This window comes from Drosophila obscura, unplaced genomic scaffold, assembly GCF_018151105.1.
Source record: "Drosophila obscura isolate BZ-5 IFL unplaced genomic scaffold, ASM1815110v1 contig_193, whole genome shotgun sequence".
Lineage (NCBI taxonomy): Eukaryota > Metazoa > Arthropoda > Insecta > Diptera > Drosophilidae > Drosophila > Drosophila obscura.
Window position 1 is genome coordinate 5,764 of NW_024542782.1, and position 144,179 is coordinate 149,942.

The 144,179-nt window shown below is 43.6% G+C and overlaps 1 protein-coding gene across 1 annotated transcript; it reads right to left on the bottom strand.

The window, feature by feature from the left end:
• Positions 1-17,453: 17,453 nt before the first annotated feature.
• LOC121403798 (heart- and neural crest derivatives-expressed protein 2-like) lies at positions 17,454-70,261 on the bottom strand. Its single transcript, XM_041593674.1, has 3 exons — positions 70,210-70,261; positions 61,919-62,115; positions 17,454-17,701 (listed from the first exon to the last, which is right to left on the bottom strand). Exons 1-3 carry the CDS (start codon positions 70,223-70,225, stop codon positions 17,486-17,488), a joined length of 429 nt encoding a protein of 142 aa, XP_041449608.1. The 5' UTR covers positions 70,226-70,261; the 3' UTR covers positions 17,454-17,485.
• Positions 70,262-144,179: the final 73,918 nt, after the last annotated feature.

Consider the following 144,179-nt stretch of genomic DNA (forward strand, 5'->3'; position numbering starts at 1 on the left):
CCCCGGATTCATTTTGGATGGGGAGAAACTAAATAGGATTCTTAGTTGGCTGTTGACAAGAGTTCTCTTGTTCTCGAAACGTTCTTTCAGGGCGGTCCATGCGGAATTGAAACCCTCGTTCGTCAGCGGAGCTTTTTCAACAATGACTTTGGCTTCACCCCGAGTCTTGTGGCAGAGGTGATATAGCATCTCCACTTGAGTCAGTCTTGGATTGCTTATGTAGATTGCGGAAAAAAGATCGCGGAAAGTGGGCCACTTTAGATAATCGCCGTGGAATACCTCGATTTCAATTGGGGGCAGACGACTATAGCCTCCTTGATGAGCGCTAGGGGTGGATAACGGGGGGGAGCCGAAGCGCTCTCGATTTGCTCCTGTAGGCTTGTAGCGCACCTCTCATATACTGAGTAGCAATGCTCATATTTGGCTTGCATGGATTGCATAGCATCACCATCGGGTTCAGTTTCACTGAGAGCCTTGGTGCAACGCTCGCACTCTAGCCGTACCTTTTCCCACAAGGTCCTCACTTCGTCTAGGCGGATCTTAAGGGTGAACGTGGACACCACCACAGAGGATGGAGTAGCGAGCCTCGCCTCGAAACTGCCGAGTCGGTCTGATGCCGCTATAAAGTCCGCTAATGCCATTCTCTTGACCTCCGCAAGTCTTTGTCCCAGGGCGCGAGTAATGCTGACTGGAGTAAGTTTGGATTCGTCTTTCGATGAACCCGAAGGATCTTTCCTAACGGAGGACGATGGAGTCTTGGAATGTGGCGATGGTCGCGTGCTTGGAACTGTGAGGCGTTTCTTCGCGTCGCGCTCACTGGACATAATAAGCTATCAGCGACGCGTATGAAAGTGGAACGGTGGAAACGAAACGGAGATGGTATGAGCAATAATTTGGAAAAACGAGAGGTTATTATGTTACAATTATATTTTGTATTTATATTGTATATGTACCAAAAATTCTGGAACGATGGAATGGAACATGTACCGTTCGAGTGAGAGATTTATGGAGTGTCACCACTAACCATACAGTATATAGATGTGCCAGTTCATACAACGAAAGGGGCGCAGCTGAGTTTGCAGCGTACGTTCCCAGATCTTTGGCTTTGGGAATGGCCGCGTTGGGCTCATGACGTCACACGAGCCGACTGGCAGCAAGCATGCATGTGTTGTGTACGTGTACACTCCAAAATATATGATTGTATGCATAGAATAATTTTTAGCTGCCAAAACCGACTTTGTTCGAGATTTCAGTTTAAGTAAACGTGTGTGCTGTTCCACTCTGGTTTTGTGGGGGCCCCATTGTTGGGGCCTTTTTTTTTTTTTTTTTTGGGTGGGGATGTGTGTTTTTTTCCCCTTTTTTTTTTTTGGGTTTTTTCAAGGGCTAGACCTAAGGCCGGATCAACCCTCGCCTGGGCAACCCATCAATCTGGGGCCCTCCTTTATTTTGTATTTTTCTCAGTGGCTATTATATTTTTTATTCATTATTTGGAATTCTGTTTTTTAAAAAAAATTTTTTTTTTTTTCTTTGGGGGCCCTGGCGGCGCCAATCCGGCCCTGGACCTATTCCCGTCGTAAGACTGATTCTTGGCGTATTCTGTCGCTATCTGTTGACGAAGCCGAAGAGCAGAGGCTAAAAGAGACGCGGCCCGTCGCTACATCAGCTTTTCAAAACAAAACGAAAAAATATTTTATGAGCCGCTTCGTCAATGCCTCAACCCGCGTCGAGTCGAGCTACAGAACACACCAAGAAAATATTAAGTCTTACGACGGGAATAGGTCCAGGGCCGGATTGCAGTTGCCTAGGGCCCCCTAGGGATAACAGAAAAATTTTGTTGAAAAAACAGAATTCCAAATAATGAATAAAAAATATAATAGCCACTGAGAAAAATACAAAATAAAGGAGGGCCCCAGATTGATGGTTGCCCAGGGCTCGGTTGAGGGTTGATCCGGCCCTGAATAGGTCGCTACATCACATCAGCCCTCGAAACAAAATGAAAAACCAATTCAAGCGGCCAACAATTGTAGAGCCCACACACAAGCACAGTATGTGTGAATACATGGCACACACACGTTTACGTAAACTGAAATCTCGAACAAAGTCGGTTTCGGCAGCTAAAAATTATTCTATGCATACAATCATATATTTTGGAGTGTACACGTACACAACACATGCATGCTTGCTGCCAGTCGGCTCGTGTGACGTCATGAGCCCAACGCGGCCATTCCCAAAGCCAAAGATCTGGGAACGTACGCTGCAAACTCAGCTGCGCCCCTTTCGTTGTATGAACTGGCACATCTATATACTGTATGGTTAGTGGTGTCACCCAAAAGTACTTGGCACAAAGTTTTAGTTTAGTTCTTTTTTTTTCCCAAAGCCCTCTTTGATTTCGTATTATTATTCCTTCCGGAACAGTGGAATGGAACGTTCAAAGAGGTTCACGATTGGCAACAAAATTTATTAAAAAAAAAAATAAAAAAATAAATAAATATTTGGAAATGTCCCAAGTGCCGTACCTTTTCATGAAAACTATATACCCGCGTCGTACAGGGTATCACCATAAGCAAAAGGAATGGAGCAGCTGCTGTAAGCTAAGCTCGCGGTATGTATGTATGTACGTGTGTAAATGCTTGAGGCTGGTCCCGTACTGTGTGGATATGCGTTGTTTTAATAGAGGAAAAGCGCTGTGTATATTTTATTTTATTGCAGGCTGCGGATGGTTCAAAATTGCTGAAGTATTAAATGGATGTAGCATGCACTTAAATAATATAAGGTGATTGGGTGAATGGAGTTAGTTTTGGCGGAGGAAAAGGAACAAAAACATAAAGTACACCTACAAAAAAGGTGGTACTATGTACACTTAAACGTTATTTTATTTTATGAATTTTTTTTTGTTTGGTTCTTATTTAAAATAATTTGTGCGGATTATGCATATGTGTGTACAGTGCAAGAGACGAGAGCGCCAAAGAAAAAAAACCGTATGTATGTGCATATGTATGTTCGCCACCCTAGTCGCGATCCAACATGTTCGATGCACTAGGTTCGATGCAGTGCTTCTCTAAGCGGAATGGAATTAGCGGAGATCAGCGTGTGCCTATGTATATAAGTACGTACATATGTGCGCCTGATGGGTCGTTGCACTTGTCCGATTTTTGGCGGAAAAAAAGATGGCGAGGTTATATATATGGAAATAGGCCGTTATGTACATATGCCAGGTACGTTTGGAAAGGGAAAAAAAAGGGAAACAAATAGCGGTTTTTTTTTTTTTCGTCTTCACTTGCACTTTTTCACTATGGAGTTTCTCCACACACTATACACTACACAGAACCTTTTTGGTTGCAAATTGGACGGCTTTTATATACTTAGCTGGCAATTCCTCTTGAGCAAGCTGGGGCGAGCGGATTGGGGGGATGATCTCCGTGATTTTTCGGTGAAAAATAAAAAATCCAATGATGAGGATCCGGCTCGAAGGACCAATGATTGTAGTGGGAGATCCTTGCCTGCTTTTTCTCGTCCTTCACTTCTGGTGGCTCGTGGGATTTAGTGGTGCCCAAACAATAAGAAGAAGATGTGGTAATTTGCGGAAAATGATGCGCGTGCGCGTTGTGCTTTATTCCAAGGTCTGATTTCAACTAACTCTGGTATGATTAAGCTTAAATCTAATGAGCACTGAAGAGGCCGCTCCAAAAGCTTTCATGCTTCGGGAGCATGAGCTTGCAGCCTATGGGCTGCATCGGTGCCTACTTTGCGGCATAAACACCACCAAAAGGCAACGCTCAACCGAGAGGCCCATAAAGGACACTCCGGTGAGTATGCGGCAACGCGGGCCTAAGGAGGCAGGCCATCGACCCAAAACGGCGAAGAGGCGTAACCCCAAATCGAAGATCAGCGAAGTGTCCAAACGACACTTGATCATGGCACTCATTAACTGGAGTGACGAGAACGGCAAAATGGCGGCGCGGTGGAAGACGATGCACGCGCGGCTCGTGGATGAACAGTGAACAGAGTACTCGAATGGAGGAGGACCCAAGAGCCCCCCAGCCCATGTTTGATAGTGCTGGGTGGCTAAACGGGATCAAAATACTTAAAAGCATAGATGGCCCAACACTTAGGTGGCTGACGCACACGGTCTGCAAATTGGAAGCAATGTGGGAGGGAGCAATGTGGACGTCTCAGAGGAAGAGGACGGTGACCTGATAATCAACCCGTCGAGGGAAGTTGAGCCAGCCAGTCATGAAATTGAGGGTGCTGCTGCTAAATCTTTTTAAAATCTCCTCAAAACTCTACCCTACTCAGGAAGTACAACAAGGAAATACTCCAGGCACAAAGAAACTTCTTGAGGAACTTCTGCTCTAATATCGAGAAAGTCCAGGAAGGAGAGACTCCGGAAGTTCTTCTATCAAAGCAACCTGCACAGAGAGACTGCCATTGAGAGAGCCCTTCACAACAAAAAGGAGTGTTTGTAGACATACAAGGTACAAGGTACCGACATGGATCCCCAGACACATGGGGCCTGTCACTGGCTCTAATACACTGGATCTATGGGCATATACTGTACAGACCCTGAGATAAGGCTGTTCATTAAGCTATCGGAACAATGCAGGATATTCCAGTGAAATTCTTCGCCATACGGAAAGCGGCGGAGGCTGTCAACCTGTTCGTGGACAGCCAGGCGACAATAAGATCCATGCAGTCGTCAGCGGTCAGTTCCAAAATGTCTTGGCAGGCAGGATGGGTCTAGATATCCTAAGCACGACAATGTCAGTGCAGTACTATTGGGTTCTCAGACAACATGGCATCGATGGTAACGAGATGGCGGACGTTCTGGCTAAGGACGGTGTCGGTCTGGAAAACGACAGAACTGAGAACGTGCCTGTCTCCCTTAGAACGCTACAAAGTGATTTTGAGAAACGGGCCGACACACAGGCCAGATGCAGGTGGAGGCGCACCACCACCTGCAGAACCTCGAAAACCAAACACCAGACAGACCAGATATATCTAACAGATCTACCACACAGACTAATCTGGGTCAGATGAATATATGACATTCTTCTACCGGACAGTGGTGTCACCAGAGGTGTGCACTGCATTCCATACGGTTACACTGCTCAGACCGCTGCTTGTTTTGTTTTAAAATTAATAAAATGCACTTCTTCGGCTGGGGCCGCTCTCCCGTATCCTGGGCTTCCCAGCAGATGGCCAACCGTGCCGACCACCGTGAAGAAAACATGTTTTGCAAACAATATTTTTGTATATTCATGAAAATTAATAACAATAATACATTATTATATCCATATAATTGTCATTCATATAGCTGCCTTAATTAGATTATATTTGTCTTCATTATTTAAATATTTCATTTGGCTTTTTGTTCTCTTTTTGCAATGTTTACGTTTGTGTTTACTAGCAGAAAAACATTGATATATTTTTCTAGGGGTTTGAGCCTTTTTACATTGACGATCCACCGTTCATTTCTGGGATGGTCCGTAAGGTTTTGCCGTTCCGAAAATCCCAAATTTCCATCTGGGATGTTCCTAATTCGCACGTTTCTGTGTGGTATTTTTTCAATAATTGTCAAATGCAACCATTAATATTTGACATTCACAACAAATAATTGGATTTCACTACGAAAATGTCAACAATGACAGATAGGAAAATGGTAAAAACAACAACAAAACATTTGATATGTCAGAATTGCATCAGGCGGAAAAACTTGGTTAGTGGACTGGGAATTCTTTTCCGAATGCTCTTCAAAACTCAAGCAGTATATTTCAAACGCTGTTTGCTGACAGCCTTCCGACTGTTCTGTACTCAGAAAAAGAACCCAAAGTATAAAATACTATGGCTAAACAAAACTTTCCTTAAAAAACTCCTCGTGGTTTTCGGGTACATCTTCCTACCAAACCGCTTCTCAAAAAACATAGAATATGTTGTATGTAATGTATTTAAAACATTGATTGAATTTAGTAGAAGCATTCACAAATGACCACGCTTCAGTGTTTTCAAATCAAATCCATTCCAATAAATTCTCCTCGTCAATGTTGAGCACATTATTATTATCATCCATCTCCAACAACATGATTAGATTGTGCAAGAATATATTTTGGTGCTGAATCAACTTCACAACCATTACAATGTTATTTAGATTCATTTTAATTATAATTGTTTAAAATTTTCACCGCACGCAATTGGCAGAATCAGCTGTGTCTCATGGATGGTGGATGGTCTCAGTGTGAATCGGTGTTTCACATCTTTCAAAAATTCCCACCGTTCCCCCAGGATGGGCTCAGTGTGCAAAGGGCATTAGTAACATACCAGCGAATACCAGCAAATACCATCGGATACTTTTCTAGTATTTACTGACGTTTTTTTACCCGGACTCAAAAAGAGATAAGTATACCCCTTTTACATATATTTGGTAAAAAAGGATGGGTGTAACGCTGAGAAGGAAACGTTTCCGACCCCATAAAGTATACATATGCTTGATCAGCATCAATAGCAGAGTCGATATAGCCATGTCTGTTTGTCGTCTGTCTGTCTGTCTTTCTCGATGAGAGCCTAGATCTCAGATACTATAAGAGCTAGGGCAACCAAATTTTTTTTCCAGACTCATGTGATATCACACTGCTACAAGTGTATTTCAAAATTTCGCCTCGCCCCCTTCAGCCCCAACAAAGGACGAAAATCTGTGGCAGGAACAATTTTAAAGATACGATAAAACTAGAAACGCAGTACCGTAGAGAATGCTTCCCCCGCCTCCCTAGCCAGGGACACGCTACTCATTCTCTTTCCCGCTCGAGCACTTTGCCGCGTTCAGTGCGCGAGCCACCCCTAGCGGAGGAGATGTAGAATCTAAATGGTACTTGTATAATCTACATGTTAGATGTATAATAAACATTGTATATGTAGATGTAGATAACAGATGTAGCAAAAAAATGTTATATGTAAAATTTTTTTTTAATTTAAAAATTCTTAAAAATCATAAGCTCAAAAATGTATATACTGACTGAGTACGGGTATAAGTAGAGTCGCGTCTCCAGAAGCAGATCACACGTTCCTTTTCGTTTTTGTTGAATTGAGTACTACCTTTCGTACAGAGCCTAGAAAACAGTTTGTGTCCGAAAAAATTTCTTATCAGTTTCATACGAATATCAATCCTGATTCTGTTCGCGAGCTGTTTACGTCGGATCTGATTACTTCCATATAATCTGTATTCATTCGACTGCCTTAATCGTATTTAATTTGCCCTTATTGTTGCATTTTTCTAGCTGGCTTGCGCTTCTTTTCTTTGAATGTTTTTTTTTTTAATTCCTCATCTCATTTCATAGTTTTCTTTAATTTACAAAGGAATTTTCGTTTTTAAAAATGCCAGCAACTAGACGTACAGGCTTAAGTCGCAGAACTCACAATTCTGCAAGTCAGAGATATAGAAGAGCACGTCAAACCGACGAGCAACGCGAAGCGAGGAATGAAGTTTTAGCTTTAGACCCCTACCGAGCTCCATTCAATTATAAAGTGGTAATAGATTACAGCTCACAGCAAATCGTTGCTATTGGACAAATGAACGTTGTGGCCAATACTGTAAGGCATTGAAGTTTAAAAGTGAAGCTACTGGATTGTGTTGCGCGAGCGGCACACCAGATTTATATGCAACGTTCACATGCAATCCAAAGTGGACAGAAATTAGACAAGAATTATTTCATGGCCAATCACCCATTGATCGCCACGACATTACCGCAAGGGTGTTCAAAAGAAAGTTAAAATCACTCATGGATTACATTGTTAAGCATCGTGTATTCGGCGAAATGCGATGTTGGATGTATTCAGTCGAATGCCAAAAACGCGGATTGCCACATGCACACTTCCTCATTTGGTTGGTAGAGAGGATAAGACCGGATAAAATCGACGATGTGATATATGCGGAAATTCCTAATAATGATGAAGATCCATTGTTATATGAGATTGTTACAAAAAGTATCATTCATGGTCCATGTGGAACATTAAATCAACATTATGGTGAATGGAAAATGTGCAAGACGTTTTCCAGGACAATTACTACCGGAAACTATTAGTGGAAATGATCGCAGGCGATCCACTGACGACAAAGGAAGAACAACAACAGTCAAAGTGAATCAGCATGACATTGAAGTGGATAATCGTTGGGTTGTTCCGTTTTCGCCGTTACTCTCCAAAACATTTAAAGCACACATAGATGTAGAATACTGCCATTCCGTAAAATAATCAAATATACATGAACAAAGGTAGTGACATGGCTGTTTTCGGAGTTGCTGCCGAAAATTCAAACGATGAGATAACTCATTTTCAAATGGGAAGCTATGTCAGTAGTAATGACGCGATGTGGCGTACTTTTTCATTTCCAATACATGAAAGATACCCCACTGTTGTTCATATGGCCGTATATCTGGAAAATGGTCAAAGGGTGTACTTTACAACGATAAACGTATTGACCGGCTTCATTGAAATGTGCCAAAATGATGACTTTATAAGAACACAATTCCGAAATGGAATCAATCACTAAAGAAATTTCAACGACGAAAACAATGACAGCCAGTTCCAAATTACCAATAAGGATTTTCCACAGATGCACTAGGACGCTGTGATTAAGCTGTGATTTCGTCAAATGCTAAACAAATACGAGCATTGTTTGCCATACTTTTGTCTAAATGCTTCCCATCAACACCGCTTAATTTATGGAACAAATATAAAGATCACATGGCCGAAAATATATTACATCAGGAGCGTGTTAGAACCTTAAATGATAATTTGCAAATAAATGAAGAAATGTACAATAAAGCATTAATTTTAATTGAAGACATGTGCTTGATGCTTGCCAACAAAGTATTAATACAGTTAGGAATGACAGCGCCCAAGAGTTGAGACGCGAAACGAAATATGATTCCGAAGCATTAAAAGAAACCGTTCAAAGAAACGTTCGTCTTTTAAATGAGCAACAAAAATATGTCTACGGTAGGCTAATGAAAGTAGTGAACGATGGAGCTGGCGGATTTTTTTTAGCTGCTTCCGGTGGAACTTGGAAATCGTTTTTGTATTATAGATTTTGTCAACGATTCGATCGCAAAATAGTATCGCACTTGCACTTGCTTCGTCAGCTATTTCAGCTACGTTGTTGGAAGGCGGTCGAACAGCTCATTCCACACTCAAGTTTGCGTTGAACAAGCAAATAAATGAAACACCAACTTGCAACCTTTCAAGAAATTCTGCGATGGCCAAAGTGTTGTACCAGAGCAAATTAATAGTTTGGGATGAGTGCACGATGGCACACAAAAAATTATTGGAAGTATTAGACCGCACGTTGCAAGATTTCCGAAAGAACCAAACCCGGTTTGGTGGTGCACTGATTTTATTAGCAGGCGATTTTCCAAACACTACCAGTAATACCACGATCAACACCAGCCGACGAACTTAACGCATGTTTAAAGTCATCCATTTTATGGAAAGACGTTAAAACGCTCAAATTAAATATAAACATGCGAGTCGAATTGCAGAAGTTTTTTCCAAACAATTGCTAGATATTGGTAATGGTACAATAGCTGTTGACTCATTGTCTGGATACATCACATTTCCTTCCAATTTTTGTAACTTTACTGAAACAAAGACACAACTCATCGAGAAGGTTTTCCCAAACATTGTTCAAAATTTAAAAAATCATTTATGGTTGAGCGAAAGAGATATATATTTGCTGCAAAAAACGTTGATGTCAACGAAATGAATTTCCACATTCAAAATAATATAGCTGGCGAATTAATAACATACAAATCGATTGATTCCGTTACTAACCAAGCTTATGTTGTCAACTATCCAACGGAGTTCTTAAATTCGATGGAATTGTCCGTACTACCACCTCATAATCTGCAACTAAAGATCGGATCGGTAATTATTATGTTGCGGAACATAAACCAGCCACTTCTTTGTAATGGCACCCGACTTTCGGTGAAGAAATTAATGAACAATGTTATCGAAGCCACAATTTTGAAAGGGAAATATAAACACACACAGCATTAAAATAATAAACACTTTCTTTCTAAAATGTTTTTTTTAGTTAATTATACCAATTCAGAATTAATTTTTATAGTTAAGACAGCACAACGTCTGTCGGGTCCGCTAGAAATGATTTTCATGTGGAACAAACGGATAAAAAGGCGTAGCTGAAAAATTAGTTTACTGTCGGAAAATCGTCAGACGGGTCGAGACGAAGGATGTCAATAACTTGAAATCCATTATTCAAGATCAAATCGCTGGGTGCATTCATACAAAAAATCGCAAAGCCAATCTTGGATAGTCTGTTGGATTAATCAATGTAGAGTTTATCTGAAGACGTTAAAATGGGGCGATGCAACGTTCGCCGGGTCCGCTAGTTAAATTATAAATTAAATTAACCGTGTCCCTGCAGGACGGCCGCGAAGCATTGCTTCGCAGGGACGATGGTTCCTCTTAAGCTGTCGCCCTTCCAAGGCGCTCACATCTCCGGAGTTCTTTCATCGCGGCGGCAGCCAAATTGGTTACTGCCGCCCATACCACTTTGTCTCCTATCATCGCTTTAACTAGGTTGCTGGATGACTGCCACCTGCCAACGGAGTGCCATAGTGTGACGCCCAGCGCTGCTGGGCGTTCCTATTCCATTCCTATATTACGACATTTATAAGAAACAAAAAATGAAGAATAATTGAATTAAAAACACACAACAAACAACCAACAAACATCACGGCTTTTTAAATCCACGCGCCAACAGTGTGCCCAGCCATCAGAACCCAATGGCCACACTAGCAGCTGATCATGGCAACGTGCTAGTGCCAAAGAAGGGAGCCAACAGCTGACTATTGGCAATAAAAGAAGCCTCGCCAGAGCAATCAGAACCATTCCTGTCTTGGACTGCCAAGGGTAGATTCGCTCCCCGAGGCTTTGGTAAGCATTGACTTCTGTAGTTTTTAGAGCGCACATACAACATACAACTATCCCTGCTATATACCGTCTATTTGGAATGCATTGATTACTGTGTTAGAGCGTACGATTCCTCTACACTTTACTCTTTGCTGCTTTCCTTCCTACTCGGAGCGCATTTTCTTCCGCAACACTCGTCTCTCACGGAGCGCATTTTCCTCCGAAACGCAGAGACGGTGGATGGACTTCACGCCCCTGGTTTAGCTGGCGTCTTTAGCGCCTTCCGCCCATACTGCTTCAGCGTAAGTTATGCCTGAGCGAACGACGCTGGTCAGCAGCATCCTCCTCTCTTGTTTCGGTCCCCGAGTATTCACAGCTTGGGAACGGTCCCGGCTCGTATTTGCCGCTTTCTCCTGCACGCCGCTTAGGTGCTTCCGGAAACAGAGCCTGGTGTCGATCATAACGCCCAGATAGCGGATGGCTCTTTTTGACGCAATTGTTTGGTCTCCAATCCGAATTTGCTCTATCTCCACCAACGCACGAGTACTAACCAGCACTGCCACCGTTTTGTGCGCATCTAGCTCGAGCCCAGCAGTCAGTAGCCAGTCTGCGATCAGTTTGATAGCCACGTTGCAATTTGCCTCTGTCATGTGCAAATGCTTGGCCACTACCGAGAGTGCCACGTCGTCCGCGTAGCACGTTACCTGGCATCCTGTTGGTAGTGCAAGCCGCGTCACCTTGTCGTACACTATGTTCCATAGCAGTGAGCCCATCCCCGATCCTTGTGGGACGCCTGCCGAAACGCTGTGAATTTGAGTGCCAGTAGCCGTGTCGAATCTTAGCCGTCTTTCCCTGAAGTATCCACCCACGATCTCCTGGAGGTATCGAGGTATGCCCCGCTGGATCAGTGAGTCGATGATGGAGTCCCAACTCACCGAGTTAAAGGCGTTCTTGATATCCAGAGTGGCAATCAAGCAGTACTCTTTCGTGCCAACCTTCCATCGAGGTCCTTCTACCGCTTCAGCCATTATCCGGACAACCCAGTCTATGGCGTCCACCGTTGACTTCCCTTTCCGAAAACCGAACTGGTTGGCAGATAACCCTCCTGCCTCATCTAGCGCCATCTCCAATGTGCAGCATATGATTTGCTCCAAGATATTCGCCAATGCATCGATCAGGCATATCGGTTTGTATGAGGAAGGGTCCTCTGGGGATTTCCCGGGTTTTGGGATGAGCACCAGGTGCTGGAGCCTTGTTTGCCTTCATCCTGCGGGCCGCGGCGAGGAGCTCTGCAGCCATTACTGGCTGTATCTGGAGTTGGTGCCTCACTGTCAAGGCTGAGGTTGCTAGCCCTAGATGGGAACAACACTTTCACGATGGCCTGAAGTTGATTCGGATCCGAGGGCGCTCCTGCGTAACTGACATGCCCCCCACCTTCGGGGTTATCGGGGTGGCTGCCAAGCAGAGCGTAATCGCGGCTGGAAAGTGCCCTGTGACCGGGGAACTCCCGTCAAACTCGGCAGGCGGAGGTACTGCACCACAGGGGAAGAAGCCGTCCTACCAAGACAGGAGGAGCGCTCCTTTCATCCTGTCCAACGACGACCCGGATTTCAAGTCGTCGGAAAAGTGGTTGGAGCAGAGGCTATGGGCCAGCTCGATAATCCTGGATTTTCAGCCAGCCAAAGCCGGAAAGGGTACAGCCAAGGCCCCGACCAAGTGGCAACGCTCAGCGGAGGGTCCCGCTATACAGCCAGGCCAAGCCCAGCAAGCCAAGCGGGCGAAAACCAACCCGGCGAAAACCAACCCGACAAAACCGGCAAGGACGTTAATGTCCCTCGGGACAAATGGCATCTGGTCGATGCAGAGCTCCAGGACAGATTTCTGGAGGAGCTCGCGGAGAATAGCGCGCCACTGCCTAAATTCGAGGACGCCGGCTGGCACCAAAGCACGGTGAAAGCCATCGCCTGCCAAGATGCTCGCTCGGCGGCCCTTTACACGAAGGCAGTGGTGGCGCTCAAAGAGGCTCACCCAGGGGCCAAATTGGAGGCCGTCAAATGGGAAGACATCCCCAGCAGACCGGGGGCCAGAGCGTGGTTCTCGGTGAAGACTGCAGAGCCGGAGAAGATCATAAAGGTGCTGCAGGTCTACAACACCCACCTTTCTACAGCCGATTGGAAGATGGCTAAGGTGGATGAGGTAACTGGACAGAGGCGCCAGATAATCCTCGTCCTCAATGAAGAGTCTCTCGTACTTCTGAAGAAGTCGGACAGAGTAGTGGACTGTGGCTACTGGAAGGTGACCATAGCCGCCTACAAATCCGACTCTAAGGGCATGCAAGCACAGATCCAGCCAGATATCGAGCAGCCAGAGGTCTCGGAAGCGGAAAGCCAAACCGCGGCGTGGGACTTAGCGTCCGAGATATCGGACGACATCTTGGACCGCTACGAGTCGGATGCAAGCGACCTAGCCAGGGCTCTCGGATGCATCGATGTAGGAGAGGACAATGGATCCACCGAGAACGATGCCGACAACACAATGGTGGAGCTGAATCTCGGGAATTTCCCTGACACTCCTGCAGATAAACCTCCATCATTGTAAGGCAGCATGCGCTGCCCTACTGCTCCACCTAGCCAAGGATGGAGCCGACTTTGTCCTCATTCAAGAGCCCTGGATCCTAGAACAGGGTCTCCTGATCTAGGACTCAAGACTATAAGCTATACGTAGCTGACACCACTGGTAAAACCCGTACCTGCATACTTGCAGAAAGAAAGTTACACTTATTTTTGCTCCCAAATTTCAGCAACGAAGACCACACAGCGGTGAGCCTCGAAGGCCAGGAGAGCTCACTGAGGATGTGCTCCACATACATGGGTCACGACCAACCTGACCCTCCTCCACAGGCGCCCCTAAGGTCTCTCATCGCAGACTGCGAGGCCAAGGACATCGGCCTAATTGTGGGATGCGACGCCAGCGCACACCACAGTCAGTGGGGAAGTACTGACACCAATAAACAATGAACACCAATGAATATACTGACCACGCAGATGGTCATAGTAAACCGGGGGAACGATCCCACCTTTATTATTAAAAATCGCGAGGAGGTCCTAGACCTCACACTTGCCTCTCACACGATACAGAATAACATAGTATCCTGGAGGATCCTTGAAGTTGTAGTCCTTCTCGGACTACAGGCACGTGGAAACTGTTTTCTCATTCTCCATACCGAGCCCAGTCCAATTCCGGAACCTCAGGCGAACACACTGGACTCGTTACTCAGACCACATGGGCCGTATTCTCCCTGAGTCCCCGTCCGGAAGAGATATCTTACGGGAGACCACGACCAATCTGGTGAAAACATTTACCGACGCCTGCAATGCGGTTCTCGACAAATCCTGTCCCCCTACTAAATCGAAGGGCCGAAAGAAGCCAGAATGGTGGACTCCGAAACTGGGGAACTCCGGAAAGCCTCCCGGAGACTCTTCCACAGAGCCAAAGCTCTAAATGTTGAGCAGAACTGGTACGAGTACAAAGTCAGTCTGTCAACCTATAACAAGGAACTTAGGAAAGCCAAACGCGCCTCATGGCGTAAGTTCTGCAGTGAAATCGAAAGTAACTCCGAAGCTTCACGCTTGCGCAAAATACTATCGAAGTCGACCCCAACCTTGGGGTACCTGAAGAAAGCTGATCAGTCATGGACGACGTCCAGCAATGAATCGCTTAACCTTCTCCTCAACACACACTTCCCAGGCTGCGTTGTAAACAGACCAAACTACAGCACACCTCCTTCTGTTGCCTCAAGATCCATTCTAAGCATGATAAGTCAGGAGAACATATCTGGGCAATTAAAAGCTGTAAGCCATACAAGTCTGCGGGAACAGATGGCATCATCCCAGCCCAACTGATTCACGCCGGCACAAACAGATTTACGAGGGAGTCTTCTCTCACGGACAAATCCCAGACACATGGCTTCAGACCAAAGTCGTTTTTATACCTAAGGCCGGTAAACCCTCGCACACTGCCCGCAAAGATTTCAGACCAATAAGTCTTTCGTCCTTTCTTTTAAAGACGATGGAACGGCTTTTAGGGTTGCATCTCAGGGCGAGTATTCCGCCCAATCTAATCTCTGATTCTCAGCACGCCTATCGGAAAAGAAGATCCACCGAAACGGCCCTACACGCGATCATATCGATCATTGAAACGTCCCTTAACTGTAAGGAGTACACACTTGTGGCCTTTCTTGACATAGAAGGCGCTTTTAACAACATAATCCCAACCGCCATCACGGGTGCACTGACGGACCTGGGGACTGATTCCCGGACGGTGAGTCTCATCGATCAGAAGCTTCGATGCAGGACCGTTGAGGCCTCACTGGGGACGTCAACTTCCACCATGTTTGTCAGAATAGGTACGCCGCAGGGCGGAGTCCTCTCGCCCCTCCTATGGAACGTAGCAGTAAATGAACTGCTGCGAGAGATAGAGGGGGGTGGATGTCACGTGGTGGCGTACGCTGATGATGTTGCCATAGCATTCTCTGGGAAATTTCCATAGACGCTATGCGAGTGCATGACAAGCACTCTCATAAAACTGTCCCAATGGGCAGAAAAATGCGGGCTAGGTGTTAATCCGTACCAAACGGAACACAGTACTTTTCACCAGGAAGTACAAGATTCCGACTCTGATTCCCCCAAAACTCTATGGGGAAGCGCTAGTTTTTAGCAATAATGCCAAGTATCTTGGTCTGATCCTCGATAGGAAGCTCGATTGGAAACTGAGCATAGAGGATAGGGTAAAGAAAGCCACTGTGGCTCTCTATACCTGCAGAAAAACCATCGGACTCAAATGGGGAATGGCAGAAAAATCCTTAGCAAACTCAGCCGTGTCAAACGCATGGCAGAGCTATGCATAACGGGCGGACTACGCACAACCCCAAGCGAAGCCCTCGATACCATGCTGTACCTTCTCCCTGTAGAACTCATCGGGAAAGGGGTGGCAACTCTTTCCGCTCTCAGAATGAGAGAATCCAAACTCTGGAAAGCATTCACGTTTGGACACTCGGGAATCTTGACGAGACTCCCGCAACTATCGGAGGGGACAGATTACTCTATACCGAGTGATCACCTCTCGACGGCCTTCCAGGTATCAATCCTACTAAGGGAGGACTGAACCTGGACCCGAAAATGCGATCCACATATACACTGATGGCTCAAAGTTAGACGGCCGTGTGGGTGGTGGCGTATACTGTAACGAGCTCAACATTAGTCATTGTTTCAGTGTCATCTTATTAACGGCAAATTTAAGGGTGGCACCCTTAAAGACAAAAACAGTCCCAAGGTTAGAGCTATGTGCCGCTTATCTTTTGGCAAAGATGTGGAGGGAAGTTTTATCTATTATTAATTGTCCCGTAGAAGTGGTTCTACATTGGCTGCAAGCTCAGCCCTCCCAGCTAATGACCTTTGTTTCAAGTCGGTTGCAAAGTTACAGGACATCACTTCGACAGTCTCATGAAAACATGTGCCCACCAAAGAAAGTCCTGCAGATCTAGTATCTCGGGGATCATCAGTAGCAGACTTAGATTCACTATTTTGGTTCAATGGTCCGTCATTCTTGCAGCAAGAATCCATATATTGGCCTCAAAATCTTCATTTACGTTTGACAGAAGCGGATACTTCATAAGAGACGAAGAAGGTATCACTGCGTTTATCGCGGTCGATGTCGAACACAATCCAACACATCCTCACCCTAATAAAAAGGAGTAAAATGGACTACTACGTGTCCGTCATCAGACGAGCTTGTCGCAGCGTTTCTAACAGCAGTGGAAGCTGTCTAAAGAGACGCATTTTCGAAGGAAATTGAACAAATAAAAAGGTTATTCAAGTTGCAGGCATCACCTCAAAACTTAACTTCCTTCACTTTGGGAGAACAAGTGGGCTGATGTTTGTTTTCGTTGGTTCGAGTAGGCGATCGACTATTAATTGCTCCTCTAGCCCATAATGCAAAATTTCCAGTGTTGATGACAAAGAATTGTAGATTTGTTACTCTCTATCTTAGCTATTTGCATCGATCCAATTCCTAACTCACAGGTATAGTGGAGAAGGTAATCCCAGGAGCTGACGAGAAGGTAGGCGTGGCCGTGATCAGGACTAAGGCGGGGGCCAACAAGCGACCGATCCACCGCTTGGCGCCTAATCCAATAGATTAAAACCTATAGGCTGTCAACGCGGCCAATGTTAAGGCAAATCAGTTGCTTGCCTATATTTATAACTTCTAACAAAAAGAAATGTATGAAATCACGCTCTTGAATTGTTAAATCTTGTTGTCTTATATTCTGTTATGAGCGGAGAATATGCGGTCTCATTTATTATTGGAAGTCAATCGAACGCACAAGTGTTTTTCTGTTGGTCTGTCTAGTTTCCGGGTCCACAATTAAACCCTCATAAATCGTGCCTAACAGCAGGCTCTTATGAACAATCACCCACCATCCGCCCTGCACGGGAATAAAGCACAAACATATACATATAAATCAAATTCAAAACCATGTGTAATTATCTACCAATCTTACTCAAATTTAGTATAGCGCGGTATTCTTTAAGTACTGGGTATAATCATTGTTATAAATTAATCTTACTTGAAAATCACTTTTTAGACACTTATTCTGATCGCAACATGTTTTGTGATGTGCCGGATTAAGCTCTGCAAGAAACACGCCTTTTTCATCCTGATCTCCATCCAGAAGATCCTCTAAGTAGTTTATGTACAAAATTGCCAATTTTAATGTTTTAATCTGTTAAAATATAATTAAGTATAGTAAATAAGTATCGTAAATGGGATATAATATTTGAATTTAAACTATACACATAACGGATTATTTAAGCGCGTTAACTTTAAATTGCGCTGTGGAAAAGGTTTGGTATTCTGATCAATATATTATAGCGGGGCAGATCAAGTAGACCGACTATTGGGTTGTCATGCAATTCGCTGCAAATAGTTAGTCTGAGCTTGCCGACGAGCGGCTTAAAAGCCAAACTACAGCTACGGTTGTACGAGTAGGCTCAATGGAGAGAGCAGCATTATAAGTTGAGGACCACGAGTTCTTGGATGAGCAAGGCTGCTGGTCAACAATGAAAGAGAACCAGTCGGTGGCAACAGCACCGGTGGCAATACAAACTACATTTTGGACGTATAATCTACATTTCAAATGTAGAATAAACATATTAGATGTAGATGTACAGAAATCATAAGCTCAAAATTTATATACTGACTGAGTACGGGTTTAAAAGTAGAGACGCGTCCAAAGAAGTGACTCAAACGTTCCTCCCCATTTTAATCTATTGTTGTTTACTGTTGTACTTTTATATCTATCTTTTAATATGTAGTTATTCCTATCTTTTACTCCTATTACCTTTTATGGTCCCTTTTATTGGTAATATTTTTTATGTCCTGTATCATTTTTGACTAATACTAAATCGCCTATATTTATTTGTATGCTATTTAGATACCTGTCATAATATACTTTTTGTCTAGTGTTTGCATTTTCTAATAATAATTTAGATCTACTATTAGCTATCTGTAATATGTATTTTACTTCTTTAGCGTACGTTTCATGGTTGTATACTGGACTAACCTTAGTTTCTTCTAAGAATACATAAATCTTAAGGTTTTTTACCAAACACCAGTTCAACTGGGCAATACCCATGTACTGTGGATGGTGTTGTATTGTATCAGTATGTTAAGTACTTTAGCCATTCGTCCCAATTATTCTTTTCACTCGATATGTATGAGCGAACTCGTTGATGTTCGGTGACTGCGTTCTACTGCACCGAATATGTGATGGTGATGGGCTGTCGATGTTCAATGGTCAATTGCACAACTCGACAAAATCTAAATTACTGAAATTATTTCCGTATTTGGCTACAAAACAATAAGAAATTACCTTTATAGAAAAAAAAATATTTTGTATTGATATCACTACTCGATAAAATCGAACTTTTTTTTTCCTCAAGGATCCAAACTGACTTTTTCTGATAGATATGGGACTTTAAATTTTTTTAAAGAATTATGTTTTTTTTATATGGCAGAACTTTTTTTTAAGAATTTTTGAAGTCTGGTATTTTTTTAAGCTTTTTTCAGAGGTGCAAACCTTTTGCGTTTGCTTTGGATATAATTTTTTTCGACTTTTCTTGAGTTTTTAAAGTCAAAATTTCGTAGAAAATACCGCACAAAAATCTTAATTTTTTATTTTTATTTATGTTTTCCAGACTGTAGGCTGAAATCACAAAGTGTTTGGGCTTAACTTCTAGCTGTTTTAATTATCTTTCCAAAATAGCAAAGTTCTTTACAACCAGACGTAAGATACAAGAGTTATGTGAAAAAAGCGCTAACTCTGAAAAAAGCTTAAAAAAGTTACCAGTTTTTAAATATTCTTAAAAAAAAAATCTCTGCCATAGAAAAAAAAATATCATCAAACCATTTCCAAGCCCCAAATCTTTAAGAAAAAGTTTGTTTTGTTCCTTGAGGAAAGCTCGCGTCGAGTAGTGTTATCGAGAGCTCAATTCAAATACAGTGGCTGACAGATACCCTTTGCCGCTGATATCAGATTAAGTTAACAGATTGCGTGGGGGTAAATACTTATCTGGCTTAGACATGGTAAGTGGGTTTTAACAGATTCCAATAGATGCAGGATCCATAGAGCGAACCGCTTTTGTAACTCTCGAGGGCCAGTACGAGTTTCTATCTATGCCATTTGGGCTAAAAAGTGCCTCTTCGATTTTTCAGCGAGCTATAGCGCGAGCACTGGGTGACTTGGCGTACTCCTATGCAATTGTTTATTTTGATGATGTAGTGATAGTCGCGAGGTCAAAAAAAGGAAGCATTTGAAATATTGGCGATTTTGTTTATGGCTCTATCGGAAGCAGGATTTTCATTTAATATAAAAAAATGCTCATTTCTTAAAACTGAAATAGAATATCTTAAATACTTGGTCAAAGACGTTAGTATTGAACCAAATCCGCAGAAAATACAAACTCTGGCTGGACTATCTGAACCAAAGACATAGAATATCTTAAATACTTGGTCAAAGACGTTAGTATTGAACCAAATCCGCAGAAAATACAAGCTCTGGCTGGACTATCTGAACCAAAGACTGTTACACAATTGAGACAATTTATAGGCTTAGCATCTTACTTCCGTAAGTTTGTTCCACAGTTTTTTGAACAGATGAAACCTTTATATCAGTTAACCTCCAAAACTAATAGTTTCGTTTGGAAAGTTGAGCATGAGGAAATACGCCAGAAAATTATCTCAGTACTAACTCATGATCCTGTTTTGATTACACTAAACAAAATTGAACTTTTTCTTTCTGCTGTGGACCAAAAGACTTTTTCTGATAGATTTCGGGATTTACAAATTTTTGTAGTACTTTATTTTTTTTATGTTTTAATTTTTTATACCCGTACTTAAAAAAGAGTTAAGGGGTATATTAGATTGTGGTAAAAGTGGTTGTGTGTAATGCAGAGAAGGTAACGTTTCCGACCCCATAAAGTATATATATTCTTGATCAGCATCAATAGCCGAGTCGATATAGCCGTGTCCGTCTGTTCGTCTGTCCGTCCGTCCGTCCGTCCGTCCGTCCGTCCGTCTGTCCGTCTCGATGAGCGCCTGGATCTCAGAGACTATAAGAGCTAGGGTAACCAAATTTGGTTTCCAGACTCATGTGATATCACACTGCTACAAGTGTATTACAAAATTTCGCCCCGCCCCATTCCGCCCCCAAAAAGGACGAAAATCTGTGGCAGACAGATTATAGCCAGAATGACGAAATTCATTTTCAGTTGTTTCCTCCGCCCCCCCCCTGCCAGACACGCTACTCATTTTCCTTCTCGCTCGCACACTCTGCTGCGTTCAGTGCGCGAACAACCCCTAGCGGTGGAGTTGTAGAATATGAATGCTACATCTATAATCTACATGTTAGATGTAAAATATACATTGTAGATGTAGATGTAGATAACAGATGTAGCAAAAAAATGTAAAATGTAAATTTTTTTTTTTATATCTAAAATTCTAAAAAATCATAAGCTCAAAAATGTATATACTGACTGAGTACGGGTATAAGTAGTCGTGTGAGTCGCTTCTGGGGACGCGACTCACACGATTCTTTTCGTTTTTTTTATGGATATATGGATATATTTATCTATTTAATTATTTTATTAATTATTTTTTTTTATTATTTATTACTTATTAATTCGTTATTAGATTATTATTGATGAAGATGATATGATTTTAATACAAAAAAGGATATGATATGATTTGTGGTTGAACTCCTTCCAAACAGTGTGACAAAATATTTTGATATGTATATACATAGATTTATAGCGTGAAAATTATATAATTATGATACATAACATAATATGTTATATGTTATGATATTTTTAATTGATTTAATTTTTTTATGGACTATGTATTTATTTTGTTATTTTTTGTTCTTTTTTTTATTATTTAATTTATTATTATAATATTTATTATTATAATATACCTTGGAGATTATATGATTATTTAACACAAAAGGATATGATATGATATGATAATGAATCAAAATAATTTGGAGTTTTCAGGTTTCGTAAATGTGTGTGTGCTATGTATTCTCACATACTATGCTTGTGTGGGTTCTTGGCCGCTTGGACCGTTTTGTGTTGAGGGCTGATGTAGCGACCTGAGTTGACCTGCCGTAACATAAATGAGAAACGACAGAACCCCTGCGACGCCTTGCACCGCCACTGCCACGATCTCCTCAGATCCAATGTCCATCACACAATATCACCCATACCTGGCATGAATATTGTTGACTAAATCTAGACCCTGCGTTTGATGCTTTCTGCACCTCTCTTAGGTACGAGAACGGGTCTTACCGCCAGAGTCTTTTTCACCACTGTCGTTTATCTCAATATTCTCGTCAGAAATCTGCTCATTCGGCAGTCTTCGCAAACTCTCCTGCAAATACTTACACGTTCGGTCACCTTCCAGCAACTCCGCAACCACAAGAGGTCCTTTGAATTTAGAATCCATTTTTGTCTGATGGCGATCTTCACTTCTAAGCAAGACATGATCCCCAACCTTTTGTTTTACAATCTTGGCCTTATTCCTATGAACTCACTCTTTTTCATATTTCGCCCTATTTTCTATATTTACATTATCCTGAGCTCTTGCGTGCTTACAATCCATTTTAGCTTCATCATTTATAGGCAACAAGCCCATTGGCCTAGCCTCTCTTCCAATCAATAGTTCTAACGGGCTAAAATTCGTTACCCTGTTTGTCGTACAATTCATGGCTAACTGAACTTCACATAGTGCATCCTGCCAGGAACGTTCACCTGTCTCTACAGCTCTCAACATACTTTTCACTGTGCTGATGACTCGTTCAACCTGGCCATTGGCCCTACTTGCACCTGTCGCTATCAAATGTAATTATGTAGGAATCGGGATAGGGCCGGCAGTGCAGAGAGCGACTCGAAGTGGCCGCCAGTATTGAGCAACGCCCTTTTTGAGCAAAGGAGAGAGATCAATTAGAGCAGGAGGTTTCTAGGGTTAAGCAAGCGAGAGTCAGAGTCAGTCGGTGCCAGAGTTTCGCGAACTACACACACACACTACACATTAAGTTACACACACGACATATTAAATACACATAATCATAAGCCAATTCCCATAATATTAAATAAAGTTACAACAACTACCACTATTATAATACTAACGTCGTCTTGGGCTTTAATCCACATCAGTGCAAAAACCCTGGGCCACACATTTGGGGGCTCGTCCGGGATTGAATTTTGATTAAACGTGTATAAAAACACCAACAATAAAAAGTGTCGTAATTGTGGTCAATTGTGTTTTGTTGTAGTGGAGCTCGAGTCATAAGTCGCAAAATTGCATTAACCAAGTCAAGAGTGTTAATGGACAATTGTTGGAGAGCGACAAGAGACAAAAACGGAGCGTCAAAAGAATTTTCGACAATTTCGTGGAATTGTGAAATTCAGAAGCGACGCGCAGAAACGGCAGACTCAACAAGAACCGATTTCAAGGTCTGCGACAGAAGGCGACAAGAAACGGTGAAGAAACAAGGAAACAAAGAAACGAAAACAGACGAGAAACTGTGAAGGCGAAAGAAAACGACGAAAGCCACGAGAAACGACGAGAGCAGTGATAAAGGAGCTGGAAACGAAAGCAGAGGGAGCAGAAATCGTTACTGACAGCGGCGCGGGACTTTTCGGTATACAGACAACAAGCAACTGGCTGGAGTGTTCGTACTGTATAGCTGGAAAAGAGAGGCGTGAAGCAGAACGAGAGCTGTTTGATCTGGATGGGATCAAGCGTTGGGAGGCGGTAAGGTCGGATAGCAGATGCGAGTTGCAAAGTACAGTTGCGAATTCTGGTGAGTTACGGAAATTGTCCTGGTCAGACGAGAGGATCCATATACATAAGTATTGATCGAAGAGGAAGCGGAAACGAGCGACAGTGAGTCAAACAAGAACGAACGTGTTTAAGGAGAAAATTTTGATTTTAGTACAGTTTGAAGAGTATGTGATTGCAGTTTGGTAAGATTCAAGTAATGTTTGAGAGCCATTGCAATTATCAGAAAAATAATAAACTGTAAATGGAACAGTTGTAGAGCAATTGTAATTGGAATAATAATAAACTGTAATTGGAAGAGTTTTAGAGCAACTGCAACTGGAAAAAATAAATAAACTGTAACGGCAAAGTTTGAAATTCATAAGTTAAAATTAATTGAGATTAAAAAATTGGCATTGTTTGAGAGCCATTGTAACCGGCCTAGCAAAAGCAGCTAACTGGAGTGCCAAAGTTTGAGAGAAATTAGAATTAATACTTTTATTGTTATATTCTTTACTGCATTATAATACCACACACTTTCGTATATTATTACCCATTACATTCTATATTATAAGAACATAAATTGTACAAGATGAGAAGAGACGAGATTCTGGCACTGCTAGTTGCGGATTTGAGGCTTAAGTTGAACGAGCTGGGATTGGAGACTGTTGGTAGAAAGGTAGATTTACAAAACAGGCTTCTTAATCACTATGATCTTCAAGTGGAGGTAGATGAGAGTGATGGGGATGAACAGGAACAATCATTCAGGTCAATAGAACCGCGGCAAGTTCAAAATGCAGAAATAGGAAACAGTGTGGCAGGAATTGGTCGCAGAGAAATGGAAGCTACAGTTTCAGCTAGATCGTGGTTCACGCTAAAGGATGTTGAAGGTAGCGTTTCAGAGTTTTCAGGTTCAAATAGCTTGGATGTTAATCAGTGGATAATTGAGCTTGAAGAATGTGCACTAACGGTAGGGTGGAATCAGCTGCAGACTTTCATTTACGCTAAGCAATTGTTAGGTGGAGCAGCAAAGTTGTTCATACGCAGTCAGCGGGATATTCGTGACTGGAGTAGATTGAAGGAAGCGTTGATCGAAGAGTTCGGGATTAAAGTATCATCGGCAGAGGTTCATCGGAGATTGGTTAGGCGACAACAAAAAAAAAACGAAACGTTGCAGGAATACTTGTATGCTCTGATGGAGATCGCAAAACCGATTGATTTAGAGGACCAAAGTTTGATTGAGTACTTTGTGGATGGTATTCCGGATAGTCGAACCAATAAGGGGTTGCTGTATCAAGCCAGAACCATGCAGCAGTTGAAGAATCAGATTGAAGTTTATCAGAAGAAGCGTGGTCCATTAAAGTCGTCAAACAAATATGAATCACGGAGTTTTGGTAAGGAAATAAATGAGGGAAAAGGTTCAGAGTCAGCTAGGAAATGTTATAAGTGTGGAGAAACGTCACATATGAAGAAAGACTGTCCAAAGAACGATTTCAGATGTTTTAAATGCAACCAACTTGGGCATAAGGCCTCTGCTTGCAGGGTTGAAGGACAGGTAAAGCAGGAAAGAGCAAACTTAGTGCAAGGGAAAATTGTAACAAAACCATCAGGTATATTTACTTCTTCCGGGCTAGAGTTAAAGAATGTGGTACACACAAGAGGTACGTTCAAAGGTCTTGTAGACACAGGAGCGGATTTGTGCTTGTTAAGCCGCAGAGTTTTCCTTAAGTTAGGAACTGGTCAGTTGACAGGTCGCCAAAGATGTCTGACTGGAATTGGGGAGTTTCAGATCATCACGATTGGAAGTGAAGTCATTCCTGTGAAGATCGATGGAATCGAAATGAAGGTAGAGTTCAATGTTGTGTCGGATGAAGACATAGCTTTTGAAGCGATTTTGGGCAGGACAATCTTAAAAGACATTGACATGAAAGTCACCAAAGAAGGGACGGAATTCGTTAGACGATCGGAGGTCCAAGTAAAGAGCGAAGGGATACAGGATGAGGATAACGAGGAACAAGGGTGTTGCTCAGAGCTGTTAAAAGAGTATAAAAGCTTGTGTATGATGAGTTTCGAAGAAAGTGACGATAAGGATGACATAAAGGTTTCACACTTATCGCAGCTAGATACTTGTAAAGTGAAAGGGATGATCGAGGGATACAATCCAAAAAGAAATGCTAGTAGTCAGATAAGAATGAAATTAGTGTTATCAGACGAGTTACCAGTTTACCAACATCCGAGACGTCTAGCATGCAGTGAACAAAAGATAGTAGATGACCAAGTTCAGGAATGGTTAGACGAGAAGATAATCAAGCATAGCACGTCAGAATATGCATCTCCTGTAGTTTTGGTCGAAAAGAAAATGGGAAGAAACGACTATGTTGTGATTATCGAAAGTTAAACGAAAAGATAGTGAGAGATAATTTTCCAATGGTGCAAATGGATTGTGTTATCGAGAAGTTAGAGGGAGCAAGAGTATTTACCACATTGGATCTGTCGAATGGGTATTTTCACGTGCCTGTCGAGGAACAGTCACAGAAGTACACTTCATTCGTTACCCAAAATGGTCAGTACGAGTTCCAGTATGTTCCATTTGGTATATGACATTATCATCCCAAGTAAGGATGTTGAAGAGGGACTAGAAAGATTGGGAAGAGTGCTTGAAGTGGCAGCACAGAACGGATTAAGGATTAATTGGTCAAAGTGTCAGGTTCTACAGAAGAAAGTAACATTCTTAGGCTATATTGTTGAAAATGGAACGATCAAACCAAGTGAGGAAAAAACCATGGCAGTGGGTAATTTTCCAATACCCAGAGATAAAAAGGCAGTGCAAAGATTCTTAGGGCTGACGTCGTACTTCAGGAAATTTATAGAAGGATACGCAGTAATCGCAAAACCGTTGACAGATTTGCTAAGGAAGGATGCAAAGTTCGAGTTCAAGGAGTTACAGCAGATATCGTTCGAGCAGTTAAAGGCTGCGCTGACTAGTAAACCAGTTTTGAGGTTGTATAATCCTAGGTTGCAAACAGAAATACACACAGATGCGTCCAAGTTCGGATTTGGAGCAGTATTGCTGCAGAGAGACCCAGAGGATAGCTTGCTACACCCAGTATTATTTATGAGCCGCAAAACAAGACCTTGCGAAGAGAAATACCACTCGTACGAACTAGAAGTGCTAACAGTAATAGGAGCATTAACAAAGTGGCGTGTATATGTCTTGGGAACGAAGTTTAAAATCATCACTGATTGTAATGCGTTCGCCATGACGATGAAGAAGAAAGAGGTACCGTTGAGAGTTGCGAGATGGGCGATGTTCCTACAGGACTTTGATTTTGATATAGAGCATAGGTCAGGATCGAAAATGAGGCATGTAGATGCATTAAGTAGAGTATCGTGTTACGTATTGACAGATAGTGTGATGCATAGGTTGAAAGTGGCGCAATTGGCGGATGACTGGACAAAAGTAATTAGAAGTATTGTGGAGGATAAAGGGTATGAAGACTATTACATTGCGAAGCAGATTTTGTTCAAAGACCTCGATCGAGAACTGATCGTAGTCCCATCCCAAATGGAGGGAGAAATAATGCAAATTGCTCATAGGCAGGGGCATTTTTCTGCAAAGAAGACTCAGGAGCTAGTGGAAAAGTCGTATTTCATACCAAAGTTGAAAGAGAAAGTATGTCGAGTTGTGGAAAGTTGCGTAGAATGTATCTTGGTAAATGCGAAAGCTGGAAAGCAAGAAGGGTATTTGACACCGATAGATAAGGGCGATAGACCGTTAGTGACATTCCACATAGATCATGTAGGTCCAATGGAGATTACCAAAAAGCGCTATAACCATATTCTTGTTGTTGTTGATGGATTCTCAAAGTATGTGTGGTTATATCCAACGCGTAGTACAGGAACTGAGGAAGTCATAAACTGTTTGGAAAAGCAAGCCATCAATTTCGGAAATCCATGTAGAATTGTATCAGATAGAGGAGCCGCTTTCACGGCGAATGCGTTTAGAGAGTACTGTTCAGGGCAGAATATACAACATTTGATGATTACTACAGGTGGGCCACGAGGTAACGGGCAAGTGGAGCGAATGCACAGGATCGTAGTTCCTATGTTGTCAAAGTTAAGTGGAGATAGTCCAGGTTCTTGGTACAGGCATGTAGCTAAAGTGCAGCAGTTAATCAACAATATTGAGCCGAGGAGTACAAAAATCACACCGTTTAAGATTTTGACAGGTGTTGATATGCGATGTTCGGATATTTCGGAGCTAAAAGAGCTGGTGAATCAATCATTAGTTGATGAATTGGATGAAGAGCGTGAGCAGATACGAAGAGAGGCTAGAGAGAACATAAAAGTTTTGCAGGAGGAGAATCGATTAGCATTCAATAAGAAAAGAAAGGTAGAAAAAGAGTACCAGGTTAATGATTTAGTAGCGATTAAGCGTACACAGTACGGGGTGGGGCTAAAATTGAAAGGAAAGTATTTAGGACCATACAAAGTGGTGAAAGTCCATAAGCATGGAAGGTATGACGTAGAGAAGGTCGGGGATGGAGAAGGACCTTGTAAGACTTCGAGTGTGGCAGAGTACATGAAGGAATTCGGGGCGAATCCAGCGTCAGGAGGGCCGAATGTAGGAATCGGGATGGGGCCGGCAGTGCAGAGAGCGACTCGAAGTGGCCGCCAGTATTGAGCAACGCCCTTTTTGAGCAAAGGAGAGAGATCAATTAGAGCAGGAGGTTTCTAGGGTTAAGCAAGCGAGAGTCAGAGTCAGTCGGTGCCAGAGTTTCGCGAACTACACACACACACTACACATTAAGTTACACACACGACATATTAAATACACATAATCATAAGCCAATTCCCATAATATTAAATAAAGTTACAACAACTACCACTATTATAATACTAACGTCGTCTTGGGCTTTAATCCACATCAGTGCAAAAACCCTGGGCCACACAATTATATTTTATGCCTTGAACAGAACTCTCGAAATTGTCCACAAGCGAAACTCTTACCTTGATCTGCAATGATACGATTAGGTACCCCAAAAAGCAATATGGTCGATTTCACAGCTTTTAAACAGTTTTTTGCATCCAAATTATATAAAGGCGAAAAAATTTTGTGAACGCATCAATTTGCACTATGACATATTCCTTGGTATCATTTTTACCACTCAGCTTTCCAGTTATATCAATATGCGCAATATGCCATGGTATTTCGACTTTCGGAATTGGATGCAATTCCATTTGAATCTTTTTTGATGGAGGCTTTGATAGTTTGCATGTTATGCAGTTTTCTACGAAATTTCGTACATACTTGGACATGTATTCAAACCAATACTGCTCATAAGCCTTATCTAACGTATTCTGCCACCCCAAATGCATTATCGCTTCATGCACATGATTTACCACTGACCATCTGAAGGCTCTCGGGATTACAGGAAGACAGCACGTTTTACTATTTCTCTGATGTGGATTTTCGATTTTTCTATGTGTGCGTTGTGTTGTCCGTGTTTGAGCGCTTGGTTATGTGAGTGTATTTTTTCGTATGTTATGTCGCAAAAAAGGAGTCTGTCGAATCACGACGCTAATTTTTATATTTTGATAAAATTTGAAGTCTAGTGTAAGATAGTTTAGGGCGAAGCGGGAGCGCAATAAAGCTCTCTCTCGCTCTTGTCGAATTCGCCCCGCTTGGCCGCCCTAGATAAGTTAGGCTTAAGAATATGTTATAACGAAAATGAAAATAAGTCGAAAATTAGTATTGAAATCGAGCGCACGTCCCATTTTTGAGTCTTCCGTTAAAATATACAGAATTTGCAGCCACCAAACTCGGTTGTTTGTTTGTTGTTGTTCGGGCCAGCGGCTACTTAAGCGTCTATCACAATATTAAATGTAGCTGTAACTAGTTGTATAAGAGTATCGAAACCTAAGCTTATGTATGTCCCCAGCGTTCGGCAGTGCTGCTGCGCTCTCCCTGTTAAAGGGTGCTCTGCACCTGCTGCGTCGGCTCTTGCATTGATCGGCCGTCGTGGCCCAAGTAGTTCTATGCTAATCTCTCGCCGCATAGGTTGCATACTGAACCCCCGCTTGTGAACATTTATCTGGCTGGGCAAAAGAGCGAGCAATTGGCTTCAGCTAGCCGCCGGTATAAATAAACATTATAACGTTTAAATCAAAGTCTTTAACTGATTTGGATAAATATAGGTGCCAAAAAAGCTTGGCATCTCAAACATTGGTGACCCCGACGTGATTTAACTACAATTTTTAATCGCGTTTCGTTTAAAAACTATAAAAATCGAATAAGATATTCGTTGCTGTGCCGTTTAACGACCAACAAATACATTTTGTGCAAATAAGAACAGTTAAAGTGCAAGTTCAGTGCGACTGCAGCCGTCTAATATTCCGTTGCTTAATCGCCGATTCTCTCTTGCTCTGCGCCGCTGCAGCCGCGGCCCTTGACTTTCCGTGTCTTCTATTCTCGCTCCCGTTCTTGTTTCGTTGTATTACACCGGTTGGCATGGACAAAGAGCCGAATACAGGTGCGGGCGGAAATATTGCGATGGAGGCAAAAAGGCTGAGGCTTTACAAGCGTAAAGTTCAGTCTCTGCATGATCGGCTGCAGCGTCTTGGCCAGTCATTCTCGGGGAATAAAATCGACAATTTAAGTGCGGCTGATATAGATGTGTGCCTCTATATGTTGGCTGAAATGCGTGAGGAGTTCAACAAGTCCCATAATGAGTTGGAATCACTGGATGAAGACGAGATTGGAAGTGAGCTGCGTGAAACGTTCGATACGCTCTTCATTTCTTTGAAAGCCGAGCTGCTGGCGGCTCTCGAACTAGGACATTTGCGCGTAGCTGCTCATTCCACTAGCATGCCAAATAGCTCTGGAGGTCATACCATCATCATGGCTCACAAGCAGCGGCTTCCTGAGCTGAAGCTACCTAGCTTCTCCGGTGGCTATGTGGAATATGCGGATTTTATTGCCATGTTCAATTCGGTCATCGAAGGGGATGCAGATCTCAGTGAAATCGAGAAGTTCCAACATCTCATGTCTCTCGGATGCGGCCCTGGATTCGGTTCGATCGTTGGAGCTCTCCAGTGCCAATTATCGTGTGGCTCTGGACATACTTAGCAGCCGTTTTAATAATAAACGACTTGTTTTACAGGCACACATCAAGGAGATTCTTGGGCTCAAGAAGGTAGATTCGCATTCTGCTAAAAGGCTTCGGGAGTTTTCGGACGCAGTCAACTTGCATACGCGCGCCCTGCAGACATTAGGAAGTGCTGAGGAGATATCTGGATGCATGATAATCCACATGCTGCTGCAAAAGCTAGATGAGAAGACCCAAACCAAATGGGAAGAGACTGCGTCATCGGACAGGATACCCACAGCTGGGGAATTCTACGATTTCCTGGAGAAGCGATGCCAGAAGATGGAGAACGTGCAATGCGCTATAGCGACACACGCTGGTAGCGCTCAGGTGGGAAAAAGCCAGTCTACACACCTTAAGAAAACCTTTGTTGCCTCTAACTCTTCCGCCGACCCGTCTGGATGCCCTTTCTGCCATTCAGCGGGACACGGAATATACTCGTGCAGCATCTTCACAAATTTATCTCCTTTTCTGCGTCACAAAGAAGTGAAGAAGCTGTCACTGTGTTTTAACTGCTTAAAGTCGGGTCATCGGACTCGTGCATGCACAGGTGGCCAGTGTAGAGTTTGCGGAAGGAGGCATCATACCTTGTTGCACTTCGACTCATCTATAGCGCAAAGCTCCCCAGCTGGTTCTCCTCCAGAACGAGCAGTACAACCAGGAGCTATTACGCCAGTTCAGGATTCTGCCAGCAGTGTGCCGTCTCATGCGTCTACCTCTCTTGCTGCCCAAGGTCTCCACTCCGATATTGTGCTGCTGGCCACAGCTGTTGTTTTGGTGAAGAATCGATCTGGCGTTTTGGTTCCTTGTCGCGCTATTCTAGATTCAGGATCTCAGCTTCATCTCGTTACCTCCAGGTTCGCCCAGCAGCTTCAGCTTAGGAGAACTCAATCGTCTGCCCTTGTTTCTGGTCTGGGCGATACTACCGTGTCCACTGAGGGATCCACCGTCAGCATTTGCATGCAGTCTCGCACTTCGGACTATTCTTCCACACTCACTGCTCTCATCGCACCCACAGATAGCCAACCAGGTCTGGCAGTTAATGTAGCCGATTGGAACATTCCCTCCAACATTCAGTTTGCCGATCCCGCATTCTTTAATCCTCAGCGAGTAGATCTCCTCATTGGCGCGAGCATATTCTATGACCTTCTCTGCGTAGGGCAAATCAAGCTCATAGATGGATTGCCTCTTCTGCAGAAGACCCGGCTTGGGTGGATCGTATCTGGTGGTGGACAGAGGGTATCAAGCTCGTCGCTTTTGGCAACCTAAAATTCTCCGGATTCGGAGGATAGAATGAATGCAAGGTTGGATCGAACTCTTCGTATGTTTTGGGAAGTTGAGAATTGTGCGGAGGCTAGCTTGAGTACAAAGGAAGAAGCGGATTGTGAGGCGCATTTCGTAAGCCACTTTTCACGGTTGCCATCAGGGGAGTACTCTGTTCGACTGCCTTTAAAGCATGATGCTGATCACTTGGGAGAGTCCTATACTCAGGCGTATCGACGATTTCTCAGCTTGGAGCGAAAACTGGATCGTAATCCCGCGCTCAAGGAGCGTTACTCAGCTTTTATGAAGGAGTATACTGACTTAAAGCATATGTCCAAAGTCCATCCTGACTCACGTAGCCTCTGCAAGTATTTTCTGCCTCATCACTGCGTTTTAAAGGATAGTACCACGACAAAGCTCCGTGTCGTTTTCGATGGCTCTGCAGCTACATCAACTGGATGCTCCTTAAATGATGTGATGATGACAGGTCCTGTTATTCAGCCAGCATTGTTTAACATACTGATCCGGTTCCGCACATATCCCGTCGCTCTCACTGGTGACATTTATAAAATGTACCGCTGCGTAAAGGTATCTCCGCCCGACAATTTTCTCCAGTGTATCCTATGGCGAGATTCCATCCAGTCCGAGGTTCAGGTCTACACATTAGACACCGTCACATACGGTACGAGGGCTGCATCGTTTTTAGCGGTCCGCGCAATGCACCAGCTGGCCATCGATGAGGGTAATCCCTACCCTCTTGGCTCAGCTGCTCTGCAACAGGAGTTCTATGTTGATGATCTCATCTCTGGCGGCAACTCGGTCGCAGAGGTCATGGAAGAGATGCGCCAAACTTCAAGTCTACTGTCTTGCGGTAACTTTAAGCTTAGAAAATGGTGCTCGAGTAACCAGGAGGTGCTTGATGGAATTCCGGAGGACGACGTGGAGAAATTTCTACGGTTTCATGATGGAAGCGACATTACCAAAACTCTTCGTTTAGCTTGGGACCCTGCGTCGGATCAGCTGCTGTTTGCCTTGTCCGCGCTGGACTCGAATTCAAGGCCCTCCAAGCGGTCGGTTTTGTCAATTATTGCGCGTTTCTACGACCCTCTTGGATTGATTAATCCTGTTATTGTCAGGTGTAAGATCTTTCTTCAGCAGCTTTGGAGAGAACATTTGGACTGGGATGAAAGCCTACCGACAGCGCTGCACTCAACTTGGATTGACCTGAGAAACAGTTTGGCAAGCATCTCTCGCATTTCCTTTCCTCGCGTTGTCCATCATTCCAGCACAATTGTAGAGGTTCATGGATTTTGTGATGCCTGCATGGAAGCATATGGTGCTTGCATATATGTTGTGTCCAGGCAAGGGGAGTCGTCGAGCAATGTTTTGTGCTCAAAGTCTCGAGTGGCGCCACTAAAATCATTGTCGATTCCAAAGCTGGAATTGAGTGGAGCCCATTTGCTTGCGAAGCTTATGCGCAACATAAAGGAGACGGGAATTTTCCCAGGTCAGTTTTACTGCTGGTCGGATTCGTCTACGGCGTTATCTTGGATTCGGGATGAGCCAGCCAAATTTCAGGTTTTCGTGGCAAATCGAGTGGCAATAATTCAGGAGTTGACGCAAGGCATGGAATGGCGCTATGTTCCCACATTGTTGAATCCCGCTGATATCCTCTCCAGAGGCTCGCTTCCCAGCTACCTCATCCAGTCAGAGCTGTGGTTTCACGGCCCCTCGTTTTTGTTAGGTTCTAAGGATGAGTGGCCTGTATCTGCCGTTTCTGAAACTCCGACCATTGAGCTTCGCAAGCGTGTATTGCTGATCGCGTCTCCACATGCCGATCTCACGGCCGGATGCAAATTTGCTAATTCTTTCTTTGGCATGCAGCGCACATTCGCCTACATGCATAAATTCGTTCATCGTCTTAGGCATCCTGGACTCACGGTTTCTGACATACAGCAAGGAACGCATCTTCTTGTTCGACACGTTCAGCTGGCAAATTTGTGGTCGGACATAAAGGAGATTAGACGCAATGGGCAAGTCAGGAAGTCTAGCTCCATCAGTTCGCTATCTCCGTTCATCGATCCGTCAGGTTTACTTCGAGTTGGAGGTCGTCTCGGCAACTCATCGCTCCCGTTTAATTCTCAGCACCCGCTTATTTTTCCCAAGGGACATCCCGTAACATCTGCAATGATAAGCTATTATCATCAACGGAACCTCCATGCCGGACCTCGCGCCTTGCTTGCTAAAATTCGATTAGAATATTGGCCTATTGGAGGAATCAAAGCCGTCTCGAAAGCGGTTGGCAAGTGTGTAAGACGCTTCAGGACCATGCGCGGCCTGGTTGAGCATATTATGGGGGACTTGTCTAAGGAGCGTCTGGAAGGATCGCGGGCCTTCGAAGTAACTGGAGTGGACTATTGTGGACCCTTTTTCTACCGATCAGAAATCCGCACGAGGCCTCCGATCAAGTGCTACATAAGCGTGTTTATTTGCTTCACATCTAAGGCCATACACATGGAGCTCGTTAAAGATCTGACCACCGCATCGTTCCTAGGCGCACTGAAACGTTTTACGTCCACTCGAGGAAGGCCAAGTCATATTTGGTCGGACAATGCTACAAATTTCGTTGGCGCTAAGAATGAGCTTCTGGAGCTGAAGAAGCTTTTCCTGAGCGACTCGCACATGAAGGAAGTCCATGAGTCCTGCTTGGCTGACACCATCGACTGGCATTTCATCCCCCCGCGCTCTCCGCACTTTGGCGGATTGTTGGAAGCGGCCGTGAAGTCCGCAAAGTATCACCTGTACCGCTCAGTTGGGCCATCCATCCTTAGCTTCGACGAGCTCCGCACCTTGATCTGCCAGATCGCGGCAATTGTTAATTCTCGCCCTTTGCTCTCGCTTTCAGAAAATCCTGATGACTTGGATGTGTTGACGCCTGCTCATCTGCTTTTGGGAGGCCCGCATCAGTCAATTCTCGAGCCTGACCTAACGAAGCTCAACTACAACCGTCTGGATGGTTGGCAGCGGGTCACTCAACTGCAGCAGACATTCTGGAGGCGTTGGCGCGAAGAGTATCTGACTCTTTTGCAAGAGCGCTCGAAGTGGCGTACGCCTGCGAATAACCTCTGCGTCAAGGATGTCGTCTTGGTGAAGGATGAGAATCTTCCTCCAATGCGTTGGCCACTGGCTAGAGTGGTCGACGTCGTCAAAGGCAAGGATGGAGAGGCCGCGTGGCTGATTTGAAGACGGCTTCAGGAACCATCAGGAGGGCCGTTACTCGGCTGTGTTTGCTGCCCCTTGAGAAGTCAGTTGAAAGGCGAGCTTCCAACGGGGGGAGTATGTTCGGGCCAGCGGCTACTTAAGCGTCTATCACAATATTAAATGTAGCTGTAACTAGTTGTATTAGAGTATCGAAACCTAAGCTTATGTATGTCCCCAGCGTTCGGCAGTGCTGCTGCGCTCTCCCTGTTAAAGGGCGCTCTGCACCTGCTGCGTCGGCTCTTGCATTGATCGGCCGTCGTGGCCCAAGTAGTTCTATGCTAAGCTCTCGCCGCATAGGTTGCATACTGAACCCCCGCTTGTGAACATTTATCTGGCTGGGCAAAAGAGCGAGCAATTGGCTTCAGCTAGCCGCCGGTATAAATAAACATTATAACGTTTAAATCAAAGTCTTTAACTGATTTGGATAAATATAGGTGCCAAAAAAGCTTGGCATCTCAAACAGTTGTTAAATTTTAATTTAGGAAAAATATTATAAAATTTCATGGCGCCCCCGGGTGGACTCGCAAATTAGTATAGTCTAAAGGCAGAAAGTGACAGTGACACGAGTGGTGAAAAATATATGTGAAACACATATTGAATACTTTAAGTGTATATAATACACCTGCCGGCGTCGCGTGTGTGTGCAGCAGATCAACCCCTAATATCACACCTAAAACTACCGCGCCGGTCGGCTAACAAGCATACACGCAAAAAATACCCAGAGATCTCAACCGCCGAGGGATATCCATTCCCAAAAACGTTTGCCACCTGCCAAGGAAAGTGGAATTCCCAGGATCTTATTATGTATATACATACTATAGATATTTGTGCAAAAATTTGAAAGCTCGAGTAAAGACAAAATCATTAAAATCTCGCAGTTGCTGTCTTGTGCTAAAATAAGTGCACCTCGCTTTCAATTCTTGGCACATCCGTATGACATAGTAGAGCTAGATTTGCATGTATTTAGTAGAGTTTGTACATATATTACATATATCACATATTCACATACATCAAACCATCTTGGACGCAGAACATATATACATATAATTTATAACTGCAATCACTGTCGCCCCTTTCCCCCTTTCTCGTTTTCGTTGCGCAAATATGACCCAACTATATCATTGGCCAAGCGCACACATACCAACATAGCAGCTGCAGCGGCGAATTTTCGTTCTCGCTTTTGCTCGTCACCGTTGCTGACCGTCGTTGTTGTTGGTGTGTTCTTTCGTTTGGCGCGTTGGAGTCAAACCGTTCGCCAAGCGACGCGCTACCCTGTAAGTTTTGGAGCCAAGGATCCAACTGTCAATTTGTGAAAGCGTGCCTCGCAATTCAATTAGGTGTCTATCGGTCGGTCAGCCAGGCCCAGCATACACAAACGCCAACACAGCTTAGACACACACACATGTGCATATGTTCATAGCTGCAGCGATGAATTTTTCGTTTTCGCTTTTCACCGTTCCTGTTTGTTCTTGTTCTTGTGTGTTTTGTGTTGGCACGCCTGCACCAACAGATCGCCAAGTGGCTCAATACCCTTTAATCGTCAGGTATATCGGTTTTTTGCCGAATTTGGCATCGACACCCTATTAACACCGTATTAAAAAGATCGCCAAGTGCCTCGATACCCTTTAATCGTCGGGTATATCGGTTTTTCGCCTCATTTCAACACCCTAGGTCCGTATTAAACCGATCGCTAAGTGGTGCGATACCCTCTAGTCGCCGGGTTGTTTTCAACCTAATTTGGGTACACCTTCCTGTTTCGACGATTTGCGCCGCAGCAAATAATATTATCGTGAGAAAAGCCAAATACAAATACAAAAATTAGTGATTAGTAATGAATCCTAAATCAGATCATAAGCCTATTCTTGAAGAGCTTAAAAAGAAGCTCAGCTCCCGTGTCAAAGGCATTCGCCGACTAGAGGACCGGCTGGAAGCTGGGGAGATTCCGCTGCAGTTGGCAGAGCTCGAGTGCAGACTCGACGTACTGAAAGCAACTATAGCCAAGGCAAGCCAAGTTCAAGAATCAATCGAAGAAATAGATAGTGACGATGACTTTGGAGCCGAGTTGGAAGAACTCTCTGGAAGAACTGTAACCAAGGCAAAAATAATGTCGCTTATCGACGCCTTGAAGACAGCCAGTGATACGATGCCTTCAGTATCAGCTTCTGTTGCCCCAACTCGTGCTCGACTTCCGAAGTTAGCTCTGCCAAAGTTCAGTGGAAAATATTCGGAATTCAAAAGCTTCATTAGTTTATTTTAGACTCTTGTTCACAATGACGAAAGCATTCCACTTATCGAAAAGTTTAACCATTTGCTTTCATGCCTTTCTGGTGAAGCGTTGGGAACGGTAAAGGGCGTTCCAAGTAACCGAGAGTAATTATGAAAAAGCCGTGGCTAGCTTAAAACAGGTCTATGATAACGAATGTCTGATCTTTATGAACCTATGTCCCTTTAGTCTCCCAAAATGACCTAGCAACTGCCGTCAAGAACCTATCATCCACTTCACGATATATGGTCCTTGTTGTAGGCGTGACCAACTGATGCAATCTATCATCTCGCTTGAACGAGTCGCTGGACCTAACAAATGGGAAGAACAGCTCGATTATAGAGCTCCGCTGGGCTCTCCAAAAAAGCTAATCGCAGTATCCCGCGGATGGCAAAACCAAAGCAGGAGCAGAAACTGAGCAAGACAATCGGACCCATTCGCGTGTGATACTCGAATCTAAAAACCAACAAGCAGCACTAATGCAAAAGCATTGTTGACAGTTGCAGTCCATTGCGCGGCTAGTGATGCAAAGATTGAATTTGAAATGGCTGTCTGCATCACTGCCACACAGGACACACTGTGGTACGATGCAAAGCTAGCAAGTGTCGAGTGTGTGGCCGCTCACATCATGCCTTATGCATAGGTACACAGTTGTGGATAAAATTTAGCGTTACCATCACCCCAGAATCCTCCCCCTCCTAGTCAGAGTAACCCCCACTTCGCATGCACTCCATGCGACAGCTTGGGAGAGAGTAATTCTGGCAACGTCGATCGTAACGTCCGAACTAAAATGGAGAGTACGTTTTGGCCCGAGCACTCTTGACTCGGGTCACAAACAACTCATAACTGAGGACCTGGCACAGCGCTTACAGATCCGTAGGAGGAGTCGTGCATCAACTTGCTTGGAATTGGAGAATCTAATCACAAGTCAAGAAAAGATACACACGGTGGTGAAGTCGCGAATATGGTAGTGGTTCTCGGTCGTTTCTGGATTCTAGTCAATCTCGGGATACCACCCTGATCACGCACTTAATGTGAGTGACTGGAAAACCGAGAACCTACCCTTACAGACCCATCACAAGCCACAAAGAATAGATATGTTGATAGTGCAGAGTCATTTTCGAACTTGGTTGGTCAAATTAAACAAGGTCCTGACTATCCAACCCTGAAGAAAACGCTTCTCGGTTGGATTGTGTCTGAAAGTACAGTCCAAGGTGACTGTCACCCAGGAAGCGGGAACTGTCTGAGTTGTCGAGAAGAGTCAGTGGTGTCATCGACACACACTACAAAAGTTTTGATCACTAGAAGAATTGCCATCTTCTAAAAAGCCTCTCTCCTGAACACAAGTTATGTGAGGAGCATTACAGAAAGACTACTAAGTCTGCCTTCAGGTCGGTTGGAAGTACGGCTGCCGTTTAAATCCGATCCAAACTGCTTGGGCAATTCCTTCGAGATTGCTAAACGACGGTTTTGTCGCTCGAAAAGAGTTGTCCCCGACCCTGAGTTGAAGAAATGTACTTCGAATTCATGGAAGAGTACCTCCCTTAGGTCATATGTCGCCGACTGACAATACTTTCTTCTGCTCCAAACTACGTAATTCCACATCAGTGTGTCCTTCGGCCCCAAAGTATGTCCACGAAGCTTCGCGTCGTGTTCGATGCGTCGTCGAAGACGTCCTCGCAGGTGGCCTTGAATGACATTCTGATGGTCGGACCGACTATTCAAGAGGAGTTATACTCAACGCTGCTCCGCTTGCGTCTGCACAGGTTCGTCCTGACTGCCGATGTAAAAAAGATGTATCGCCAAGTGATGGTGAATGAAGCGGACAGGCAGTTTTAGTTGATCGCGTGGAGAAGAGACCCATCTGAGTCCTTGAGAATATACCAGCTCAACACTGTAACATATGGGACTGGACCTGCCCCATTTTTGGCTATTCGGTGTTTGAAAAGGTTGAGTGAGTCTGCATAGCTCTCATTCCCAAAGGCTGCTAAAGTTATCGGGTCCGACTTTTATGTCGATGATATGTTGACTGGTGCTGGTTGCGTGGAGGAGTTAAAGACAACTAAGTCTGATGTGGCTTAGGTTCTTCAAACCGCAGGGTTTGAGCTGACCAAGTGGTTCTCGAACTCACCTGAGGTCACAGCATCCGAGAGCACAGTTAAACCGATAACGATCCCGGACTCCGAGTCAACCAGGCCGTTAGGAATATCGTGGCTACCGCATGAAGACGTCTTTAGGTTTCAAATTGACAGTTCAGTCATGGGTCTCCGATCGACAAAACGGAACATATTATCGGTGACATCAAAGCTGTTTGACCCCCTTGGTTTGTTAAGCCCCTTGGTAATCAAGGGAAAGATCCTACTGCTGGAGCTGTAGCTTAACAAACTAGATTGGGATGAGTCAATTCCAATGAATCTGGAAACATCTTTGAACTTTCTAAAAGAATCCTTGAGTCAGCTGATGAAGATTGCCATACCTCGCTTTGTGCACACTGATCCCATGTCACCGATTCAAGTACATGCCTTTGCCGACGCCTCCATGAGAGCTTATGGAGCATGCGTCTATATCCGTAGTAAGACTGCAGAAGGTTTCAAGGTCTCGTTGTTGACCGCAAAATCGAAAGTAGCGCCGCTCAAGACGAAAACGCTTCCAAGGCTTGAGTTATGTGCCGATCACCTTCTCGCAGATCTCTGTTACCGACTCAAATCGCTACTCGAGGTGCCGATTGAACGAATGGTATGTTGGTCGGATTCGGAAGTGACCCTTCATTGGATCCGATCCCACCCTTCGTCGTTATCAACATTCATTGCGAGCCGAGTAGGTGAGAATCAGGAGTGGTCAGATGATGCTACGTGGCGGCATGTTCCAACTAAGCAGAACCCAGCAGACATAGTTTCGAGAGGTTGTGACATTGAGGAGATTTCGCAGTCGATCTGGTTTAGTGGACCAGCGTTTTTGAAGGAAGAAGAAGAGAGCTGGCTCAGAAACCCCCACTTCCAGCTCTCTGAGGAAGAGCTGAAGCTGGAAATTAGGAAGACAGCGGTCGGACTGACCGTGGCCGCTAAATCAAATGATTAAGTGGAAATAATCGAGGGATACTCGTCACACCTCAAGCTGCTAAGAGTGTTCGTTTACGTGTTCCCCTTTATCCGAAAATGCAAAGACAAAAATCTTAAATTTGAAGTCACTCCGTCACCAGTAGAGTACGATGAGGCTTTTCACAAAATTTTCGAGGTGATCCAGAAAAACGAGTATCAGGAAGAGATCGCAAGGGTTCGTAAAGGCACCAGGTTAGGCCCCAGTCTTCAGCGATTGAATCCCTTCATCAACGAAGAAATGGGGACTTGGTGCTCTTTTTCGTTGTTGCGAGTTGGGGGTCGACTAGTTAACGCTCCTTTGTGATACCATGCCAAGTTTCCGCTGCTGTTGACAAAACGCTCGCAGTTTGTGCAGCCCTATGTTCGCTATCTGCATAGGCAGCGTGTTTGGATAGTAAACGCTCAGGAGGTCTGCAGGGCAATGGTCAGGTCGTGCATTCGCTGCTTTAAATGCAAGCCTCGACTCCAAACCCAAATGATGGGAAATCTACCCGTTGACCTGCTCCGTGCTCTCCGCCCATTCGCAGTATGTGGCGTTGATTTTTGTGGCCCAGTCTATACGACACTAAAAATTCGTGGAAGGCCCCCTTATAAGTCCTACATAGCGTTATTTGTCTGTTTTGCGTCCAAGGCGGTTCATCTAGAAATTGTCTCCGATCTAACGACTAACTCCTTCTTATTGGCTTTTCAACGGATCGTTGGTCGTCGAGGATGTCCGCTCCGCGTGAACTGCGACAACGCGACAAAATTTGTCGGAGCAACTCGCCACTTCGATGATAGAGACGGAAGCGGACGCAATACGCGAGTTTGCAGCGGAAAGCGGCTGCGAGTTCGCCTTCCTGCCACCTCGAGCTCCGCACATGTGCGGACTGTGGGAGGCAGGAGTGAAGTCGGCCAAAAACCTCCTGCTGAGGTCGGCCGGAAGCGCGCTCTTCACCGCCGAGGAGCTGGAGAGCGTGATGGTGGGCATCGAGGCGGTGCTCAACTCGCGCCCTCTGGGACCAATAAGCCCCGACCCTAGCGACGGAGACGCCCTAACTCCCGGGCACGTGCTGACAGGCGGGCCGCTCATCGCACCGCCAGCACCCCGGACCCCATACCAGGAGGGTCTGAGTTGCTTAAGGCGATGGCGGCTTGTCTCGTCAGCCAGGCGAATGTTCTGGCAGCGATGGTCCCGGGAGTATGTGCTGGGCTTGCAAATAAGATGCAAGTGGCACCAGGAGCAGCCCAACGTCGAGGAATGCGACCTCGTCATCGTCGCAGAGGACAACCTTCCGCCCCAACAGTGGCTCCTCGGAAGGGTCGTCGCAACACACGCCGGGCAGGACGGAAAGGTCAGGGTGGTCGACCTCAGGACGAGCAGCGGAGCGTTCTACAGGAGGCCAATACATAAGTTGGCGCTTCTGCCGATGGGTTGAAGTCCTACAGGGCTTCAACGGGGCCGGTGTCCCGTCACGACGCTAATTTGTATATTTTGGTAAAATTTGAAGTCTAGTGTAAGATAGTTTAGGGCGAAGCGGGAGCGCAATAAAGCTCTCTCTCGCTCTTGTCGAATTCGCCCCGCTTGGCCGCCCTAGATAAGTTAGGCTTAAGAATATGTTATAACGAAAATGAAAAGAAGTCGAAAATTAGTATTGAAATCGAGCACACGTCCCTTTTGTTGAATCTTCCTTCTTCTCGTCGCAATATATAGAATTTGTAGCCACCAAACTCGGTTGTTTGTTTGTTGTTAAATTTTAATTTAGAAAAAATATTCTAAAATTTCACCTATTCCTTTCAGAATGATTATATTTCACTAGTCAACACGACAATTAGGCTGTGGCCCAAAATTACTTTTTCTTATAGATTTCGGGGCTTAAATATGTTTAACGAATTATGGTTTTTTTATGGTTTAGTTTTTTTTAAAGAATTTTTTAAAATCTGGTATTTTTGAAATTTTTTTTTCAGAGGTAGTGTTTCTATTTTTCACATAACTTAAGTATTTTATATGTGGTTGTAAAGAACTTTGTGATTTCAGCTTACCGTCTGGGAAATATAAAGCATTGAAATGCAAAAATGATGATTGTTGTGCGGTATTTCAGTTCTGAAAAGCTGACAAATGCACTTTGTAGCTGCAGCTTAATGCCTGGAAGATATTAAGCTTTCAAATTCAATGTCTGGTTTCCCAGCCTAAAATTCCCCAACAAATTCCTCAAATAATAGCCAGTGGCGCAAAATAACGTAATTTCACCTTTGTTTGCTATTTGCATTGCCCACTGCATATAAATATTGTAACCGCTTATAATTACTCAATGTAATAGCCTATGCAACCGTTCTTTCGTCTCTTCGTCTCGCGCCTTTCTCCTTTACTTTTCTATCTCGCTCTATCGCTCTTTCGTTTTATCGATCGCTCGTACTCGGCTCAGCAGCAGCCCAAGCTTCTATCGCTTATTTTGCTCTCGGCAATTCGGCCCGCCTGCCCTTTCTCAGTCTTTAATTGGTCGTCATCATTATCGCACTCACGTTCTACCGTCTTGATCTATCACTCACTTCTCTCTGAACAGACCCTGCGTTTTCAATTCATCGCTTTGATTTGATCAACCGGTACATCTCGCTTTTACTTTCGCTACACCTACACACCCCATATTTCGCCTACTTAACAAATAAACTTTACACACATAAACTATATCGAATCCGCTCGACTTCTTATTTAATCTATATTCAACAGCTAGTGAAAACGCTCGCTAGCTCAAAAGTGGCGTTTAAAGAATTATTTAAAGGCGGGACGAAAATGAACTGTGGCAATGTCAATGATCAAAATTCCAATTTGCGATTATATTCTATTTCTTCATACAAATCGTTCTAAGCCTAGCTAACCTACGGTGGCAAAGCGGGGCGAATTCGCCTTGAGGGAAAGAGCGAGCTTTTATTGCGCTCCCGCCTTGCCCTAACCTATTCACACTAGACTTCAAGCAATTCAAAATAATCTTAACATAAAACATAAAACGATGACATGACGAAACACCGGCTCCGTTGAAGGCCTGCGCAGCTTCAACAAATGGGTAGCGGCGCCAACTTGTGGATGGCCCGCCGAAAGACGCCTCCATCGCTCCTCCTAAGGTCGACGACCCTGACCATGCCGTCCTCCCCGGCGTGCGTGGCGATTATTCTCCCGAGGAGCCACTCCTGAGGAGGCATGTTGTCCTCGGCCACGAGGACGAGGTCTCCCTCCTGGACGTCGGGCTTCTTCTGATGCCACTTGCCCCGAATCTGCAGTCCCAGGACATAGTGGCCCTTGCGAAACTGGTAGCTCACGTGCGTGTCTCCGTCGTCGCCTGGGCTTCTTCATCGTCTTCGTCGCCGTGGAATGCCTTCAAGTCTGCTAGGCTCGCGGTCTTCCTCTGTTTTGCTCGGTGTATCTGCAGCTTGACTATATTGCGGGATAAGAATTTGATTACCCTGTACGGCCCTTCGAATTTATGTGCTAGTTTCGCCGCGAACCCGTCGGCCGCCTTGGATAGATGATGTTGACGTAGGAGAACCAGCGATCCCAGTTCTGGTCGCCACTCGCGTCGGCATATGTCGTATGTCTTCTTCTGTGCCTGGGACGCCCGTTGGGTGTTTTCTCGTACTACTTTGAAGCCTTGTCCTGTAGCCGTGTGGCCTTGTCCTGCGCAGCTTCGGATTCATTTCCCAGTCCCGGAGTTACCTCGTCGTACAAGGAGCCGGGTAGTCTTGGTTCTCTACCGAATACCAGGAACGCCGGGCTGAAGCCGGTGGTGTCCAATGTGCTGCTATTCACTGCTAAGCTCAGCTCCGGTAGCTGATCATCCCAGGTGCGTTGGTCACCCTTGATGTACTGTGCGATCATCGTTCATCGATCATCGTCGTGATAGTCCTATTGGCTCGTTCCGTCGGGTTTTGTTGGGGGGTTTTTTTTTTAATTCTTTTATTTACTCTAAATCTACCTATGTACAAACTTAAAAATTTAGGTAAATGGCTGGGCGAGCCCTTCATGGGTGGTACGGCCGTGAAGCATTGCTTCACAGCTTCACAGCGAGGCGCCGCCTAGCTTTTCCGCTCCCTTCTCACTCGCTCAACAGCGCGCAGTTCGGACATGATGGTTGCTGCGAAGTTGCTTGTCGCTTCCCAGTGCTCCGGAGACTGGAGCAGAAACGGCACTAGATTCCGGGTAGTAATGGCACCACCCAGGGCGACTTCCAGCAGATGCCTTTGTTCGCCAAATCTTCCATACGAAAAGATGACATGTTCGGCGTCTTCCTCCACTCGTTGTCCGCGCCATGAGCACTCCGCAGACTGGTCGTGCCCAAAGCAATGCAAGTAGCTGCGAAAGCAGCCGTAGCCACTGAGGAGCTGGGTCAGTTAGAAATTGACTTGCCCGTGTTTCCTTGCTAGCCACGGCTCGATGGTCAGGATAAGCTGGTGGGTCCACCGTCCCTTGGTGGCCGAATCCCATCGGTTTTGCCACTTTCCTAGTGTCTGCTGCTTGCATGCCGTGCGCACCATTTTCTTCCCTGCCTCTGCGATGCCCCTGCCATGGGTCTCCATGTAGTAGGTGGACCGTTCGTCCGCCAGGTACTCGAGGGGTGCCACTCCAGCGATGACATGGGCTGCCTCATCGGAGACCGTTCGGAAGGCACATATGATCCGTAGTTAGGAGAGACGGTGCGTGGCTACCAATCCCCTGACGTAACTCGCCGTTTTGAGGGCATTGGCCCAGACTGGCGCCGCATAGAGCATCACCGATCTAGTAGCACTCGTCAGCAGGCGTCTACGACAATGCTTAGGTCCACGCGTGTTCAGCATTATCCTTGAGAGGGCAGCATAGCTGGACGCCGCCTTCGCGCTCAAGTAGGCCAGGTGTTCTCGGAAGCAGAGCCGTGTGTCACTTCACCGCTGTCTTGAACCTTACTGTTGTATTTGCGACCGTGATGCTGGCCATCTCTACCTTCTTACGGCATGACACCTGCACTGCCTCGGTCGTGTGGGGCGCAAGCTCCAGTCCCACTTGTTCCAGCCATTGCTGGATGTGCGTGATCGCCTGGTTGCAGGTTACCTCTACCACCGACAACTCTTTCGCAACCACCAATATGGCTACGTCGTCCGCGAAGCCCACCACGTGCACTCCGAGGGGGAGGCTCAGTCGCAGGATGCCGTCGTACATCGCGTTTCAGAGTAGGGGGCCCAGCACCGAACCCTGCCGAACGCCACCTGTCACCGCGTGCTGCTTCGTGCCGGTCTGCGTGTCATACAGCAGCAGCCTCTTCTCAAAGTAGCTTCGTACGATACTTAGCAGGTAGCTTGCCGTATTGAAACCTTCCAGGGCCCTCAGGATTCAGCTCCACCTGGCTGTGTTGAAGGCATTCCTGATGTCTAGAGTGACTATCAGGCAGTACTCCTTGCCACCCCCCTTCCATCGAGTTCCAGCAATTGCAGACGATGCAATGCCCACCACTCGATTGATGGCGTCAATGGTCGATTTGGCCTTGTAAAATCCATACTGGTGCGGCGAAAGGTCTCCCGCCACCGTGATAGCTTGGTCCGAACGGAAGCAAATCACCTTCTCGAGCAGCTTTCCTGCCGTGTCGATCAGGCAGATTGGCCTTTACGACGACGCTGTCCCTGGTGTTTTGCCTGGTTTGGGGATAAGCACTAGCTTCTGCTTCTTCCACTGCTCCGGAAAAACTGCCTCTCGAAGATACTGGTTTATAAGCACGACAAAGATGTCCGGGCGCATGGAAAGGGCGAGAATGAGCGCTCTATTTAGTATAGAGTCTGGCCCTGGTGCTTTTTGGGCTAATGCTCCTGGCTGCGGTTTTCACCTCATCGAGCGTCACCTCTTCAAAGGGCGCCTGGCTAGGCGTTTCCCGTCAGCTATGGGTCACCTCGATGTGGTCCACCTTGTGCGGGAAAAGCTCCTGCACAATGGATCCAACCAGGTCGTGATGGCTCTGATGGTGGTGCCTGCTTCTTGTTGCCGCTCATTTTATTGGCCACCAACCTATACGCCCTTCCCCACGGGTCGTGCTCGACAGAGTCGCAGAGGGCCAGAGAGCATTCGCGTTTGTTCTCCTTAATGGCGGCCTTGAACGCGCGCCTGCAGTCCCTAAAGTCTGCCTGCCATTGCCCAAATGGGGGGTTACCGCGAGAGCGCTGGCAGCGGCAGCGGCGTCGTGCGTGGTTCCATTCTCGGCATAGCGAGAGCAGCTGACCAGGGTGAGATCCACCACCGAACCGCCTCCTCCTCTTGAGAAGGTGTGCTGCACTCCCTAGTTTAGGAGAGCGATGTCTCCAGCAACACCCCTCCTTTTGCATTAGTCGCGACGCTTCCCCAATCCTCTGCCCATGCGTTGAAGTCGCCTCCAATAGCCACTGGGTGTCGTCCTCTGATATCTATTGGTAATTCCCGTACGGTCTGGCTCAGCAGATCTTGGGCCGCAGCGCAGTGGTTAAGATTAGGCTACAGTAGCTTCATCATTGCGTCGGTATACTGGATCCACCTTTGGCTGCTGGACATCTTGAGCTGCCCGCGTAGTGGTGCGTCTCCTTCCGCCTGCTAGCTATGCAGATGAAGCAGCTTGGGTCGCTCTGGCAGGTAGCCGCTTTGTGCCCTGGTACGCCACACCTGAGGCAGCATCCGGTTCGGTCCACCGTGCTCCTGCACCTAACTGCTAGATGTCCGAATTCAAGACACCTGTAGCATCGTCTCTCTGATATCCGCTCCCGGAGCTTCCCCATCTCCATCATGGCTTTTGCCTGAGCGGGGGCAAGCTCACAAATGCTGTTTGTGTGCCGGCATACGACGGCCTCAAACTTTTGACAGCGTCGATGTCCACGCAGGGTGCGCCGACGCTTGCTGCCACCGCTGCTGCGATGTCCTCCTTCGTAACAAGGCTGTCAAGATCTTTGATCTCCACACAGAGCTCATCAGTGACCGCCCTGATACCCGATTGCATGCCCAATGCCTCGCTAATCACCTCCTTGAGACTTGCAGTGTTGCTCTTGATCGCGCCATTTAGCTCGAGCAGCAGTTCGCCCTTAGCCGTCCTACGGATTCTGTTGACATTTTCGCCCACTTCCTGGGGCTTACTGTCCTCGCGCCTAGTCACCATCCGAAGAATATCACTGTAGCTCAGATCTCCTTGGGGCTGAATTATGATTGCGTCTGGCCTCGGCTCGTGCTGGCGAGGCTCCGCTTTCTTTCGCGCCTTGGGGCCCACCTGTTGCCATTTGAGCTGCTTGGCACCGTGGTCCACTGTTCCAGAGGGAGTTTTCTCGCCCTGGTCCAGCGCCGGCAGCTCAGCTTGGGTTGACGCCTGCCTCAGCTTTGTGCTCCTCTGTCCCAAGCACTCGCCTGTTTTTGGCCGTCCGTTGAAAATGTTCAATAAGACGGCGGCCGGTTGTACATTTGGTACCTGATCGCAATCCCAATTCCCAATTCAAAATTCAAAAGGTATTTTTTGTTATTTTTTTTATTTTTATTTTTTTATACCCGTACTCAAAAAAGAGTTAAGGGGTATATTAGATTTGTGGTAAAAGTGGATGTGTGCAACGCAGAGAAGGAAACTTTTCCGACCCCAAAAAGTATATATATTCTTGATCAGCATCAATAGCCGAGTCGATATAGCCATGTCCCTCTGTCCGTCCGTCCGTCCGTCTGTCCGTCTGTCCGTCTTGATGAGCGCCTAGATCTGAGAAACTATAAGAGCTAGAGAAACCAAATTTGGTTTCCAGACTCATGTGATATCACACTGCTACAAGTGTATTTCAAAATTTCGATAAAACTAAAAACGCAGTATCGTAGAGAATGCCCATATCTACCAGATTGCCGAATCTGAACTAGATCGGATCATAATTATAGCCAGAATGAAGAAATTAATTTTCTGTTGGTTCCCTCTCCTTCTCCAGCGCAGCTGACGCTACTGATTCTCTTTCTCGCTCGCACACTCTGCCGCGTTCAGTGCACGAGCAACCCCTAGCGGAGGAGATGTAGAATATAAATGGTACATGTACAATCTACATGTTAGATGTGGAATATACATTGTAGATGTAGATAACAGATGTAGCAAAAAAATGTAAAATGTACAATTTTTTTTTTAATTTTTAAATTCTAAAAAATCATAAGCTCAAAAATGTATATACTGACTGAGTACGGGTATAAGTAGAGTCGCGTCTCCAGAAGCGACTCACACGTTCCCTCTCGTTTTTTTTGGTATTTAATCGCTGCCGCGAAATTGGATGGTCGCACGACGATGAGTCCGCATTGACCAGGTACTTCAGTTCGATGATGGGCATGTCGATATTTTCTTGTCTATCGATGGTTGTTAATGAGACCATGCATGGTGTTGCATTGGTATATTCTTATAATTTAAACAATATGATGCTTAGTTTAAAGTGTGGTCGTGTGTAAGAGTTTAACAAAATATATAGTAGTGAAATGGATTGATATGTATGTATGTGTAGGTGTGTAAGGCAACAGAAGATTGCCTCAGAAAGTAGGAACAACAGAAGGTTGCTCCTCAAGGTGACTTCCGTTGGCACCGAGTTAACCCGACCTGAATAAAATCCAGTGTGTTTCGAATCACAACTCCAAATTAGCATCATTAATAAATTTGGCCAATTCTCTAAAAAAAAGTGGCTCCCTTGTGAGCAATAGCTCCTTAAGATCTTTAAAGCGATGAAAAATCTTATATTTTTTCCTGATAATAGCATGTCGTTGGCAGGAGAAGATTGCATGTTCCGCATTGTCGAGAACGTTGCATACTTCGCAAATGTTGGTGTTTCTGGCTCTGATTTTGTGTAAAAAACGTTATCATAGGTTCGATTAATTAACAGTCTATTTATGACCTTTATGTTTTTTGCACTCCAGTCGAGAGCCCAGTGCCATGGTTTGACTGGAATTTCATTGTAAATTGACGCAAAATAAATTCCTTTGGTTTTTGATATTTCCTTGTACTCATTGTTCCAATCCGTCTGAACTTTTATTTTAACTTTTCATATTACTTCATCGAATGTTAGGGGTAAATTAAATAGTTTGCCTACATTAGTGGCTGATTTGGCTAGTATATCAGTCTTTTCATTAATGGCAATGTTCTTGTGACCGGGTATCCAGTGCACAATAAAGTTGCTCGTGAAGGAATTGTCCATGTTGAGGTGGATTTCGTCTGTCAAGTATGAATTTGATTCATTTCTCTTCAGGGCCTTTAAGGCTCCTTGACTATCGCAGAGAATTACAGTTTTACTGTATCTTTTTATATTTGATATCTTAACTGCCGTTAATATACCAACAAGCTCTGCAAACACAGATGAGGAACTATTTTCAGTCCTAAACATATAGCTAAAGTTACTAGGGTATTCTAAGATACCTATGCCTGTCTTATCACCATTGATGGATGCATCAGTGGTAAGAATATTCCATCCACCTGACACCCATTCTTCAAGCTTAGCTTGATATATCACATTGCATTCTTCGTTTGAGATGTCAGTTTTTTTCCTGTCAAAGACTGATAGACAAATTAAGGCTTTGGGACTATGTTTGTACTTCTTGGCTTCATTATAATTGTCGAAAATATCACTATATTCTTGGTACACAGCTGTGTAGGCAGTCTTTGCAGTGGATTTAATAACATCATTATACAAGGTCGGGCTTAGAGACTTTACTTTCAGTAGTTCTCTGACTGTGAGAATTTTAGCTCTGTGTTTGGGAGGTAAAATACCGGCCAGAGCAAAAATCAGATGCGTAGATGTTTTTGGAGGCACACCCACACAACGGCGAAGACAGTCCGTCTGTGCAGTGTTAAGAGACTTGCTGTTGCTAATGTTTAGATTCGAAAAACTAGTAATGGCATGTTCCTGCTGAGATCTGATGAAGGATTTGAAGATGTTGGATGAAACCTTGGGTTTGAGTCCCGCTTTGATGGTAGTTACAGCATGCAACAAAAGCTCACTTTTGTCTGATTTGTCCCTGATTTTTGCAATATGCAATTTGTCTGACATGTTGGCACTAATGATCCTGCCTAAGAAGGTAATTGACTCCTTTATTGGGAAAGTGATATTATTGCATGTAACTGCGATGTTATCACGTCTTCCCCTACTGCAAAACATAACTGAGGATTTGCTGGGGTTGAAATTAAGGCCTAGATCTTGACAGAGAAGGTGAAAGTCGTTGATCTTTACCTGTAAGTTTTTGCTAGCATCATTTATGTTGTTGCCTGTTGAGATGATGGCAAAGTCATCAGCAAATTGAATAATGGACGTATGTGAATCATTGATTTGATGAAGTCTTTTGGTGTACAGATTGAAAAGTAGAGGTGAGAGACAGGAGCCTTGAGGCAACCCACCATTGATTTCTTTACTGAAGTTACCCAGTTTTAGGAATCTAGACGAAAAGAAATTGACAATCCAGTCGGTATATTGCGTGGGAATGTGTTCATAATCCATTAGCACTTGTAGAGTTTGAAGATTAACGCAGTTATATGCATTATCAATGTCTACTACTACAATTGCAACGAATTTTCCCCTTTTCTTCTCACAGGCCGTGGTGCATTGATGCATTGATGAGATCATTTATGCACATGGCTGCTGATTTACCCTTTTGGTAGGCATAAGATCGTCTGGGCATGTTGTTACGTTTTTCTAAGAACATATCTAGGCGACTCTTGATCATAAGATTGAGAGTTTTAGCCAATACCGAGATGAGAGAAATAGGTCGATAGTTTTGGTAGATATGGAGATCCTTACCCCTCTTTGGGATGGGAATGACTTTGATTGTACGCCATTGATCAGGGACTCTACATTCTGTAAATAACCTGTTGTATTCTTGTAAAAGATTATTCAGTGCTGGGCTCCTGAGGGCTCTTATCATGTCATATGTAATTCTATCTATTCCTCCCGCAGTGTTTCTGCCCCTATTGAGAACAGCAGACAGGTCACTTAAGTTAAAGGGATTGATGTTGAGTGAAGCTGGCCTGACAGAGAAGGTATGAACTTTCGCCAACACAGAGACTTGGCTTTTAAGAAACTCAAGGTAAGGCAAGGACCATTCTACACTAAAGCTGGAATTAACTAGATCATTAAAGGACTTAATGTTTCTCAAGAAAAGCCAGGCTTTCCTTGAGTTTGGCTTTTGATTAAGTGCATCGATCTTGCGGGCGTAAGCGTTTCTTTTCGCAATTATTACTGCCTTCTTCCATTCTACTCTCAGGTTAACCGCTTTTATGTAGCTTTTCAGACTTTGAGCTCTTTGTGCCTGGATCTGTGCTTCGGTATATTTAGAGTACAACAGTTGCAATTCTGGATTCCACCAAGTCTTGGGGCATCTATTGTTGCTCAAGGAGTAGGTGGAGGCCCTAATGTTTTTTGTGAAGCTTTCTGTGATTTTTAAAATGTCTCCTGATGGCGTAGCACCTTTCAGCCTTCGAAGCAGTCTATTCTTAGCAAGAAAGAACTTGGGCTTCTCATTGCACTCCGGAATTTCCATTGAAATAGGATGATGGTGACTGCCTCCAACAAAAATTGAATTGCAGCTCCAGGTGACATTATCGCTGCAGTTTGAAAAGGTCAAATCCAACACTGAGCCACTTTGACTGTCGATGTGACGTCTAAAGGTGCACTTTCCATCGTTCAAACAATTATAACCGGAGTTACTCATGTAGTTCTCTAGGAATCTACCCTTGGCATTGGTGACATTGTCACCAAAGCAAGTGTTTCTGGCGTTAATGAGCGATACCTTAAACGACGCTAAATTAACGCACCTATACACAAAAAAATAGAGGACACAAGATATAATTTTTTTCGACTTTTCCTGAGTTTTTAAAGTCAACATTTCGTTAAAAATACCGCAAAAAATCATCATTTTTGCATTACAATGCTTTATATTTCCAGGCGATAAGCTGAAATCACAAAGTGTTTGGGCTTAACTGCTAGCTGTTTTAATTATCTTTTCAAAATAGTAAAGTTCTTTACAACCAGGTGTAAGATACTAGAGTAGCGTAAAAAAAAAGCGCTACCTCTGAAAAAAGCTTTATAAAAAATACCAGGTTTCAAAAATTCTTCAAAAAAAGTTCTGCCATAGAAAAAAAAAAAATTATTGTTAAGAGTGAGGACGTGGGCATTCCAGCCACACCACTGTTAGCAATCCAGCTTCGTCAGCTGTTGCCCTCGCTCTCGCTCACACGCTTATGAGTGTTTTTCCCCCCGGTGACGCGCTCTCGCGCGCTCAGACTCACCACGCTTACGCTCCCGCCCACGCTCGGCACCCGCTACCGCTGACGATAGCCGCCGGCTGCTGACTTCGACTAGTATTAATGCGCTTCTACACTCTAAGCAAAACGGCTTTTTGCACGCGATTCCCTGTAATATACCGAATAAAACCCTACTTTGACGAACTTGGACCTGCCCTGTCTTTTCTTGGGAAGTGATTGTTGGAACCCCCTTGAGACGCCTCTTCGCTCAAACAATTATCATCAAACCATTTCTAAGCCCTATGTCTTTAAGAAAAAGTTGGTTTTGTTCCTTGAGGAAAACTCGTGTCGAGTAGTGTAATCCATAAACCATGAACCATTTAAAAACAACATAATAACTATCAACTTGCTATTTTAAGTTATTTTCATTCATAATCATAAAAATAATCATAATAATTCATAATATCTTATCCTTTTGTAGTCATAATCATAATCTTATCTATATGGATCATCCAGATTAAAATCTTTTCCCACATTTGTTTGTATTTGCGCTATCAATCTTAATTTCTAAGATCAATTAAGTGTCTTCCGTCTTTAGCCAAAACAAATTACATCGATTGTTGGCCGACGCGAGAACATGCAAGGTATAATTGTCCGTGTGAAAAACATAAACATATGTTATGTCACAAAACACACTTACAGCTAAATCAAAGCAATACTTGATCAAAAAACACTAAAATCGCGATTAAAAGCTAATGGGTTGTAATATGAACATCAAAATTACGTTGAGACCTATGCGCAGACCTACTGAATATACGACAAAAATTTCATGAAAATCAGTCGAGCAGTTTGGGAGGAGTTGAACAACAAACGTGACACGAAATTTGTATATATATAGATTATTTTTTCAATTAATCTAAATAAAACCATACAAATTAAAACGAGATGGAACGTGTGAGTCGCTTCTGGGAACGCGACTCTACTTATACCCGTACTCAGTCAGTATATACATTTTTGAGCATGATTTTTTAGAATTTAAGAATTAAAAAAATTTTACATTTTAAATTTTTTTGCTGCATATGTTATCCACATCTATATATACAATGCATATTCTACATCGAACATGTAGATTCTACATGTACCATTTAGATTCTACATATCCTCCGCTGGGGGTTGCTCGCGCACTGAACGCGGCAAAGTGTGCGAGCGAAAAAGGGAATGAATAGCGTAGCGTGGTCGGTACTGGCAGGATGGGGCGGGGAAAACAACTAAAAATCAATTTCTTCATTCTGGCTGTAATTATGATTTGATCTGATTCAGATTCGGCAATCTGGTAGATATGGTTATTCTCTACGATACTGCGTTTTTAGTTTTATCGTATCTTTAAAATTGTGCCTGCCACAGATTTTCGTCATTTATGGTGGCGGAAGGGGGCGGGGCGAAATTTTGAAATACACAATACAATATCAGTGTGATATCACATGAGTCTGGAAACCAAATTTGGTTTCTCCAGCTCTTATAGTCTCTGAGATCTAGGCGCTCATCGAGACAGACAGACAGACAGACAGACGGACAGACAGACATGGCTATATCGACTCGGCTATTGATGCTGATCAAGAATATATTTACTTTATGGGTTCGGAAACGTTTCCTTCGCTGCGTTGCACACATCCACTTTTACCACAAATCTAATATATCCCTTAACTGTTTTTTGAGTACGGGTATAAAAAAAAATTTGTTTAATAAAGAAAAATAAATAACTTTAGAATACTTGAAGTTGGCCAGCGAGCGAAGCGAGTGAGCATGGGGCTTACCCCCTCGAAACTCTATATATATTACGATATTCTTATAAAAAGGGGATGTGTAGTGTGTTTGGCCTAATCAATTTAAGCACCACTCTAAAGACAAATTTCAATATGATGCGGTTCCAGCGGCGGTCGCTATCATTGCCCAAAAGTGATGCGTCTGCATACAGAGAACCTTACGTAACGAGCATTGGGCAGCTACCGCCGCCGTCCGAAATCCGACGCGTCATATGCAATATTGACCGTGGGAGCCTTACGTAACGAGGCTTTGTTTCCCACGCCATGGAGGCAACTCATTTTGACGATTTTCATATAAATATAAGTTTGCTTTCAATAAAGAATTAATTAATAATCCAGAATTCATTGTCTTATATATATATATAAATTACCAGCAGTTACGAAGTGCGGGCAATTAATAACACTACTCGACACGAGTTTTCCTCAAGGAACAAAACCAACGTTTTCTTAAAGATTTGGGGATTAGAAATGGTTTGATGATATTTTTTTGTTTTCTGTCAGAACTTTTAATTAAAACAGCTAGAAGTTAAGTCTTTGTCTGGGAAATATAAAGCTTAAAAAAAATACCAGTTTTCAAAAATTCTTAAAAAAAAAGCCATGGGAAAAAAACCATAATTCTTTAAAAAAAATTTAAAGTACCATATCTTTTACAAAAAGTCGGTTTGGATCCTTGAGGAGAAAAAAGTTCGATTTTGTCGAGTAGTGTAATTTGTGTAAAGCAATAGCTGCAGTGGCTTTCTCCTTAAATTCTATGTTGTAACAAGTAACAATATTGATTTGACAATGATTTTGATCTAGAATATTTATTATATATGGTTACATGTCTATATATGGGTCTATTAATTTTAGTTACTAATAGTATTATTAAACTTATATGCTAGTGTAAAGGTTTATGGATTTAAGAAATTGGATTGTTGTAACTACATATATTTTTGGGATAGACTATTTCTTTTAGGGTTTTTTGGATGAGCTTGTGTCTGTGTTCAACGTAAAGAGGATATTTTAGGAATATATGGGATAGGGTTAGGTTATGATTGCATAGGTGGCTGTGTATCAGTTTAGTGTGTCCGATTCGTAGTCTCATAAATTTTATGGTATCTATTCGAGAGATTGTTGTGTTCAAAAATTCGATATTCCTCTGCTTTTTTGAGTTGATGAGCTTATAGTGTAGAGATGTGCTGTTCCAGATTATATCGTATTGGGCTTTCATGTGTTTACTGATGTATTTAAGGGTATCTGGTATATTGAGGTTTTTTTTCTAATATTAATGGCAATGTGATTTCTTGCTTAGCAGATTGGTCTGCAAGCTCGTTTCAAATGATGCCGCAGTGTCCTGGGACCGATATCAAAGTGAATTTGTGTTTGTATTTTAATATGGTTTTTTAAATTTCTAATGTGTAGTAAGTATGTTTGTTGGGGTTTTCTAGTGCTGTAAGAGCTAAGAGTGAGTCGGAGCATATGGCAAATTTTCCGTTGCCTTTTCCATGCGTAAAGAATTGCTGCTATTTTGGCAGTGAAAATAGAGGTATGTATATGGCGGGAGCATTTGCTGGATTATGATGTGTTGTGTGGAGGCTACGCTGTAGACTACTCCGCTATCGGATTTAGAGCTGTCTGTGTATAGGAACGTGTGTTGTTTGAGGGTATCTTTTCTTTCTAGGAAGTTTTGAGAGTAAACTATCGGTGGTGTGTTGGGTTTTGATGAGGTGTGGAGTGATTGTTGGAGTGATTTCTTTTTTATTTATTATGGGGACAGAACGTAGTAGTATCGCTTTGCAGAAGCATGGCTGTATATATTATATTGGCCTTAAATTAATAAATACAGGAGTGTCTTAGAAATCACTTCCGCTGGAATTTCACCTAAATTCCACTCCGCGGTGCCACACACCGATTTTTAAACAGATTCGAAATCGCGCACTATTTATCCAGCGATTTGAATAAATACACCCATAATTTAACATTATACATGTTAATTAATCGTTTGACTGAATTTTCACTTAACGATTCCAAGCTCAATTCACTGTCGTCCGAGGGCGAGGTGTCCATTCGGAGTTTCGAAGTTAGGACAGTAATGCCACCTTTTTTAAGCCGAATTCGGAGCAAGATATTCAATATTAATTATATTGAAAGAATTCTGTTTTTCTTTAATTAAGCATTAAAAAAAATATCTCATTGCAGTAAAACTTCCTTTACGTCAAATGTGTGCACACTTTTTGTGCAAACTGTGAAAAAATGTTTAGTCATTTGTAGTTCTACCAGGTGGCATCGCTTCAAAATGGCAAAACAGAACTAACAAACCATTCCTACACATTATTGCCATTACATTTATGTAAAAAACCACTGTTCGGCTAAGTGCAGACCCATGGCAGCACAAAGAGAAGCATAGCGATCATTATACCAAAAAATGTTAATTGTAATGAACCAAATTAGCAGTAGTTTGAGAAGACAACAGTAAAAACCACATACGTATCGTCTGAACGTGAAAACAAGTCGGATGCGCATCTGAGAAGCCTACGCTGCAAGGTTTCTATTCTAATATGTTGCCTCCGTAGCTCTTCGATGGCCAACTGTATCGCTAAAAGCTCTAGAAAAATGAAATCGCTCGGAATTTTGTAACATCGCCGAAATTTTTAACGGAAAAAACTCTGCGCGGATTCCCATTGAACTCGTGTTTTCTGTGGCATCCCTGACAAAGAAAAACTAATTTTTTTCCGATTTCAATTTTGCGTTTGAAAGCTTAATATTTCCCAGACGGTAAGCTAAAACTACAAAGTTTCAGGTCCAGTTCATAGCTCCATTTATCAGCTTTGCAGAACTGCGCAAAGTGATTCTGGACTCTGGACTTACGAAGCGGCTAAGTTGAGATTTTTCTGTGTTCAACGCCGATTCTGGCTAATCCGGTAACGGGAAAGAAGTTCATATTGGATACAAATGCGAGTGGCACAGGTATTGATGGAGTGTTATCTCAGATGATTAAGGGCCAGGAGAAAGTGGTTGCCTATCATAGCAAGGTTTTGTCTAAACCAGAAAGCAACTACTATGTCACGAGAAAAGAGCTGTATTTCCCCAAAATTACCTTAAAAGACGCATAATTAATGCACACAATAAATACAAATACTCAGGATTTTTTTTTTGACTTTTTATAAGTATTTAAAGATACAATTTTATACAATATACCTAAATAAAATGATGATTCTTATTATTTGAAAGCTTAATATTTCCCAGACCAGACGGTAAGCTGAAAATACGAAATGTTCATTACTACTTTATAGCTGAACTTAAAAGCTTTTCTTAATGGCATACGACATTACAACCAGATGTAATAGTGGAACAGTGGGAATTTTTGGCAGATGTGAAATTTCGATTCCCACTGGCACCATCCACCTTTTAACATCCATAAAAACAGCTGATGCACACAATTGGGTACGGCGGAAAATTTTTTTACTTTTACAATCAAAATGAATATTAATAATATTGCAATGGCTGTGAATGTGATTCAGCACCAAAATATATTCTTGCACAAACTAATCATGTTGCTGGACATGGATGATGATGATGATGATGAGACCAAAGTGACGAGGAAGAGATATTAGAATGAATATCTGTTTTGAAAACTCGGAAGCGTGGTCATTTGTGACTGCTTCTACTAAATCAAATCAATGTTTTAAATACAAATACAGATTCTATGTTTTTAAGACGCTGTTCGGGACATTTTGCCGAGAAAGATGTAGCCGAAAGGAAAGTTTTGTGTTATTTCTTAGAATTGTATATTTTGGGCTCTTTTTCAGAGTACAGAACAGTCGGAAGGCTGTCAGCCAACAGCGTGTATAATATCCTGCATGATTTTTGCAAAGCATTGATAAGCGAATAACCAGAGTCCACAAACTATCTCACTTCCGAGTTTTGGTGCCTGAGACAATTCTGACATTTTTGTTTTTTCTCATTTTCATGTCTGTCATTTCGTTGTGAATGTAAAATATTTATGGTTGCATTTGAAAATAGAATAGAATAGACACAATAAAGCAGACAAGGCGTTAACATTGGCAGATGTGCGTCTTGAGAAGAGCTGATTTGGGTGCTTGATGACAAGGAAAGTAACCAAATTTTTGGAAATCAACAGAAGTATGCAGGACGACAAGAAAATGGACGACAGAGAATTGATTCTCATATTTATTTCTTATTTTCAGACATTTCTTTGTAGAGTTTGTGGGAGTTCTTCATGAAAACTATAGAAGTTCTTCACCAGCAGTATCTTAATGGCATCTTAATGGTATGTTAATAATACAATCAGCTTAATATATTTTATTTCAGGATTTTATGTTTTTATTTTTCGTACAACCATAACAACAACCATACAAGTTTTTGTTGTTATTAGTGGTGATAATTGCGCTGATAGGCAGAAAAGTGCCAAAATGTGCTGTTAAGCGCAAAAGCAATCGAATATGCATCCGAGAGCGACGCAACATTTTGCCACCACTAGAGCCCTATGCTTAGCCTATGTACAAAAATGCAAAGAAGCATGACGCAGCCCCAGTCGGAACAGCCTATTAGGAATATTCTAGATGGAGGGTGGAAAGCCTGGGATTTTTTGAACGGCAAAAACCATGCGGACCATCCCCGAAATAGATGGTGCATGGTCGACTGTGGGAATAGGCCATTAGATAATTAAGTTATGTGAAAAAAACGCTACCTTTGGAAACAAAACATACAAACAACTACCATTTTCCTTAAATTCATTAAAACAAAAATTCGGCCATAGAAAAAAAACACAATTTTTAAAAAAAATTGTGATTTCCCAAATCTATTAGAAAAAGTCGGTTTGGTGTGAATCGTTACATAAAAATACGAGAAAAATCTTGGCTAATCACCAAAGTACAACATGAAAAGAAGTTTGCATCAATATATTGTCTCAACTTTCACTTAAATCTTTGTTTGAACTGAGCGTCGCGGAAAGGACTTGCATATTTTACAAGTGCGAATGGCTTGGTTTTTTGCAAAAATCTCGTTAACGAATAGTTGCCCTAATCGACCTTAGCACTAGTTATCGGGCTAGTCAGAAGTTGTGACATAATTGTAAAACAATATTGAAAATTCGACTAGAGTAAGAAAATTTGAGGAAAGACTAGAAATAAATTTATTATACCATCAGACATGCTCTGATTACACTACTCGACAAAATCGAACTTTTTTTTTCCTCAAGGATCCAAACCGACTTTTTCTGATAGATATGGAGATTTAAAATTTTTTAAAGAATTATGGTTTTTTTTCTATGGCAGAACTTTTTTTTGAAAAATTTTTGAAGTCTGGTATTTTTTTTTAAGCTTTTTTCAGAGGAAGCGCTTGTTTTTTTCACATAACTCTAGTATCTTACGTCTAATTGTAAAGATTGTAAAGAGCTCAACTGCCAATTGGGAACAAAGCAAACAAAAAAGGGTTGTACATTTGGTACCTGATCGCGATCCCAATTCCCAATGGGAATTGGGCTCGCAACCATCGAAAAGGTATTTTTTGTTCATTTTTTTCCTTTTTTAGGTTTGGTTAACGAATTTTAGATCCAAAGTCTCTCCATAGATTTTAATGAGCGATACCTTAAACGACTCCAAACTAACGCACCTATACACAAAAAAATAGAGAACACAGGATATAATTTTTTTTCGACTTTGACTTTTAAAGTCAAAATTTCATAAAAAATACCGCACAAAAATCATCATTTTTGCATTTCAATGCTTTATATTTCTCAGACGGTAAGCTGTAATCACAAAGTGTTTAGGCTTAACTTCTAGCGGTTTTAATTATCTTTTCAAATAGCAAAATAAGATAGCAAAGTTCTTTACAATCAGACGTAAGATACTAGAGTTAGGTGAAAAAAACAAGCTCTACCTCTGAAAAAAGCTTAAATAAAAAATACCAGTTTTCAAAAATTCTTCAAAAAAAAGTTCTGCCATAGAAAAAAAAAAAATATGATCAAACCATTTCTAAGCCCCAAATCTTTAAGAAAAAGTTCGTTTTGTTCCTTGAGGAAAAATCGTGTTGACTAGTGTTATCGCAAATCGCATAAAGTTTCGATTTGACAGTCAAATAGCAAAAATGCGTGCTACGGTTTTCGTAAATTGCTAGATTTTTACGATTTTTAACCGGTTGAGATCGCGATTTCAAATCGAATTGCACATAGCACCTAAATAAAAACTTGTATGAGCGGAAAATATATAAATTCAAATTTGCTGGAGTTTTAAGTTTATATTCATATAATTAAACATTTATTTTCGCATATCCTAATATATTTAATAAATTTATTTCTAATAGCAACCAAATTTTACCTCACCAAATTAAACCTCATAGCCTTTTCCCGCACAGCACATATCTGAGAAACGGTGGTAATTTTTGACAGATGTGAAACTCCGATTCCCACTGGCACCATCCACCATCCATGAAAAATAGCTGATGCACACAATTTGGTGCGGCGAAAAATGTATTTCTTTTATAATTTAAATGAATATTAATAATATTTCAATGGTTGTGAATGTGATTCAGCAGTAAAACATATTCTTGCACAAGCTAATCATATGGCTGGACATGGATGATGATAAAGAGACTAACATTGAGGAGAGAATTTATTGGAATGGATATCTGTTTTGAAAACATTGAAGTGTGGTCACTTCTGACTGCTTCTACTAAATCCAATCAATGTTTTAAATAAAAATATATATTCTATGTTTGTTGAGAAGCGGTTTGGGACATTTTGGGAGAAAGATGTACCCGAAAACAACGAGGCGTTTTGTAAGGAAAGTTATGTATAGCCATAGCATTGTATACTTTGGGCTCTTTTTCTGAGTACAGAATAGTCGGAAGGCAGTCAGCCAAAAGCGGGTGCAATATCCTGCATGAGTTTTGCAGAACACTCATAAAAGAATTCCCATTTGACCTATAAAGTTTCGATATAAATATCGACGAGGGGAAAAATGTCGTCTCTTCTTACTTCACCGATTTTTTGTTTTGCTTAGGTATAATAAAATGCGATTGCCAAAAAAATTACATATTTAAGAAAAATATTTCCCTTTTTAACACAAAGAAAGATTTTTTTTTAAATAAGTATCGTAAAACTATTTGTGAATGAAACACTATCAATAGCATAAAGATACGAAAACCAGAGCGCACAAAATTTTAATTCGCACGCGAATTGTTCCAAAATAGTTTTTTTTTTGTGATTAAATCATCGCAGCTATATTGTCGCATTGATCAGATACTGGTGGTTAAGTCGTATGTGCAGGACATACTCGTATACTCGTATTTTGATTTTTTTTTCCGTGTATCGACACGTGTCTTTAACACTTTTTGTTTAGGTTATGTTTTTTCCGACGGCGCAGCTATTTCCAACAATACAGTACAGTACAATTTATGGTTTGTTCTCTTTTGTTTTTAATTTTATATTTTATTGCGAAAGCGAATATGGTGGCCGGTCTTCAATGACCGGATACGTTCAGTTCAGTCATTAACAACCGGTTTTAAATAGTAAGAATCTTACGACTTGCCAACATCAGAGCGAGCAATTTTGCAATTTGTTTTTATTGATTTTTTTTATATTTACCTTGGATAATTTCGTATCTGATGGAACATTTGGAATTTTTTCACGAAGGTATGAAAAAGCATTATTTATGCTTTGTGTCCGTCTACGCTCTTTTTTGTTTGCTGTATTTCGTTTTTTTATGGTCCGAACATTTGAAGTTGCCATCAGACCATAGGGATTTATTGGGATATATCTTTGTTCCTGAATGTTTTTAGAGCCTGAAAGACATAATTTTAAATCCACTAGTAAAAAGAATTCAACGCAAAACTAAGACCAACAAGAACTATGAATATACATCCGGATACTCAGAAGACAGATATCCTAATCAAATCATTAGTAACAATATGATATTAGACTTTGCTAACTTACTAACTAAAAAAACCAAGATAGCATTGATGGAAAAGTAAGCAATGAGAGCGAGAGAAATGCCTCAGCTCGGGCTTCCAGTTGAGCTGGGCGCAGTGCAGCTGCTATTCACTACCCGACACAATTTTTCATCATGGAAACAAACCAACTTTTTCTAAAAGATTTGGGGCTTAGAAATTGTTTGATGATATTTTTTTCTATGGCAGAACTTTTTTTAAAGAATTTTTATACCCGTACTCAAAAAGAGTTATGGGGTATATTAGATTTGTGGTAAAAGTGGATGTGTGTAACGCAGAGAAGGAAACGTTTCCGACCCCATAATGTATATATATTCTTGATCAGCATCAATAGCCGAGTCGATATAGCCATAACTGTCTGTCCGTCTGCCTGTCTGCCTGTCTGTATGTCTCTATGAGCGCCTAGATCTCAGATACTATAAGTGCTAAGGCAACCAAATTTGTTTTCCAGACTCATGTGATATCACACTGCTACAAATGTATTTCAAAATTTAGCCCACTTCCGCCCACACAAAGGACGAAAATCTGTGGCAGACACAATTTTAAAGACACGATAAAACGCAGTATCGTAGAGAATGTCCATATCTACCAGATTGCCGAATCTGAATCAGATCGGATCATAATTATAGCCAGAATGAAGAAATTGATTTTCAGTTGCTTCCCCTGCCTCCTTCAGCCAGAGACACGCAACTCATTTTCTTTCTCGCTCGCACACTCTGCTGCGTTCAGTGCGCGAGCAACCCCTAGCGGAGGAGATGTGGAATATAAATGGTACATCTATAATCTACATGTTAGATATAAAATATACATTGTAGATAGCAGATGTAGCAAAAAAATTTAAATGTAAATGTAATTCTAAAATTCTAAAAAAATAATAAGCTCAAAAATGTATATACTGACTGAGTACGGGTATAAGTAGTGTCGCGTTCCCAGAAGCGACTCACACGTTCCTTCTCGTGAAAAACTGGAATTTCATTTTTTATTCTTTTTCAGAGTTAGCGCTTCCTTTTTCACATAACTTAGTTATCTAACATCTGGTTGTAAAGAAATTTGACATTCTGATAAGCTAATTGATGCAGCTAGAAAGCGGTAAAATGTGATTTTCGGAGGGTTGGTTAAACAAATTTTAATGAGCAATTCCTTAAACGACGCCAAATTAATGAAAATTTAAAAACAATATTTGTTTTATAATCATGAAAATTAATAAAAATAATATATTATAATATCCATATAATTGTCCTTCATATAATGCTGCATTAATTGGATTCTATTTGTCTTCATTATTTAAAGTATATGCTTGTTTTTTTTGGTATGTTTCGACCCACCTCGAAAAAGATATCAATTTGATATCTTTTGTCAGCAAACACGAAGCAAACATTGCAATAGGAGAACAAAAAACCAAATGAAATATTTTAATATTGAAGACAAATAGAATCTAATTAATGCAGCATTATATAAAGGACAATTATATGGATATTATAATATAATATTTTTATTAATTTTCATAAATATAAAACATACATTGCTTTCTAACAGTTTGTCTTCACGGTGATCGGCACAGGTGGCGTCGCCATCTGCTGCTGCTGATAGTCAGACACATTACCTTGCCAATAAAATATTGGGGAGCCCAGCATATGCCTGGGGAAGAGCGGCCCCAGCCGAAGAAGTGCATTTTGTTAACTTTAAACAAAACCAATCAGCGGTCTGAGCAGTGTAACCGTTCGGAATGCAGTGCACACCTCTGGTCACACCACTGGTCGCTCGAAAAATATATGACATCTGTTTGCTAGCAAACAGTTTTTCGATCTGAGTACTAGGCTTTAGGCTGTGAACCAAAATGACTTTTTCTGATAGATTTCGGGATTTAAAAATTTTTGTAGTACTTTATTATTTTTTTATGGTGTCATTTTTTCTAAAGAATTTTTAAAATCTGGTATTTTTTTCTTGGTTTTTTTCAGACGTAGTGCTTTTATTTTTCACATAACTTAAGTATCTAATATCTGGTTGCATAGAACTTTGCAGTTCTGAAAATCTGACAAATGCATCTATAAATCGTACCCAGACAATTTGTATCTGCAGCTTAATGCCTGGAAGATATTAAGCTATCAAATTTCAACATTTTTTACGGTAATTTTTACCGACATTTTGACTTTAAAAACTCGGAAAAAGTCGAAAGAAAAATAGATTTTAAAAAATTCTTAAAAAAAAACTACAGCATAAAAAAAAAACCATAATTCGTTAAAAAAATTTAAACAATGTCTATAAGAAAGAGTTATTTTGGGCCAGAGCCTAATTGTAGTGTTGACTAGTGCTATTAGCAGCCACTACCGTGAAGATAACATGTTTTGAAGAGCATAGACATAGACAAAATCAACTTAATAGACAAAAAAAAATAAAAAGAATTTATAGCTATAGTTATACTTGTTATTGGTAGCTATTGCTCTGGCAAAGGAGGTTGTGACGACCAATGCCGCAAACATACACCTACACCGAGTCAAATCAGCGCACCAAGCCCAGTGTGACCCTAACGCAACCACACGGACACACTAAAAATACCTGCTGATCGCCCAACATTCAAATACACACGCCACATACGCCACATACATACGCCTGACACTGACGAAACCACAAACGGGCTGACGTTCGGCAATAAAAGGAGGATCGCTGGAGCGAATCGGGGCAGTCCAACTCGGATAGCCCTGGGTCTGACAACCCATTTTCTAAGCGGTCCTTTTGCCAAATATAGAATCCCTGCCTTTCCACTCGTTCTGCTCAATATCTTTACCCTTCCTCCAGAGTGTACTCAATCCTCTGAGTCTTCCCTCCAGAGTGTGTCCAAACCTCTGAAACCTAATCCTCTGAATCCGCTCGTTTCCGATCGTTCTCCTTGTAGTGTATCTACATTCACATTCTATTACGGTACCGGTACCGTCATCTACATTCTATTCTCCTTGGAGTGTGTCTAAACCTCCGCATAGATATTTCTGCTCGGAGTGTGTCTAAACATCCGCACCGTGATCCCCAATTACCAACTAACCAGCACGCAGAAAGCAGCCACGTGCGGCTGAGTAGCCAAGCCAGAAGGAAGACTTACTCAAAATGTTTGTTTAATATTCATAAAATTTAATGAAAATAATAAATTTTAGTATTCATATACATAATTGCTTTCATATATATGTAGCTGCCTTAATTAGATTCTGTTTGATTTCATTATTTAAATATTTTATTGGTTTTTTGTTCACCATTTTGAAATGTTTACGTTCGTGTTTGCTAGCGGCAAGTAAAATACAAACGAATACCAGCAATACTATCATGCTTTCCTCTTATCTATCGGCATTTTTTTTCCTTGAACTGAGTACTGCCCTCTGTACTCTAACGAACAGTTTGTGCCCCAAAAAAAATTCGTATCAGTTTCATACAAATTTGACGCTCAACAACACATTTGTGCGCTATAAAGAGGCTATCAGTTGACCTTATATTTTGTGTATGTTTTGCTTAACGTCCTGGTAATATTTTGCTTTCAAATGTAAAATACAAACATGCAAATAGTATGCATTACTTGATCAAATTAAAATTATCGAACCCTTTATATGCACATTAAATAACTAAATTGTTCCCGCAGGTTCATTTTACTTAGACATTCTATGGCTAGCAAACCGTCAAATGACAAACACTTAGTATGAGTTTTCTCTGACAGCCAAGCAGCTATCAAAGTACTAAGCGCAATATCGTCGAATTCAAAGACCGTATATGTCTGCCGCAGGTCCATAACTGCAAAACAATTAGACCTCTTCTTAATTTGGTACACCGGAAAAGGGACATCGATGGGAATGATGCCAGGCAATGCACCAGGCAATGCACTACCAGAACTCTCCTATCGGAGAGTGAGCACATTGCCCTTGGCGCCGTGCAGGCTTCTAATCCACGGCATCTTTGAGCCATGTGCAAACAGGCGATAGCAGCAAAACCTCGCAGTCACCAGAGCCATACGGGACACTGTCAATCCCCTACAATGATTTCTTCAGAAGTTGTCGGGACGAGGTAGAGGAGTTGTCAGTCTCCCACTTCTTCTGCAAGTGTCCGATCCTTGGAAGCCGTAGCCTCGTTTTTTGGTCCCCACATTTCGGATCTATCCAATTAAAATGTAATCAAGTTAAGTATGAAGTCACAGACAATGGCAAAAAACACTTTTTTCCAGTGTTGTCACTCAAGCTCTTTAATTGGGCGGAATGTAATTTCATCACAGGCAATCCGCTTGTGTTCCTTGCTTTTTGCCTTCCAGTCAAGATTGTACTTGAAGTCTTGTGGAGTACTAAAATTAGCAATTTTAATGTTTTCATTGAGCACAACCGTCAACGAATTTGTACGTATTTTTGAATCAGTCCGCCGTAAATATCCATTAATCGTAAATTTATTCTCGAAAAAGCGCTCGGGGTAGACATGGGTACTAGTGTTCGAGCTGCCCATGAATATCATACAATCGTGTAATAAAGAATAATAGAAATAACAGACAGTCAACGTATAAGAGCACCAGCTCGGTAAAGAGCACAAGCACTGTAACCAAAGCCAAAATGAGCCAAGCCCGGCAACAACATCAAGACGAGCGTCGGCCCTCGCAAGCAAAAAACAACGCGTACTTCTCTATACGCTCGCCAAAGGCAGCAGTACCAACAAAAACTGCATCACTGCAAGTGAACGAGGAGAGAGCACGCTCTCTTTCCCCTGCATTGCAAAGTGGTTCATGGAGTGCTCAGTGCCCATCCCCCGACTCGTACTGCCTAACCAGCGATTTGCTAACATCAACAACAACTAGTACAATGCCCTCGCTCAAAACTGTGTGTTCGACCACAACAACGACAACAACCACAACAACAACCACTGCAATTGCTCAGCGCCCGATACTGTCGACCCACTGCGACAAGTCCCACCTCTCCTAACCAATAAGTTCAAAATATGCTAACGGAGCGTTAATTCAGACTGGGCTCGATCGCTATGTGCAAATCAAAAGAAAATTGAGCCCACAAAATGTGAAGAACAACAATGCAGCTAAAATAACTAAAATAACCGAGAACACTGTACCACATAAGGCACTAGCAAACAATAGATTTGCAATACTTAGTGTTCCAAATGAAGATGAGATCGCCCAAGCACCCAAGGCCAACAAATTAAGACCGCCAACTATTTATGTTCGACAGGCAAATTGTGCTGAACTGGTAAAAAAAAATAACTGATACGAACAAAACTATCGATCAGTTGCGAAATACCTCGAAAATGAAAAAATGAATTACTACACCTACCAACTTAAAAGTAACATTGGATTACAAGTGGTTATCAAAGGAATCGAACAAACAGTCCTAATCAATGAGATAATAGTTGGACTTAAAGATAAGGGCGTCGAAGTAGAGGTGGAAAAACATCGATGCTACTATCGATGCATCGATGTTTTTAAAATTCTTATAAGCATCGATGTTTTTTGGCGAAACATGTTTTCTTTTTATGTTTTTGTCGTCTATGAAAGAAAAACCTAAAGAGAGAAGAAGATCAAGCTCAAATGGTTACATTTTTAGATGAATACAGACGGCATGATGCCATTTAAAGCTGTAGCCCAAAAATATTTGTGCGTCCCGGCAACATCTTACGGGGTAACGACATATCTCCGGGCGACAAATCTCCTGCCATTACTTTTTCTAGCAGGAGGTATGTCGCTAAATTCAGGGCGGAGATATGACGCCAAGCTCCGTGAGAAGATTTATATGTCGTTTCAAAATCTCCGTGCAGAGATATGTCGTTAGGGCCTGCTAGGAGATATGTCGCCCTGAGGTATGTCGCTATGCCCATCCTACGAGTCAGAGAGGATGTTCAGCAAGGGTGTGCAAATTATTTCCGATCGTCGTAGCCGCCTTAAGCCGTGGTAGACCAATTATTATTTCTCAACAAGAATCAAGACTTATTTTAAAATATAATCTGGAAAATGTACTTTTTTATATATTTTTGTGAATGGATTTCGGAACTCTTGATCTCAAATGAAATAAAACTGTTATTAAGTATAATTTTAATCATATGTTTTGCAGTTTACTATGTATTTTTGATATTTTTTTTATCTTGCAAAACATCGATGTCTCTACTTTGATGTCAAAATAGCTATGAACATAATAAATATAAATAAAATTCCCCAGCCAATGTTCAAGGTAGAACTCAGGATCAACACAAACGAAATGGACCCGTCCAAAGCACAAATTGCAAGGAATATGGACACACGAAAACTTATTGCGCTCTACGGGCAGTCTGCGTTGACTGTTGACTACTTAATGTTGAGCCATGATAAAATAGGACCTTATGCTTACTGAAACGAGGTGTTACTCTATTTCTCCTGTTTTCTTTCCGAAATATTAAGTTACCTACTGGTCTGGGGGACAAAACCAACTTCTTCTTAAAGATTTGGGGCTTTTTCAAGGTCAAAGTTTTTGAAAAAACTTTCCCACAAAAATCATAATTTTGGCATTTGAAAGCTTAATATTTCATAGACGGTAAGCTAAAACCACAAAAAGCTTGGGTCCAATTTTTAGCTGCATTAATTAGCTTTTCAGAATGGCAAAGTTCTTTTCAACCAAATGTAAGATACTTAAGTTATGTTAAAGAAAGAAGCGCTACCTCTAAAAAAAAGCTTAGAACAAAATTTCAGTTTTTAAAAAGTAAAAAAAAAGTTCTAACGTAGAAAAAAAACATTATAATCAAACAATTATAAAGCACCAAGTCTAACAGAAAAAGTGTGTATGGTTCCTTGAGGAAAAATCTTGTCGGGTATTGTAATTAGACCCCTCCTTCTGTGCCGCTCGAGCTCTCTCAGTTTCCGCATTACCTCAGATGCGAGTTCAGAAACCCGAGACCAGCAGCTGGTATCAACTGGCAGGTTAAGCTAGAGTACATCACATTCCATAGGGTTCGGCCCCAGGACACAGCCTGAGAGGAACGGCCCATATGACTAGGTGCTCCACGGTGCCGCTATTGGTGTTGTACAGAAGCATCCGATCTCTAAATTAGTCCTTGATGATAACCACCAGATAGTCTGGGATACCCAGCTGGGAACTGAGGATGACGTCCCACCTCGATGAGTTGCACTCCAAAAAGCCAATTAATTAGGTTGGTTAAAATAAAACAATGGAAATATAAATGTTATAGCCTATTCCCACAGGTGACCATCCAACCTCCACTTTGGGATGGTCCGTTAGGTTATGCAGGCACAAAAACTCTGAATTTAGATAGTTTTTGGACATGTAAATCCTGAGGATTCTATGGCGCTATGCTTTTCCAAAAAATTTGCGGCTCGGCAGCTCATGTAGTCCTTCCGTAACACTTCCAAATGATTAACCAACAGAAAAGCAAGATTCTTCATTCTAAAACTTTCCTAAAAAAAACGCCTCGTTGTTTTCCGGCACAACCGTATCCCAAAATGTCCCAAACTGCTTTTTAAAAACCATAACGTATATAGTTTTACTTAAAACCTTAGTTGGATTTAGTAGAAGCAGTCAAAACTACAACAAACTTCAGTGTTTTTAACACAGATATCTATTCTTATATCTCCTCTCTGCCGATGTTAGCCTCATTATCATCATCCATGGCCAGAAACATGATTAGCATGTGTGCTTTATAATATTTTATTAGATCTAAGTCCCAATATATCGTCCCTATCGAATCTTTTCTTTCAAAACATCGATAAACATCGAGGTACCTAAGCATCTATAGCTTTTCCGGCTTATCCTTTACTGTTCGGATTGCGTCCATTGTCGAACTTGTTTTCCGAAAGAGACAAGTCTATAATATAATTGCATTTTCGAGCGCTACCCCCATTTTTGATCATGCAGATTACTATAAGAAGAGGGATCTTCTGGAGGTCGGGCATACGGCTGCAATTTCCAGGATTTTGCTCACCCTTATGTCGTTCCATCTGATGTGGCGGTACAGTGTTCGAGACGGGCTGACGGGCTTTGTCGGCAGTGGGGAAGAAGCATTCACAATTTTTTTCATTCTGGCGGGGTCAGCCGCAGTGAAAGGCTTCACCGCGTTTAGGCGAGGTTTAGGCGAGGCTCACGAGGTCGTTCTCCGCGGAGTCGCAAACTCTAGGAAACAATTCCGCTACGTACTTTCCCAGGCAATGTCGTTTTCTGGGGTCTTGGCAGAAACATTAACTTCTGGATCTTTCTGGAACGCAAATGCATTCACTGCGAGCGTCGGAAATCTCTGTGCTACACTAGAAGACCAGCTCAACGTCCTTTCCCTGAATGCCGTTGTTAAAGCGCAGATGAGATTTTCTGCGCAGTTCTATGCTCAGCTCCAAAAGGAAATGGAGCTCTCCGACTATGAGCGTGATTTTCTGCGCGGTTCTATGCTCAGCTCCAAAAGGAAATGGAGCTCTCCGACTATGAGCGTGACTATTGGCGAATTGAGGTTATGGTAGCCACAACTTGCATCTACGCGATTGGCGAGTGCGCGTTCGTCATTTGGAAGCATGAATTTAATGTGCGGATAAACTTCAGAATCAGGTTTGAATCTAGATTCGTGCCGATTAGCAACTCGCTCAATGGTGCTGGTGGTGTCTCATTTTCAAGTAGTTGCACTCATCCTGATGCGCAACTCATGCCATCTTATTCATGGTGGAATTATGACCCGTCGCGCTTGTCTCCGTTTAAATTGTCTATGTTATCTCGTTAATTTCGTAGCTGTAGTGATTAAGATTCAAGCAACACGCGACATGTTCACAGGCTAATTTTAATTTTCTTGTTGGTTTCGTTTGCCTGCTGTTTCTGTTCTACTCTTTCGCATGTTTTTTGCTTTATTCGTTCGATGGCCCAATGGCATTCTTCACTGTAACACACATACAAATTGACCAAATTCCTGTTCTTACTGATGCAAATCGGTATGCAAACCTTTCACAGAGGTTGTGCTTCTATTTTTCACATAACTTAAGTATCTTATATCTGGTACCATAGAACTTTGCAGTTCTGAAAAGGTGTTTTTTGGTACCTGAACGTGTTCCTTTGGCATTTGACCAGCAACGGTATTTCTCAGGTAAAATTAGTTTTGAGTCGTTTTGGTCAAACGGCTGCAAGTTGACCGTTTATCCATAGATTTTAATGAACAATACCTTAAACGACGCTTAATTAATGCGTCTATCTAAAACTAACAATGTTTGCCAAGAATTATTTTTGTTTTTTCGACTTTTCCCGAGTTTTTAAAGTCAAAATTTCTGGAAAAAATACCGCAAAAAAAATTATGAAATTTGAATTTGAAAGCTTAATATCTTCCAGGCGTTATGCTGCAGATACAAAATGTATGGGTGGGATTTATAGCTGTATTTGTCAGAACTGCAAAGTTCTATGCTACGAGATATAAGATACTTAAGTTATGTAAAAAATAAAAGCACTGCCTCTGAAAAAAAACATTAAAAAAATACCAGATTTTAAAAAATTCTTTAAAAAACGAGAAGGAACGTGTGAGTTGCTTCTGGGGACGGGACTCTACTTATACCCGTACTCAGTCAGTATATACATTTTTGAGCTTATGATTTTACAGAATTTTAAAATTAAAAAAAAAAATTTTACATTTAAAATTTTTTTTGCTAGATCTGTTATCTACATGTACATCTACAATGTATATTTTACATCTAACATATAGATTATAGATGTACCAGTCATATTCTACATCTCCTCCGCTAGGGGTTGTTCGCGCACTGATCGCGGCAGAGTGTGCGAGCGAGAAAGAGAATGAGTCTCTGCCAGGGGGAGGCGGAGAAAGCAACTGAAAATGAATTGCTTCATTCTGGCTATAATTATGTTCCGATCTAATTCAGATTCGGCAATCTGGTAGATATGGTCATTCTCTAGGATACTGGGTTTTTAGTTTTATCGTATCTTTAAAATTGTGCCTGCCACAGATTTTCGTTTTTTGTGGTGGCGGAAGGGGCGAGTCGAAATTTTGATATACACTTGTAGCAGTGTGATGTCACATGAGTCTGGAAACTAAAATTTGGTTACCCTAACTCTTATAGTCTCTGAGATCCAGGCGCTCATCGAGACGGACGGACGGACGGACGGACAGACGGACATGGCTATATCGACTCGGCTATTGATGCTGATCAAGAATATATATACTTTATGGGGTCGGAAACGTTTCCTTCTCTGCGTTACACACATCCACTTTTACCACAAATCTAATATACCCCTTAAATCTTTTTTGAGTACGGGTATAAAAACCATAATTCGATTCGGATATTGTTCATATAAAAATACTTAATTCCGTTTCAAAAATGGAGGGTGGTGGTAGGAAGGTGAAAAATAGTTAATAGCATGTTCGGATACCTAACAAACATACAAAAAGCATTTCATAGAAATGTTTCATCGACAAATACCGGAACACGATATTTCCATACATTAGAAATAATATACGCAAGTGCTGGAATTTGTATCGTATTCTCACTCTCACTAACAGAGACAGCTGGGTCTTTTGGTATCTCTACACTTAAAAGGGACGAATTGATTTGTTGTTTTATGTTTAGAGGGGGTATCTCTCTTCAATCTCTCTTATTTTACTCCCATTTTCGATAAGTGAGAAAAAAAGGGAATCTTTTACAGATGGTTATATTATATCATTAATTCTTGCAATTGGGTTATCCTTTCTCCACCTATAGACATATTTTATTAGATGTACAATTTTTTTCACTTTTTACGCTACGGCTTTTTATTCTTCTACATCTTACACGCTTCTCATACCAACCCCAGCTGCTTTATCACGATCTCCTCATTTGTTCATTCTTCTGGCTTTAATGATATTGATCTGATCCAGATTTAGCAGTCTTCAATCCCACAGACTTTAGGCTTTTGTGGGGGCATGGCAAAATTTTTAAACAAACTTGAATCAGTGTGAAGTCACAGGAGTCTGCCCATAGCTGATCTACTGATTTAGCTCCTTTAGTCTCTGAGATATAGGCGACAAAAATGACGGACGAACAGACAGGCGTAGCTTTATCGAATGGACTTTTGACGCTGATCAAGAATATACATAATCATTGGGTTTAGAAATGCTGCATTCTAATATATCCCTAAACTTTTCAACATAGCTTCAGCGTAGAATTTTTTGGTGAAAGGTACCACAAATAATATATATTAATTCAACCAGCATTATTTCTATAAACGCGTATTTTTTCATTTGTACTAGTGAAGTAAACCATCAAATCGATTGTGAAAAGTATGTAGAAGAACATCCTGCATTTTTTTGGTCAAATTAAACGTTTGCTTATAGTTTACATTTTACATCCAAAACAGCAGATCCGTTGTATACTGTGCTGTAGTAAATTGATTTTTGGCCGACACAGTTGGAATATTTTGACATTTTTTTAGATAAAATTAAATTCAGTTCGAGTGAGATGTATTTTACTTTAGCTTTTATTGGGTTGGGTTTGTTGCGGTTGAAACTAATCAGAAAACTTGTCTGCTGGCTAAAAGGCAACTGAGAAGAATACAAAATATTTTCTGTGCATGCGAATTGGTGGAAGCTAGAACTTTAACAAGAGTATTTGTATATATCCACCCCCAAAATCAACCAATGGCAGGCGTTGTTATACTCTATTGCCTCATTGCCTAAGACCAATAGCATGTTTTACAAGTGAAGTATGTAAATTGAAATATACACAAAACATACATAATATGAGTGTACGTAGACGTATGTATATATATGTATATATACACTTATAAGAAAGAGCGCGATATACCTACCGACTATAAGATACCCGCTTTTCAGATTTTTAGTCTATCTAACTAATAAAATGAAAAAGGTTAAATAAAATGAAAGTATATTAAAATATAAAAGTATATTACAAATTATAATTTAATATCTCGCTAAATTAAAGAAAACCCAACAACAACAAAACTTTCGATTTCTTTTAGTTTAAATTATTATTCTTAGATATCATTTTCACATTTTTTAATTTTAATATTAATTAATCTGTCTGGTTATTTATTAAGTCTTAATCCCAAATTTAGTTTCAGGCAGTCATACAGATAGGCAGGACATATCGACTAGGCTATTGACACAATATACCTCTTTACTTAAGGAGTACCGTGTATAAGATTCTGGCTCGTTTTGAGTGGTCTGGCATGACTACTTTTGCAGTCTGACTGAAATAAAGTGGCTTTTGATTTATAATCAAGTATTCTGTGCACTCGCAGTATCTCGCAGTATAGATAAAATAATGTAGCCGTTTGGGCTGCAGCTTAGTTCGAAGTAAGCGAGCGATTGAGGTTTCGTTTAATATTGAGAGGGGTGGAATTCTGACAGCTGGCGATTATGTTAGCTCAATTTAATGGCTAATGTTCTGCTATGTTTTGAGAGCGGTATCGACAGGTGCTTAGAGCAGTTATTTCCTTGATAAACAGATAAACCCGATTTTAAAAGGCCACGTATTGATGATGACCCAAACCATCAGACTTGTTCGGCTCAAAAAAGAAACCTTTGGAAGCCGACAACAATGAATGAGTCTCGCAATGGGACCATTAGATAAACACTTACTGTCACACCGTGGGACCTTCGGCCATTTCAGCTTGCTAAATTAATAACTTAATAATAACTAAACGAATTTTCATGAAAACTGTGTTTGAAAGGAAAATATTTAAAACTAACTAAATATTTAAATATTTTACATAAATACCTATGTATGAGAATTTCTCTGGGAAGGTCCACCGATACAAAAAAATTAAATGTCAATAAAAAAACTTTTTCATATAAATTTATTGACAGGTAACTAATTTACTAAATTGATATACATATGTATATTGGGCTTGGTCAAAAATTGAACACCCTCCAATTTTGTTCTTTGTTATTCAATAAAATTATAGATTTTTAGTTTTTTGTTGAGGGGTTGCTACCTCGAAAAGAAAATACACTTTTTTAGTTAAATTTTGATTTTTTTTGTTTAGTTACTGTTAAAAAATTAAAGGTTTTTGAAAATCAAGAAGTTTAGCTGAGGTTAATATATTTAGATAACTAGTTCGCAAAAACTGGTGCAGGTTTTTTACTGCCCATAACTGATTAATGACGATATGAATGGTATCAATATATATGCAATAGATTTCACCAATTACACTAGTCAACACGACACATAAGCTATGGCCCAAAATGACTTTTTCTTATAGATTTCGAGCTTTACAATTTTTTAACGAAATATGGTTTTTTTTTTGGTTTAGTTATTTATTTTTTTTTATTTTTTAAAATCTGGTATTTTTTTTATGTTTTTTTTCAGAGGTAGTGCTTTTATTTTTCACATAACTTAAGTGTCTTATATCTGGTTGCATAGGACTTTGCAGTTCTGAAAAGCTGACGAATGCAGCTATAAATCCCATCTATCCATAGATTTTAATGAACAATACCTTAAATGACGCTTAATTAATGCGTCAATCTAAAACTAGAAATGTTGGCCAAGAATTATTTTTTTTCGACTTTTCCCGAGTTTTTAAAGTCGAAATTTCGAAAAAAAAAAATTACCGCACAAAATTATGAAATTTGAATTTGAAAGCTTAATAACTTTTTTAGGCGTAAAGCTGCAGATACAAAGTATCTGGGTGGGCAGATATATACACGAATATCACATTTCACCGTTTGGAACATTCACGGCCCGGAGGGTTTCCGGAGGGTTGGTCAACCAAGTTTAGATCAGCCGTCTCTCCATAGATTTTAATTAGCAATACCTTAAACAGCGCTGAATTAATGGACCTATACATATAAAAATAAAGGTCCCAGGATATATTTTTTGTTTCTGACTTTTCCTGAATTTTTAAAGTAAAGATTTCGTAAAAAATATTGCACGAAAATCATAATATTTCCCAAACAGTAAGCTGAAAGCACAAAGAGTGTGGGTCTTATTTGTAGCTGCATTTCTAAGCTTTTTAGAAAGGCAAAGTTCATTACAACCAAATTTAAGATACATAAGTTGTGTGAAAACATTAATGGCTAGCTCTGAAAAAAGCTTACAAAAGATTCCAGTTTTGAAAAATTATCACTTAGCATAAAGCACCATATCTATAAAAAACGAGAAGGAACGTGTGAGTCGCTTCTGGGGACGCGACTCTACTTATACCCATACTCAGTCATTATATACATTTTTGAGCTTATGATTTTTTAGAATTTTAAAATAAAAAAAAAATTTTACATATTACATTTTTTTTGCTACATCTCTTATCTACATCTACAATGTATATTTTACATCTAACATGTAGATTATAGATGTATTCATATTCTACATCTCCTCCGCTAGGGGTTGCTCGCGCATTGAACGCAGCAGAGTGTGCGAGCGAGAAAGAGAATGAGTAGCGTTCTTTGGGAGGGGGAGGCAGAGGAAGCAACTGAAAATGAATTTCTTCATTCTGGCTATAATTATGATCCGATCTGGTAGATATGGTCATTCTCTAGGATACTGGGTTTTTAATTTTATCGTATCTTTAAAATTGTAACTGCCACCGATTTTCGTCCTTTGTGTGGGCGGAAGGAGGCGGGGCGAAATTTTGAAATACACTTGTAGCAGTGTGATATCACATGAGTCTGGAAACCAAATTTGGTGACCCAAACTTCTATAGTCTCTGAGATCCAGGTGCTCCACAAGACGGACAGACAGACATGGCTATATCGACTCGGCTATTGATGCTGATCAAGAATATATATACTTTATGGGGTCGGAAACGTTTCCTTCTCTGCGTTACACACATCCACTTTTACCACAAATCTAATATACCCCTTAACTCTTTTTTGAGTACGGGTATAAAAAGTCAGTGTTTAGAGGAGGATACCAAATGTATCACCTTTATTTACAATAAAACGTCAAGAACAGATTATTATACAAATATGTTTATTTTTGTCGATTAGGTCGATTAGCGACGATGTCTTAGGTACGAGTGCTACGTCAAGACTCCTGCTAAGGGCAGGCGGACCGAATTGGCCGTGCCCTAATACAAGCGAGAGAAAGATAGCTCGAGAGAGCGATAGCGAAGGCGAAAGAAAGAAGAAAGCTATATGCATATATAAACCGCGATTCGTGTTTATATATGCGACGAAATAAAACTGCGAGAGATTGCAAAGGCATGCAAGTGCTAGACCAGATCATGACCATTGCGAAGTCATGTTAGGGCAGACGGACCGAATTGCCCGTGCCCTACGCGATGCTACGAAATAGAGAGCGAGAGAGTGTTCGAGAGAACGAAAGAGCTAAAATGATCGATAGAACGAAAGAGCGACAGAGCGAGAATGATAGAAAGGAGAAAGACGAAGAGACGAAAGAACGGTTGAAACGGCTTTACAGTGAGGGGGCGGGTGTAGATACATGTCGATTACAATTAGGTACAGTGGGCAGTGCAAATAACGAACAAATAACAGGAACTACTTTAAAGCTGCACCACTGACTAAACATACTAAATAATGCTCGGCTGGGAGACCGAACAGTTAGTTTCGGTGAAATATTGTCGGGTAGTGTTATTAATAAACTAAAAAAAGTATCCGCTTGAAAATAAAATAAAATTTTACATTTTGGCTCATCTTAACACATATGTACATTGTACATACATATAAGTTAACGAGGGCTAACCAATTGTACACTGGGCGGAGGAATATCTGCCAAGTCTGCATTTTGTTGGGCGTGGGATCGGACGATCGAGAGCGATTCCAACCGAACACCTGCGCGGGTGTCAGCATTTTTATGCTGCGCTGCTCCAGCGTCGCGACCAGCAGCGGAGGGCTCGTGGTCGCCGGGCTGAATTAGAATAGTTTAGTTATTTATCAGAGCACCAAGTGGCAAGAATGCATTCGTCTTGTCCTATAAATATACTCAAACAATCAATTATATTACAACAACCGTAATAAATATCTATTTGAATGTAACACCCCGCCGTCTAACTCTTAATTCGAGTACGGAAGGTTATACAAAATTACTGGCGCCCAACGTCGTTTCGTATTCGCCACCCGGTAAACAGAACAGTGAACTGTAATTACAGCGTGGAGACAACGCCCGCTGTACTGGTTCTGTTAAAGCAAATACAAAGTGCAACACTTAGCGTGGTCGAGGATACCCGCTACAAACAGTGAGAAGTAAGGTACAGTGCGGAGACAACTCCCGCTGTACTGGTTCTGTTAAAGCAAATACAAGGTGCAAATACTTAGCGTGGTCGTGGATACCCGCTACGAGCATTGAAAAGTGAGGTACAGTGCGGAGAAAACGCCCGCTGTGCAGACTCTGCGAGCCACGGGAAGATAAGCTGAAGGGCCATCCCTCGCTTAGTTTTAAATCTACAAAAAGGAAAAATAGGCTGAAGGGCCGATCTCTCGCCTCAAACAAAATTAAAATCATTGTTGAGCTACTGAGCTTCTTCAGTAGCGTTGTATTGCGATATTATTAAAAAGCCGATGATTGTTCAATATATATATTCACAGTTTATTGTGGTGAAGTAAATAACCGATACAGAGTCGAAAGGATAGTTAGCTGGATTCAAGACGGGGTCAGATTGAAGACGCGGGGGTCGGTTCAATACGGTGTCGGATTGAATAGCTCGATTCCAAGACGATGTGCAGTGATTGCAAGATCAAGACTGAATCAAAGGGCAGGCGGGCCGAATTTCCCGTGCCCTAATGCGATCGAGAGAGCGACAGATGGAGAGAGTGATAGCGAAAGGCGATAGAAAGAAAGGTGTGAGTTGAAGACGCGTGAGAACGGCTGCATAGGCTGCTGCCGTGCGGGAGCATGAATATGTACATATGTATGTAGATGACAAAGTTAAGCAGTGGGCAGTAAATATTAACTATACTGCTTCACCACTGACTATGATCTACTGATTATTTGGCTGCGTAACCAAACAATCATCAAAACACCAAAGTGGACGGCTTTGGCAGCGAAGAAGTGAAGCTCAAAAACAGAAGACAATACTCTAACTATAAATAAAAATTACCTAAGAAGAACATGTACGTGAAATTTTTGTTTAAATTATCGCCTTCAGGTAGAATTTTTATTCCGCAAGGCTGGTTAAATTGTTAGGATATCAAAAGAATATCCAGAAAATTCAAAAAGCATGCCATAACATAAGAATAAATAAATAAACAAAAAATAGAAAACAGCAACTGAACTCAAGAAGAACATGTACTTGAAATTTTTGTTCAAATGATCGCCTTCTGGTAGAATTTTTATTCCGCAAGGCTGGTTAAATTGTTAGAATATTGTAACGAAATATCAAATTAAAATTGTTGCGCCCTTAGAGCCCTTGACCCGGGCTATCGATAGTTAGCGGTCATTTCGAACGGGCAGACGTAGGGCAGAAAAGAAGAAGAAAAAGCACATGTATGAAGAAAAGATTAAAAATTTCCCCTCCAGAACGAAGCGACGGTGGACTTAAGCGCGATGCTCCTTAAGTTTGCCTGGGGTACGGTGCCATTGCACGTTACGAGTTCTATACAAGGGAACGTGCTCTACTTAACGGAAAGAGCGTGTATACCACCCCGGAGCGACACGCAATTTAACCTGAGCTGCGCCCCGGTGACGCCGCAGAAACAAGTGGTCCTAGAACGTGGAGAAGTATCGGATCTACCCCCGGGCACGGCTCTGGGTAGCGCCATCGTAGACGCTACCGGCGACACCCTAGCGGTACGGATCCTGAATTTCAACGACCAAGAAGTGAACCTGCCACCGCTAGCGGTGTTGGGCGAATTGAAAGCGGTAGACGAAGTGCGTAAGAGGGCGGAGTCGGAGGAGGATCCCATAGATTGGAATCCTCTGCTGGATTACGTCGAGCTTGGCGTCCGGAAGCCGCTGGTGAAGTTGCTCTGTCGTTATCGCAAATCATTTGCCAGAAACGATGACGAGACGGGCAAGACCGACATCACGCATCATGTCATTAACACGGGGCAAGCACGGCCCCATAAGCAACCACCCCGGCGGTTGGCGCTAGCGAAGAGAGAAGAAGTGGAGCGCCTGCTAGCGGAGATGCGCGCCAACGGAGTGATACGTCCTTCCAACAGCCCCTGGTCCTCACCTGTAGTATTAGTCCGTAAGAAGGATGGTGCGACCAGGTTCTGCGTAGACTACCGACGGCTCAATGATGTCACGATTAAAGACTCGTATCCCCTGCCGAGAACGGAGGACATTCTGACGACCCTTCATGGTTCCAATTGGTTCTCTACAATGGATCTGCAGAGCGGCTACTGGCAGGTGGAAATGGACGAACTTTCCAGGCCAAAGACTGCCTTTGCCTGTGGCGCCGGATTGTTCGAGTTCAACGTAATGCCGTTCGGATTGACCAATGCCGCGGCAACGTTCGAGAGGCTGATGGACGGATGGTTTGCTGGCCCCACCTGGAGATCAACGCTGGTGTACTTAGACGACATCATCGTGCACTCGAGCACGGCAGAGGAGCATTTAGAGCATTTGGAGAAGGTGTTCAAACGACTGGCAGCAGCGGGATTAAGACTGAGCCCAAAGAAGTGTCAATTTTTGAAGAACGAGGTCAACTTTCTAGGACACGTGGTGGGCAGTCAGGGTCTGCGGGCTTGCCCGGAAAAGATAACTAAGGTCACTGACTGGCTAAGACCACAAAACCAAAAGGGCACCTCCTTTGTAGGGCTCTTCTCTTATTACCGGAAATTTATCAACGACTTCGCAACGATCGCCAAACCCCTCCACGAATTGACGGAGGCTCGGCGCACCTTTACCTGGACCACAGCTACGGAGCAATCGTTCGACACGCTGAAGACTAAGCTAACTACAGCTCCGATCCTAGCCTTTCCAGAACCAAAAGGGCTTTTCGTGTTGGATGCCTCGGACCATGGGGTAGGCCCCGTACTGAGCCAGATGCAGAACGGTCAAGAGGTGGTCATCGAATATTACAGCAAAACTTTCAGTACTGCAGAGCGCAATTATTGCGTAACTCGAAGAGAACTGTTAGCCGTTGTTAAGGCCACCAAACATTTTCACCATTATCTCTAGGGACAGAAATTTGTCGTACGGACGGACCACGCGTCACTTAAATGGCTCCTCACGTTTCGGGAGCCGGAAGGCCAAGTAGCAAGATGGATCGAGAGACTGCAACAGTACGATATGGAGATACAGCACCGCCCTGGGAAACGCCACGGTAATGCAGACGGACTATCTCGCCGTCCCTGCAACGATTGTCGAGTTTACGAAAAAGCAGAAGAAAAGGCGGGACGAGTACTTTTCCTAGAAGCAGTACCAGAACCTCTAAGCGAACACCAGAAGAAAGACACGGAGCTAGCAGTCGTCTATGAATGGGTGGTGCGAGGAGAGAGGCCGCCGAAGAGCACAATTTGGGTTGAGAGTCCAGACGTGAAAGCTTATTGGCACCTATTCTCTCGTTTACAGCTGAAGGAGCTAGTGCTTATGGTCACCACCCGAGATGGCGAACAGGTCCCTGTCATCCCGATCGCAGTACAGCCGCAAATCCTGCAAGCCGTTCTCCAATCTTCCACCGGAGGCCACTTCGGTATAAGGAAAACTCTGGCCAAGGCTAAGAAACGGTTTTACTGGATCGGGCTAAGCGCGGACGAAGCAATATACTGCGCTCGTTGTTTGGCGTGTCAAGCCAGAAGCGGTCCGGCCAGACGAACGGTCGGCAGGCTCCAGCCCAGCGCCATAGGTGCCCCATTCGAACGAATCGCCATAGACATACTGGGCCCCTTACCCACCACCACCCGGGGCAACCGATACATAGCTGTCGTCATGTGCTACTTTACCAAGTGGCCGGAATGCTTAGCTCTACCGGACCGGACAGCAGAGAAGGTGGCGGGCGCCCTAACGGAAGAGGTGTTCTGCCGGTATGGAGTCCCCTTTGTGCTTCATTCGGATCAAGGAAGGAACTTTGAATCGAAAGTTTTTCGAGTCTGCCTACGATTAATGGACATCGAGAAAACCCGCACCACCCCCCTCCACCCACAATCAGACGGGATGGTTGAACGTTTCAGCCGCACGCTGCTCAGCTATCTGGCTAAATTCGTAGATGACCACCAACGGAACTGGGATGAACGGCTGCCGTGGGCGCTGTGGGCCTACCGAGCAGCAGTTCACGAGGCTACTGGATTCTCGCCCGCGAAGTTAACCTTCGGCCGGGAGATGCGATTGCCGTGTGAGCTGCTGTATGGTCGACCAACACCTGACGCAGAGAGCTACCTGGCCTTTGTAGGTAAACTACAATCTCATTTGCGTGAAACACATCATGCCACAAGGGAACACCTGAAGGCCGCGGCAGGCCAACAAAAGGACCGTTACGACCTACGCTCCCACACCGTCCAGTTCGAGCCGGGTGATCTCGTATGGCTGTATGCACCCGTTCGGAAAGTGGGACGATGTCCGAAGCTCCAATCAGACTGGATTGGCCACGCCACCGTGATCCGCAGTTCTTCCGACCTAGTCTACGAGATACGCCTTCCCGGAAAACGCACCACCAGGACGGTACACGTAAACCGACTAGCGAGCTACAAGGAACCTGTCCCTGAATAAGTCGGCCAGGAGGCTCAACTTTAAGAGGGGGGCAATGTAACGAAATATCAAATTCAAATTGTAGCGCCCTTAGAGCCCTTGACCCGGGCTATCGATAGTTAGCGGTCATCTCGAACGGGCAGACGTAGGGCAGAAAATAAGAAGAAAAAGCACATGTATGAAGAAAAGATCAAGCGTGAAGGTTATGCGCTAAGAATAAACTGAAGAAATAAGGAGAAGGTGTGTTATAATTTCATGGAATAGGACGGCTACCGAGTTTAGGCTGCTGCCTTTGTTAAAGTTCAGCCCCCCAACCTGAAAGGAAAATCCGCTCGGCCGCGTAGCACAATTTTGTTACAATATCAAAAGAATATCCAGAAAATTCAAGAAGCATGCAACATAAGAATAAATAAATAAACAAAAAATAGAAAACAGCAACTGAACTCAAGCGGTCGCTGAAATTGACGATTAAGCAAATGCAGGGTTCGTGACTGATAAAGTCAATTTTTTAGGGCGGAATCCCTGCTCCCGTTCTTCAATCGAACAGTAGCGGGGAAAAAACTAAAATTGCTCATAGATACCGGTGCTGCAAAAAACTACATCAAACCCCTAAAAGGACTGCGGGGAGTTGTCTCGGTTGTCCCCCATTCGTTGTTAAGTCCCTACATGGCTTTAACAAAGTCGAGCGTAAATGCTTTCTGACCATCTTCGGTGTAAAAAGCCCATTCTTTATTCTGCCAGAACTGTCAACTTTTAACGGCAAAAAACCAGATTATTCGCCTATAAAGATCCCCCTACAAAACCCCCGTCTGGGATGTAGGAAAGAAAGGTCTTGATGACACAGGTTCAAGCAAGAAAACGATTGTCATTTATTTTTGAAAGTTAAACTCAAAGACCATTGCAGACAGATATCCGATGCCCAGCATCTCTATGATACTGTCGAACTTAGGAAACACCAAGTACTTCACTACCCTTGACTTTAAGTCAGGGTACCATCAGATCACGCTCGCAGAACGTGAACGGGAAAAGACCTAATTTTTTGTAAACGGTGGCAAATATGAATTTTGCCGGTTACCGTTTGGCCTTAGAAATGCGTCAAGCATATTGCAACGGGCCATAGATGACGTACTGCGTGAGCAGTACGGAAAAACTAAGCAAGAACAGCTGGAGCGGAACAACCCGAGTCGGCAAAATAGGGTGTTTGACGTAGGCGAAAGGGTCCTCGTCAATAGCGACAGAAGTCTGGCGACAAGCTCACGCCTTTATGCGTCGAGAACAGAGTACAAGCAGAGTTGGGTAGTAAAGAATTAATAGTTTTTGTAATCGAAATACCTAGACCTAAGTTTATCTGTAAGAAATCTTTCCAGTCGCCCACAAGGAGATAATGCTCCAGTTAACCGAAAACATCATAGCGGTATGTGACAGCAAGATCGTCGCCGTCATGTCGTGTAGAGGGCCCCCATCATTAGCCTTCTGCAAGGAGGCACCAGCAAACAGCTGCGCTCAAGAACTGCACTCAGGGGCCGTGGCACAGTGTGGCATGCAACCCAACGACCTGCCTCCGGTTGTAGAGGTGGACCCGGCGTCGCGACTCGTGGTCGCCGGGCTGAATTAGAATAGTTTAGTTATTTATCAAAACACCAAGTGGTGTAATAAATATCTATTTGAATGCAACACCCCGCCGTCCAAGTCTTAATTCAAGTACGGAAGGTTATAAAAAATTACTTATATAGGACCCTTTCTGCCCAGCTTTGCGCGACAGGTACCCGAACACATTTTGAACTACGAGGTGATCATAAAGTCTTTTTGTTGGATGCTCAAAGCTGCCTCAATCTCCCGGTATGTGACATGACGATGTTGCTCAATCATTTCGCACACAACATCGTTATTTTGGGGTAAAAAATTAAAACTGAACTGAAATAAACACTATTTCTAACGTGACCATCTAAGAAAAAGATAAATGAAGGTTGTTTGGTCTCCCAGCCGAGCATTATTTAGTATTTTTAGTCAGTGGTGCAGCTTTAAAGTAGTTCCTGTTATTTGTTTGTTATTTGCACTGCCCACTGTACCTAATTGTAATCGACATGTATCTACACCTTACTGTAATAGCCGTTTCAACCATTATTTCGTCTCTTCGTCTCGCACCTTTCTTTCTATCGCCTTTCCAAATCACTCTCCCGATCTATCACTCTCTCGCTTATGGGCAATTCGGTCCGTCTGCCCTACCAAGGCTTCGCAATGATCATGATCTGGTCTAGCACTTGCATGCCTTTGCGATCTTTCGCACTTTTCTTTCGTCGCTTATATAAACACGAATCGTGGTCTATATATGCATCTAGCTTTCTTCTTTCTTTCGCCTTCGCTATCGTTCTCTCCATTTATCCTTCTCTCGCTTGCATTAGGACAAGGGCAATTCGGTCCACCTGCCCTTAGTGAGTCTTGATGTAGCACTCGCACCTGGCACATCATCGCCTAATCAATTCGGCATATTTAATAAATTAAACATACAATATATCTAGTGAACCAATTACTTGTTTTTATTATATATATATATCAAGGTGATATTATTCGATATCCTCCTCTAAACAAAGGATTATCCCAGAAAAAAAGGACAGAAACTTAAATAGCAGCACGCGTACACTGAATAAAAAATAATAAAAATATAATCATACGTTAAATTGTTAAATTTGTATTCCATCTGAAAGATGCGGAATATGTATACAAGTTGAACACATTCTGACCACCTTCATAGGTGTTAATAGAGGCAAAGAATGTCATAGCGACAAAAGGATTACCTTCATCGGATTAAGTATTACTATACAGGGTAGCTACTAATAGCTGACGCACTCAACTTTTCAAATAAATAAAAAAAATATTGTGGAGTTTATGCTGAAAACTAATTTTATTTTTTTTTAGAGAATATTCTTTAATTAACAATTTTGAATTTTCAATCTTTTCCCGTTAGATATGTGTAAAATCTTTGGGCGTTTTAGAAGAGGGATGTAAGCGCCAGCAGACCTTATCGAAAATTTCGTCCTCAATTTTTTTCTTTTTTAAATTACCTTAAAGACCTTTTCTATGGAGGTGATCACCCCTGAGCTGCCTGTTGCGCTATCGTGGTTCTTCTGTGTTGGACATTGCTACCGATGCTGGATGAAAGGTGGGCCTTGAAGGATAGCCTCTGATCCAGCATCACCCCTAGGTATTTTAAAACATATTTGGTCACGATGGCAGTGTTACCGATCCTCACGCAAGCCTGCTAGACCTTCTTTCTGCTACTTATTAGCACAGCCTCCGACTTCTTCTCAGCCAGGGACAGTCCGTTCCCTGCAAGCTAGAGCACTATGCTTCCGACTGCTGCGTTGCAATTGGCTTCTGTGTCTTTCATGTGCTTCTCTACTGTCACCAATGCGATGTCTTCAGCAAAGCCCACCACAGTTCACACTTCCGGTAGTGCAGCATAATGCAGCTTAAGTGACTTCATCTGGCCCTGCCGGTTTGCCGTTCTTTAGCTTTGCCGTGATCTCTAAAAGCTATCTAGCGGTGATGGTGTTGTCCATTTGCTCAGTATCTTCCTCCGTCTTGTGATTGTGGTTGCCAGGGAAAGAGGGCTCAGACAATTCCTCTCAGCTGAGCAGGGCAGTTGGTCGTAGGATGTCTGTTAAGTTTCTCAATGACGAGCTTGTATGCCCTCCGAACGTTTCAGAATCTGCTGAATCCCAGAGATAATGAAAGCATTTGTTTTTGCTGCTTCTGATGGCATCTCTGAGACGTCACCGTTTGGCCTCAAGTGCTAGCACATTGCTGGCAAACTGCGTGGTCCCTCTGGATCGCTGGGAAGCACGCCGAGCTGCGCAGCACTTTCTGCTAGTCATGGCGTTGTGCTCGTTCCAACATGGTACGGGGCGGTGCCTACTTCCCCCGGTCCTCTTCTCCACAATACTTGAATCACACCACTCTGACGATCCTGGAGCTGGCGCTAACGCTTGCTTCAGCATCCCTGGCGGCGGTTAGGATTTCTGCTGCCGCGTAGAGCGTGGATTTGTCAAGACTTTCCTCTTCGTAGCCAGTCAGAACGGCACGTTGCATCCTTGTCGAGCTTCTAGGTGCGGAGATTTCCGTCATCACAGCAAGGTGGTCGCTGTGTGTGTATGCGCCCAGCACTTGCCGCTTTTAGTGGCATAGGATTTCCGGGCTTGCTAAGGTCAGGTCGATGATGGGCTCTCGACCAGATTTGCGAAGGTTGGGGTGTTGAGGATGCGTACGTTCAGGCTCGAGTACTTGGTACTTGACTGCTCCCAGTGGCCATCGTTCCCACTAACCAATGCTTAGTTTAAAAGTAAAGTAAAGTAAAGTAAAGTAAAGTAAAGTAAAGTAAAGTAAAGTAAAGTAAAGTAAAAAGTAAAAGCAAAGTCCTCCAGCGTTCGGGACCGTGGCCCGACCCGGTCGTGTCGTTGGCTTACGCTATCGATCAGGCTTTGCGGCAATCGACGCTCTGGGGTCTCCACTCGCCATCCCTCCGGTGCCACCGGCCAGTCCTGCTCCGCTTGGACCTCGTCGAGTGTGGGGATTTCTTGGAATACGGCCATTAGGCCGTCCGCCATCTCCTCGTCTAACTCCAATGACGTGTCCCCCTAATCAGCAGTCGCGCTTAGGTCTGGGGCATCGGGCTCCTGGGCCTCGTTATCATCACTGCTGATGATAATGGGCTCTGTTGACGGGCCTTCATCCAAGGACTCCCTGGAGCTTCGGCCGTAATCTGACACCCAGCCTTCAAGGTGGTCAGGTCCAACGGCGCTGCCTGTGGTGGGTCGGAGCTGTAGACGTCCCTCAGGCGCGGGTCCTGTGGAGCCCGCCACGAGCCGTACCCGGGCGGAGGTGTTTCCTCGTAGCTGATGTCCGAGTACTGCGTCGTTGGCCTTTTGGCCTCCATTCGCTTGTTTAGGGCTGCCACGTCGTGTAGTAGGGGTGCTCGATGGTTAGCCTTGCCGAACCTCACTCTCGGTGCTTCTTTCCTCCAAGCCTTGCTCCCACCGCTGGACCGCGACACAGGTGTCTCCCTCAGGCCTGAGGTCCTCGCCCATTCGACGGAGGAAGTCGTGCAGTTCCATCCGCCGGACGTATTCTGCAAAAGGCGGGGGTGATCCAGGCGAGGTGGGCCGCCGTCTATCCTTAGGCTCTCCACGGCATCGGGCCAGATGCAGACCGAGGCCGCTAGCGACATGGACGGTGCGTTGTCGTTTTCGGATTGGCGTACTGGGAGGGCGTCTCCGGTGGTGGTGCGCAGGTGCATCCTGGCCGCGTGGGAAGTCGAGGGTCCGTCGAAGTATCTTTCGGCGTAGCCCATATCGGCCCGTGGCGTGAGGGGTATCCGCGAGGCTCCCTCTGGACTCGTCAGGTGTTGTTGTGTGGACGGGGCGTCCATGGCGGCGGTTCCGGGTACCCATGTCATGTCGGTGTCGTCGTTTACCATTACCCGTGGCATCATGGGCCTGTCCAGGGCGTCTCCTTCGGAGGAGCAGTCCTCGGATTGGGGGTGCGGTGGACGGGGTGTTGCCAGTGACGAAGCGCTGCTAGGATGTCCCTTGTTATCATCCTGTGCTTCTAGGATCGGGGCGTCGGCCGCCTTTTCTGCGTTCATGGTCGTATGCCTATGAGGAGAAACCTGGGGGCTTTAGAAACTGTCTGGTTTAATTAATGTTCGCTGCCCTGCCTGACGGGGCTATATCTATCTTACTGCGTCGATTGTTGCGGTTGCCCCTTTCGGGGCGAGGACAGCGCACTGCCATAAGTGGCCCTCATAAACTCGCGTTGCGTGGCAGCTCTCCGCCAGGGTCCTCCTCGTCGGTGTTGTCCTTGTCGAAGTCGCTGTCGTCGTGGAAGGCCTTGAGGTCGGCCAGTCCGGCGGTCCTTCGCTGCCGCCCTGAGTGTTGCTGAAGCCGGACTATAGTTGGGGAGAGAAATTTAATTACCCGATACAAGCCGTCGTATTTGGGTGCCAGCTTTGCCGCGAAGTGGTCTGCTGCCTTAGACAGGTGGTGTTGACGCAATAGAACTAGGGATCCCATTGTGGGTCGCCACTCTCGTTGTCGGAGATTGTACGTTTTCTTCTGCTCCTGGGAGGCCTGTTGCGTGTTCTGGCGTACTACTCTGAAGATGACCCTCAGTCGATCGACTTTCTCGTGTGGGGTCTCGCTGGTTTTCCCCAACCCGGAGGTCGTTTCCTCGTAGAGAGCCCAAGGCAATCTTGGCCCTCTGCCGAGTACAATGAGTGCGGGGCTAAATCCGGTGGTATCGGAGATACTGCTGTTGATGGCCAGGCGGAGTCCTAGGAGGAGGTCGTCCCATGTCCGCTGGTCCCCGTCGATGAATTGGGCGATCATGGTTTTGATTGTCCGATTGGCCCGCTCGGTAGGGTTTTGCTGAGGTGTGTATGGAGCCGTACGCTCCAATTCCATGCCGGCGAGTCTGCAGAAATCCCGGAAGGAGCGACTGGTGAATTGTGTTCCGTTGTCGCAGACGAACCTTCTGGGGACTCCGAAGCGACTCAGGATTCGTTCCCGGAACGCCTTTTCCAGCTGTGGCGTGGTGGCTTTGCGCAGTGGCACCAGTTCCACCCATTTGCTGAACGCGTCGAAGAATACCAACAACATCGTGTTGCCATGCTTCGAACGGGGAAGTGGGCCGACGAAGTCCGCGCATAGGATATCCAGTGGCTCCTGGGCCTGTCGGGTATTCATCTGTTCGGCTGGTTTTTGCTGGCTCACCTTGAATTGCTGGCAGCTGGCACATCTTTTGACATATCAGGCTACATCTCGATAAAGTCCAGGCCAGTAATACCGTTGGGTCACTCCGTTCGCCGTCTTCCGAATTCCCAGGTGTCCTGCTGTCGGGTGGTCGTGGCACTCCTCTAACAGGCGTCGGCGGTAATCCTTGGCGACGCATAGTTTCCACTGAATTGCGTCCTCCACGATGATCGGCTGCTTGCTTGTTTGTAAAGTTGGTTATTCTCCACGATGAATTCGGGGTGCTTTTCGGACTGTTCCTGGATCCGTTTGTATATTCGTTTCAGCCAGGGGCTGGTGTTTCTCTCCTCTTCCGTGCGCTGCAAAGTTTCCAAGGGCTGTCACGAGAGTGTATCGGCCACGATGTTCTGACTTCCATGGCGGTATTGTATGTCAAACCTGTATTGTTTGAGCTCCAATGCCCAGAGAGCGATCCTACTAGTCGGGTTGTCGATCGAGTTCAACCATTTCAGCGCGATGTGGTCCGTCGTCACGTAAAAATGGTGGCCTTCCAAGAAGCACCGTAGCTTCCAGATTGCCTAAACGATGGCTAGGCACTCTTTTTCCGTGGCCGAGTAGTTCTCTTCGGCCTTGAGTAATCGACGGCTGGCGTAGGCGATGACCCGTTCCTCTCCTGCTATTTGCTGCGTTAGCACGGCCCCGAGGCCGTAGGCACTTGCGTCCGTTTGGAGTACGAACCTTTCGGTGAAGTCAGGGCACGCCAACACTGGAGCCTGAGTCAATTTCTCCTTGAGTGCTTCGAACGCCTGTTGCTGCTGCTCTGTCCAGGCCCACTTTTGGTTCTTCTTGAGGAGGCTCGTCATTAGTTGGACCACCGTAGCGAAGTTGGGGACAAATCGGCGATACCACGATGCCATCCCGATGCAACGTCGTAGCTCCTTTAGGTTGCTGGGTGGTGCCAGTTTCCTGACGGCGATGACCTTGTCTGGATCCGTGTGTATGCCTTGCTCGCTGATAACGTGTAGACCAGGCTTTTCCTAAAGAAGCTGCACTTGTTTCTGTTCAGCCGTAGGTTGGCTTCTCGCAATCTCCTGAAGACTTCTCGAAGGTTCCCGACGTGTTCCTCTAGCGTGGCTTCGATGACGATGACATACGCAAAAGCATATGGTTCCATCGCGGTTCCAATGACACTATCTAGCGCTCGTTGTAAAGTCGCCGGCGCTGAGTGAAGGCCGAACGGCATGACTTTCCAATGGAACGCCCGGGACGGTGAACGCTGTCGCCTCTCTGCTATCCTTGGCCACCGTGATTTGCCAATACCCATTCTTGAGGTCCAGTGTTGATACGTAGCGTTCATTGCGGAGCCTCGAGAGATGTGGTTGATCCGTGGGAGCGGATAGGCGTCGGGCACAGATCGCGCATTTAGTTGCCGATAATCGACGCACATCTTCATCTCTTCCGTCTTCTTCCCCACTAACACAATCGGCGCGCTGTGTGGGCTCTTGGATGGCTCGATTCGTCCGTCTTGGAACAGCTCGGTTACCTGGGCATCGATGATTTTCTGCATGGCAGGGTTTTTCGGGAAGTACCGCTGTTCCAGAGTCGGCCCGTGGTTCCAGCTGGTAGTCCATCGGCATGTTCTGGCTGGAGTCGTCCCGTGGTTTTGGCGTGCTGCATCCGCTTATCGGGTTGTTTCGTCTGGTGTCCGCGTGCTTGTTAGTCGCGTCTCGTCGTACTTTCAAACTTGGGGCCGCATTCCTTCGTTCCTGGCGGGTCGTGGCTGTTGTTCCCGTTGTACTTGAAGGCGACCCTCGGTTTGCCTGGCTGGCCCTGGAATGATCCAGCGGAGCCACAGCCGTTTGAGCCGAAGTCCCTTAGTCATGTCGATGCGTTGAAGGACTTGCCTTCAACACATGACCAAGGGACTTCGGGTCGGATGAGGGAACTGGCCATGGTTGGACCCATCGGTGTCGCAGCTTTCCTCGTCGTACTCGGTCGTGGGTCCGGTTTGGGTGTCGAATCTGTTGTCCGCTTTGGGTGGCCAGTCGTGTGGGCAATGGCGTTTGAGTGGTACTCAGGCTGTTGTTGCTGATTAGTGGGTCGGCGAATAACACAGCCCGTGGACCCAGCGGCGCCGTGACTTCTGGTGTGTTCTTGGGAGGGTGTTGACTCAGCTTTAGTTGTAGATACGCTCGGCCACAGTGGATTCTCGCACGGATACCACACAAGAAGTCGAGCCCCAGAATGATGTCGTCCAGTACGGTGGGTAACACCAAGAGAGATACCTGTGCTTCCTGCTGGTCGAGACGCACAATCGCTGCTACTGTGTAGTGTACCGGGGTTTATATATATTTATATGTATAAAAAAAATATAGGGTCTCGATATCAGCAGATGACGGAAACTGAATTTTAAGGACGGCGTACAGAGAGGTTTAGTCGTGTGCACTCTTGCTAGGCTCGGATCTAGCTCGCCGGAATGTCGGGGTTCTTCCTCACCAAACTGTACTTTTGTACTCCACTGCATTTAATAAGTGCACTTGTACGGAAAACTATATGTGGCTATTGTGTAAGATAAAACAATAAAAATTGTGTTAAAAAAAAACGCCGACACGCCAAATAAAAGCCCTACTGAAACCATTTCTAACTGGAGAGAACTTAGATGTCGACTGTCCCTCTCTTCTCTACCATGACATGCATTGCTGCACTGCTGCATTGTCCCTTGATCAACATTTTTAATCATATTCACCACATTTTATAAGATCCTGGCATGGATACTCGACAGAACATTACAAAAGGTTTAAAGATTCATTTCAACTTCAGAAAACTTCATATATTAATACAAACATTATTAAAAGTTCGGGTACCCATGATGTTACAAGCAAGGAGGCAGAAAATTAATATTAATATTTTAAATAGGGTACTAATTTCTTATTTAATAGGTATTATTCAATTAAACTCATTAAATCATTGTAAAGAAGGGAAACTATTGGTATAGATATATATATGTATATATGCGTAAGGCAAGGTAAGGGTAGACTTAATTAATTTGTCTTATAAAACGGAATTCGTTGGCACTCAAATTTTAGAGTTCTCTTAAATTTTATGGGAACTAAGACAAAAGTGCATTTTAGGCTTTGAGAACGGGATCAAATATAGTTAATATGTATAAACGTATTCATACTGTCCAGCATGAACATAAGTTGTAATAAAATTACCACATTCTTTTGTTTTTACTCACTCCGCCATAACCTTATATTGCGTATCGTTGGGCCCAATGAAGACTTATGTGCTGGTGTTGGCTGTTTAAGATATTCAAATTAATTAAATATATATCAACAATAACTAATTCAAAAAAAACCGTTCATATCTATCAGCCAGTTGTCTCAGTTTATATGATTATTAATTTACGTTAATTGTATGATTATTGTGTGATTAAATTTTACGGTCAAAAGAACAATATTACCAAATATTTGAAAAGCATTATGCGAAAAGAAAATCATGGTGCATTTACATTGCACGATTCCTAGCCATTAGCGAGGAGTGCTTTTAAAGTGGACATCACCTTCAGTAAGACTGTACAAAGGCATTTGGACCATAGATGATCCACGAAGGGGGATAAAAATCCGCCAAGAAGGTTGCAGTTGGACTAAACTCGACAACTGTCTACCTCAGCCTGCTCCCATGTTAGTCTTAGACAGACTTCACCGCGGTGGGGCAGCTTAGGATTTGACCTGCAACATAGGTTATATAAGCACATGGGCACTGCACGAACATGGTAACATACCTTTGGCTAGAGATACACAGCAACCACTTCCATATAATATTTAAACAATTATCCCAAATGGAATTGTATTACGCTTGTTCTTCTAAAATTCTCTGCGCGTAAAAGCAGGTAAAAATATAAAGAACGTTCATTCAAACACTCTGGGCACGGTAATATCTGCACGTCTGCACTTGCTCATCAAATTTTCTCTAATGCTCGTAGCATCAATAGACGTTCGTCTAAGCGCGTTTTCATCAGAGCTTTAAGTTCTGCATTAACTGTGCAATCGTAAGTTCTCGAACCTTCGCTGCAGCATTAGTCAGTTCTTAACTGTGCAATCGTACGATTGCCGTTTACGCTCCCCACTGTTCGTAGCTCGAAAGTATGCGTGAGTGTAGTAAAGATAAGATCACTAAAACTGTGAATATCGTTAAAGAGCGGCTAGAGCATTGAATATCGTTTAAGAGCGGCTAGAGCTTGGTATCAAAACTATTGGGGTGCCACAAGACATGAATGAACGTAAAATAATTTCACACAAAATTCCGCTGGCTACTACAGCACAGAAAATCCTACAAGACATTCTCAAAGAAGGATTATCTGAAGACCTTAAGGAGAAGGAATTATTTCCTGACTTGTATGTCTTTCAGATGATACACACCGAGAATTTTCTTGTTCTCATCGACCAATTCGTAATAATACGGAATTAGCTTCTTATATACTTCAGCGGAAATAAACACAGGCGCTAGTTTAGAACTAAACTTCTTTATGGCACTACTCTGTGTAACATTTCTAGCATACACTAAGTCTCCAACCTTTAGTTGTGCATTACGGCAGCGAAGATTGTATCTATGGGTATTTTCTTCGTGTGCCTTATTGATATTTTCCTTCGCCTTTTGCCTGATTAGTTGCAATGAATCTGGGGTCTCTATTCTGGTGTCGTCATTTGACAGGTCTAGCTTATGTAAAAGTGCGTAATCTTTCCCGTTTAAAATCATGTTTTGACCGAAAGCTAGAAAATACGGAGAATACCCTGTACTCCTATGCAAGGTAGATCTAAGTGAACCGCTGATGGCGTTTAGGTTACAATCCCAATCGGTATGTTCGTTACTGATGTAAGCTCGAATTGCCGCTATTATGGATCTGTTCAATCGCTCGCTAGCATTAGGTTAGGTAGGTTAGGTTAACCCAGACGGCCCTCACGGGGCCACGCATAGGCCAATATGGCCCTTAGTTGTCCGGATGGAGGTGTATGAACCTTTCGAAAGTATTTATGAAGTTTTGAAGTCCTTGAGGATCGAAGTGTTTTTGGCAAAGGCTAGCAGTTCCCCTGGCGTCCTCTTGGAGGCATCTTCCAGTGATGCCAGTACCGGGGCGCCCAGGTATATTCTCCTAGCCCTTGAGAGAGTCGGGCAGTTGCAGATGAGATGTTCCAGGGTTTCAGTTGCCCCGGATTCCTTGCATTTCCTGCAGTTGCCACTGTTGGTGATGCCTAGTTTGACAGCATGTTCCGCGGCCAGACAGTGACCTGTGAGTATTCCCACCAACATTCTGCAGTCCTTCCGTGGGAGGTGCAGTATGTAGTGGCTGAGTTTCCTATTGCTTTCCTTGCACATGGTTTTTGAGGTTCTGCAGGTGGTGGTTCTGCTCCACTTGCTTCCTGCCTGTGTGTCGGCCCGTTTCTCTAAATCGCTTTGGAGCGTTCTAAGGGAGACAGGCACGTTCTCAGTTCTGTCGTTTGCCAGCCCGACGCCGTCCTTAGCCAGACCGACCGCCATCTCGTTGCCATCGATGCCTTGGTGGCTGGGAACCCAGTAGATCCGCACTGACTTTGTCGTGCTTAGGGTATCTAGTGCCTCCCTGCTTGCCAAGACATTTCTGGAACTGACCGCCGACGACTGCATGGATCTTATCGCCGCCTGGCTGTCTACGAACAGGTTGATCACGTCGTGTGGACGATCCATAGACTGAGCAGCCTCTGCCGCTTTCCGTATGGCGAAGACTTCCGCCTGGAATATGCTGCATTGTCCGGTAGCTTATAGGACAGCCTTATCTCAGGGTCTGTACAGTATATACCTGCTCCTACTCCCCCTTCCATCTTGAAGCCGTCAGTATAGATGTTGAGGTATTGAGTCTGGTCCCGACCCCTTTCCAATCGTCGGGTCCCATGTATGAGTTTGTTTTTACATCCAGGCCAGTTTGGGGGATCATGTAGTCAGATATACTGGTCATGTCTCGGCCAATTGAACTGTGCCGGTGACAGGCCCCAAGTGCTGCTAAGCATCTTCTTGGATACGTATAGCGCAATGGTGGCCTTCTTCACCCCTTCCACTACATTGGGCCTCCATGCCAGCTTGCTATCCGGTACTATGCCGAGGTATTTGACTTGTGCTTTCGGGGTCAGCCTGGTTTTATCAATTTTCGGAGGGATCCATGCCGGTACCTTGTATCTCTTGGTAAAGAGGATGAGGTCCGTCTTGTCCGCGTTGATACTGAGTCCTACTTTTCCTGCCCACTCACATATCTCCCTGAGTGTTGATTAAATTATGGAGCTTAGAGTCGATGGACATACTCCCATAATAATTATGCTTATGTCATCCAGAGGTTGATTGCGGGATGCGTGTTGGTCGCTTCTAGGCGGTCCATAATAGCGTTCGTAGTGACGTTGTTGAATGCTCCGGATATGTTATTATGAAGGGCTCTCTCGATGGTGGCTACTAGCGAGTGCAGTGCCGTCTCTACCGATTTCCCTTTGGTGTAGGCATGCTGGTTGGTTGACATCAGTCTTCCTACATCATTCCTGATGTGTAGATCCAGCAGCTTTTCTAGTGTTTTGAGTAGAAAGGATATAAGGCTTATCGGTCTATAATCCTTGGGGCTCATATGGCTGCACTTTCCTGCCTTTGGAAGGAAGACAATCCTCGAGGTCCTCCATTGGATAGGGATATAGCCTGTGCTCAGGCAAGCTGAGTATATTGCAAAGAGCCATGGGGTGATCACGTCTTTGGTCACCTGTAGCATGGCTGGGAATATACCGTCTAGTCCAGGTGCTTTTGTACCCGCAAAGGAGTCTATAGCCCAGTGGATTTTCTTAGACGATATGAAACCTGTTGGGGGATGCACTTCCTCAGTTGCTAGGTCCTGATGCGTTGTAGCGTCAGCAACCTCGGTGCATCCTGGGAAGTGAGCTTCCATTAGTGCTGTTAGGGCTTCTTCACTGCCCTCAGTCCACTGTCCATCTTCTCTCTTCAGCTGACTCTGTATGGTAGGTTGCTTTGATAGCAGCTTCCGAAGTCTAGCCGTTTCTGAGACTTTCTCGATATTGGAGCAGAAGTTCCTCCACGAGTTTCTTTGTGCCCTGCGTATTTCCTTCTTGTACTCCCTGAGTAGCATTTTGTATCCTCATTGATTATCTCCTCGTTCGCCTGTTTGGCGACTTTGAAGAATTCTTTGGGGTTGTTTCTTTGAGGCGATAAGTCCCGGTTCCACCAGAGTGCTTTGGTCCTCTTTTTCGTTCTCGAGGGTGGGCATGATGCGTGGTACGCATCCAGTAGTTCCTTGGACAGGGTCTCTAGGGACGTTTCTATGTCTTCCGGGGATTTCACTGTGCCCGGGCGAGTCGCGAGCTTCGAAGTAACTGTTTTTTTTAACTTTTCCCAGTTTGTGTTCCGGGGGTTTCTATAAACAGTTATCTGCGGAGAGTGTTTAAATTCGCACTTGAATTGAATGTACTTGTGGTCTGAGAAGGATGGTCTTTCAAGGACTCTCCAGCCAGATACCAAAGTACTCTTTCCCGTTACGAGTGTTAGATCTAGTACGTTGGACGAGGTGGGACCTACGAAGGTGTGTTCCTCCCCTACGTTTGCTACATCTAGGTTAGTTGATAGTATGAAGTCTAGAAGTGACTCACCTCTGTCGTTGATGTCGGGGCTTCCCCACACGCTGTGGTGGGCATTGGCGTCCGTACCAACCAGAAGTTGCTGGTCTTTCGGGCTGGCATCCGTCACCAGACTCCTTAGCTCTTCCGGTGGAGCTGGCCTGTCGTGTGCCATATAGCAGGAAGCTACCATAAGGTGCTTTTCCTCGCTTTCTAGCATCACAGCAGTCAGGTCATCAGTGCTGTAATGAGACAAAAGGTAAGCATGGATGCCCTTTCGTACGAGTACGGCGGTTCTGGTCCTGCTTACCGATGGTGAGTGGAAAAGGTTGTAATTAGAGGACTTTAGTCCGGCCACAGCGTTGCCAGAGGCAATCCATGGCTCCTGGACCAGAGCTATGTCGACGGGCCCTTGCTCCATGGCGATGAGGAGCTCCGTCGACGCGAGTTTGCTTTTATGTAGGTTGAGCTGCAGCACCCTCACTGACATGGGAGGCTGGCTCAACTACACTCGACGGGTTGACTATTATTGTCAGGTCACCGTCCTCCTCCTCTTCGGAGTCGTCCAGCGCCATACCCTGAGCGGCCTCCACGATGGACTCGAGACCGAGGTCCTTCTCCAACTCGCCTGACTGCAGGGTGTGCGTGTCCTTGTCTTCGGGGTGGCGCTTTTTGAGGCGGAGGTATACGCTACCCATGCCCCACGCCATCTTCCCGAATCTGGGGTACAGCAGGTCCTTTGCCTCCTTGCTGATTTGAAGGATCGCACTCTGGGTCCCGTTGGGTAGTGGGCTCCCAATGTGCAAGATCCCCCAGTTCGCCGTTGGCACGTCTGGGTTCTGCCGCTGTAGCAGCCTCAGCGCACGGTCTCCTTGGATTGCGATGGGGAAGAGTACCTTCGCCTTTGGTATGGAAGGGATTAGCTCCCTGTCCACAACCTCCAGTCTGGCCCCCTCCCACATCGCCTCCATTTGGCAGACCGTTTGCGTCAGCCACTTGAGTGTGGGGTCGTCAATACATTTTAGTATTTTGACGCCGTTCAGCCACCCTGCACCATCGAACGTGGGCATGGGGGCCGTTGGGTCCTCCTCCATTCGAGCGAACAGCGCATCCACGAGCCGCGCGTGCACCATCTTCCACCGCGCCTCCGTCATCTTGCCATTCTCATCGCTCCGGTCAATGAGTGCCACGATCAGGTGTCGTTTGGTCACCTCATTGACCTTTGCCTTGGATTTGGGCTTCTTTGCAGTTTTGGGTGGAGGTCCCACCCCTTTGGGCCCGCGTTGCCGCTTGCTCGCCGGAGTGTCCTTACTGACGCTCTCGGTCGAGCGTTGCCGTTTGGTGGCGAGAATCTCCTCCAACTTGTTGGCAAATTCCCCCTTCGTCGCTTTCATTTGCGGCATTTGTGCAAAGTGTAGGCGGCCCTCCTCTACCTTCTGCTCGGCTCAGGCTAGCTTGGACTTCTCCTCTTGGGAGATGTCTTCTCTGCCTTGGAGCCGGCTTCGGATCTTGAGCGCCGCCTTGTATTGGGCCTTAGCCTTCATCCCCTCCCTAGAACGCTTCGGCCCTTCCCTACGCAGGGAGCTGGTACCTGGTTCAGGCGAGCGGAGAAGGCTCTCTTCCTCCGTTCTGCTTACGCTGAGCACGCTCTCCAGGTCCGAGTCTGTTTCGACCACGGCACCCGTGCGGCTCAGCTTGCAGAGAGGCGTTTTGGTGGCAGTAGCTTTAAAACTAATATGACCTGCTCCCGCCATATCAGAGTTGTGACCGCTGGCGACACGCAGAGAGGATTGCTCCTCCCCGTGCCCGCCGGTGGTAGCAGTCACGCTTTCCACCGACGTTTGGACTGACATCCCAGTCCCTGCTTGATCCTTACTCCGGCCCATGTGGTTAATATTTATCGGGGGACCACCCCCTAGCGTTTTATGCCTGTCCGCCAGGCACCTCCAGCCATGGCCATGGTTCAGTTCCCCCAATTTTATATCGGGAAGACCTGGACCTGGCCTTTGCTAGACACTGCATTACCTCGGACAGAGCAAACGGCAATGCATTACCCGATCCGGGGTAGTGCCCATTGCCCGGCCGGCACCCTCTGGGAGGGTTCAGCTGGAGGATTTTCGCCTGGCCTCGCTAGCATTAGCTTGCGGTGAATAAATAGCAGTACACTTTTGTGTTATGCCGAAGCTGTTTAAAATTTCCTGGAAGTAGCTAGATTTAAATTGCGATCCATTATCTGTCAATATAACTTCTGGTACACCAAATGTGTAAAAGAGAGATCCTTCCAGATATTCACAAATTTTCGGAGCTGTAAATTTCTTAACAGGACACAGAAAATGGAACTTGGTATTGTGATCGACTACTATGAGCAGCCCTAACAGATCTATGTACAATTTTTGAAACGGCTAATCAGAAGTGAACGGTTTACCCATAGGAGGTCTGAGAATCATATTCGGACTCTTTGTCGTGCGACAGACGATGCATTCCGATATATATTTTCGCGTCTGGCTAACCAGGCGAGGACAAAATAAACATCTTTTGAGTTTCTCTACAGTTTTACCCATTCCACAATGCGCTGAGCTGGGAGCGTCATGAGCCTGATACAAAACATCTGTAATCAATCCAGCCGGAACCCAAAGTTTCCATGAGGCTTTCTCTTGAGATTCATCTCCTGAAGCGAATCCTGTTCTTTTAAAGACTTGACCGTCAATAACTTTGAAGTCTGGGATCTTACTCTGATTTTGATTAATATTTTCTATCAAACTCAGATACTCTGCGGATTTAAATTGGTCGGACTCTAGATCAACCATTGATTTTATTAGCATAAGCTCTTCTATAGCAGGCTTATCCTGACGTGATAGAGTGTCAGCGATAACGTTTACCTTTTCTATGTAGAATATTAAAGGTAAAACTTCGTAATTTCATGGACCATCTCGCCAATCTTCCTGACAAATCTTTCTGGCGCATTAACCATTGTAGTGCAGCATGGTCGGTTGTGACTACGAAGTCTTGTCCCTCAATATAAGAGCGGAATTAATGCCTTTTATGACAGCTAAGCACTCTAGCTCGGTAACCGAATAGTTTCGTTGTGCCTTTGACAGCTTTTCCGACATATACGCTATTGGCAGTTCGACACCGTCAAGCTCTTGAGCTAAAACACAACCGATTCCGTGGGTGCTAGGACTAAAAGGACTGCTGCATTGCTATCTCGTGCTTGAGCGCTACCAATGTTATTCGTCTGGTTGCTACTACTGTTACGTGAAACATCTGGTGTAGTATGTGCAGTTTGTGTCAACTGAAGTGACGCTAATTGACTTTGAATCGAAGATTCAATAGTTTTGCTTAAGAAAGAAGAAAGCTGTTCCATTAACTGAGCCTGTTGATTGCTAACAGCAGACTGGACATAATTAGCGATTTCAACTTGAGTTTTTATAGGAAGGGTTGTGTTGTTGGTTTCGGGTTCCGTTAGTGAGCGATCTAACTTAGATCGTTGAGTTGATATTGTACTCATACCCCTTCTACTGAACTTTTGTCCCCTTTTAGGTTGACTTGACGTACCGTCTACTGTGCTAAAAGATTCATTAGCTCTGTGTGGTCGCGCTCCTTCGGCGTTAAGCTCTGCTAACAATGTGTTATTGGAGAATGTTAGTGCTAGAGCAGAACAATCTAATGCACAGCTGGGACATTTTGGATTTGTTCTAATATGTTCCGAGATACAAATTTTGTGGAACTTATGTCTACACGGAGTATTTGCTATGAGCTCACTAGCTCCCAACACTTCGTTGCAAATACCACAAAATGGTTCTGCTTCCTGCAGAGCAAATGCGATATCTTCTGTACTTCGCCATACAGCCATTACATATCAGACACCATAAAGTAAATTTCAAAACTTTAAGACTATTGTAAGGAAGTTTCGAAGCCAAGGTACAGCCTCTCAGTCTGTCCAGGGCCCGGCCTTCAATATTGGTCGATTTTTATTGAAGACCATAGAGACGGGCTCGGGGAGGCATATAGGCGGTGCGGAGAGAAGAGGGAGAGGGAAGACCAGTTCGTGGATGCCGGGGCATCCGCGTACGACACCACTGGCTGGCTTCCCAAACATGCGAGGGAGGGGACGGGAAGGTAGTTGACTACGGCTCCACGCTTGAGTAGCGGGGCAGAGGAACGGAAACTAGTAAGCTACAAATTTCCATGTATGTATAAAAAACATGTGTGTAGGTTTTAATAGTTGTCTTTATTTCCTGCCTACTAGCTTAGTGTCTGTGCGAGTGTGTTTTGTATTCAGGTTTTATTTAATAACTTACTTAACTATTTATCTAAACTATACGACTATGTAGATGGTGGCGATTGTAGGAAGAAGGGGCGATGCTGTACGGTACCGCCGCAAAGCATTGCTTCGCACAGCCGCTCCTCCTTAATCCACCGTCGCTCTCCTTTCTCTTTCTGCTCCTCGGAGCTCCCGCATGATGCCAGCAGCAAACTGCGCTGTTGCGTCCCATGCCTTAGGGTCCGAGACCATCAGGCGGACTAGTCCCTCTGCGCTGACTCTGGTACCTAGTGCCACCTCCAGCCTATGCCTCTCGTGCGTGAAGCGATGGCACTCGAAAAAGACGTGGTAGGCGTCCTCCTCTATGCCTCGGCCGCATGCTGGGCACCAGTCTTCGGTTTCATGCCCAAAGCGCTTCAGGTATGACCGGAAGCAGCCGTGACCGCTGAGGATTTGGGTCAGGTGGAAGTCAACCTGCCCGTGCTTCCGATCTATCCACGCCTTAAGGTCGGGAATCAATTTATGGGTCCAGCGACCTTTCGTTGAGGAGTCCCACTTCGCCTGCCATCTGCGGATGCTCTCCTGCCTTCGTGCTTCCTTCGCCTCTCTCGTATCGACCTGTCCTGCTAGGGTCAGCTCATGCGCCGCTGCTCTTTCCCTTGCCTGCTCCACTATCGGGATCAGACCCGCAATGACAAGGGCTGCGTCGTCGGAGACCGTTTTAAACGCGCAGGCAATCCTGATGGCGCAGAGTCGATGCGTTGCCTCGGCACCTCGCATGTAGCTGGAGGCGTTCGTCGCCTTAAGCCACGCCGGTGCAGCGTATAGCAGCTGGGATGAGATGACGCTCGTGATGAGCTTCCTCCTCTCCTGTTTGGGTCCCCTGGTATTGAGCACTCTGTGCGAGTGTGTGTGTGTGTGTGTCCCTAATCCCTACGATCGCACCTATCTCTCTTCTCCTTCTCATCTACGAGAGGCCAGCTTACCCCTCTCCTTCCTGCTCCGCTCCTGTCTTCCTGGTGTTCCACTTCTGTTGGCTCCTGTTCCGCTCCTCGTCTTCTGCTTCCACTTTCACTTTACTTTTTTCCGCTTGCGACCGGCCAGTTCTAGAGTCAAAACTTCTGTCCCGATCCTCTGTTTGGCGCGTGCCTTCCTTGGCTCCCAAATCTGTGTTTCTCTGCCGCTAGCCTCTGCTGGCGCTTCGGCTTTTCGGCTCTCTCCGCTCTTCTTCACGGGAGTCGGTGAGTCTCTCCATGTGGCGTGGGCAGCGGTCCTCGCTCGGCTCTGTGGGTGGGTGGGAGTTCCTTCGGTCGCGCTTGTGGCTGAGAGTCTGCGCGTTTCTCCTCTACTCATTGTTGCGTGCGCTTGCGCTCTCGGCTCTCTTTTGTGCCGTTGTCGTTGCTCTTAATTTCTTTCTTTTCGCTCGCTGTGGTAGTTCCGGCGCTGGTTCTGGTGGGCTGGTACCTATGCTGGTTCCGATGATGATTCCGATGTGCGGGTTCCGATGTGCGGGTTCCGATGTGCGGGTTCCGATGTGCTGGTTCCTATGCTGGTTCCGATGTACTGGTTCTGATACCGGTTCCGGTCAGGGTGAGGGTTCTGGTCCCTCAATAAAGGATAGGCGCTATATTTAAACTTGTATGGCTATTTAATATGGACGGCTTAGAACTAAAAATAATAAAATTTTGGCTATTTAATATGGATGGCTTAGAACTAAAAATAATGAAAAAATATATAACTAATTTTACAAGATGACGTGTGGGTGAGGTAGGTGGGGAGCTGAGACCGGTGATGGATTGAGGTAGGTGGTGGTGGTTGGGAAGGGTACCTTCACACTATACGAAAAATGAAAAAAGATAATTTGCAATAATAATTGGTTGTAATAAGAATAATGTCTGTCTTTCTCACTTGACAGAATACTTACAATTCTCTAATAGGTCTCAGTAGGCTTTTCTATTGCTATTAATATGGACTGTATATATTATCTATGACCTTTTGCATTGAACCATTGGACAATTATCGCGTTTTCGCTATATAAAATGTAAATCCAAATAATTCATGATGCACTATGTGTTAGGCAGGTTTGCTTTGGTCGATCAATCCAAATTAAAAAGAATTGAGATCGCAATTGCGTATTTTATTAAAATAAACCGGCCTATATAGTATGACCAAAGACTCTATAACACAACAAGATGCGTAACGACCATACTGCTGAAAAGCACACGAAATTTTTAGCGTGGATTTTCGATGTGGATTTTCAATTTGTCTATGTGTGCGTTGTCTTGTCCGTGTTTGAGCGCTTGGTTGTGTGAGTGCATTTTTTCGTATGTTCTGTCGCAACAAAGGAATCAACGTGACATATGGACGACTTTATTTCTCCTAAGCCCGTGGCGTAGCGTACTAAGTGGCTGACTGCAAAGCGAAATTAAGCGTTTAAGAGTCTAAGCCTCACTCAGTGCAAGTTTATTTATTTTTATCTTTTTTTTTTGTTTTTTTTTCTTTAACCAACTCTATCTAAAAATTAACTAATTTTCCCAAAATATACAAAAATTAATATACGCTAAAATATGACGCTAAAAATCATTTCAACAATGCCTTCCAAATCTACTTTGTTGAATATCTTTTAAACGGAGTAGGGCAGGGCTGGATCAAGCCTCAACGGGGCCCTAGGCAACCATCAATTTGTGGGCCCCTCCTTTTTTTCCCGCCCCTGCTTTTTTCATTTGAAATAACTTATTACTTTTTTCTTTGTTTGATTACTCTGTATTTTTTTTTTTTAATTTTCAGTGGCTATTATATTTGTTTTTTTTTATTTGGAAGTCCCCCTCGGAGAACTACCATCTTGCCGCGATGAGGGGGCTTAGTAAGCGTAAGGAACCCAAGAGCTTTACCGGCGGTAGCGTAATGCTGCCAGAAGGGCCACCCAAGCCGGGCAGGTCATGGGGGAGCGCCGAAGCTAAAAGTAGTTCACCCTGGCGGTAGGGATAAAACGCATCCGTTATGGGGGAATGTCCAATAACGAAAAAACAGTTAAGGTGCAGGGAGTCGGAGACCCAGTACCGGCGGTGATTGGGGGTGCGAGCGCAGGCCCCCCGGCGTCGATATCCTGTGACTGCAGGAAACCCGAGATGGCAGTGGAGTGCTTGGCTGCCAAATCGTGTAATGCCACAAGCAACAGAAGGATCCGCAGACAGAAAGGGACGATAGAGGATCTGGAACCGGGAACCACAGACGGAAGCTTCGTCTTCACTGGTCCCTCAGTGTCGGAGGCAGAGTTGGCCACAACTCACGGCTCCCAATATCCAGGTCGACTCGGGTCCACTACCTGTGACGGATGAGAAGACGGAGGCTGAGACCCTACGCAAACGGCTGTCGGGATACAGGGCATCGGCAAAATACCTCCGTGGTATTAGCCAAAGACCCCCCGATACGCTGACGGCGAGGGAAAGGAGCCTCAAGCAGAAGCACGAGCAAAACGTGCGGAGGTACGAGCGGCTTAACGGAGTCGCTGCTACCAACGGAGACAAAGCCCCCCCAAGCGCACACGCGGCGGTGACTGAGGACCCAAACCGTCGACTTCAGCGTCAGCATCAGCTGGCACGAAGACGAAGGTGGGCCAACCCTCAAAGTCATCGGCTGCGAACGCGCGAGGGAGAAAGGGGAAAAAGTTGTCCGGGAAGCAGAGGGGGAAGACCACACCTCTGACGCAGAACACGGCGAGTGACAAGGAACCACCAACGCCCTCTGTACAGAAGGCACCGGTGGAACCGACTGGTCGAGAGCCAAGGTTCAAGCGACAGAGAACGGACGACTCCACAAAAGCTTCCGAGTCGAAGAAGGCGAAACCAGAGGACATTCTGGCCAGCCTAGGATCGCCGGCCGAGCTGCAGGTAGCCATCATCGACCAAAGTCACCCAGAGGGGAAGATATCGGACTTCAATTGGCTGAAGGCAGAATCGGAGATCCTGACCGCCATGAAGGATGCCATTGTGCGCGCAGAGGTTATAGATATAACACTGGCCTCGAATAGCGACTCCCTTACCATCGATGAGTGGCACGTGTCCAGTGAGTGTTCCTTTTCGGACCACTACAGGATAGTGTACAGCATCAAATGGAACAAGGAGAGGCCCAAGGCCTACCGCAATCCCAAGCGGACAGACTGGAACCGCTTCTCCGCAACCGTACAGAAGGTGCTGCCTAACCCACCGGAAGGGGACATAATTCAAACGGAAGCACTAGAGAAAGCTACGCAGACCGTCACTAATGCTCTACAGATGGCGTTTCTCAAATCCTGCCCGATCAGCCGACCCCCAAAGTCCAATCACAACCCGTGGTGGACACGGGAGTTGAGCGAAGTCAGAAAGGAATCGAGGAAACTCTTCAATAAAGCAAAAGTGACAAACACACAGGAAAGTTGGGACGAGTATCGCCGCAGCTTCAATACCTACAAAAACACCTATAGGAGGGCGAAAAGGGAATCATGGGCAGCCTTCTGCGATGCCATAGATGGTACCACTGAGGCCTCAAGGCTTCGACGCGTACTGTCGAAGGCACCCACCACACCAGGCCTGCTCCGCAGCCAGGACGGTACCTTCGCAGAGAGCAGCCAAGAATCCCTGGAGCTCCTCATGAGTACTCACTTCCCGGGTTGCTCAGATGTCACCGGTGACGAATCCAACGCCACCAACGACACTGAGGATCATCCAGGAGAGGAAATCGAGGATCTCATACGAAATATAATGGCACCAGACAAGATTATCTGGGCCATTAAATCATTCAGTCCCTACAAGTCACCGGGACCGGATGATATCCGACCAGCCATGCTGCAAGCAACTTGCCTGCACCTACTACCATGGCTGAAGAAAATATTCGAAGGATGCCTCCTAACTGGGTACGTCCCCCATGGGTGGAGGGAGGTGAGAGTGGTCTTCATCCCCAAGGCCGGGAAGATAAACCACATCTCCCCAAAGGACTACAGACCCATCAGTCTGTCGTCATTTTTGCTTAAAACGATGGAGCGACTAATGGATCTATATATAAGAACCAAGCTAGACAAACAAGTGTTCAGTGGAGCTCAGCACGCCTACCTCAAAGGTAGATCAGTTGAGACCGCACTACACGAAGTTGTTGGGCATATCGAAAAGAATCTAAGCTATAAGGAATATGCCTTGGCGGCCTTTCTAGATATAGAAGGGGCCTTCAACAACGTCAGGATCGAGTCAATAACGGCCGCATTGGCCAAGATTGGCACACACCCGACGGTAACCGGATGGCTAGACAGCGTTTTCAGGAGCAGAACGATAAGCGCCAATCTAGGCTCCTCCTCGTCAAGAAAGATGTTCACACGAGGGTACTCCGCAAAGGGGAGTTATATCCCCTCTCCTGTGGAACCTGGTCCTCAAGGACCTCCTTCTTCAGCTGGGGAGGAGCGGATATAAGGTTACGGCCTATGCAGACGATCTAGTAATACTAGTAACGGGTAAATTTCTGCCCACAATCAGTGACCTTCTAGAATCTGCACTGGGCACTACTACCGTTCTGGGCACGCCAGAACGGTTTGGGGGTCAATCCTCAAAAAACAGAACTGGTGCTGTTCTCACGAAGATATAAGATACCGAGCTTCAAACTACCAGCAATCGGTGGAACGACACTCGAGCTATCGAGCGAAGCCAAGTATCTTGGTGTCATCCTTGACTGCAAACTCTCCTGGAAGAGAAACACGGAGGAAAGGAAGAAAAAGGCAATGGCAGCTTTCTACACCTGTAGGAAGACTTTTGGACGAACATGGGGCTTACAGCCGCACATCATCCATTGGATGTATACAGCGGTAATAAGACCCATCCTGACATACGGAGGCATGGTATGGTGGGAAGCGGTTAACACCAAATCCCACCTGGAGAACCTCCGTAAAGTCCAACGGACAGCATGCTTTGGGGTCACCGGATCTCTCAAATCCACCCCACAGGCAGCTCTGGACACCATGTTAGGCCTGGAACCGATAGACCTTCATCTTAAGTGCAAGGCTGAGACAAGTGCCGCTAGGCTATTAGCCGCGCAGTTGCTCTTTATAGAGGCCTCGGGATGGTTCGCGAAACCTCCCTAGGCACCGGACCATATCCCGTGACGAGTGTGGGCATCACAATGGGCAGACTTGCCTCCGAGTGACCTCGCCTTCAGTCGAGCAGCCCTATAAACCTAACCTTGCCTAACCATTTGGAATTTTGTTTTATTCATGGCATTCATTATTAAGTATATTAGATTTTAAAATAATGATAACGCCAAAGAAAAAAAATCATCACCTTTCGCTGCGAATTGAACTTGGCTCACACTTTTCCGTACGCAAGCAACTTCGCCACTGCACCACGCCGTATTTCTTTTCCTAAGCAGTTGCACTACCTTAATTTCGTTTTCATCATTAAGAATTGTGCAGCTTTGACGAAATACGAAATTTGGATTCAGAGTCAGAATTTCAGACGGCAAAAATTGTAGAACACACACATACATACATATTTTTTTTTTTTATAGGGGGAAAGCATTGAAAGCCGAATAGTGTGGGACTTTCACCCACTAAAACCTGACCCTACTCTCCGTATATCCCTCCCGAGGCACTAAACCGTTAGGTATTACTTCGCGGGGGGGAGATGGCATGAAAGCCTCATCTAGATCTCATCTAGAGTTTGAATTCTGGTTGCGCAGTCTTTCAGCGCGACGCAAGGATTTGATTATCTCTGCACCTAAGTTGCTTATTGCAAGAAAATTGTTTTGCGAGCTAAGTAGAATATCCATCAAGTCTGAGACTATGAATGGCCTCCCAATGCCTAGGCTTACATACATATGTACATATGTGTGTGTATGCCCGAGAGTAACAACGAAATTCTAAAAATAGAATACATTTTGTGTAGCGCACTCACACATACGCAAGTGTGGAGTTAGATTTCTTTTAAAATTGTGCTGCTGTCATACATTTTTTTCTTCCTCGTTACGCATCTTGTTGTGTTATAGAGTCTTTGGTATGACACTATAAATCCAAATTTTAATAACAATTTAGAAAAGGTTTTAAATTCTAAGGCAAGTTGCCTGGCCCCACGTTGGGCGCCAAAATGTGTAGTGTACCAGAGTTTATATATGTTTATATGTATAAAAAAAATATAGGGTCTCGATATCAGCAGATGACGGAAACTGAATTTTAAGGACGGCGTACAGAGAGGTTTAGTCGTGTGCACTCTTGCTAGGCTCGGATCTAGCTCGCCGGAATGTCGGGGTTCTTCCTCACCAAACTGTACTTTTGTACTCCACTGCATTTAATAAGTGCACTTGTACGGAAAACTATATGTGGCTATTGTGTAAGATAAAACAATAAAAATTGTGTTAAAAAAAAACGCCGACACGCCAAATAAAAGCCCTACTGAACCCATTTCTAACTGGAGGGAACTTAGATGTCGACTGTCCCTCTCTTCTCTACCATGACATGCATTGCTGCACTGCTGCATTGTCCCTTGATCAACATTTTTAATCATATTCACCACATTTTATAAGATCCTGGCATGGATACTCGACAGAACATTACAAAAGGTTCAAAGATTCATTTCAACTTCAGAAAACTTCATATATTAATACAAAAATTATTAAAAGTACCCATGATGTTACAAACAAGGAGGCAAAAAATTAATATTAATATTTTAAATAGGGTACTTATTTCTTAACTAATAGGTATTATTCAATTAAACTCATTAAATCATTGTAAACTATTGGGAAACTATTGGTATAGATATATATATGTATATATGCGTAGGCAAGGTAAGGGTAGACTTAATTAATTTGTCTTATAAAACGGAATTCGTTGGCACTCAAATTTTAGAGTTCTCTTAAATTTTATGGGAACTAAGACAAAAGTGCATTTTAGGCTTTGAGAACGGGATCAAATATAGTTAATATGTATAAACGTATTCATACTGTCCAGCATGAACATAAGTTGTAATAAAATTACCACATTCTTTTGTTTTTACTCACTCCGCCATAACCTTATATTGCGTATCGTTGGGCCCAATGAAGACTTATGTGCTGGTGTTGGCTGTTTAAGATATTCTAATTAATTAAATACATATCAACAATAACTAATTAAAAAAAAACCGTTCATATCTATCAGCCAGTTGTCTCAGTTTTTATGATTATTAATTTACGTTAATTGTATGATTATTGTGTGATTAAATTTTACGGTCAAAAGAACAATATTACCAAATATTTGAAAAGCATTATGCGAAAAGAAAATCATGGTGCATTTACATTGCACGATTCCTAGCCATTAGCGAGGAGTGCTTTTAAAGTGGACATCACCTTCAGTAAGACTGTACAAAGGCATTTGGACCATAGATGATCCACGAAGGGGGATAAAAATCCGCCAAGGTTGCAGTTGGACTAAACTCGACAACTGTCTACCTCAGCCTGCTCCCATGTTAGTCTTAGACAGACTTCACCGCGGTGGGGCAGCTTAGGATTTGACCTGCAACATAGGTTATATAAGCATATGGGCACTGCACGAACATGGTAACATACCTTTGGCTAGAGATACACAGCAACCATATATATATAATATATTCCATATAATATTTAAACAATTATCCCAAATGGAATTGTATTACGCTTGTTCTTCTAAAATTCTCTGCGCGTAAAAGCAGGTAAAAATATAAAGAACGTTCATTCAAACACTCTGGGCACGGTAATATCTGCACGTCTGCACTTGCTCATCAAATTTTCTCTAATGCTCGTAGCATCAATAGACGTTCGTCTAAGCGCGTTTTCATCAGAGCTTTAAGTTCTGCATTAACTGTGCAATCGTAAGTTCTCGAACCTTCGCTGCAGCATTAGTCAGTTCTTAACTGTGCAATCGTACGATTGCCGTTTACGCTCCCCACTGTTCGTAGCTCGAAAGTATGCGTGAGTGTAGTAAAGATAAGATCACTAAAACTGTGAATATCGTTAAAGCGGATAGAGCTTGGTATCAAAACTATTGGGGTGCCACAAGACATGAATGAACGTAAAATAATTTCACCCAAAATTCCGCTGGCTACTACAACTGCCTGTGTGATCTGCTTCCTGGAGTGGTCGGCTAGGCTGATCCTGGTTCTCACTGCTCGTTGGTTTTTCTGCCGTTCCTCTTTCGTCCGCTTTCCGCCGGCTAATGAAAGACCGGGTGGCTCCTGTGTCGAGTGTGGCTAAGCAAGCCCTTCCATTGATGGTCACCCGAGCCACGATCCTCCCTCCGGCCATGCTTACTGGGTGGATGTCCCCGGATCTTGGGTGTGCGTCTCCGCCCGTGTTCCAGTGGGGCGGAGACCCGACTCGTTTCCCGACCCGAGCTTTCGGCAGCAATTGATGGTCTGGATTCCTCGGCGGCCGCACTCCCAACAAAATAGCTTCTGTTGATTGTTGCAATCGCTACGAAAATGGCCATCTTCTCCGCACCTCCGACCGGCCCGTCGCACGTCGACTGGTCCTTCGTCATCCTGCCCCTTCCCTAGATGGGCGGCCTCTGACTTCCCGAATGCCTCGTGGGTAGCACCTCGTTGGTTGGCTGGCGGTCTCATATGCCGAGATGAGCTGAGTTAGTTCGGTCAGCGAGTGGAAGTCTTGCCTGCGAGTATACATTTGATACTCTGGTCGGAGATTCTCGTAAATCCGGTCTAATTCTTGTTCCCGAGTGTCCTGAGCCCGCTGCATCATCAGTCGCAGCTCGATCAGGTAGTCCCGGAAGGACTCCTTGGGCCTCTATTCCCGGCTCCGGATGGTGTCCTCTAAGCGTTGGAAGTATCGGGGCGGCAAGAAAAACTCCAAGAATTCCTCCCGGAAATCCGTCCAGTTCTGGCCTTGCATCTGAAATGTGCGAAAACATCCCTCGGCCTTACCTGTCAAGCGACCGAATACTGCTCGTGGCAGTTGCTCCGGGCTTCCTCCGTACGACTCGACCCGCTCCTCTAGTCGTTCGATGAATGCCAGAGGGTCCGTATGGCCATTGAACTTGAGCCCACATTTCCTGAGCTTATCTGCTAGCAGAGAATATGAGACCTCGCCTCCTGAGCGGGGGCCCCGCTTTCCCTGGGACAGACCCGGTTGGTAGTTGCTGTTGACGATTGATGTTTGGGGTCCGGTTGTGTAAGGTCCTGGTCTACGAGGCATACTGCATGGTTCAGTCATGGCCGTTTGGGGTGGCTCCTGGCGGTTGGGCTGTTGGTGGTTACCTTGGCCAGTCTGTGGCTCATCTGTTGTGACCCGGGGTCCAGTGGCACTAACACAAGTCCTTGGCTCGTGCTGGGCAACTCGGGGAGTACCCATTGTGGCAGTTCGAAACTTGGGCCTTGCCGTAGGTTCCCGTCGGTGGACGGTGGCTCTGGGGCCTCCGTTCCTTGCCCCGGGGGTGTCCTGAGGGTCATGGGGCGACCAGGAGATTTGGGTCCGGCCTGTCGGGTCGTACTGGCTGGTTCGGTGATTAACAACAAGAGCTGCTTCTTATCCCTTCCTCCTTTGTTCGCGTCTCTGGTCCTGGAGATGTTGCAGGGCTCCGTGGGTCCCTGGGGCTGGGGATATTGCCGAAGTGGGTGTCCAACTCAGCTATTCTTGCCTGAATTTCCTCAGAGTGGCCGCCGCGTTAAATAAACCCGGCGATCCGGCTTCGGAGCTCATCCACCGTTCCGGCAGCCTCGAGTCCAAACTCTTGGGCCAATCCTTGTAGTTCGTCCTTCCGACGGTAGGATATCCAGCGCGAGCCCATGTTTCTCCTTTAAGGCTGAGTGGCTCGATGGGCGTGAATAGGTATTCCTCCTGGACACGGTTATACGGCACGGTGCTAGGAATCGTTGGTCCTTGGCAAGGGCTATGGGCACGGCACTAAGGATCGGTCTTCCTTAAAAAAAGGCGTGGCGCGTTACCAAACGGTTGGTCCTTGGCAAAGGGCTACCGGCACAGTCCTAGGGATCGGCACTAGGGATCGGAAGTAAGCGCGGCGCGTTTACCAAACGGTTGGTGTTAACGAGAGTTACACAGCACAGTACAAGGCGAGTGTTCCTGCGGAAGGATGGTGGACTTGGCCCGAAGTACTTAGGGTCCCTTGTCAGGATTCGCGTAGCGATACCAGATGATTGATCCTGCGGCAGGATCTTTGTTTTGCACCCGAAGGACTTATGATCAGATTCTCTGTTTAAAAGAATTTCTTTTTCCGTTGAAAGCTAGAGCTTTAATTTTTGTTCACTGTTCACATCGAAGGCTAGAACTCCACTCTCTCGTCCAGTGCTTGGGCGCTGCCTTATATTGTTCTTGCGTAGTTACCATCGCCGTGTAGTTTTGTCGCTGCTGTCTCTCTGGGCGTCGATGCGCTGTGCGACCGCGTTGTTGCCACACTTCTCGGCGTCACCTGCCGTCCCTTTCTCGCCTGTGCGCCAATTTATTCCTGGGCGTTGCTGCTTCTATGGCCGACCGCAAAACGTGACTGCGCGGCTGCCGATTTTCGCCTGACGCTGGGCCGCTGTCGCTGCTGACCGACCGCGAGCACGGCCGCGGTTGCCAATTTTCACCTGACCCTGGGCCGCCGTTGCGGCTGACCGGCCGCGAGCACGGGCGCGTGGCGCGTGGCTGCGAGGAGCTAAGAAAACCAGCCTAAGCTGTACATGGGTCGGAGGGTCGAAAAAAAAGATTTATGGTGCTGATTTCTACTGCCTGTGGTTTTCGTGTGTGGTGTTGCTCTGCTCCTTGTTCTTGGACGGTCTGTGATCTTGGCTTTGGGTACTCTGAGGCTGATTTATGACGCATTGGTGTCCCTCCCTTTTATCGCTGGCTGCTCCTACCACTTCCTGCACTATTTTCACAAATTTCTTTTCTCAAAAGTCCCGGCGATCGCGCTTGGCCTGGGCACTGCTCTAGAACTTGATTATTCCGTTTCGACTCCATTTCGCGACTCCTGACTCGCATCTTTCTTGGCGCATGTCAAGCCGCTCGATCTCGACCCTGCCGGTAATTCAGCCCTCGGCCACTTTGTAGCTTAGCTGCCGAATGCGGACCCGATCGTTGATTCCCTCTTGCTTTTTCTCTCGGGCTGCGCTGCTTCTGTGGGCTGGCTTGGGGTTGGTTTCGGCTCATGCCTGCGTCGTTGACTCTCCCGCTCATATTTTCTGTCGCGTGCCAGCTATGTTTGGCTAGGGCTCTCTTCTCCCAGCTCATATTTTCTGTCGCGTGCCAGCTATGTTTGGCCAGGGCTCTTTTCTCACAGCTCCATTCTCTTTGCCTAGGCTCGCCTCTCGCACTCTTAAGCGTGTGTTCCCTTTTCGTTCGCTCGGTGTGGTTGCTCTTTCGGATTCTTGGTGCTGGTTCCTGGTTCTTGGAGCTGGTTCCTGGTTCCTAGTGATGGTACCTGACTGCTCCCAGTGGCCATCGTTCCCACTAACCAATGCTTAGTTTAATTTCTTATTATATATATTTTCGTTAACGGCTTACGTCTAATATGAGTAATAATGGATAATATGGAGTAATATACTAGGAAAGAAAAATGAAGTAATAAAACGAAAGGAAAAATAAGAAATAACAAAATCAAAAGTATTGGCAGTCCTGTTTGCTGGCCCGACCCCAATGGGCCCGTGTGGGTTTTGCTACCCTAGTGGGAGGACGGTGTCCACTGCCCTGTTGTTGTGCAGAAGCCTGCTCCTTCACAAATTTTTAATTTTTATTTTTTGTAATGGTGTAATGTCCTATCTCAGGCTGAGGTATGCTTCAGTCTGTCCAGGGTCCTGAATAACAAGTTATTTATAATTCGCAGGACTTTATTTGGAAAACCAGGAACTTTGCCAGCAACTGAAAATGGGTTAGCGAAATCACAACACTCTTGGTTACTTGACTTTTAAAAGATATCTTTATTCTTTCGTAATATTATGCTACCGGGTTATGTAATGTATTATATTATTTTTATTTGTTCTACGACGCGTATCGTGGTTTGACTTGCGTGTTTGTTATTTGCCTGACTGCTACGGCCTACGATGGCTGGTGGACTGCCTGCCTGCGATGGCTGATTGACTGCCTTTTTCTTCATGCAAGGCAGTGCCTTTTATAGATGGGCCGGCCTTTGATTTTCCCATGAATGTCTTACAGATATCTTATTTCTACTTCAAAATGTGGGAAGGGTTCTTACACAAATATATATTGCCGAATTATAGTCTGCGCGTGCAGACGGGCTGATCAGTAACAGAAGGTTACCTAATCATTAGCCCTGCAGTCAGTGTCCAATATTCCCGGTAAGGAAAGTCGGAGACTGCTGACTGGCTCGCGCATGTGGGGGGTTTGCCCGGTAATCGAGGGTTACCAAGCAATCGCCTCCCAACAAGTGTCCAATGTCCCAGGTAAGGTGATCGGTGTGCACCGGTACCGTGGGAAACGAATTTCTTCGTCTGGGCGTTGATATGCAATGACTGCACCATCAAGTGGCCCATGCGACACCAAGCAGAAGCCTGTTACGCGCGGAACCCAGGCAGAAACGCAGCCCTCCTAACGCCCAACCGACCGAGGGGCGCTGCCGCATGACGCGCGACGCGTGTTACCGAACCGATCGCGAGCATGCTGGAAAGATAGGTGTTAGACTAAAATTCGAGGAAAATTAGAGATAACTTAACTCTAGATTAAAGATAGCTAAGAAATTTTACTAATTACGGGAAAGGTATGTTAGTATTAGTGATTTAAGAAGAATAAAGGAATTAGTGGTGGATATTATATGGTAGAGGGAATTGAAGTCAGAGCATAGGACCCTAAATGGTTCGTGCAAGGAATAATTTGATCCACAAAGCGGAAGGAACAAAGGAATAAAGTTTCTATTAGATCTAATAGGAATCGTAAAGTTTATGCGGCTCAACAAGTCAGGGCTATCTACGTCACCCTTGATCAGGTTGTGCATCAAATTCACCCCAAGCATTTTTCTACGACTAACTAACGTTGGAAGGTTTATTAAAATCAATCTACGAGGGTAAGATGGCAGTCTCACACCTGCATCCCAGTTAAGGCCACGCAGAGCAAAAAGTAAAAAGTTTTTCTGGACTGATTCTATACGGTCCTGGTGTACTTTGTACTGGGGGCACCATACACAAGAGCCGTACTCTAAAATCGGACGAACAAGCGAGATGTAGAGAGTCTTCCTTATATAGGGCTCGTCAAATTCCGTTGACCACCTCTTTATAAACCCAAGATCATCAACCAAGGTAATTCTCTCAAGAGAACCACCGCAGAGGGTATAAGGAGCCAAAAGGGGGCTGGAGCGATGAAATGTCATTACTTTGCATTTCGAGGCATTTAGGTGTAACATATTTGCACAACACCATGATTGAAAGATGGCTAGATGGCTGCCATGTGGTATTCAGAAGTAACCTTAACAGGTGAAGAGAAGGAGTTTTTGAAGAGGACTCTTTAAGAACTAGAACGAAGGTAGCTAGAAATCCATCTCAAAAGATTAGGCGGAAACCCTAAAAGGTCAAGTTTTTGTGTTAAAAGGGAATGGTTTACAGAATCGAATGCTTTACTGAAATCAGTGTAAATGACATCCGTCTGCAAGTTACCTTGAAAGCCTTTAATGATAAAAGATGTAAACTCTAATAAATTTGTGGTTGTTGATCGTCGCCTTATAAATCCGTGCTGGGATGGAGATAGTGATTTGAGAGATGTTGCAAATGCGGAGTTAGAATTTTTTCATACATTTTAGGAATAGCGGATAACTTAGATATACCTCTATAATTATTTGCATCAGACTTGCTACCTTTCTTATGGAGCGGAATAATAAAAGATTCCTTCCAGATGGGGGGGGGGAAGCATGAAGAGTTAATGGATAGGGTGAATAGCTTAAGCAAGGGTCCACACAGAGCGTCGGCACAATACCTAAGTACACAGCCGGGAACTCCGTCGGGACCTAGTGAAAACACCAGCTTAACTAGTCAAAGATCATGAAGCAGTGAGCTTTCATTTAAGAAGGGGCTGAATATGTCATTCGACCTTGGTAAACTGTATGGATACGGCTGACCAGAGAAGCTTTCATGAGAATAGGTTGTTTGGAAAAATTTGGCAAAAAGATCGGTAATTGCCTGATCATTGCTTGCTGACATATTGAGAAATGATAGCGGATGATGAGGATTGTTGTGCGGACGTTCTACGCTTACTATTAACGAAAATGTAAAACTGTTTAGTGTCCTGTAAAAATCGTATCCTGCATCGAGATAGGTAATTTTTAAAGCATAGAGCATTAAGAACGAAGAAATTTGACCGAGCTATTACATAGCGAGAGAGAAGAGGAGAACCAACTTCTCGAAATTTTTTATAAAGTCTTGATTTTAAGTTTTTTAGACTTTCTAGGCTTTTTAGGCTTAGAAAGTACAGAGCGGACCAATAAAAATCCCTAATGAAGTTATTAAGCTTTTCGAAAGTAGCGGACACGTTCAGATAGCCTACCCATTCGATCCAATACAGTAGGCCCAATACCGACCAACATTTCGAATGTAGGATGGTAGGAGTCTTCAGGTATAGTGAGCGGAAGGGCTCGGGTTAGCAACGCCATGGTCGGATCCGAGACAAAGCACAGATCAAGCAATCAACCCAAGGAATTTTTCACATGGTTGACTTGAGACAGGGATAGGTCTAGCAAGCCGTCGATAAAGTCATGTCGTGACATGGGCACAAAATTATTAGACTCGTTTACCGAAGACGAAACAGTACCTGGCAAATTGAAATCACCAAGAACTATCATATGGTCTTTATCTGATAGCGAGGAAGAAACAGTTTTTAAAGCGGACAGGTGATGCTTGTATATTAAGATATGTGAAGGTGAAATATACGAGCAAGTAATGAAAATAGAAAAGCCTGGGAGAATTAGTTTTACGCACCGGAATTCCAGGTCTTGTTGAACCTGGACCATGAAATGTTCCGACGTGAAGTTTGAGTCCACAGCAATGAGGAACCCACCTCCACGTCGAGACGAACGGTAGTTTCTAAAAATTGTGTACCGACCTGCCAAAACATCGGAACTAAGGATGTGGGCTTTAACCAGGTCTCGGTAAACACAATAACATGGGACGAGAATGCGAGACTCTAAAGAAAAAGAGTGCTGAGCTTGCTACGCAAGCCTCTAGCATTCTGGTAGGTAACTAAAAGTGAGGAAGTTAGTTTTTTGGATGGGTAGAAGTTGAGGTGGAAGATGACGATGGAGATGGAGCACTGGTCTGAATGCTAGGAAGAGTAATGGGGGGCCTATTCTTTTTCTTAGCCTTAAACTCTTTAACCACCAAATGCTGTGGCCAAAACTTGGCGGAACAAATGGTTTCAAATTGAGTTGGGGTTTGTTGAGTTGAGTTTCAAATCCCTGGCGTAAGAAAAGTTAAATTTTTCCACCTTTAAGCCGACGGCTTTTATTTTGCGTTGTATAAAAGCGGTCACATCATTGGATGTGAGGTCAGGGGCTAGCCGCGAGACAAAAACTTGTCGCTTTGGTGGGACTCCCACCAGGGGTTTTGGCACCACAGGCCTAGTACCTGTGATGGCAGTATCCGGTGGTCGTGGACATCTATTAGCTGGTGGGAGCGAAACTGAGGGGGTAGTTAAGGGGTTGGGTGCGGACTCGATGGACACGGACTCTACAGACATTTCTAACTGATTACTCTCCAAAGTGACGCATTCGGCTCCCGAATCTGCATCACCAGCAGCGATCGCTGCCCTTGGAGTAGCATTTCGTTGGCTCTTCGGGAATATATATTGTTAGGAATATTTATTTATTTAATATTATTTTAGGTACTTATTGCGTAAGCCCCTTGTGCTGGTCTCCTGTCTTGTGGCGTGTGCTGAGTTTGCATTTTTGCTGGGTGTTGATCGCTTCACCTGGGAGTAGCGTTGGCTGCGTCGTCTGCTTGTGACGAACCATCCATGGTTCGTGACCCGGTCGTTTGGCGCATGAACAGGTGAGTCTCGGTGATGCCTCTTGTGTCGGACCAACAGCTGGTTCGGGCGACGAAGATCTCGGACCTGGCACTAGGCATGGCTCGGTGCATGGCGCTAGCAGTCAAGTCGGTACGCGGAAGGTTCTCCATTGTGTTGGCGAGGATCGGTGTGGCGTCGGCCGTGGGTACGACAGGGCGGCTGTCGGTGTATCGTGAGGTTATCGTCCTGGTTTCCGGGCCCACGTTGAGGGGCTCTGTGGATATCAGTTCAATTATGGGCCCCGACCAGGGTGAGGTTAGCGTGGCTGTTTCCCGTATTGCTGGGCTGTCGGATGGTGGCTGCCGTTATCCTTTTTCGATGCTGATGGTCGGTTTTGAGGGTGTCCGTGCGTTCAATTCTTCCGTTGCGGATTCTGTGTGTGCTTGCTCTGTTGCTTGTCTTGGATCTGGGCTTCCTGTGTCGAGCGCCGGGTTCAAGTGTGTTTGTCTCGTGTGTGAGATCCTCGTGGTTTGTTTGTGATGCGTGTTCTCTGTTGTGGGCCTAGGACGCGGTTGCTCTGTTGTGACCGTGGGACTCGTTTTCCCGATTGCTAGGTTGCTGTTTGCTGGTGTTGACCTTGGATTTGTGTTCTCCGTAGTGTGCCGTTCTTTCGTATTCGTTGCGATTGGTTTGGGTGTCAAGTGCTGCGTTGCGTCATTGGGTGCCGTGTGCGTTGTGGTAGGTCGTGGACGTGGGTTCGCCAAACTGCCAATTGGGAACAAAGCAAACGCAAAAGGGTTGTACATTTGGTACCTGATCGCGTTCCTTTGTTTCCCAATGGGCAGTTGGGCTCGCAAACCTTCCAAAAGGTATTTTTTGTTAATTTTTTCCATATTTTAGGTTTGGTTAACGAATTTTAGCTCCAAAGTCTCTCCATAGATTTTAATGAGCGATACCTTAAACGACGCCAAATTAATGCACCTATACACAAAAAAATAGAAAACACAGGATATATTTTTTTTTCGACTTTTCCTGAGTTTTTAAAGTCGAAATCTCGTAAAAAATACCGCACAAAAATCATAATTTTTGCATTTCAATGCTTTATATTTCCCAGACGGTAAGCTGAAATCACAAAGTATTTGGGCTCAACTTCTAGCTGTTTCAATTATCTTTTTAAAATAGGAAAGCTTTTTACAACTAGACGTAAGATACTAGAGTTATGTGAAAAAAAGCGCAATCTCTGAAAAAAGCTTTAAACAAAATACCAGACTTCAAAAACTCTTCAAAAAAAGTTCTGCCATAGAAAAAAAAACATTATTCTTTAAAAAATTTTAAAGCCCCATATCTATCAGAAAAAGTCGGTTTGGATCCTTGAGGAAAAAAAAAGTTCGATTTTGTCGAGTAGTGTAATCTACATGTTAGATGTAAAATATACATTGTAGATGTAGATGTAGATAAGAGATGTAGCAAAAAAATGTAAAATGTAAAATTTTTTTTTTTTTTTAATTCTAAAAAATCATAAGTTCAAAAATGTATATACTGACTGAGTACGGGTATAAGGAAGAGTCGCATTCCCAGAAGCGACTCACACGTTCCTTCTCGTTATTTTAAAAGTTGAAGTAAGAGTTGTTTAGTAACTTTTATTTTAAAAATCGCTGTCCATCGCTACAGATATCGTCTCCAATACCTCTTCGCTTGTCGCTTCCAAAGTCTGTGGAGCATTGGGGCTGCCTTGAGGATGTCGGCGTAGGTCGTCTCCTCCGTGCATTTGACCAGCACTGCGTCTGGTCGGGCAACTTTCCCGCGCATCGCTCGTTGTCCTCTGATCTCACTCCACTTCTGAGTGTGGTCGGTGTCGGAGCTTTGCACTTTGGTTGCCGGCTTTTCTTCCGCCCCTTGTCGGATGTCGTTCTGCCTGATTGGGGGTTGCCCTTTTAGAGGCTTCTCGGGCATGCTTGAATCCTTGGGTCGTTTGTTGGCGCGTTCCTGCGGGCTCTTGGGGTCGTTTGCTCTTCCGCTGGGACCTGACCTCTACTTGAAGCTCCTTCATTCGTCCGATCATCTTCTTGGTGGCCATATTAATCGACCTCTGGCCCTTCTCATTCATCTGGTGAAGGAGATCGTCCAATATTGAGCCCATCTTGACGATGTCTTGGGCGCTGATCCTGCTTCTCTTGAGGGAAGTTTCCTCACACTACTCGATGGAGTAGGGGGGTCGCGCGGCCTCTTTGGAGTGTCGGCGTCTTTTATGTCGTCCTGCGTGGGGCCGCTGGCAAAGCTGCGCCTCGAGCTTTGCTTCATGGGATGCGCAGAGGAGTCTAGTTGGTGTGCCAATGTGGCAGTGTGCCACCGGCGCAGCAAGGTTGGGGGAAATTTTTCTTGGGGCCTCCAGAATCTCTGCACCGACCGAGGGACTGTTTCGCGCGTGTGGATTTCCACCTAGTGGGTTTCTACCTGAAGTAATTAAGTTATGAGAAGACATTATTCCCTTCCATTCGCATTTTATAGCTACTCCCAGATTGTTCGCAGGTTGTTGGCCTTGGTCTTTGTGGCGTTGTCACAGCCTCTGGAGCTTGGAAAAGCGGCGTTGGCTATGGTTGGTCGTCCTAATAGGTATGTGCTGGCCTCCAGTGTTAGTGTAAATGCACATCCGGTCTTACTTCCTTGCAGGTATCGCGGCCATCAGCTGCCCTCCCGGACACCAAGGAAACGCGTCCGCACATGATCACAACACATCTTTGTGTATATATGTATATACATAAATATATATTTGTCCATATGCTTTTTTATGTATAAACAGAGTTTGATAGCAGTCAAAAAAGTTTTACTTTTCAAAACGAAAAGTCAGGCGCTCCAGCATTTGTAAAACGCAAGACTTTTCCGTTTTCAAAATGGCAACATTAGTAAAGTAGATGGCTTATTGATACATTGACATGAATTTGAATCTATTACCAGTGCAATTGAGCTTGTGCCCTTTTTATACTCGTACTCGAAGAGTTAAGGTGCGTATTAGATTTGTGGTAAAAGTGTATGTGTAATGAGCAGAAAAGGAAACGTTTACGACGGCTCAATAGCCGAGCCGATATAGTCATGTCCGTCTGTCCGTCCATCTGGCCGTCTGTCCGTCTTGATGAGCGCCTAGATCTCAGAGGCTATAAAAGTTAGAGAAACCAAATTTGGTTTCCAGACTCATGTGATATCACACTCTAACAAGTGTACTTTTTTTCCCCCCCCCTCAAAAAGGAAGAAAATCTGCGGCAGGCACAATTTTAAAGATATTATAAAACTAAAAACGCAGTATCGTAGAAATGACTATATCTACCAGTTTGCCGAATCTGAATCCGATCGGATCGTAATTATAGCCAGAAGAAATTTACTTTTCAGTTGCTTCCCCCTCGGAGCTGACAAGTGCAGCTATAAATCCGACCCAGTTAATTTGTATATGCAGCCTAACGGCCTGAAAGATATTTAGCTTTCAAATTCAAATAAATTCATAATTTTTTGCGGTATTTTTTTTTTGGAAATTTTGACTTTAAAAATTCGGGAAAGGTAAAAAAAAAAGTAATTCTTGGCCAACATTTTTAGTTTTAGATAGACGCATTAATAAAGCATAGCTTAGGGTTTTGTTCGTTAAAATCTGTGGATAAACGGTCAACTTGCAGCCGTTTGACCAAAACGGGTCAAAACTAATTTTACCTGATAAATACCGTCCGGTACGTTGCTGGTCCAATGCCAAAGGAACACGTTCAGGTACCAAAATTTTAACCCCTTTTCGTTTGCTTTGTTTCCAATTGGCAGTTGGGCCCGCAACCTTCCAAAAAGTATTTTTTTTTTTTATTTTTTCATGTTTTAGGTTTGGTTAACGAATTTTAGCTCCTGCAGATCGAGGTATCATTCATACGAACTAGAGACCCTGGCAGTGTACAACGCTGTAAAAAATTTCCGGCATTACCTTCACGGCCGAAAGTTTGTAATCTTTACGGATTGTAATTTGTTGAAAGCAAGTCATACTAAAGTAGAACCAAAGATTCTATAATACAACAAGATGCGTAACGAGGAAGAAAAAAATTAATGATTGCAGCAACATTTTTAAAGAAAGAAACTCCACACTTGCTTATGTGTGCGTGCGCTACAAAAAATGTAGGGCGTCCGCTCGGCTCGATGTCACACGTATGTATGTGTATGTTTGTGTGTGTTCTCCAATTTTTGCCGTCTGAATCCAAAGTTCGTATTTCGTCAAAGCTGCACAATTCTTAATTATGAAAACGAAATGAAGCTACTGCAACGGCTTACTTAAACAAATACGAACGGTGGTGCAGTGGCAAAGTTGCTTGTCTATGGAAAGTGTGGGATAAGTTCAATTCTCATCGAAGGTTATTATGAGTTTTTTATACCCGTACTCAAAAAGAGTTTGTCTGGACGTTGATATGCAATGACTCCCGGAGCGCATTATCCACCGCAACCATAGCTTCTCTCGGAGCGCACTATCATCCTCATCTCGGAGCACCGTATCCTCCGATACCGTATCGCAGGACGAGTAGCCACGTACGGCCCTGACGACCCTGAAGGAAGACCTCGTCCCCTGTAACGGTAACCTACTTTTGCCACCTTACTCGTGTCGCCTTATGCATGAACCAGGAGACCCTTTGTTTTCAGCTACCACATCCAGAGATCAGACAAATTTCTGTAAGCCCCGGCGCGGCGAGCAGCCCCGGCGGAAGTGTCGACGCAGTTGTGTAGAATGCTCATATAGTTAGTACCCACTGTAACAACGGTACTAAAGAATATACACCGTAACACTTTGTTGCAGTTACGTAAACAAAGTCCCAGACACAGCTTGAGCGAAACATAATACGATCGCCCAAGTTGTGCCTCGAGCGACATAAATGTATCGTCAGCATATTCCCATAGCTTGACGATACATACATTCCACGCGCATACGATCCCCCTCGCACTCCCCGCTATCAGCAGCGCTGAGCATATATACGCTGTTATATACAAACACAAGGCGGCCGCTCCGCTGCCTTCAGCTAAGTAGACTTTAAGATTTGTACTGTAAAGACATTCAATAAACTATAATCAAAAGAGACGGAAGTCTCCCCGCATATCATTATTCATATTACAATAGAAAACAATTACAGTTGGTTTGATAACACAAGTCAACACTAGAATTAGGCTGTGGCCCAAAATAACTTTTTATACCCGTACTCAAAAAAGAGTTAAGGGGTATATTAGATTTGTGGTAAAAGTGGATGTGTGCAACGCAGAGAAGGAAACGGGGTCGGAACCGTAAAGTATATATATTCTTGATCAGCATCAATAGCCGAGTCGATATAGCCATGTCCGTCTATCCGTCTGTCCGTCCGTCCGTCTCGATGAGCGCCTAGATCTCAGAGATTATAAGAGCTAGAGCAACCAAATTTAATTTCCAGACTCATGTGATATCACACTGCTACAAGTGTATTTCAAAATTTCGCCCCGCCCCCTTCCGCCATCACAAAGGACGAAAATCTGTTGCAGGCACAATTTTAAAGATAAAACTAAAAACGCAGTATCGTAGAGAATGCCCATATCTACCAGACTGCTGAATCTGAATCAGATCGGATCATAATTATAGCCAGAATGACGAAATTAATTTTCAGTTGCTTCCCCTACCCCCAGCACACAACGCAATCTTTTCACTCGCCACACTGCCGCGTTCAGTGCGCGGCACCCCTGCGGGTGAGTATGATGGTACCATAACACATGAGGAAAAAACATTGTAGTGAAACAGTCAAAATCGCGGTGGCGCGCGTGCGCCCCCCCATTTCGGGGCAAATTTAACATAGTTTTTTGGTGTAGTTTTTTTTTAAAATTTTTTAAAATCACGATTTTTTTAAGTTTTTTTCATTCTTCTCTGCAGCTATAAACCCAACCCTTTTACCAAAAAAAGGTTGGGGGGAATATTTTTTTGTGGGAAAATGCAACCAGGGGAAACGTTCCACCCATAGAAAATTACACACAAGCCGAGCATATAGCCATGCTTCGTCCCCGCTGCCCCCCCTTCCGTCTGAGAGACTAAAGGCTAGAGCCCCGTGACATCAGCAACCCCCCCCCCCCCACCAAGGCCACACAGGCCAACTAAGTTGCTCCCCCCCCTACCAACCATGACAACGCAACTCATTTTCCTTCTCGCTCGCACACTCTGCCGCGTTCAGTGCGCGAGCAACCCCTAGCGGGAGGTAGAATCTAAATGGTACTTGTACAAACTACATGTTAGATGTAGAATAGACATTGTAGATGAGATGTAGATAACAAATGTAGCAAAAAAATGTAAAATGTAAAATTTTTTTTTAAATTCTAAAATTCTAAAAAATTATGCTCAAAAATGTATATACTGAATGAGTACGGGTATAAGTAGAGTCGCGTCCCTAGAAGCGACTCCCACGTTCCTTCTCGTTTTTTTTTTGGAAATTTTGACTTTAATAACTCGGGAAAGGTAAAAAAAAAGTAATTCTTGGCCAACATTTTTAGTTTTAGATAGGCGCATTAATTAAGCATCGCTTAGGGTTTTGTTCGTTAAAATCTATGGATAAACGGTCAACTTGCAGCCGTTTGACCAAAACGAGTCAAAACTAATTTTACCTGAAAAATACCGTCCGGTACGTTGCTGGTCCAATGCCAAAGGAACACGTTCAGGTACCAAAATTTTAACCCCTTTTCGTTTGCTTTGTTTCCAATTGGCAGTTGGGCCCGCAACCTTCCAAAAAGTATTTTTTTTTTATATTTTTTCATTTTTTAAGTTTGGTTAACGAATTTTAGCTCCTACAGATCGAGGTATCATTTATACGAACTAGAGACCCTGGCAGTGTACAACGCTGTAAAAAATTTCCGGCATTACCTTCACGGCCGAAAATTTGTAATCTTTACGGATTGTAATTTGTTGAAAGCAAGTCATACTAAAGTAGAACCAAAGATTCTATATTACAACAAGATGCGTAACGAGGAAGAAAAAAATGAATGATTACAGCAACATTTTTAAAGAAAGAAACTCCACACTTGCTTATGTGTGCGTGCGCTACAAAAAATTTAGGGCGTCCGCTCGGCTCGATGTCACACGTATGTATGTGTATGTTTGTGTGTGTTCTCCAATTTTTGCCGTCTGAATCCAAAGTTCGTATTTCGTCAAAGCTGCACAATTCTTAATTATGAAAACGAAATGAAGCTACTGCAACGGCTTACTTAAACAAATACGAACGGTGGTGCAGTGGCAAAGTTGCTTGTCTATGGAAAGTGTGGGATAAGTTCAATTCTCATCGAAGGTTATTATGAGTTTTTTATACCCGTACTCAAAAAGAGTTTGTCTGGACGTTGATATGCAATGACTGCACCATCAAGTTGCCATGCGACACCAAGCCGAAGCCTGTTACGCGCGGAACCCAGGCAGAAACGCAGCCCTCCTCCCGCCCAACCGACCGAGGGGCGCTGACGCGCGACGCGTGTTACCGAACCTATCGCGAGCATGCAGGAAAGATAGGTATTAGACTAAAATTCGAGGAAAATTAGAGCTAAACACAACTCAAAAAGCTAAACATGCAAAGATAGCTAAGAAATTGTACTAATTACGGGAAAGGTATGTTAGTATTAGTGATTTAAGAAGAGGAAGGGAATTAGTGGTGGATATTATATGGTAGAGGGAATTGAAGTCCGAGCATAGGACCCTAAATGGTTCGTGCAAGGAATAATTTGATCTACAAAGCGGAAGGAACAAAGGAATAAAGTTTCTATTAGATCTAATAGAAATCGTAAAGTTTATGCGGCTCAACAAGTCAGGGCTATCTACGTCACCCTTGATCAGGTTGTGCATAAAAATCACACCAAGCATTTTTCTACGACTAACTAAGGTTGGAAGGTTTTTTAAAAGCAATCTACGAGGGTAAGATGGCAGTCTCATACCTGCATCCCAGTTAAGGCCACGCAGAGCAAAAAGTTTTTCTGGACTGATTCTATACGGTCCTGGTGTACTTTGTACTGGGGGCACCATTCACAAGAGCCGTACTCTAAATTCGGACGAACAAGCGAGATGTAGAGAGTTTCCGTTATATAGGGGTCGTCAAATTCCTTTGACCACCTCTTTATAAACCCAAGCACACCCATGGCCTTATTTACCATGGTAGAAATGTGTTCAGAAAACTTTAACTTTGGGTCTAATTTAACACCAAGATCATCAACCAAGGTAATTCTCTCAAGAGAACCACCGCAGGGGCCATAAGGAGCCAAAAGGGGGCTGGAGCGATGAAATGTCATTACTTTGCATTTCGAGGCATTTAGGTGTAATGCATTTGCACAACACCATGATTGAAAGTTATTGAGATCGGATTGCAAGCGAGAGTGAGTTTAGCATCATCCGCATACATGAGTACTCGAGAGTTTGTTAATACTGAAGGCAGATCATTAATAAAGAGTGTGAATGGTAGATGGGCCTAGATGGCTGCCCTGTGGTACTCCAGAAGTAACCTAAACAGGTGAAGAGAAGGAGTTTTTGAAGAGGACTCTTTGAGACCTAGAACGAAGGTAGCTAGAAATCCATCTCAAAAGATTAGGCGGAAACCCTAAAAGGTCAAGTTTTTGTGCTAAAAGGGAATGGTTTACAGAATCGAATGCTTTACTAAAATCAGTGTAAATGGCATCCGTCTGCAAGTTACCTTGAAAGCCTTTAATGATAAAAGATGTAAACTCTAATAAATTTGTGGTTGTTGATCGTCGCCTTATAAATCCGTGCTGGGACGGAGATAGTGATTTGCAGAGATGTTGCAAATGCGGAGTTAGAATTTTTTCATACATTTTAGGAATAGCGGATAACTTAGATATACCTCTATAATTATTTGCATCAGACTTGCTACCTTTCTTATGGAGCGGAATAATAAAAGATTCCTTCCAGATGGGGGGGGGAAGCATGAAGAGTTAATGGATAGGGTGAATAGCTTAAGCAAGGGTCCACACAGAGCGTCGGCACAATACCTAAGTACACAGCCGGGAACTCCGTCGGGACCTAGTGAAAACACCAGCTTAACTAGTCAACGATCATGAAGCAGTGAGCTTTCATTTAAGAAGGGGCTGAATATGTCATTCGACCTTGGTAAACTGTATGGATACGGCTGACCAGAGAAGCTTTCATGAGAATAGGTTGTTTGGAAAAATTTGGCAAAAAGATCGGTAATTGCCTGATCATTGCTTGCTGACATATTGAGAAATGATAGCGGATGATGAGGATTGTTGTGCGGACGTTCTACGCTTACTATTAACGAAAATGTAAAACTGTTTAGTGTCCTGTAAAAATCGTATCCTGCATCGAGATAGGTAATTTTTAAAGTATAGAGCATTAAGAATGAAGAAATTTGACCGAGCTATTACATAGCGAGAGAGAGAAGTAGGAGAACCAACTTCTCGAAATTTTTTATAAAGTCTTGATTTTAAGTTTTTTAGACTTTCTAGGCTTTTTAGGCTTAGAAAGTACAGAGCGGACCAATAAAAATCCCTAATGAAGTTATTAAGCTTTTCGAAAGTAGCGGACACGTTCAGATAGCCTACCCATTCGATCCAATACAGTAGGCCCAATACCGACCAACATTTCGAATGTAGGATGGTAGGAGTCTTCAGGTATAGTGAGCGGAAGGGCTCGGGTTAGCAACGCCATGGTCGGATCCGAGACAAAGCACAGATCAAGCAATCAACCCAAGGAATTTTTCACATGGTTGACTTGAGACAGGGATAGGTCTAGCAAGCCGTCGATAGCCGTCGTGACATGGGCACAAAATTATTAGACTCGTTTACCGAAGACGAAACAGTACCTGGCAAATTGAAATCACCAAGAACTATCATATGGTCTTTATCTGATAGCGAGGAAGAAACAGTTTTTAAAGCGGACAGGTGATGCTTGTATATTAAGATATGTGAAGGTGAAGGTGAAATATACGAGCAAGTAATGAAAATAGAAAAGCCTGGGAGAATTAGTTTTACGCACCGGAATTCCAGGTCTTGTTGAACCTGGACCATGAAATGTTCCGACGTGAAGTTTGAGTCCACAGCAATGAGGAACCCACCTCCACGTCGAGACGAACGGTAGTTTCTAAAAATTGTGTACCGACCTGCCAAAACATCGGAACTAAGGATGTGGGCTTTAACCAGGTCTCGGTAAACACAATAACATGGGACGAGAATGCGAGACTCTAAAGAAAAAGAGTGCTGAGCTTGCTACGCAAGCCTCTAGCATTCTGGTAGGTAACTAAAAGAGAGGAAGTTAGTTTTTTGGATGGGTAGAAGTTGAGGTGGAAGATGACGATGGAGATGGAGCACTGGTCTGAATGCTAGGAAGAGTAATGGGGGGCCTATTCTTTTTCTTAGCCTTAAACTCTTTAACCACCAAATGCTCTGGCCAAAACTTGGCGGAACAAATGGTTTCAAATTGAGTTGGGGAGACGCTTATCTTGAAGGAAGATATCTCCCTGGCGTAAGAAAAGTTAAATTTTTCCACCTTTAAGCCGACGGCTTTTATTTTGCGTTGTATAAAAGCGGTCACATCATTGGATGTGAGGTCAGAGGCTAGCCGCGAGACAAAAACTTGTCGCTTTGGTGGGACTCCCACCAGTGGTTTTGGCACCACAGGCCTAGTACCTGTGATGGCAGTATCCGGTGGTCCTGGACATCTATTAGCTGGTGGGAGCGAAACTGAGGGGATAGTTAAGGGGTTGGGTGCGGACTCGATGGACACGGACTTTACAGACATTTCTAACTGATTACTCTCCGAGGTGACGCACTTGGCTCCCGAATCTGCATCACCAGCAGCGATCGCTGCCCTTGGAGTAGCAAACGTAATCAACTGCTGCACTAAGGGAGTGGTCGGAGTAAGTTTTTCAGATGCCGGCGGATATGAGGCAGTCGGCACTTGCAAGTCCCGCGGAGTAGACTACTTGCGCCTCGGTGGCTCAGCCAGCAGCTGTAAACTGCATATTACTGTTTAAGCCTACGATCAGCTCGTTGAAGCCACTCCGCGTCTGCCTCATGAACGAACGCATGTCGTTTTCCACAGCACGGCATTCCTCACAACTATAATGTAGGCCGTTGTTTTGGGAAATGGCGTCTCCTACACGGCCCGAGATCCCTACACATTTTGCGTGCAATATCCCATCCCAATATCCCAGCAGGGGATATTGGGCTGGTCATGGGTGATCTGCTTCTTGCAGGTTTTTTTGGCACAGACGACAGAAAATTCCATATTTATGTCTTTTATTTTTTTTTTACTTCGGGGAAAAAAAAGTTCAAAACAAATAGCAATCAGACCACTGTGCAGAGCAAATGCTTAGAGCAATGCTTAAAGCGAAATCGGTAAAAGATGAGAGAGGAGAGTGGTTGCAGCAACAGCTTATAAGTGAGAGCGTTACTGCACAAAAAGTTACAAGAGCGAGAGCGAAAGAACAGTTATTGAGAGTTAGGTGATAGAGAGAGTGATAGACGGCAAAACCTACGACAAAGAGCGGCTAAATTTAATGATAGGGCGTACTTACGAAAAGCAACAACACAAACACACGACTAACCGACGCACAAAATTGATTAAATAAGTTGTGTTTTTACACAATTATCAGGCATGCACCCGCGGTAAAAGTATGATTTTAATGTAAGTTAGTTAGAGAGTTAAATTATAGATGAAAAACACCGGCTGTTTAAGTGAAACAAGAGGAAAATGCGGAGCGCAAAACAAAAACACGTCTGGTCAGGTGAGGTATATTAGATTTGTGGTAAAAGTGGATGTGCGTAACGCAGAGAAGGAAACGTTTCCGACCCCATAAAGTATATATATTCTTGATCAGCATCAATAGTCGAGTCGATATAGCCATGTCTGTCTGTCCGTCAGTCTGTCTGTCTCAATGAGCGCCTAGATCTTAGAGACTATAAGAGCTATTGCAACTAAATTTGGTTTCCAGACTCGTGACATCACACTGCTACAAGTGTATTTAAAAATTTCGCCCCGCCCCCTTCCGCCCACCAAAATTTTCCCTTGGTTTCCCCGCCTAATTCAGCCTGAGACCCCTACTCCGCCGCGTGTAGAATCTAAATGGTACATTTATAATCTTCATGTTAGATGTATAATATACATTATAGATGTAGACGTAGATAACAGATGTAGCAAAAAAATGTAAAATTTATTCTAAAATTCTAAAAAATCATATGCTCAAAAATGTATATACTGACTGAGTACGGGTATAGGTAGAGTCGCGTTCCCCGTCTCGTTTTTATACCCGTACTCAAAAAAGAGTTAAGGGGTATATTAGATTTGTGGTAAAAGTGGATGTGTGTAACGCAAAGAAGGAAACGTTTCCGACCCCATAAAGTATATATATTCTTGATCAGCATCAATAGCCGAGTCGATAAAGCCCTGTCTGTCCGTCTGTCTGTCTGTCTGTCTGTCTGTCTGTCTGTCCGTCTGTCCGTCTTGTTGAGCGCCTAGATCTCAGAGACTATAAAAGCTAGGGCAACCAAATTTGGTTTCCAGACTCATGTGATATCACACTGCTACAAATGTATTTCAAAATTTCGCCCGCCCCCTTCTGCCAAACAAAGGACGAAAATCTGTGGCAGGCAAATTTTTAAAGATACGATAAAACTAAAAACGCAGTATCGTAGAGAATGCCCATATCTACCAGACTGCTGAATCTGAATCAGATCGGATCATAATTATAGCCAGAATGAAAAAATTAATTTTCAGTTCCTTCCCCTTCCCCCTCCTGCCATCGACCGTGCAACTCATTTTCCTTCTCGCTCGCACACTCTGCCGCGTTCAGTGCGCGAGCAACCCCTAGCGGAGGAGATGTAGAATCTAAATGGTACATGTGTAATCTACATGTTAGATGTAGAATATACATAATATATGTAGATGTAGATAACAGATGTAGCAAAAATATGTAAAATGTAATTTTTTTTTTAATTCTAAAATTCTAAAAAATCATATGCTCAAAAATGTAAAGACTGACTGAGTACGGGTATAAGTAGAGTCGCGTCCCCAGAAGCGACTCGCACGTTCCTTCTCGTTTTTTTCTTGAATTGTTTATTTATTTTGTTTTATATTTTGAAAAATGAGCAGGCTGTTTCGTTGTCATTAGTTTATGTAGAAAAATTAAGTCCCTTATGTGTATACAGTTATTTAGAGTTAGATTATAAATTTTATTTATGTGTTGTGATACAAGATCTGATCTTTTGAGTCGGTAATCGTAACGAGCTACATCGTTACACATCATATTTAGTCTTTGCTCACTAATAGCATCTGTGCAGCAAAAAACTTATATTCGATATATATTGACCCCGTCAATAATTCGTTCGTTTTCTTTCGTAGTGACCAGACTTGTTTTTGTTTTGCGACCCGGATTTTATTTATTTTTTTATTTTATTTTTATTTTTATTTTTTATTTTTATTTTGCTTAAATGGCCGATGTTTTTATCTTTATCTCCTACTAACTAACATTAAAATCAATCTTTACCGCGGGTGCATCCAATGATGTAACCGCTTTTATACAAAGCAAAATAAAAGCCGTCGGCTTAAAGGTGGAGAAATTTAATTTTCTTACGCCAGTGAGATATCTTCCTTTAAGATAAGCGTCTCCCCGACTCAATTTGACACCATTTGTTCCGCCAAGTTTTGGCCGGAGTATTTGACAGTCAAAGAGTTTAAGGCTAGGAAAAAGAATAGTTCCCCCATAACTATTCCTAGTAGTCACAACAGTGCTCCATCTTTACCCTCATCTCCCACCTCTACTTCTACCCATCCAAAAAACTAAATTCCTCTCTTTTAGTTACCTACCAGAATGCTAGAGGCTTGCGTAGTAAGCTCAGAATTCTTTTTCTTTAGAGTCTCGCATTCTCGTCCCATGTTATTGTGTTTACCGAGACCTGGTTAAAGCCCATATCCTAAGTTCCGATGTTTTGGCAGGTCGGTACACAATTTTTAGAAACGACCGTTCGTCTCGATGTGGAGGTGGCGTCCTCATTGCTGTGGACTCAAACTTCACGTCGGAACATTTCATGGTCCAGGTTCAACAAGACCTGGAATTCCGGTGCGTAAAACTAATTCTCCCAGGCTTTTCTATTTTCATTACTTGCTCGTATATTTCACCTTCACCTTCACATATCTTAATATACAAGCATCACCTGTCCGTTTTAAAAACTGTTTATTCCTCGCTATCAGATAAAGACTATATGATAGTTCTTGGTGATTTCAATTTGCCAGGTACTGTTTCGTCTTCGGTAAACGAGTCTAATAATCTTGTGCCCTTGTCACGACATGACTTTATCGACCTAGACCTATCTAGACCTATCCCTGTCTCAAGTCAACCATGTGAAAAATTCCTTGGGTTGATTGCTTGATCTGTGCTTTGTCTCGGATCCGACCATAGCGTTGCTAACCCGAGCCCTTCCGCTCACTATACCTGAAGACTCCTACCATCCTACATTCGAAATGTTGGTCGGTATTGGGCCTACTGTATTGGATCGAATGGGTAGGCTATCTGAACGTGTCCGCTGCTTTCGAAAAGCTTCATAACTTCATTAGGGATTTTTATTGGTCCGCTCTGTACTTGTGCACTGACGTTATGAAAGGCACAAAAATTTTTTACAATGTACTTGACACATTTTTTGATTCTTGTGTCCCACTTTCTTGTCCGGTTAGATCTGGAAAGCCTAAAAAGCCTAGAAAGTCTAAAAAACTTAAAATCAAGACTTTATAAAATATTTCGAGAAATATATCTCGATGCAGGATACGATTTTTACAGGACCCTAAACAGTTTTACAGTTTCGTAAATAGTAAGCGTAGAACGTCCGCACAACAATCCTCATCATCCGCTATCATTTCTCAATATGTCACATACACATAAGCAAGTGTGGAGTTTCTTTTTTTAAAAATGTTGCTGCAATCATTCATTTTTTTCTTCCTCGTTACGCATCTTGTTGTAATATAGAATCTTTGGTTCTACTTTAGTATGACTTGCTTTCAACAAATTACAATCCGTAAAGATTACAAATTTTCGGCCGTGAAGGTAATGCCGGAAATTTTGTACAGCGTTGTACACTGCCAGGGTCTCTAGTTCGTATGAATGATACCTCGATCTTTAGGAGCTAAAATTCGTTAACCAAACCTAAAACATGAAAAAATATAAAAAAAAAATACTTTTTGGAAGGTTGCGGGCCAAACTGCCAATTGGAAACAAAGCAAACGAAAAGGGGTTAAAATTTTGGTACCTGAACGTGTTCCTTTGGCCATTGGACCAGCAACGTACCGGACGGTATTTTTCAGGTAAAATTAGTTTTGACTCGTTTTGGTCAAACGGCTGCAAGTTGACCGTTTATCCACAGATGTTAACGAACAAAACCCTAAGCGATGCTTAATTAATGCGTCTATCTAAAACTAAAAATGTTGGCCAAGAATTACTTTTTTTTTTACCTTTCCCGAGTTTTTAAAGTCAAAATTTCCAAAAAAATAAAATACCGCAAAAAATTATGAATTTATTTGAGTTTGAAAGCTAAATATCTTTCAGGCCGTTAGGCTGCATATACAAATTAACTGGGTCGGATTTATAGCTGCACTTGTCAGATTTTCCGAGGGGGGAAGCAACTGAAAAGTAAATTTCTTCATTCTGGCTATAATTACGATCCGATCGGATTCAGATTCGGCAAACTGGTAGATATAGTCATTCTCTACGATACTGCGTTTTTAGTTTTATAATATCTTTAAAATTGTGCCTGCCGCAGATTTTCGTCCTTTTTGTGGGCGGAAGGGGGCGGGGACAAATATTTTAAATACACTTGTAGCAGTGTGATATCACATGAGTCTGGAAACCAAATTTGGTTTCTCTAGATCTTATAGTCTCTGAGATCCAGGCGTCAAACAAGACGGACAGACAGACAGACAGACGGACAACAACACATGGCTCTATCGACTCGGCTATTGATGCTGATAAAGAATATATATACCTTATGAGGTCGGAAACGTTTCCTTCTCTGCGTTGCACACATCCTTTTACCACAAATACAATATACCCCTCAACTCATTTTTGAGTAAAAGGGTCTGGGTTTATAGCTGCACTTGTCAGCTTTTTAGAGCTGCTAAATTCTATGCAACCAGATATAAGATACTTAAGTTATGTGAAAAATAGAAGCACTACCTCTGAAAAAAAACATTAAAAAAATACGTGATTTTAAAAAATTCTTTAAAAAAAAACTACACCATAAACAAAAACCATAATTCGTTAAAAATTTGTAAACCCCGAAATCTATAAGAACGAGAAGGAACGTGTGAGTCGCTTCTAGCGACGCGAATCTACTTATACCCGTACTCAGTCAGCATATACATTTTTGAGCTTATAATTTTTTAGAATTTTAGAATTAAAAAAAAAATTTTACATTTTTTTGCTACATCTGTTATCTACATCTACAATGTATATTTTACATCTAACATGTAGATTATAGATGTACCATTCATATGCTACATCTCCTCCGCTAGGGGTTGCTCGCGCACTGAACGCGGCAGAGTGTGCGAGCGAGATGGAAAATGAGTTTAGTTGTCGTTGTCTGGAGGGGTCACGGGAAGCAACTGAAAATTAATTTCGTCATTCTGGCTATAATTATGATCCGATCTGATTCAGATTCAGCAGTCTGGTAGATATGGGCATTCTCTACGATACTGCGTTTTTAGTTTTATCGTATCTTTAAAATTGTGCCTGCAACAGATTTTCGTCCTTTGTGATGGCGGAAGGGGGCGGGGCGAAATTTTGAAATACACTTGTAGCAGTGTGATATCACATGAGTCTGGAAATTAAATTTGGTTGCTCTAGCTCTTATAATCTCTGAGATCTAGGCGCTCATCGAGACGGACAGACGGATAGACGGACATGGCTATATCGACTCGGCTATTGATGCTGATCAAGAATATATATACTTTACGGTTCCGACCCCGTTTCCTTCTCTGCGTTGCACACATCCACTTTTACCACAAATCTAATATACCCCTTAACTCTTTTTTGAGTACGGGTATAAAAAGTTATTTTGGGCCACAGCCTAATTCTAGTGTTGACTTGTGTTATCAAACCAACTGTAATTGTTTTCTATTATAATATGAATAATGATATGCGGGGAGACTTCCGTCTCTTTTGATTATAGTTTATTGAATGTCTTTACAGTACAAATCTTAAAGTCTACTTAGCTGAAGGCAGCGGAGCGGCCGCCTTGTGTTTGTATATAACAGCGTATATATGCTCAGCGCTGCTGATATCGGGGAGTGCGAGGGGGATCGTATGCGCGTGGAATGTATGTATCGTCAAGCTATGGGAATATGCTGACAATACATTTATGTCGCTCGAGGCACAACTCGGGCGATCGTATTATGTTTCGCTCAAGCTGTGTCTGGGACTTTGTTTACGTAACTGCAACAAAGTGTTACGGTGTATATTCTTTAAGTACCGTTGTTACAGTGGGTACTAACTATATGAGCATTCTACACAACTGCGTCGACACTTCCGCCGGGGCTGCTCGCCGCGCCGGGGCTTACAGAAATTTGTCTGATCTCTGGATGTGGTAGCTGAAAACAAAGGGTCTCCTGGTTCATGCATAAGGCGACACGAGTAAGGTGGCAAAAGTAGTCGTTACAGGGGACGAGGTCTTCCTTCAGGGTCGTCAGGGCCGTACGTGGCTACTCGTCCTGCGATACGGTATCGGAGGATACGGTGCTCCGAGATGAGGATGATAGTGCGCTCCGAGAGAAGCTATGGTTGCGGTGGATAATGCGCTCCGGGAGTCATTGCATATCAACGTCCAGACAAACTCTTTTTGAGTACGGGTATAAAAAACTCATAATAACCTTCGATGAGAATTGAACTTATCCCACACTTTCCATAGACAAGCAACTTTGCCACTGCACCACCGTTCGTATTTGTTTAAGTAAGCCGTTGCAGTAGCTTCATTTCGTTTTCATAATTAAGAATTGTGCAGCTTTGACGAAATACGAACTTTGGATTCAGACGGCAAAAATTGGAGAACACACACAAACATACACATACATACGTGTGACATCGAGCCGAGCGGACGCCCTACATTTTTTGTAGCGCACGCACACATAAGCAAGTGTGGAGTTTCTTTCTTTAAAAATGTTGCTGCAATCATTCATTTTTTTCTTCCTCGTTACGCATCTTGTTGTATTATAGAATCTTTGGTTCTACTTTAGTATGACTTGCTTTCAACAAATTACAATCCGTAAAGATTACAAACTTTCGGCCGTGAAGGTAATGCCGGAAATTTTTTACAGCGTTGTACACTGCCAGGGTCTCTAGTTCGTATAAATGATACCTCGATCTGCAGGAGCTAAAATTCGTTAACCAAACCTAAAACATGAAAAAATAAAAAAAAAAATACTTTTTGGAAGGTTGCGGGCCCAACTGCCAATTGGAAACAAAGCAAACGAAAAGGGGTTAAAATTTTGGTACCTGAACGTGTTCCTTTGGCATTGGACCAGCAACGTACCGGACGGTATTTTTCAGGTAAAATTAGTTTTGACTCGTTTTGGTCAAACGGCTGCAAGTTGACCGTTTATCCATAGATTTTAACGAACAAAACCCTAAGCGATGCTTTATTAATGCGTCTATCTAAAACTAAAAATGTTGGCCAAGAATTACTTTTTTTTTTACCTTTCCCGAATTTTTAAAGTCAAAATTAAAAAAAAAAAATACCGCAAAAAATTATGAATTTATTTGAATTTGAAAGCTAAATATCTTTCAGGCCGTTAGGCTGCATATACAAATTAACTGGGTCGGATTTATAGCTGCACTTGTCAGATTTTCCGAGGGGGGAAGCAACTGAAAAGTAAATTTCTTCATTCTGGCTATAATTACGATCCGATCGGATTCAGATTCGGCGAACTGGTAGATATAGTCATTCTCTACGATACTGCGTGTTTAGTTTTATAATATCTTTAAAATTGTGCCTGCCGCAGATTTTCGTCCTTTTTGTGGGCGGAAGGGGGCGGGGCGAAATATTTTAAATACACTTGTAGCAGTGTGATATCACATGAGTCTGGAAACCAAATTTGGTTTCTCTAGATTTTATAGTCTCTGAGATCCAGGCGTCAAACAAGACGGACAGACAGACAGACGGACAACAACACATGGCTCTATCGACTCGGCTATTGATGCTGATAAAGAATATATATACCTTATGAGGTCGGAAACGTTTCCTTCTCTGCGTTGCACACATCCTTTTACCACAAATACAATATACCCCTCAACTCATTTTTGAGTAAAAGGGTCTGGGTTTATAGCTGCACTTGTCAGCTTTTTAGAGCTGCTAAATTCTATGCAACCAGATATAAGATACTTAAGTTATGTGAAAAATAGAAGCACTACCTCTGAAAAAAAACATTAAAAAAATACGTGATTTTAAAAAATTCTTTAAAAAAAAACTACACCATAAACAAAAACCATAATTCGTTAAAAATTTGTAAACCCCGAAATCTATAAGAACGAGAAGGAACGTGAGTCGCTTCTAGCGACGCGAATCTACTTATACCCGTACTCAGTCAGCATATACATTTTTGAGCTTATAATTTTTTAGAATTTTAGATTAAAAAAAAATTTTACATTTTTTTGCTACATCTGTTATCTACATCTACAATGTATATTTTACATCTAACATGTAGATTATAGATGTACCATTCATATGCTACATCTCCTCCGCTAGGGGTTGCTCGCGCACTGAACGCGGCAGAGTGTGCGAGCGAGATGGAAAATGAGTTGCGTTGTCGTTGTCTGGAGGGGTCAGGGGAAGCAACTGAAAATTAATTTCGTCATTCTGGCTATAATTATGATCCGATCTGATTCAGATTCAGCAGTCTGGTAGATATGGGCATTCTCTACGATACTGCGTTTTTAGTTTTATCGTATCTTTAAAATTGTGCCTGCAACAGATTTTCGTCCTTTGTGATGGCGGAAGGGGGCGGGGCGAAATTTTGAAATACACTTGTAGCAGTGTGATATCACATGAGTCTGGAAATTAAATTTGGTTGCTCTAGCTCTTATAATCTCTGAGATCTAGGCGCTCATCGAGGGACGGACAGACGGATAGACGGACATGGCTATATCGACTCGGCTATTGATGCTGATCAAGACCCAAATATAATACTTTACGGTTCCGACCCCGTTTCCTTCTCTGCGTTGCACACATCCATTTTACCACAAATCTAATATACCCCTCAACTCTTTTTTGAGTACGGGTATAAAAAGTTATTTTGGGCCACAGCCTAATTTAGTGTTGACTAGTGTTATCAAACCAACTGTTATTGTTTTCTATTGTAATATGAATAATGATATGCGGGGAGACTTCCGTCTCTTTTGATTATAGTTTATTGAATGTCTTTACAGTACAAATCTTAAAGTCTACTTAGCTGAAGGCAGCGGAGCGGCCGCCTTGTGTTTGTATATAACAGCGTATATATGCTCAGCGCTGCTGATAGCGGGGAGCGCGAGGGGGATCGTATGCGCGTGGAATGTATGTATCGTCAAGCTATGGGAATATGCTGACGATACATTTATGTCGCTCGAGGCACAACTTGGGCGATCGTATTATGTTTCGCTCAAGCTGTGTCTGGGACTTTGTTTACGTAACTGCAACAAAGTGTTACGGTGTATATTCTTTAAGTACCGTTGTTACAGTGGGTACTAACTATATGAGCATTCTACACAACTGTGTCGACACTTCCGCCGGGGCTGCTCGCCGCGCCGGGGCTTACAGAAATTTGTCTGATCTCTGGATGTGGTAGCTGAAAACAAAGGGTCTCCTGGTTCATGCATAAGGCGACACGAGTAAGGTGGCAAAAGTAGGTTTAATCTATTAGTCTAATGTCGCGAATGTAGTCGTTACAGGGACGGAGGTCTTCCTTCAGGGTCGTCAGGGCCGCACGTGGCTACTCGTCCTGCGATACGGTATCGGAGGATACGGTGCTCCGAGATGAGGATGCTAGTGCGCTCCGAGAGAAGCTATGGTTGCGGTGGATAATGCGCTCCGGGAGTCATTGCATATCAACGTCCAGACAACCTCTTTTTGAGTACGGGTATAAAAAACTCATAATAACCTTCGATGAGAATTGAACTTATCCCACACTTTCCATAGACAAGCAACTTTGCCACTGCACCACCGTTCGTATTTGTTTAAGTAAGCCGTTGCAGTAGCTTCATTTCGTTTTCATAATTAAGAATTGTGCAGCTTTGACGAAATACGAACTTTGGATTCAGACGGCAAAAATTGGAGAACACACACAAACATACACATACATACGTGTGACATCGAGCCGAGCGGACGCCCTACATTTTTTGTAGCGCATGCACACATAAGCAAGTGTGGAGTTTCTTTCTTTAAAAATGTTGCTGCAATCATTCATTTTTTTCTTCCTCGTTACGCATCTTGTTGTATTATAGAATCTTTGGTTCTACTTTAGTATGACTTGCTTTCAACAAATTACAATCCGTAAAGATTACAAACTTTCGGCCGTGAAGGTAATGCCGGAAATTTTTTACAGCGTTGTACACTGCCAGGGTCTCTAGTTCGTATGAATGATACCTCGATCTGTAGGAGCTAAAATTCGTTAACCAAACCTAAAACATGAAAAAATATTAAAAAAAAATACTTTTTGGAAGGTTGCGGGCCCAACTGCCAATTGGAAACAAAGCAAACGAAAAGGGGTTAAAATTTTGGTACCTGAACGTGTTCCTTTGGCATTGGACCAGCAACGTACCGGACGGTATTTTTCAGGTAAAATTAGTTTTGACTCGTTTTGGTCAAACGGCTGCAAGTTGACCAGTTGATCCATAGATTTTAACGAACAAAACCCTAAGCGATGCTTAATTAATGCGTCTATCTAAAACTAAGGAACAGTGTGTGGCTCAAGAATTACTTTTTTTTTACCTCGTATATACATTTTTGAGTTAAATTCAAAATTTTTAAAAAAAAAAATACGCATGCATAAAATTACAATGTATATTTGACATTTGAAAGCTAAATGCCATTCATTTCAGGCCGTTAGGGGTTGCTCGCGCACTGAACGGCAGGTGTGGAGCGGATGGAAATGAGTTGCGTTGTCAGTTGTCTCGGAGGGGGCAGGGGAAGCAACTGAAAAGTTAATTTAGTCATTCTGGCTATAATTATGATCCGATCTGATTCAGATTCGGCAGTCTGGTAGATATGGTCATTCTCAACGATACTGCGTTTTTAGATTTATCGTATCTTTAAAATTGTGCCTGCCACAGATTTTCGTCCTTTGTGAGGGCGGAAGGGGGCGGGGCGAAATTTTGAAATACACTTGTAGCAGTGTGATATCACCTGAGTCTGGAAATCAAATTTGGTTTCTCTAGCTCTTATAGTCTCTGAGATCTAGGCGCTCATCAAGACGGACAGACGGCCAGATGGACGGACAGACGGACATGACTATATCGGCTCGGCTATTGATTCTGATCAAGGGGTCGTAAACGTTTCCTTTTCTGCGCATTACACATACACTTTTACCACAAATCTAATACGCACCTTAACTCTTCGGGTACGAGTATAAAAAGGGCACAAGCTCAATTGCACTGGTAATGGAGTCAAATTCATGTCAATATATCAATAAGCCATCTACTTTACTTCTTCGTTTACTTCATTCGTGAGAAAAATGTTGCCATTTTGAAAACGGAAAAGTCTTGCGTTTTATAAATGCTGGAGCGCCTGACTTTTCGTTTTGAAAAGTAAAACTTTTTTGACTGCTATCAAACTCTGTTTATACATACAAAAGCATATGGACAAATATATATTTATGTATATACATATGGGCTAATCCGAAAATTTTTAAACCAAAGGCAGAAATTTAAAGTTTTCCAAAATCCAAATGTTTGTTAATGGAATAATAGGATACATATTCAAGCTTCAAAAGATATGAGCAATATGGTTTTACGGTGGTTTGTTTGTTCTTGGCTGAGGCTAACCTACACGTACCTCTTGATTTCAAGTATTCTTGTAAAAAAAAGGATATTTTCCATGGTCAAAAAAGTGGGCAAACAGTCTTTACAGTATTTAGAGCTTAGCCAATCTTAAAATTTGTTTAATTTTCTATTATTTAAGATACAAATCATATTTGTAAGTTATCTAATATATATTAAAAAATTTGAACTAAAAATGGGCACACTGTGTGTAACGTCCGTAACGGAAAAAAGGGTTTATTTATTTTAACAGAATGAATTTGAACAATTTTGTTTTCCAAACAAGCTTTATAAACAGAGTTTTTTATGCACTTTAATCTAATGAAAAAAAAATACCTTCATTACACATTATTTTGATAAATACTAATGGCAAAGTGTGTAACGTCCGTAACGGCATGAATACTCAAAAATTGTATTTTAATATTATGAGGTGAAAGTACGTGTTTAAATTGGATTTTCACCTGCTGAATATGAATCTGGGCTTCAAATTCGTCTAGGTTGACGAGAATCCGAAAAACTTAACCTCCCAATAACAAAAAAAGTGTGTTTAAATAACATGTGATCCCCAAGATCCCCCCAAATATGTAATATAATAGTAATGAAATGTCTTATACGTTTTTTGTATGTAATAAATTAATAATTTCAAGGTTAAAAGGATTTGTAAATACATAAATATTTTCCATTTACACAATTTGCTTGATGGAAAAAGTGTAACGTCCGTAACGTAACGTCCGTAACAGACAAAAATTACGATTTCTTTTCAACGGGACTACTTATGCTTATTTTCTTTGCTGGATTAATATGATCTTATATTCCACTTAATTTGTTGTATGTGAACTTTTTTTGTTTATTGTGCAAAATTCGCTAAAAAATGTGCAAATGCATGCGGCCTCAAAGTCGACTTCCCATTTTTGTAACGTCCGTAACGGAACTTTAAGCAAGCATAATTTTTTTTCAAAAACAGTAAACCTTTTATTTTAAAGTTAGTTTAAAAGAACGGGCAAAGAACTGCATTTCATAAAAATTTCATGAAAATATACCAATGTGAACGCCAGCTGTGTCAATTTGAACAAGTATATTTGCGTACGAATGTAACGTCCGTAACGCAGGATTAGCCCATATATACACAAAGATGTGTTGTGATCATGTGCGGACGCGTTTCCTTGGTGTCCGGGCGGGCAGCTGATGGCCGCGATACCTGCAAGGAAGTAAGACCGGATGTGCATTTACACTAACACTGGAGGCCAGCACATACCTATTAGGACGACCAACCATAGCCAACGCCGCTTTTCCAAGCTCCAGAGGCTGTGACAACGCCACAAAGACCAAGGCCAACAACCTGCGAACAATCTGGGAGTAGCTATAAAATGCGAATGGAAGGGAATAATGTCTTCTCATAGCTTAATTACTTCAGGTAGAAACCCACTAGGTGGAAATCCACACGCGCGAAACAGTCCCTCGGTCGGTGCAGAGATTCTGGAGGCCCCAAGAAAAATTTCCCCCAACCTTGCTGCGCCGGTGGCACACTGCCACATTGGCACACCAACTAGACTCCTCTGCGCATCCCATGAAGCAAAGCTCGAGGCGCAGCCAGCGGCCCCACGCAGGACGACATAAAAGACGCCGACACTCCAAAGAGGCAGCGCGACCCCCTACTCCATCGAGTAGTGTGAGGAAACTTCTCTCAAGAGAAGCAGGATCAGCGCCCAAGACATCGTCGAGATGGGCCCAATATTGGACGATCTCCTGAACCAGATGAATGAGAAGGGCCAGAGGTCGATTAATATGGCCACCAAGAAGATGATCGGACGAATGAAGGAGCTTCAAGTAGAGGTCAGGTCCCAGCGGAAGAGCAAACGACCCCAAGAGCCCGCAGGAACGCGCCAACAAACGACCCAAGGATTCAAGCATGCCCGAGAAGCCTCTAAAAGGGCAACCCCCAATCAGGCAGAACGACATCCGACAAGGGGCGGAAGAAAAGCCGGCGACCAAAGTGCAAAGCTCCGACACCGACCACACTCAGAAGTGGAGTGAGATCAGAGGACAACGAGCGACGCGCAGGAAAGTTGCCCGACCAGACGCAGTGCTGGTCAAATGCACGGAGGAGACGACCTACGCCGACATCCTCAAGGCAGCCCCAATGCTCCACAGACTTTGGAAGCGACAAGCGAAGAGGTATTGGAGACGATATCTGTAGCGATGGACAGCGATTTTTAAAATAAAAGTTACTAAACAACTCTTACTTCAACTTTTAAAATAACGAGAAGGAACGTGTGAGTCGCTTCTGGGAATGCGACTCTACTTATACCCGTACTCAGTCAGTATATACATTTTTGAACTTATTATTTTTTAGAATTAAAAAAAAAAAAATTTACATCTTACATTTTTTTGCTACATCTCTTATTCATCTACATCTACAATGTATATTTTACATCTAACATGTAGATTACACTACTCGACAAAATCGAACTTTTTTTTTCCTCAAGGATCCAAACCAACTTTTTCTGATAGATATGGGGCTTTAAAATTTTTTAAAGAATTATGGTTTTTTTTCTATGGCAGAACTTTTTTTGAAGAATTTTTGAAGTCTGGTATTTTTTTTAAAGCCTTTTTCAGAGGTTTTTTTCACATAACTCTAGTAAATTACGTCTAGTTGTAAAAAGCTTTCCTATTTTAAAAAGATAATTGAAACAGCTAGAAGTTGAGCCTAAATACTTTCTGATTTCAGCTTACCGTCTGGGAAATATAAAGCATTGAAATGCAAAAATTATGATTTTTGTGCGGTATTTTTTACGAAATTTCGACTTT

Bases quoted from the DNA above. Each gene is read 5' to 3' on its own strand.
- LOC121403798 (XM_041593674.1), bottom strand. The intron at 17,702-61,918 runs GTAAATATAAAA...ATATTTTAACAG, and splicing joins CAGATACGAAATTATCCAAG to ATTAAAACATTAAAATTGGC.